Source organism: Hyla sarda, chromosome 1, assembly GCF_029499605.1.
Source record: "Hyla sarda isolate aHylSar1 chromosome 1, aHylSar1.hap1, whole genome shotgun sequence".
Taxonomy (NCBI): domain Eukaryota; kingdom Metazoa; phylum Chordata; class Amphibia; order Anura; family Hylidae; genus Hyla; species Hyla sarda.
The window spans coordinates 307,437,773-307,581,951 of NC_079189.1; the positions used below are offsets into that span (position 1 = coordinate 307,437,773).

The 144,179-nt window shown below is 42.5% G+C and overlaps 2 protein-coding genes across 6 annotated transcripts; one reads left to right on the forward strand and one right to left on the reverse strand.

The window, feature by feature from the left end:
- Positions 1-5,179: 5,179 nt before the first annotated feature.
- On the reverse strand, positions 5,180-106,336 carry GTPBP3 (GTP binding protein 3, mitochondrial). 4 transcript variants are annotated; one of them, XM_056518224.1, is made up of 10 exons: positions 106,205-106,336; positions 100,628-100,724; positions 91,270-91,505; positions 89,106-89,192; positions 84,323-84,525; positions 79,954-80,026; positions 71,661-71,804; positions 19,502-19,667; positions 9,661-9,951; positions 5,180-5,700 (listed from the first exon to the last, which is right to left on the reverse strand). In XM_056518224.1, the coding sequence occupies exons 2-10, from the start codon at positions 100,666-100,668 to the stop codon at positions 5,469-5,471; spliced, it is 1,473 nt and encodes a 490-aa protein (XP_056374199.1). In that variant the 5' UTR covers positions 100,669-100,724; positions 106,205-106,336; the 3' UTR covers positions 5,180-5,468. The 4 variants fall into 4 exon arrangements, with proteins under 4 accessions (XP_056374199.1, XP_056374198.1, XP_056374200.1 ...); XM_056518223.1 differs by having other exon boundaries at positions 106,056-106,290; XM_056518225.1 differs by lacking the exon at positions 106,205-106,336 and adding an exon at positions 105,992-106,011.
- On the forward strand, positions 106,315-113,971 carry LOC130271057 (protein Mis18-alpha-like). 2 transcript variants are annotated; one of them, XM_056518227.1, is made up of 3 exons: positions 106,315-106,494; positions 110,379-110,408; positions 113,124-113,971. In XM_056518227.1, exons 1-3 carry the CDS (start codon positions 106,315-106,317, stop codon positions 113,223-113,225), a joined length of 312 nt encoding a protein of 103 aa, XP_056374202.1. In that variant the 3' UTR covers positions 113,226-113,971. The 2 variants fall into 2 exon arrangements, with proteins under 2 accessions (XP_056374202.1, XP_056374201.1); XM_056518226.1 differs by having other exon boundaries at positions 106,355-106,494; positions 112,729-113,955.
- The last annotated feature ends 30,208 nt before the right edge of the window (positions 113,972-144,179 follow it).

A 144,179-nucleotide genomic window follows, 5' to 3' on the forward strand; every position in this document is an offset into this window, starting at 1 on the left:
GGAGACCAGCAGGCCTGATAGATGAGGAATATCAAAAGAGACCGGAGAGTCTGCAAGGAACGCAAAAAAAAAAGTTCCCACCGGGCTGCTGCCTCGGGAGCAAATAGAACTGTTGCCCACTCCGACCCCCGCAACGGAGGAGGGCGGGGCTAGAACTTCCAGCAGCGCGTGAGCCTGAGAGGAGGTGCTGTCGCACGTTGATCAGGAGAAGAAGGGTGGAGCTACCGCCCGCAATAGTCCCCAGGAAGAAAAGGAGAAGAGGCGCAGTCATGTGCCGCCAGGGCCCTGGATTCCCGCTGGCTGAGCTCCCAACGCCCTGCACACCCCCCAGTGGTAGTCGGCGGAAAGTAAGAGGTGAGCCGGAAAGAACTCCTGTGGAGGAAGCCGCTGCAAACTGCTCCACAGGACCTAGTAGGCATAAAACACACAGTCCCCCCAGGGGACCTGAGGGATCCCCACATGATCTTTCAATAAAGAACGGAGTCCCACTGAGAGAAAAAGGGGGGGGGGGAGGAGGAATATACCCACCTGCCTTCTTATACTCACCTAGAGATTTCTTCAGCCAGCTTTTAAGTCACCTGCAGTCACTTCATGCTGAGACAGAAATGACGAGCAGGGAAGATAGGGGGGACTCGGATCCTAGGTGCAACCCCAGGCGCTGGCCGTTGGCGGGAAGGGGTTAATGGTGCATGCTTTGTCTCGTGCCCCTTAGCTGCATATGGGGGAACAGGTAGCGCCATGCTCCTGAACCCCCACCTGAAAAAGAGAAAGGAAAAGTAAAGAACCTAACTAATCAGCCCTTACTAGAAAATAATAAAAAGACATCCACCCACCTGCAGTGAGAGACTTTTTTCCTATTGTCAGCACATATACCCATCAGTAAGGTGTCCCCGAATGAAGGGCGACCGAGAAATAATTGGAGTCACCAGTTTCCACAATTTTGAAAGGGTGCCAATAAAGGTGTCAAAACATCTCGGAGATGAGCAAGAGAAATGGGAGGAGCCAGAGCGAAATTTCAGCAAACGGTCTGAATACTGAATGTTTTTTTTTCTTTTTTATTAAATTTACAATAAATTCAGTTTTTACATTTTCATCATGGGTTATTATGTGCAGGTTGATAGGGATGGGGGGGGGGGGGCGGGGAACTACAAGGCAGCAACAGAAAAAAAAATGTGAAAGGGTGTGAAAACTCTCTGAATACATTGTAAGTGATAGAAAGTGTATGTCAGCCACCTAGCTTTCTTTCTGTATATGTATGATTTCTGAGCTGTTATTCTGGTTGATCCCCCTAACCCCCCCCCCTAGTTGTAACCCCTAGGATGGCCAGCTTTATTTTTTTTTCTATGCTGTCTGACCACATACAGTCATGGCTGTAAATGTGGGCACCCCTGAAATTTTTCTAGAAAACAAAGTATTTCTCACAGAAAAGGATTCCAGTAACTCATGTTTTGCTATACACATGTTTATTCCCTTTGTGTGTATTGGAACTAAACCAAAAAGGGAGGAAAAAAAAGCAAATTGGACATAATGTCCCAAACTCCAAAAATGGGCTGGACAAAATTATTGGCACCCTTTCAAACTTGTGGAAAAATAAGATTGTTTCAAGCATGTGATGCTCCTTTAAACTCACCTGGGGCAAGTAACAGGTGTGTGCAATATAGAAATCACACCAGAAAGCAGATAAAAAGGAGAGAAGTTCACTTAGTCTTGGCATTGCGTGTCCATGTGTGCCACACTAAGCATGGACAACAGAAAGAGAAGAGAACTGTATGAGGACTTGAGAACCCAAATTATGGAATATCAACAATCTCAAGGTTACAAGTCCATCTCCAAAGATCTAGATTTGCCTTTGTCCACAGTGCGCAACATTATCAAGAAGTTTGCAACCCAAGGCACTGTAGCTAATCTCCCTGGGCGTGGATGGAAGAGAAAAATTGATGAAAGGTGTCAACACAGGACAGTGGTGAATAAGCAGCCCCAAACAAGTTTCAAAAGATATTCAAGCTGGCCTGCAGGCTCAGGGAGCATCAGTGTCAGCGCGAACTGTCGACATTTAAATAAAATGAAACACTATGGCAAGTGACCCAGGAGGACCCCACTGCTGACACAGACCTAAAAAAGCAAGACTACATTTTGCCAAAATGAACTTGAGAAAGCCAAAAATCCTTCTGGGAAAACATCTTGTGGACAGATGAGACCAAGATAGAGCTTTTTGGTAAAGCTCATCACTCTACTGTTTACCAAAAACGTAATAAGGCCTACAAAGAAAAGAGCACAGTACCTACAGTGAAATATGGTGGAGGTTGTTTTGGGGTGGTCTTGCTTCCTCTGGCACTGGGTGCCTTGACTGTGTGCAAGGCATCATGAAATCTGAGGATTACCACCAGATTTTGGGTCGCACTGTACAGCCCAGTGTCAGAAAGCTGGGTTTGCGCCTGAGATTTTGGGTGTTCCAGCAGGACAATGACCCCAATTATACGTCAAAAAGCACCCAGAGATGGATGGCAACAAAGCACTGGAGAGTTCTGAAGTGGCCATCTATGGGTCCATATCTAAATCCCATTGAACACCTGTGGAGAGATCTTAAAATTGCTGTTGGGAAAAGGCGCCCTTCCAATAAGAGAGACCTGGAGCAGTTTGCTAAGGAAGAGTGGTCCAACATTCTGGCTGAGAGGTGTAAGAAACTTATTGATGGTTATAGGAAGTGACTGATTTCAGTAATTTTTTCAAAAGGTTATGCAACCAAATATTAAGTTAAAGGGTGCCAATAATTTTGTAGTTTGGTGTGACATTATGTCCAATTTGCTTTTTTTTTTCCTCCCTTTTTTGGTTTAGTTCCAATACACACAAAGGGAATAAACATGTGTATAACAAAACATGTGTTTCTTCAATCCTTTTCTGTGAGAAATACTTTCTTGAAAAATTTCAGTGGTGCCAACATTTATGACTGTATCCGAAGAATACTGTACATGTGAAAAATAATGGCTGAGCATTGTAGAATTAAATTAGCACTATGCAGTTGGTAAATTTTACTTGGAGTCAATCTGCAGAAGAATAAAATAAAAGCACATTTCTTTAACCAATTTCTTGTGTATTCCTTTATTAGAACACTAGCCATCTGCTCAATTTTAAATTGTTTCCCTTATTTCTGCTTTACTGTGAATATAATCATTAGTAGCAAATTTTACCGAAGGCGTGGTTCAGGGTTAAAAGGGTTTGAGGCAGGTGAGAATGGCTGCTTTTTTTGAGATGTAGCCCTTTGACCAATTTATACACTGCTCAAAAAAATAAAGGGAACATAAACACAATGTAACCCCAAGTCAATCACACTTCTGTGAAATCACACTGTCCACTCAGGAAGCAACACTGATTGACAATCAATTTTGCATGCAAATGGAACAGACAACATGTGGAAATTATAGGCAATTAGCAAGACCCCCCCCATCAATAAAAGGAGCGGTTCTGCAGGTGGTGACCACAGACCACTTTTCAGTTCTATGCTTCCTGGCTGATGTTTTGGTCACTTTTGAATGCTGGCGGTGCTTTCACTCTAGTGGTAGCATGAGACAGAGTCTACAACCCACACAAGTAACTCAGGTAGTGCAGCTCATCCAGGATGGCACATCAATGCAAGCTGTGGCAAGAAGGTTTGCTGTGTCTGCTAGTGTAGTGTCCAGAGCATGGAGGCGCTACCAGGATACATGGAGGAGGCCGTAGGAGGGCAGCAACCCGGCAGCAGGACCACTACATCTGCCTTTGTGCAAGGAGGAGCACTGCCAGAGCCCTGCAAAATTACCTTCAGCAGGCAACAAATGTGCAAGTGTCCACTCAAACAGTCAGAAACAGACTCCATGAAGGTGCTATGAGGGCCCGATATCCTCAAGTGGGGGTTGTGTTTACAGCCCAACACCGTGCAGGACATTTGGCATTTGCAAGAGAACATCAAGATTGGCAAATTCTCTTCTGGTGCCCTGTGCTCTTCACAGATGAAAGCAGGTTTACAGCAAGTACATGTGACAGACGTGACAGTCTGGAAACACCGTAGAGAACGTTCTGCTGCTTGCAACATCCTCCAGCATGACAGGTTTGGTGGTGGGTCAGTAATGGTGTGGGGTGGCATTTCTTTGAGGGGCCACACAGCCCTCCATGTGCTTGCCCGAGGTAGCCTGACTGCCATTAGGTACAGAGATTAGATCCTCAGACCCCTTTTGAGACCATATGCTGGTGCGGTTGGCCCTGGGTTCCTCCTAATAAAAGACAATGCTAGACCTCATGTGGCTGGAGTGTGTCAGCAGTTCCTGCAAGAGGAAGGTATTGATGCTATGGACTGGCCCGCCAGTTCCCCAGACCTCGGATTGAGCACATCTGGGACATCCTTGTCTCGCTCCATGCACCAACACCACGTTGCACCACATCAGGAGCATGCCCAGGCGTTGCAGGGAGGTCATATGGGCACGTGGAGGCCACACACACTACTGAGCCTCATTTTGACTTGTTTTTAAGGAAAACTGTCACATATTTTCTCCCGCACTAGCCACAGGTATTAATGGATAGTGCGGGAGACGCCGATTCCAACGAGCCCTGCCTTGCCCGGATCCACCCGGCCATACGCCTGAAATTTTACTTTTATTCTATGTGGAAAACTTGTTGTAACTGGCATGGGTGGGGCTTCTGCAGCTAACTGGCACTGATGTCAGCGCCGCTTATGAATATTCATCCCCCCTCCCTCCAGTTAGGAGCGGCGAAGAGAGGGAGAGCTGGAGGGAGGGGGGGATGAATATTCATAGGCGGCGCTGACGTCAGTGCCATGTAAAGACAAAAGTATTTCCTATGATTAGTTCATTCATTCAGATCTAGTATGTGTTATCTTAGTGTTCCTTTTATTTTTGGTGAGCAGAGTATAAGCAGTATTACCTTCTGTGTGATTGGATAAGCAGGCGCTTCCTATGTGTTCAGATGGAGGGAATTACCTGTAATCCTGAGCACTTTTTAGGGTATGTTCTCATGGGCAGGATCTACAGCAGTTTTCCACTGCAGGTTTTCCGAGGCGGCTTTTCTGCCACTGCTGAAACCTGCTGCGGAAAACTCACTGCAGATCTTACATGTGGGAACGTACCCTTTTTAAAACGAGTCACTGGATAACCCCTTGAAAAGTAACACAGGACACCATATAAGACGGATACCTTTATAAAGAAAGTAATATGAATATAAAATGTTCCACAGTTTTATGTTTATAACACATGAATACTGAACATAGAGTTCATTCTTATAGATTTATTTATGTTATTGTTGCAAATCTGTTTTGCTTTTAGCTACATTCCCCCTTACACATTTAGAGCATATCCAACAAAAAAATGAAAGTCAAAGACAAGACAACTGGTCTTAGGTTTATTCGTACTCATCGTTTTAGGAGTTAATATGCTGGGTGCCTAAAACAGCACAGTATTTTAAAAGAGTAAAATAGTCAGTCACTTTCCAATGCAGAAATCACTGAATATAATATCCAGAATCTCCTCAGCGCTCACTCTACCTGTAATAGCACCAAGTTGTCTGTGTGCAATACGCAGCTCTTCTGCTGAGAGAACCAAGTCCTGCTGTCTGTGCACACTGTAGCGCCCTAGGGCACCAAGGCATGCCATAAGATGATGTCTGTGGCGAGTCTGAGTAATGGTAGGCATTCCCTGAAGAGGATCACCACAACTAAAAAAGACAAAACATTTAATAGGTAACATTAAAAGCATTATCCCTAGGTTACTATTATCTTTAATCAGATGTTATGAGGTTATTTTTTTTTTTTTAAATGGCTGCAATTATTGGTTGATACCCAGTTTTCTAATACAGCTGAGAGATAAAGGGGGAGATTTATCAAGACCTGTGCAAAGCGATCTGATTGGTTGCTATGGGCAACTTTTCCTTTGCACAGATTTAGCTAAATCTCCCCAAAAGTGTATACACATACTGTGAAGTAAATTGCATGTGTCTCTATTAGGCTACTTTCACACTGCCGCTGTGACCAGACTATAACAGGTCCGTTAGGCTTTTTTTTTCCTGGCCTTTCACGAACGTTATCCGGACGGGTCACAACGGGCACCGCATGATAATAATAATGTGGTCCGTTGTTTTAGAGGAGTATAGCAGGAGAAAAATATGGTGCATGCACTAATTTTTCTCCCGCTATACTCCCGTCATTTTACAACAGCCGCTGGGTTACAACGGCAGTGTGAAAGTAGTCTTATCTTATACTGTTCTACACATGTGAGTGACTGAGAAGTATACTCTGGCATTATAGTCTTGAAGGCTTGAGATTAGCCATAGATTCCATCCAGATTAAACATGTTGTGATGAATTGATTTAATTTTTGCATTTTATAGTTTTTTTCCTCCTCTCCTAGGAGCCATAACTCTTATTCACAGACCAATATGAGGGCTTGTTTTTTGTGTGGCCAACTGTACTTTGTAATTACATCACTCATTTTACTATAAAATGTACAGAGAAACAAAAAATAATAATAATAATAATAATAATAATAATAATGTGTTGTGAGGAAACTTGTTATTTGTGTGGGGAAACTAAAAATAAGACACAATTCAGCAAATTTTGGAGGCTTTGGTTTTATGCTGTATAAGTTACCATAAAACTCATATTTTCTTTATTCTGTGGGTCAATACAATTAAAATGAAAACCCATGTTGACATGCTTTACTATTATTGTACAGCAAAAACAAAAACAAATGTTATCTGCAATCTACCTCTCTGGTCTGCCAGATTGCAGATCAGAGGAGGAGATTGCAGGAGCTGGTAGTAGAGCCATATTTATTTAATACGACCTTCAAAATCATTTTAGCAAACTGATTATAAATTGCTCAACTGCCACTAGTCCACATAAGGATTTCTGATAAAAGAACATTCCCAGATAGATAATCTTTGGTGTCATTGACCACATTTGAACAGTTCAAATAACTAACACCCATTATGCACTAAAAAAAATCTTTAACCAATTGTTCAACCATCTACTTCTACCTAATGTGTATGGCAGCCTGGAAGGAGTACTGCAGTGTTAGACACTTATCCCCTATCCGCAGGAGCTCCTGTACGGGGACCCGGCATTGCCATGGCTAATGTGCATTTCATTGATCTCAATATACTGCTCTATGGGAGAGGCGGGGATGCACAAACACTGCACTTCCACCTCTCCCATAGGGATACATGTGCGGCCAGAGGGCCACGGATGAGCTGGGGCCCCATACAGGAGATTGTGGGGGTCCCAAATTCCAGACCCCTCGCATTCAGACACTGCCCTCCATTAATTTCTATGAGAGCGTTGATGATTCCCGAGTGCTGCACTCGGGACTTTTTGGCACTCCCAGAGAAATGTATGGGGCGCGTGCCGCCCGCAGCTGAGCGCCGGATCCAATCCAATCTTGTGGATAGGGGGATCAGTTTATTTTTGCCAGAGTTTTCCGTTAAAGGCAGGGCTGTGGAGTCGGAGAGTCTGACGAAATTTTGGGTACCTGGAGTCGGCAAACAATGCACCGACTCCTACTAAATTTAGATTGGATTAAAGAAAAAAAAAAAGCAAGTTTAAATGTCCCAATTCACAAAAAGTTATAATTAATGGCTTCTCTACTTTAAGAATAAAGCATGCAGTGCCGCACGTAACCACAAAACGAACACGTTAAGTGACCGTGAAGAAGCATGCTTGTCATGCGCTTTACTATATGGCACACAACGCACAATTAGGAGCGGCAATACTTATACTTTCCATAGTGTAGTGTTCTGCTGTTACAGGGAACCCATGGGTAACCTAGCCTCTCACTGATAAGGGATTAAGGAAATATGTTTTTTGCAGGACTAGAGACACTTGTATAAGTGAACCATTGGAAAAACTGCTGCCATTCAGCAAAGGCTATAAAAACTTGTAAACTCGATTGCTAGCTTAAAGGGGTACTCCGCCCCTAGACATCTTATCCCCTATCCAAAGGATAGGGGATAAGATGTCAGATCGCCGGGGTCCCGCTGCTGGGGAGCCCCGGGATTGCCGCTGCGGCACCTCCCCATCATTACTGCACAGAGCTAGTTCGCTCTGTGCGCAACGACTGGCGATACAGGGGCCAGAGCATCGTTACGTCACGGCTCTGTCCCTCGTGATGTTACGGCCAGCCCCCTCAATAAAAGTCTATGGGAGGGGGCCTGGCAGTCGTCACGCCCCCTGCCATAGACTTGCATTAAGGGGGCGGGCCGTGATGTAATGAGGGGTGGAGCCATGATGTCACGCTGCTCCGTCCCCTGTATCGCCCGTCATTACGTACAGAGCGAACTCGGTCTGTGTAGTAATGAAAGCGTGGTGCCGCAGCGGCAATCCCGGGGGTCCCCAGCAGTGGGACCCCGGCGATCTGACATCTTATCCCCTATGCTTTGGATAGGGGATAAGATGTCTAGGGGCAGAGTACCCCTTTAAACTTTAAACATGACTATGGGATTCTACTAGGGAAATCATGTTTTATAATAAATGCCCCTTCCTGGATCCTCCCACTGCCCTGTGTTCAGCAGCAGATCAGCACACAAACTGTTCAATACAGTAGACTGTTGGCTTCACAGCCAGTAGTCCTGTGGTAATGACAGGTATGATGCTTTTCTTTCCTTCAAGGAATGTATAAAATACATTTGCATATTAATACAGAGGAGTCGGAAGTACAGAAAACTCCGGAGTCGGAACATTTATCTACCGACTGCACAGCCCTGGTTAAAGGGTACTACACTACTTTAAAACTTATCCCATGTCTGCAGGATGGGGATAAGCGTCTGATCCTGGGAGTCTGAACTCTAGGACCCTCTCCTCCGCAATATCCAGAATTGGTGCATGTATCTCTCTGTGCATGGAGCAGCATATTGGTGTGGGCTCCATGCATTCTTTATGGGAGTGATGGAGATACACAAGCACTGTACTCTGGTAACTTTAGCACTCCCACAGATCCCACGTTATAAAAGCACAGGGAAAGTTGGAGTCCTGTTCTGGAGATCACGGGTGTCCCAGAGGTTCCCTGCGGATAGGGGATAGGTTGTAAAGTAGAGGAGTACATTTTTAAAGGGGTACTCAGCCCCTAGACATCCTATACTTTATCCAAAGGATAGGGGATAAGATGTTGTGTGATTGCATGCATCAGGCCACCACGCCCCCTACCATAGACATGAATGGAGGGGGCATGGCGTGACGTTATGACCACTACCGCCCGAACCCAGAGTTCTAAACACAATATTCAGAACGGCAGGGTGCTGGCACGGATATCGCAGGGGGTCCCAGTGTTCGGACTCACGCAATCAGATATCTTATTCCCTATCATTTTGATAGGGCATAAGATGTCTAGGGGCGGAGTATCCCTTTAAATGGTAGGAAATGTTTAATGAACACTTGACAACTTAACTTTTTATTCACAAAACACACATCTACAATAACTATCTGCCTCTTCATGGTATAACAAGATTCATGTACTGATTGATTTATAACTTAGAATTGATCCATTTTATCGGCTGCTTTCTGCTTCCTTTTTGTATGACCATGGTCATTTTCTTGATTACTTTAAGACAATTGATCCATTTAATTGGTCTGTATTAAGGGTAAAATAATATGCACCACTGGCAAGTAGTTAAATCTACATCTCACATTGCTTCCAAGTGGTCTCTCAGGATTCCCAAGAACTTGCTGATTCCTTCTCCTGTGTGGCAAGACAGAAGACATACTGGCAGTAGTCCAGATTCCTGGCATAACTTCTCTAGGTAAACAATACTCTCTTGGCTCAGCAGGTCTACTTTGTTCAGTGCCAAAATAACATTCCTGGGTCCATCTCCTTGGAAGCTGGAGTAGATGTTTTGCAGTTGGGCAAGCAGTGTTTCCCGAGATAGTAAACCATTACAGACATCTATCACTGCTACAAGAATGTCTGCTTCTCTCACCCTACAAAACAAAACTAGGAATTAGATAATGAAATACACTGCTTAATATTACAAATTCTAGTCATGTATTTAGTTAGGAATATCTTTCTCCATAATAAAGTTGCTTGTTTGGAGAGCTTAGACCTAAACCTACTGAAATAGGGAGCACCACAAAAATGTTCAGTTTAAACTGGCCCTACAACTGTTCTTCATTTTATTTTACAACTAGCAAAGTACTGGCATTGTCTGGTTTTCCTACTGAAACCTTGTGGGAGAGGAAAAGCAACAATGACTCTTGTCTTTATATCCCAACCTCACACCTCATATCCTGTATGTTTTTTTGGCTGGCAATCTTCTAGAAGAGTAGGTCTTAAACACATTGAGAGGCATAAGGACTATGGGGGAAATTTTTCAATGTTGGTGTAGGTAGAAGTTTTTTTGTAGATCGCTTTGGTTGGTCTAAAATTGGTGCAACTGCACCAAATTTACCATACTTGTGCAAGGCACATGATAGAACTGTGTGGATATTTAGAACTTTGCACAACATTTATTTGTACACCTGAGCTGCAACTCACAGGAAGTGTGGGCACAGGGATTTTGTTCTATTGCTTTGAGGCCAGGATTCCATTGAGGGTTTTTGTCCACCAGCAAAAACGCCAGAAAAAAAAAAATGGTTACAGCTTTTTCCTGTGTTTTGTCAGTTTTTCTTGCAGTTTTGCTGGCATGTGGAAACAGTCATTTTTGTACCCTGTGGCAATTTTTTTTACTGCCTTTAGGGTACCACTCCATGGGATGCAGAGTGCCCAGGCCACAGAGTGTAAGGAGGTGAGGAGTGATGTATAGCATTGATATTTACAGGGTGCAGAGCATTACTACTTACCTCCGTATAGTATACAGGGGTGAATAGTGTACCCATGTATACTATACAGGAGCCCAGCAAGGAAAGAGTTAACCCACGCTGCTGCTGAGCAGTTCTGGGTTAAGTCTTTGTACGATATCCTGTATATACAGCTTTCTATAGATGACTTCTAGAGATGAGCGAACTTACAGTAAATTCGATTCGTCACGAACTTCTCGGCTCGGCAGTTGATGACTTATCCTGCATAAATGAGTTCAGCTTTCAGGTGCTCCGGTGGGCTGGAAAAGGTGGATACAGTCCTAGGAAAGATTCACCTAGGACTGTATCCACCTTTTCCAGCCCACAGGAGCACCTGAAAGCTGAACTAATTTATGCAGGATAAAGTCATCAACTGCCGAGCCGAGAAGTTTGTGACGAATCGAATTTACTGTAAGTTCGCTCATCTCTAATGACTTCATATAAAGGATACAGTAGGCAGATGTCAACAATTGCAGGCTCCCTGTTTAGGAACACCCCAGGGGAGAGCGCCAAAAATGTGCTAAATCTTCTTTTTCTTTGTTTTTTCTTCTCATTTTAGATAGGTGAATGCGGAGGACTACGTCAGATTTGCTGGATTCCGACAATGAACAGAGTTTTTTTTAATGTTAATAAAAGGGGTTAAGGAGGGCTGTGGGGGAGTTTTTTTAAATGAAAATTTTTACTCAATGTGTTTTTTTATAATTGAATTTTCAGGCTTAGTAGTGGAAGCCGTCTTGTAGACAGAATCCATTACTAAGATGGGGCTTAGCGTTAGCCCCAAAATCAGCTAATGCTAACCTCTAATTATTACCCCGGTACCCACCGCCACAGGGGTTCCGGGAAGAGCTGGTACCAACAGGCCTGGAGCGTCAAAAATGGCACTCCTGGGCCTAGGTGGTAAAAGGCTGGCGTTATTTAGGCTGGGGAGGGCATGTTCATAAACAGGGAGCCTCCAATTGTTGCTAAACTACAACTTTCATCATGGGGGCTGTAGATAAGCAACAGCTGGAGTCTCCATGTTTGGGAACACACTGCCAGAAAGGCTCTGTTCCCATTATGCAAAACGTATAATGAGAACAGAGTTAGAACTGGACTGTGAAGCTCAATCTGTCCCTCTGACCATGGACTAATATTCCCATCACGGGACACAGTCTGTCCCATGATGGAGTAGTTGTAGTACCACAGTGCTGAGGGATGGCACTTGAACATCCCCCGGCTGCAGGACTTTTAGGACTACTATTCCCATCATGGACAGACGTCCATGATGGGAATTATAGTCCGGGGGCTGAGGTGCAGATCGCAGCAGGTCATTCTCCAGAGACCTGCTGCGATCCGCATTTATTAACTGTAAAAGCCGGCAGCAAATGCGGCTAAACTGCGCTGGCCGCCGGCTCCTGTATACACCCCTCATAATTCATAATAGCTGCCATCGGGACACAGGAGCTCCAATTGGTGAATAGCTTTTCACCAATCAGAGCTCCCGGCGGCGGCGATTAGAAATTATGATAGATGTATACAGGATACAGGCAGTGCAGTGTAGCCGCATGTGCCACCGGCTTGTTAACTCTGGAGAATGACCTGCTGCAATCTGCACCTCAGCCCCTGGACTATAACTGCCACTATGAACTGAGTCTGTCCATGATGGGAGTAGTAGTCCTAAAAGTCCCACAGCCGGGGGATGTGCAAGTGCCAGCCCTCAGCGTTGCGGTACTACAACTACTCCCATCATGGGACAGACTCTGCCCATGATGGGAGTAGTATTCCAGGGGCTGAGGTGCAGATCGCACCGGGTCATTCACCAGAGACCCGCTGCGATCCATATTAAATTAACTGTAAAAGCTGGCGGAACATGCGGCTCCACTGCGCTGGCCGCCGGCACCTGTATACACAGTTCATAATTCATAATCCCCCGCCGCCGGGAGACAGGAGCTCTGATTGGTGAATAGCTTTTCACCAATCAGAGCTCCCATCTCCCGGGCGGGGATTATGACCCGGCGGGTAGCGCAGTGTAGTCGCATGTGCCATCGGCCTTTACAGTTAATAAATACAGATTGCAGCGGGTCTCTGGAGAATGACCCTGTGCGATCTGCACCTCAGCCCCTGGACTACAACTCCCATCATGGGCAGAGTCTGTCTATAAGAGTAGTAGTCCTAACTGTCCCAAAATTGTTAATATAATTCTCAGATGCTTTAGAACACTTTGGTACGTGTCCTCCGAGGTGGTGTATATTTGTGCAAGAAAAGTGCATTTGCAAATTTTTTTGCGTTTAAATAAAAAAACATGCAGTTAATAAATTTGATTCTATAGTAGAAAGTGTTCTATGGTAAACTTAACTGTGGACATGGCTATGAAGAATTTATCAGATTTTGCGTTAAAAAAAATAGACAAATAAAATCTCTATATACAATGATAAATTCCCCCCTATAACCTAAAATAACCTCACAAGGACTTTTAGTGGTATCCATGTTATTCATATTGTTACCTAATGTTTTTTTTTGAAGGGTTAGTAGAACATTGAAACAAGTAGTCTTCCCACACTTAAATTAATGCCAAGCCAGCAACATGTCTTCAATTTATGACTGCAAAATTAATGGTCTGAAATTACACAATACCACTTAGTACAAAGGATGCATCTGCGTCGCTCTATGCAGCATCATTGTATTTGCCAGGCACTTAGCAGGAACCTATTTCTGCAAAGTAAATTGCTTTTTGCCAAAAACAAAGGGTGAAGCAGAGTTTGCTACAAGTTGTTTGCTTTTTGTGACGTTCATCCTCTATTCTTATCTGGCTCTTTGTGGGTCTGTATTTTTGTTTATTCTGATTCTAACAAAGCATCCAGAAGCACTGTACCATATCACTTACAACATACCACATGAATAAGTAGCATTGGCTGATCAGCTAACATGTATGGTGGCCTCCCAACTCTACCGCTGACAGCAAATGTTCAGGAGAAAAAGGGTCAGGCATGCTGAGGTTTCTGGCAGTGGCTTTCTCCACTCTTCTCAGTAAAACAATAAGCACTAAGTTTGTGCATGTGTATGTAGAGATTGAAAAAATAGAGGTCGGACAAACAAGCATATCCAACACCTATTTGAGTTATATGGACAGTTAAATTGGTATTCCCAGCTCCATAAAAGGCTTTTGAAATGTAGGGCATGTAAATTAGGAATGAATGTGTGTGCAGTTCACAGCTAAATAACCAAGGTTAAGGGTATGTTCGCACTGCGGAACTCCGTGAGTGGCATTCCGCACAGAGACTGCGCTTCAAGAACTATTTATTTAAGAGCAAAAGCATATTATAAAAATTAAACCCGATCACAAGGCCCTTGTGAAAGGGATAAAAAATACAACACAAATGAATACAGTATGGCTCATGAATGACGCATATAATAACAGATACAATAGATATGTGTATTCCCACTATGATTTGGGCATACGGCTGCCAGATTTGGCGGCAAAATTTAAAAACCGGTCACTGTTGTATCCCCACAGGACCTGCACAGCATCTTGTTCATTTGAATGAGCCGAACGGAGTCAGATAGTGACTCGGGTCGGCTCATTTTTGAACCGTATAAGTTTATTGCTGGACTAAAAACTGGCAGACCATAGTTTTCAGTCCAGCGACAAAACAATATACCATCCAAAAATGAAATTGAGTTTTACAGCTGCTTTTATCGGCCTCCTGTTTACTGCTGTCTAGAAACAGTGATCCACTAGTAGAAACAGTGATCCACTAGTAGAAACAGTGATCCACTAGTAGAAACAGTGGATGGGCTGCTACCGATATCACACACTCTTTGCACAGACCAGGAAAGGGACATTATCTGCTGGGAACCTTATCTTCATGTAAACAATCACTCACACAGGCTCTTCTTTCTGTGTGAAAGATATACTATTGTCAGTGAGTCAGGGAAGAGAGAGGAGGTTCAGCTCTGCTATGAGCTGAAAAAGGCAGATAAGAACATTCCTTTGGGGCTCATTCACACGGGGAGATTTGCTAGCAAACAGCGTGTTTCCTGCAGCCAGTATGAATGGGGTCAACCGTCTACAGCAAATTTTCGGCAGAGGAAAATTTGCCGCAGACCCCACTGAAGTCAATGGGGTCTGCAGCATATTTTCTTCAGCCCTTAACCTGTTGGGGACGGAGGGCATATGGATACGCCCTCACGTCCCGGTACTTAAGGACGGAGGGCGTACCTGTGCTCCCTCCGCATTTCCGATCACTGCCGCTCGCCGGGCGGTGATCGGACCAGGATGACTGCTGAAATCATTCAGCAGGCATCCTGTACCAATGCCCAGTCCTGAGACCCCCCCCCCCCCCTATGTCGGTGAATTCACACCGGCGATTTGCAGCTATTCTGGGTCAGACGGGTCTACGGTGACCTGGAAAATAAGGGGGATCGGGATTGTCCAAGACACCCACGATCCCCCTGAAGGGATAGGAGTGAGGTGGCAGGGGTGCCACCCCTCCAATCCCTGCTATTGGTCGTCTAGAAGCGACAACCAATAGCAGATCGGGGGAGGGGGGATTAACTGTCGGTTTCCCCGTTCTGCCCACCCACAATAGGGCGGGCAGAACGGGGAAACCGAAAGGGGACAGGCGCCGAAGATCAACTTACCCATCGGCAGCAGCAGGGATCGGCGGCAAAAGAGGACGGCAATGCGGCTCCCTGGATCCTACGGAAGCCGGTGAGTTGCCTAGCAACATCTGGAGGGCTACAATTTGAGACCAGCATGCTCAGACAGCGGTTTACTGTGTAGGCATGCTGGGATTTGTAGTTTTGCAACATCTGGAGGGCCACAGTTTGGAGATCACTGTGCAGTGGTTTCTAAACCGTGGCCCTTAAGATCTTGCTAAACTACAACTCCCAGCATGCCGAAACAGCTGTCTCAGCATGCTGATAGTTGTAGTTGCGTACCTCCAGCTGTTGCATAACTACATCTCCCAGAATGCCCTTTGGCGATCAGTACATGCTGGGAGTTGTAGTTTTGCAACAGCTGAAGGCACACTGGTTAGAAAATACTGAGTTAGGTAACAGAACCTAACTGAAGGTTTTCCAACCAGTGTGCCTCCAGCTGTTACAAAACTACATGCTGGGAGTTGTAGTTTTGAAACAGCTGGAGGTTACCCCCCCATGTGAATGTACAGGGTACTGGTTTAGAGAGAGTTTCCTGCTTCAAGTTTGAGCTGCGGCAAATTTTCCACCGCAGTGCAAACTCCTAGCGGGAGACTCACCGTAAACCGCCGCCAGTGCGAACATACCCTAAAAACACTACACTACCACATAATAAAGAGTAAAACACTACATATAGACCCCCTTACACTGTCCCCCCCCCCCCCCAAATAAAAATGAAAACGTATTGTATGGCAGTGTTTCCAAAATGGTGCCTCCAGCTGTTGCAAAACAACAACTCCCAGCATTTCTGGACAGCCACTGACTGTCCGGGCATGCTGGGAGTTTAGCAACAGCTGGAGGCACCCTGTTAGGGGTACTCTACGCCAGTGATTTCCAATGTCCACCCCTATGCAATCCCTAATTTAGTCCTCAAATGCGCATGGAGCTCTCTCACTTCAGAGCCCTGTCGTATTTCAAGGAAACAGTTTAGGGCCACATATAGGGTATTTCTGTACTCGGGAGAAATTGCACTAAAAAATGTTTTTCTCCTTTTACCCTCTATTAAAAGGAAAAGATGGGCTCTACACCAGCCTGTTAGTGTAAGAAAATGTAAAAAAAATTTTTACATTAACATGCTGGTGTTGCCCCATACTTTTTATTTTCACAAGAGGAAAAAGGAAAAAAAAAGACCCCCAAAATTTGTAACGCAATTTCTCCTGAGTACGGAAATACCCCATATGTGGGCGTAAAATGCTCTGCAGGTGCACAACAAGGCTCAGAAGCGAGAGCGCACTATGTACATTTGAGGCCTAAATTGGTGATTTGCACAGGGGTGGTTGATTTTACAGCAGTCCTGACAAACGCAAAAAACAAATACCCACGTGACCCCATTTTGGAAACTACAAACCTCACGGAACGTAACAAAGGATATAGTGCGCCTTAACACCCCACAGGTGTTAGACAAATTTGCGTTAAAATTGGACGGGAAAATGAAGAAAAACATTTTTTTCACTAAAATTCTGGTGCTACCCTAAATTTCTCATTTTCACAAGGGAAAATAGAAGAAATGGGGTTACAAATTTTTATTCCTCCCCCCGAGTAAGAACATGTGGATGTAAAGTGCCTTGCGGGTGCACTACAATGCTCAGAAGAGAAGGAGCGGCATTGGGCTTTTGGAGAGAAAATTTGTCCGGAATTGAAGGCCATGTGTGTTTACAAAGCCCCCATAGTGCCAGATCAATGGACCCCTCCCCCACATGTGACCCCATTTTGGAAACTACACCCCTCACGGAATGTCATAAGGGGTGCAGTGAGCATTTACGCTGCACAGGTGTCTGACAGGTTTTTGGAACAGTGGTCCATGAAAATGCAAAATGTAATTTTTCATTTGCACAGCCCATGTTCCAAAGATCTGTCAAATGCCAGTGGGGTGTAAATGCTCACTGCACCCCTTATTAAATTCTGTGAGGTGTGTAGCTTCAAAAATGGAGTCACATCTGGGGGGTCCACTGTTCTGGCACCACAGGGGGGGGGGGGGGCTTTGTAAACGAACTTGGCCCCTGACTTCCATTCCAAACAAATTCCCTTTCCAAAAGCTCAATGGCGGTCACATGTGGGGTGGGGGGGGGGGGAATTCACTGTTCTGGCACCACAGGGGGCTGTGTAAACGCACATGGCCCCTGACTTCCATTCCAAATTCTGTCTCCAAAAGTCCAATGGCGGTCCTTCTCTTCTGAGCAATGTAGTGCGCCAGCAGAGCACTTGACGTCCACACATGGGGTATTTCCATACTCAGAAGAAATGGGGTTAAAAATTTTGGGGGGCATTTTCTCCTATTACCACTTGTAAAAATGTAAAATTTGGGGGGGAAATGCATTTTAGTGAAAAAATATGTTTTTTCTTCATTTACACATCCGACTTTAACAAAAAGTTAAAGTGTTAAGGCTCACTGTACCCCTTGTTACGTTCCTTGAGGGGTGTAGTTTCCAAAATAGTAGGCCTTGTGTTTTTTTTATGCTGTTCTGGCACCCTAGGGGCATCCTAAATGCGACATGCCCCCCAAAAAACATTTCAGCAAAATTTGCTTTCCAAAAGCCAAAATGTGACTCCTCTTCTGAGCATTGTAGTACGCCTGCAGAGAATTTTACGTCCTAACCTGGGGTATTTCCATACTCAGAAGAGATGGGGTTACAATTTTTGGGGGCTGTTTTCTCCCATTACCCTTTGTAAAAATTGTAAATTTGAGGGGGGGGGGGGGGAATGCACTTAAGTGAAAAAAATTCTCTCTTCATTTACACATCCGACTTTAAACGAAAAGAGTCGTCAAACACCTGTGGGGTGTTAAGGCTCACTGGACCCCTTGTTACGTGCCTTGACGGGTGTAGTTTCCAAAATAGTAGGCCATGTGTTTTTTTTTTTTTTTTGCTGTTTTGGCACCAGAGGGGCTTCCTAAATGTGACATGCCCCTCAAAAACCATTTCAGAAAACTCACTCTCCAAAATCCCATTGTTGCTCCTTCCCTTCTGAGCCCTCTACTGCGCTCGCCGAGCACTTGATATACACATGAGGTATTTCCTTACTTGAGAGAAATTGGGTTACATATTTTGGGGGGCTTTTTCACTTTGCTGTTATTCCTATGAAACACCTAAAGGGTTAAACGTTCTGAATGTCATTTTGAATACTTTGAGGGGTGCAGTTTTTATAGTGGGGTCATTTATGGGGTATTTCTAATATGAAGGACCTTCATATCCCCTTCAAATCTGAACTGGTCCCTGAAAAATTCTGATTTAGAAAATTGTGTGAAAAATGTGAAAATTATTGCTGAACATTGAAGCCCTCTGATGTCTTCCAAAAGTAAAAACATGTTAACTTTATGATGCAAACAAAAGTAGACATATTGTATATGTGAATCAATATATCATTTGGAATGTCTATTTTTCTTACAAGCAGAGAGCTTCAAAGTTAAAAAATGCTAAATTCTCAAATTTTTTCATAAAATTTTAGAATTTTTCACCAAGAAATTATGCAAGTATCGACAAAAATTTACCACTAACAAAGTAGAACATGTCACGAAAAAACAATCTCGGAATCAGAATGAAAAGTAAAAGCATCCCAGAGTTATTAATGCTTAAAGTGACAGTCGTCAGATGTGCAAAAAAAATGCTCCAGTCCTTAGGGTTATAATGGGCTCGGTCCCCAAGGGGTTAAAGTTCTGGCAGTGGCTTATCACCCTGAAAACAATAGGGCAGTAGAAATCCAACATGCCCTATCCTTCTCTTCCCCAAATTATCTGGCAGACAGATCATCAGAATCAGGAGGCCTCCATACACATTAGGCAGTTGACTGATCATGCTGGAAACAGACAGGTTTATCTGACTAATGTGTAGACAACTGACAAAAGTTTCAAAGTACACATTACATGGACTGCATGAGGCTGGATCTTTGTGGGAAAACAGGTAAAGCAATAATACAAATATTAAAAAAGGTAATTTTAAGGTAACTTTTTGTACAAGCTAGCAAGTTATATGAACCTATAAAATAATGAAGCATAAAAATGGATCTTAGATGAGCTAATCACCTTGCCTTGGCCCTTCTTACACCTTCCTTCTCTATAGGATCCTCAGAATCCCGCAGGCCTGCAGTGTCACTCAGGATAATTGGATACCCCCCAATGTTTAAGGTTGTTTCAACCACATCTCGAGTGGTGCCGGGGATGGAGGAAACTATGGCAGTTGGTTTCTGGCCTGAAATACAAATGTAAAAGTACACAAGTATACCAATTTTGAAGCTCAGCATCAGTGTGAAGGGTCAAGCAGAAAATATCAGCACTTAAATAACTTACCAGCACCTTTAATAACAGCAATTCAAGGTACTGCAGTGTTGCCTGTACATTACTATTAATAGTATGGTAATTAAAGTACGAGTGCCGGTAAACATTGAAGAGGCTGTGGCACTTACACAAGCTAGTTAGGTATGATAAGTACATAAAAATCTAAAGGATATTGGGAACAAGAGATGCTTTTTAGCAAAGGTGGCCATACACCTTAGGGTGTACCACAAATTTTTTTTTGCAATTGGGCTGCCGGATGAACCATCCACTGCCGTATCCACGCCACATCCCATTCATTTGAAAGCGCCTGATGGAGTCAGATAGTGACTCCGGTCGGCTTATTGAGCCATATCAGTTTTATTGAAGGACTAAGAACCATGGCAAACCAAAATGAGCCGACTGGAGTCATTATCTGACGCCATCCATCTCATTCAAATGATTGGGGTGCGGAACAGGTCTGGCAGGGATAGAGCAGCACCTTTTCTTAAATTCTCTCACTGGATCCGGCTGCCTTATAACCAAAACATGGTGTGAATGCACCCTTAGCCCCCACTTGACCAAATGCTTATTTGACTGTTCCCCACAACTGACACTTCCATGCACACTTAAGATGCCCATACATCTTATTTAAAGTTGACGGGGGAGATTTATCAAAAGCTGTGCAGAGGAAAGTTGCCGAGTTGTCCATAGCAATCAATCAGCTTGCTTCTTTCATTTTTCAGAGGCCTTTTCAAAAAATGAAAGAAGCAATCTGGTTGCTATGGGCACCTCAACTTTTCCTCTTGACAGGTTTTGATAAATCTCCTCCGATGTACGGTGGTCTTCAGACTCTTCACCGACAGGTGATGTTGGTACAGATAAGGGTGGGTTGGGCCTGTCGGATTGTTGGAGTTTGACCCCTTTTGTTCAGGGGGAGAAAAGTTAGAATTTAAGCTGTCTTGATGCATCTTAGCCACCCTCGTAGACAACACATGAATGCTCCTTTGTCCCGCACGTTCATGTGTACGGGCCTTTAGGAGAGAACAGTTATTGAAAATGTATGGCACCTTTTCTTTGGCTGTGATCTTAGGGGAATAGGTCGTCAAACATCTCTGTGGGCGGCTTATCTTCTTTTAAAATCCATATCATACCAAGTCTCACAAAACACCTCAGACCGATAACCGAATTTATTCAAACAAAATAAAATGTGTACAATGTAACCTTTGCTTCTATTAATAGATTTGTTGGTCTATGGAGTGTCTTCTAGCCAGTAATTAGAATATTGGATACATATATTTAGTACTGGGAAAATAAGCAAGCTGTCACTATATTTCTTTTCAATTACTCAAATAAGAAAAGTCAGGACACTTACAGTCAGGGGGAGAGTCTGGACACACACACATCTTAGATCGCTTAGTGTGGTCACCTGAGCTTAGCATGAGAGAAGTGCTAACTGCTATGATGGCTTCCATAAATGGCATACACATCTGTCTTTGTCTCTCTCTCTCTCCAGCCACTACCCCTCCATCATTCTTCTCCCTCTCCATAGACTTGTATTGGCAGCATGCAATCTAATTCCTCAGCGAGATGCTAATTTGCCTGATGAGATTGATTTTGAAGTGAACTAAGAGTGAATGGTCAGTGTGGGGGGAGAAGTGGCTTATACAAAAAAGGCATATATGGTAAAATATATAGTCACGTTTTCAATATTTGCTTAAACTATTAATTTTTTCCCCCTTTTTTAGTTTGCTTTATTGAAAATTCTAAATTAAATAAAACAAACAATTACATAGTGTTATTTCTTTTTTTTATATAAATTTATTTTTATTCATTTTAAACAACAAATACAACAAATTACTCATACATAATAATACACACAACATACAGTGGGGATCAAAAGTTTGGGCACCGCAGGTAAAAATTTGTATTAATGTGCCTAAAGAAGCCAATGAAAGATGGAAAAAAATCTCCAAAAAGGCATCAAATTATAGATTAGACATTCTTAGAATATGTCAACAAAAGTTAGATTTCCATCATTTACACTTTCAAAATTACAGAAAACAAAAAAATGGCATCTGCAAAAGTTTGGGCACCCTGCAGAATTTATAGCATGCACTGCCCCCTTTGCAAAGCTGAGACCTGCCAGTGTCATGGATTGTTCTTAATAATCATCTGGGAAGACCAGGTGATGTCAATCTCAAAGGTTTTAAATGCCCAAACTCATATGACCTTGCCCCAACAATCAGCACCATGGGTTCTTCTAAGCAGTTGTCTAGAAATCTGAAACTGAAAATAGTTGACGCTAACAAAGCTGGATAAGGCTATAAGAAGATAGCAAAATGTTTTCAGATGTCAATATCCGCTGTTCGGAATGTAATTAAGAAATGGCAGTCATCAGGAACAGTGGAAGTTAAAGCAAGATCTGGAAGACCAAGAAAAATATCAGACAGGACAGCTCAAAGGATTGTGAGAAAAACAAAATTCAAAACCCACGTTTGACTGCACAATCCCTCCAGAAAGATCTGGCAGACACCGGAGTTGTGGTACACTATTCAACTATAAAGAGATACTTGTACAAATATGGTCTTCATGGAAGAGTCATCAGAAGAAAAAAAACTTTTCTACGTCCTCACCACAAAAATCAGGGTTTGAACTTTGCAAATGAACATATAGATACATATGCATTTTGGAAACAAGTTCTGTGGACCGATGAGGTTATAATTGAACTTTTTGGCCAGAATGAGCAAAGGTACGTTTGGAGAAGAAGGGTAACAGAATTTAATGAAAAGAATCTCTCTCCAGCTGTTAAGCATGGGGGTGGATCAATCATGCTTTCAGCAAATTTTGGATGCCAACTTGATGCCATCTGTGAAAAAGCTGAAGTTAAAGAGAGGATGGCTTCTACAAATGGATAATGATCCTAAACACACCTCGAAATCCACAGGGGATTACATCAAAAGGCGTAAACTGAAGGTTTTGCCATGGCCTTCACAATCTCCTGACCTCAGCATAATTGAAAATCTATGGATAGACCTTAAAAGAGCAGTGCGTGACAGACAGCCCAGAAATCTCAAAGAACTGGAAGACTTTTGTAAAGGAAGAATGGGCAAAGATACCTCAAACAAGAATTGAAAGACTCTTGACTGGCTACAAAAAGTGTTTACAAGCTGTGATACTTGCCAAAGGGGGAAGTACAAGATATTAACTCTGCAGGGTGCCCAAACTTTAGCAGATGCCATTTTTTGTTTTCTGTTATTTTGAAAGTGTAAATGATGGAAATAAAATCTAACTTTTGTTGACACATTATAAAGAATGTCTAATCTGTAATTTGATGCCTTTTGGAGATTTTTACATCTTTCCTTGGCTTCTTTATGCACATTAATACAAATTTTTACCTGGGGTGCCAAAACTTTTGATCCCCACTGTATATTTTATAAGTATTTCTCTCCACTGCTCATCTGTAATTAAGCCAACATCAGCCTCCCATTTTTCTTTTAAATTTCAATTTACTTTGTTTTCTATTCATTAGACTAAGTTTCCACTTGTTTTTTTCTGGCAGTTTTTGGTAAACTGCCACTGCAGTTTTTGAGCCATAGTCAAAAGTGGATCCATAAGGGAGGAGAAGTGTAAGTCCTTCCTTTATATGTCCTATTCCTTTTGAATACACTTCTGGCTTTGGCTCAAAAACTGCAGTGACAGTTTTCCAAAAACTGCCAGAGTAAAAACCAAGTGGAAACTTATATAATACATTATTAGAAAGTATTAGGCTATTTTAGATATCGCACCTCTTAAATTCAGGGAGGTTAATATTAACTCAATTGGTTGAATTTTTTTTTTGCTAGGGCTATTCTTTTTGTCCTACTCTGTTTATTAACCACACTTTTTATCTGTAAATAGTGAAAGAAGCTATTTTCGGGTACATACTCTATTTGAAGCTGGAGGAATGTTTTAAGGATGTTATTGTGAAAGAGAGAGGATATTCGTGTTATACCTTTTCTAACCCAACTTTCTATTATTCTAATCTTACTAAACTCGGGATAGATCCGATTCGGCCATACTGGTGTATATATTTGTGTATCCATCCACTTCCAATAACTGCTTAACTTTTACCCAGATTTTTTGTACTGCTAAAAGCGTAGGCACTTAGCTCGAGTTCTCAGCTAACGTCCCTCCTTTAAGGGCTTCAATTACCGTAAGTTAAGCCGTCCAACCCTTTATTTGACAATCTTCGTTTCCCTATCATATATTGCCCAACTTCTCATATGTTGCATCTGGGAGGCAAGATAATATATCCATAGGTTTGGCATTGCTAAACCACCCTCTTTACCTCTCCATAGAGTCTCTAAATGTAATTCTAGGGGTATCAAATTTCCAAATAAAATCCCTAAAAATTCTATTTATTTTAATAAAATATCTTTCTGGTAAAAAAAAAACACGGCACATTAACATACAGTGGGGAAAAAAGTATTTAGTCAGCTACCATTTGTGCAAGTTCTCCCACTTATAAAGATGAGAGAGAGGGGCCTGTAATTTTCATCATAGGTATACCTCAACCAAGAAACATAATGAGAAAAAAAATCCATAAAATCCCAGTCTGATTTTTAAATAATTTATTTGCAAACTATGTAGGTGACCAAATACTTATTTTCCATCAAACAAGCAAGATTTCTGTCTCTCACAGACCTATAACTTCTTCTTACAGTACATTAATACAGAGTCTCATCTGTCCTCCACTCGTTACCTGTATTAATGTACCTGGATTGTTATCAGTATAAAAGGCACCTGTCTACAACCTCAAACAGTCACACTCCAAACTCCACTATGGCCAAGACCAAAGAGCTGTGGAAGGACACCAGAAACAAAATTGTAGACCTGCCCCAGGGTGGAAAGACTGAATCTGCAACAGGCAAGCAGCTTGGTGAGAAGAAATGAACTGTAGGAGCAATTATTAGAAAATGTAAGACATACAAGTCCACTGATAATCTCCTTCGATCTGGGGCTCCACCCAAGATCTCGCCCTGTGGTGTCAAAATGATCACAAGAATGGTGGGCAAAAATCCCAGAACCACACAGGGGGACCTAGTGAATGACCTGCAGAGAGCTGGGACCAAAGTAACAAAGGCTACCATCAGTAACACACTACGCCGCCAGGGATTCAAATCAAGCAGTGCGAGACGTGTCCCTCTGCTTAAGCCAGTACATGTCTGGCCCCGTCTTAAGTTTGCTAGGGAGCATTTGGATGATCCAAAAGAGTATTGGGAGAATGTCATATGGTCAGATAAAACCAAAGTAGAACTTTTTGGTAAAAACTCAACTTGTCGTATTTGGAGAAGAAAGAATGCTGAGTTGCATCCAAAGAACACCATACCTACTGTGAAGCATGGGGGTGGAAACATGCTTTGGGGCAGTTTTTCCGCTAAAGGAAAGAATGAAAGGGGCCATGTATCGTGAGTATTTTGAGTGAAAACCTCCTTCCACCCAGCAAGGGCACTGAAGATGAAATGTCTCTGGGTCTTTAACCCCTTAAGGACACATGACGTTCTCATACGTCTCCATTTCCGAGTCCTTAAGGACACATGACGTATGAGAACGTCATGTGTTTTACCGGCCCCCCGCAACCATCTGGAGCGGAGCCGGTCCCCGATGCCTGCTGAAATCGTTCAGCAGGCATCGGGGCATATCGCCCAGGGGGGTCATTATGACCCCCCATGTCGGCGATGGCCGCAGATCGCTGAACAATTCAGTCCAGCGATCTGCGGCGGATTCCGGGTCAATCGGGTCTCCAGTGACCCGGAATTATTGGCTGATCGGGGCCGTCAGAGACGGCCCCGAACAGCCAGAGCCAGCAGGGGTGAGGTGGCACTGGTGCCACCTCACGATCGCCCTGATTCGTCGGACGGATTACCGGCCGACCAATCAGGGCGCCTGCTGCGGGTGTCACTCCCGCAACCCGCTCCGCCCCTCTTCCGGAGGACGTGAGCGGGTGCGGGACGTGCACCCCGGGTGCTGGGGACCCCGATCCCCGGCGCCCCTGTTGGGATCGGGGCCCCAGGAGCAGCGGCGGCGGAGACGACGAGGGACTGACCTGTGCGGCTGGATCGTTGGAGGTGAGTGACAGCCTCCTGCTGTTGCTTAGCAACAGTTCCCAGCATGCAAAAAGGGCATGCTGGGAGCTGCAGTTATGCAACAGCAGGAGGCAGACCACCACAACTCCCAGCATGCCCTTATGGGCATGCTGGGACTTGTAGTTTTGCAACAGCTGGAGGCACATTCTTTCTATGGAAAAGTGTACCTTCAGCTGTTGTGTAACTACAACTCCCAGCTTGCACAATCAGCTAAAGTGCATGCTGGGAGTTGTAGTGGTGCATCTGGTGGTTGCATAACTACAACTCCCAGCATGCCCGTTGGCTGTCGGTGACTGCTGAGAGTTGTAGTTTTGCAACAGCTGAAGGCACACTGAGTTAAGTAGCAAACCAGTGTGTCTCCAGCTGTTGCATAACTACAATCCCCAGCATCCCCAGCCAAAGTAGTATGCCTCCAGCTGTTGCATAACTACAACACCCAGCATGCCCTTCCGCTGTCCGTACATGCTGGGGGTTGTAGCTTTTGCAACAGCTGAAGGCACACTGGTTGCAAAACACTGAGTTTGTTACCAAACTCGGTGTTTCACAACCAGTGTGCCTCCAGCTGTTGCAAAACTACAACTCCCAGCATGCACTGATAGACCGTACATGCTGGGAGTTGTAGTTTTGCAACAGCTGGATGTTCCCCCCCCCCCCAATGTGAACGTACAGGGTACACTCACATGGGCGGAGGATTACAGTAAGTATCCGGCTGCAAGTTTGAGCTGCGTCAAATTTTCTGCCGTAGCTCAAACTGCCAGCGAGAAACTACTGTGAACCCCCCGCCCGTGCGACTGTACCCTAAAAACACTACACTACACTAACACAAAATAAAAAGTAAAAAACACTACATATACATACCCCTATACAACCCCCCTACCCAATAAAAATGAAAAACGTCTGGTACGCCACTGTTTCCAAAACGGAGCCTCCAGCTGTTGCAAAACAACTACTCCCAGTATTGCCAGATAGCCGTTGACTGTCCAGGCATGCTGGGAGTTTTACAACAGCTGGAGGCACCCTGTTTGGGAATCACTGGCGTAGAATACCTCTATGTCCACCCCTATGCAAGTCCCTAATTTAGGCCTCAAATGCGCATGGCGCTCTCACTTTGGAGCCCTGTCGTATTTCAAGGCAACAGTTTAGGGCCACATATGGGGTATCGCCGTACTCGGGAGAAATTGGGCTTCAAATTTTGGGGGGTATTTTCTGCTATTACCCTTTTTAAAATTGTAAACATTTTGGGAAAACAAGCATTTTAGGTAAAAAAAAAAAAATTTTTTTTTTACATATGCAAAAGTCGTGAAACACCTGTAGGGCATTAAGGTTCACGTTACCCCTTGTTACGTTCCCCGAGGGGTCTAGTTTCCAAAATGGTATGCCATGTGTTTTTTTTTTTGCTGTTCTGGCACCATAGGGGCTTCCTAAATGCGGCATGCCCCCAGAGCAAAATTTGCTTTCAAAAAGCCAAATGTGACTCCTTCTCTTCTGAGACCTGTAGTGCACCAGCAGAGCACTTTTCACCCCCATGCGAGGTGTTTTCTGTATCGGGAGAAATTGGGCTTAAAATTTTGGGGGGTATTTTCTGCTATTACCCTTTTTAAAAATGTAAAATTTTTGGGAAACCAAGCATTTTAGGTAAAAAAAATATATATTTTTTTCACATATGCAAAAGTCGTGAATCACCTGTAGGGTATTAAGGTTCACTTTACCCCTTGTTACGTTCCCTGAGGGGTCTAGTTTCCAAAATGGTATGCCATGTGTTTTTTTTTGCTGTCCTGGCACCATAGGGGCTTCCTAAATGCGGCATGCCCCCCAAAAACCATTTGTCGCTCCTTCCCTTCTGAGCCCTCTACTGCGCCCGCCGAACAATTAACATAGACATATGAGGTATGTGCTTACTCAAGAGAAATTGGGTTTCAAATACAAGTAAAAATTTTCTCCTTTTTATCCCTTGCAAAAATTCAAAAATTGGGTCTACAAGAACATGCGAGGGTAAAAAAATGAAGATTTTGAATTTTCTCCTTCACTTTGCTACTATTCCTGTGAAACACCTAAAGGGTTAATACACTTACTGAATGTTTTTTTGAATACTTTAGGGGGTGTAGTTTTTATAATGGGGTCTTTTATGGGGTATTTCTAATATGAAGACCCTTCAAATCCACTTCAAAACTGAACTGGTCCCTGAAAAATAGTGAGTTTGAAAATTTTGTGAAAAATTTCAAAATTGCTGCTGAACTTTGAAGCCCTATGGTGTCTTCCAAAAGTAAAAACTCAAATTTTATGATGCAAACATAAAGTAGACATATTGTATATGTGAACCCAAAAAATATATATTTTGAATATCCATTTTCCTTACACGCAGAGAGCTTCAAAGTTAGAAAAATGCAAAATTTTCATTTTTTTCATCAAATTTTGGGATTTTTCACCAAGAAAGGATGCAAGTTACCATAAAATTTTACCACTAAGTTAAAGTAGAATATGTCACGAAAAAACTATCTCTGAATCAGAATGATAACTAAAAGCATTCCAGAGTTATTAATGTTTAAAGTGACAGTGGTCAGAATTGCAAAAAACGCTCCGGTCCTTAAGGTATAAAATGGCCTGGTCCTTAAGGGGTTAAGCATGACAATGATCCCAAACACACCGCCTGGGCAACAAAGGGGTGGCTTTGTAAGAAGAATTTCAAGGTCCTGGAGTGGCCTAGCCAGTCTCCAGATCTCAACCTTCTAGAAAACCTTTGGAGGGAGCTGAAAGTCCGTGTTGCCCAGCGACAGGCACAAAACATCACTGCTCTAGAGGAGATCTGCATGGAGGGAATGGCCAAAATACCAGCAACAGTGGGTGAAAACCTTGTGAAGACTTCCAGAAAACATTTGGCAACAAAGGGTATATAAAAGTATTGATATGAACTTTTGTTATTGACCGAATACATTTTTTTCCACCATAATTTGCAAATAAATTCTTTAACCTCTTGGGGACGAAGGGTGTACAGGTATGCCTTGCTCCCTGGTACTTAAGGGAATTTCGGTCCGACCGGACCGGGATGCCCTGGGAGGGGGTCCTGAGACCCCCCCCCCATGTCGGCAATCACCGCAAATCGCCAGTGAATTCACACCGGCGATTCCAGGTCATTCAGGTCTCCGGTGACCTGGAAATTAAGGGGGATCGGGGTTGTCCAAGACACCCACGATCCCCTTGAAGGGATAGGAGTGAGGTGGCAGAAGCTCCACCTCTCCTATCCCTGCTATTGGTCGATCAGAAGCGACCGACCAATAGCAGATCGGGGGCAGAGGGGTTAAAGTTCGGTTCCACCACTCTGCCCACCCACTGTAGTTCGGGCAGAGCGGGGAACCGACTGTGTTTGGCGCCAGAGGTCACTTGCCCTCGGCAGCGAATCTTGGCGGCGGCAATGATGTGAGGCAGGCTCCATGGATCCTACAGAAGACGGTAAGTAGTTGCCTAGCAACATCTGGAGGGTTACAGTTTTGTGACCACTATACAGTGGTCTCTAAACTATAGCCCTCCAGATGTCGCAAAGCTACAACTCCCATCATGCCCAAACAGCAAACAGCTGTCTCGGCATGCTGGGGGTTGTAGTTGCATACCTCCAGCTGTTGCATAACTACATCTCCCAGCATGCCCTTCGGCGATCAGTACATGCTGAGAGTTGTAGTTTTGCAACAGCTGGAGGCACACTGGTTGGAAAATACTGTTAGGTAACAGAACCTAACTGAAAGTTTTCCAACCAGTGTGCCTCCAGCTGTTGCAAAACTACAACTTCCAGCATGCACGGTCTGTCACTGCATGCTGAGAGTTGTAGTTTTGCAACAGCTATAGGTTTGCCCCCCACCCCATGTGAATGTACAGGGCACATTCACAGTGAGTTTCCTGCTTCAAGTTTGAGCTGCTGCAAAATTTCCAGTGCAAATGTACCCTAAAAACACTACACTACCACATAATAAAGGTTAAAACACTACATATACACCCCCTTACAGTGCCCCCCCCCCCCCCCCCAATAAAAATGAAAAACATATTGTACGGCAGTGTTTCCAAAACGGAGCCTCCAGCTGTTGCAAAACAACAACTCCCAGCATTTCCGGACAGCCACTGACTGTCCAGGCATGCTGGGAGTTTAGCAACAGCTGGAAGTCCCCTGTTTGAGAATCAATGGCATAGAATACCCCTATGCAATCCTTAATTTAGTCCTCAAATGCACATGGCACTCTCACTTTGGAGCCCTGTCGTATTTCAAGGCAACAGTTTAGGGCCACATATGGGGTATTTCCGTGCTCGGGATAAATTGCGTTCGAAATTTTGGTGTGCTTTTTCTCCTTTTACCCCTTATGAAAAAGAAAAGTTGGGGTCTACACCAGCCTATTAGTGTAAAAGGAAAAAAAAATTTACACTAACATGCTGGTGTTGCCTCATACTTTTAATTTTGTAACACAATTTCTCCTGAGTACTAAAATACCCATTATATGGGCGTAAAATGCTCTGCGGACACACAACAGGGCTAAGGAGTGAGAGCGCACTATGTACATATGAGGCCTAAATTGGCGATTTGCACAGGGATGGCTGATTTTACAGAGGTTCTGACAAACGCAAAAAAAAAATACCCACGTGGGACCCCATTTTGGAAACTACACCCCTCACGGAAAGTAACAAGGGGTATAGTGAGCCTTAACACCCCACAGGTGTTTGCTGCATTTTCGTTAAAGTTGGATGGGAAAATGAAAAAAAACGAATACAAAATTCACTAAAATGCTGGCGTTGCCCTAAATTTTTAATTTTCACAAGGGAAAATAGGAAAAAAGCCCCTCAAAATTTGTAATCCCATTTCTTTTGAGTAAGAACATACCCCATATGTGGATGTAAAGTGCTCTGCGGGCGAACTACAATGCTAAGAAGAAAAGGAGCGCCATTGGGCTTTTGGAGAGAAAATTTGTTCGGAATTGAAGGCCACGTGTGTTTACAAAACCCCTATAGTGGCAGAACAATGGACCTCCCCCTAAGGGGTGCAGTGAGCATTTACACCCCACTGGCGTTTGACAGATTTTTGGAACAGTGGTCCGTGAAAGTGAAAAATGTAATTTTTCATTTGCACAGCCCACTGTTCCAAAGATCTGTCAAACGCCAGTGGGGTGTAAATGCTCACTGCACCCCTTATTACCATATTTATCGGGGTATACAACGCACCCTCATATTACCAAGGATATTTGGGTAAAAAAAGTTTTTTTACCCAAATATCCTTGGTAAAATGAGGGTGTGTGTGTGCATGTGTATACCCTGATACACTGTTTCTGACCCCACAGAAGCCCCCAGGAAAGGCAGGGCCGTCGTTGCCCGCTTCTCTCCCCCTGCCTTTCCTGGGGTCCAGAGCCCTGCTGCCGCCGCTTCTCTCCCCCTGGTTATCGGCGCCGCTGCCCCATTGCCTCCCCCATCCCCGGTTTTATAATTACCTGTTGCTGGGGCCGGGTCTGCGCTGCTTCTGGCTCGGGTCCGCGCCGCTTCTGGCTCCGGTCCACGGTGCTTCTGGCTCCGGTGTGGCATCCATGCGTCATTGCTATGCGTTGCTACGCAATGATGAGTCACTCGTCATTGCGCCTCGCAGCGCATAGACGCCACACCGGAGCCAGAAGCACCGCGGACCGGAGCCAGAAGCACCGCGGACCCTACCCCGGCAATAGGTAATCATAAAACCAGGGATGGGGAGGCAATGGGGCAGCGGCGCCGATAGCCAGGGGAGAGAAGTGGCGGCAGCAGGGCTCTAGGGGGGGGGATGGGGGAGGTAATGGGGCAGCGGCGCCGGCAGTCTCTGGACCCCAGGATAGGTAGGGGCAGAGAAGCCGGCAGGTGTCTGGACCTGCAAAAGCCGCTGCAGTTCATTGATTTAAAGCACCCGCTTTAAATAATTGAACTGCAGCGGCTTAATCGGCGTATAACACGCAGATAGACTTTAGGCTAAAAATTTGATACGCCAATAAATATGGTAAATTCTGTGAGGGGTGTAGTTTCCAAAATTGGGTCACATGTGGAGGGGGGTCCACTGTTCTGGCACCACGGGGAGGCTTTATAAATGCACATGGCCCCCAAATTCCATTCCAAACAAATTCTCTCTCCAAAAGCTCAATGGCACTCCTCTTCTAAACATTGTAGTTCGCCAGCAGAGCACTTGGCGTCCACACATGGGGTATTTCCATACTCAGAAGAAATAGGGTTACAAATTTTGGTGGGCATTTTCTCCTATTACCCCTTGTAAAAAATTTTAATTTGGGGAAAACACAGCATTTTAGCGAAAAATTCTCTCTTCATTTACACATCTGACTTTAGCAAAAAGTCATCAAACACCTGTGGGGTGTTAAGGCTCACTGTACCCCTTGTTACGTTCCTTGAGGGGTGTAGTTTCCAAAATAGTAGGCCTTGTGTTTTTTGTTTTTTTTTTTGCTGTTCTGGCACCATAGGGGCTTCCTAAATGAGACATGCCCCCCAAAAACCATTTCAGCAAAATTTGCTTTCCAAAAGCCAAATGTGAGTCCTCCTCTTCTGAGCATTGTAGTTCGCCCACAGAGCATTTTACGTCCTAACATGGGGTATTTTCATACTCAGAAGAGATGCGGTTACAAATTTTGGTTGGAATTTTCGCCTATTACCCTTTGTAAAAATGGCAAATTTTGGGGGAAAAAAACACTTTAGTGAAAAAAAAATTTCTCTTCATTTACACATCAGACTTTATAAAAAAGTCGTCAAACACCTGTGGGGTGTTAAGGCTCATTGGACCCCTTGTTACATGCCTTGAGGGGTGTAGTTTCCAAAATAGTATGCCATGTGTTTCTTTTTTTTTTTTTTTTTTTTGCTGTTCTGGCACAATAGGGGCTTCCTAAATGTGACATGCTCCCCAAAAACCATTTCAGAAAAATTCACTCTCCAAAATCCCATTATCGTTCCTTCCCTTCCTTCCCTCCTTCCCAAACACTTGACACATGAGGTATTTAATTACTCGAGAGAAATTGGGTTACAAATTTTTTTTTTTTGGGGGGGGGGGGGGGGTTCTCCTTTTACCCCTTGTAAAAATTGAAAAACTGGGTCTACAAGAACATGCAAGTGTAAAAAATGAAGATTTTGAATTTTCTCCTTCAGTTTGCTACTATTCCTGTGAAACACCTAAAGGGTTAACACACTTACTGAATGTCATTTTGAATACTTTGAGGGGTGCAGTTTTTATAAGGGGGTCATTTGTGGGGTATTTCTAATATGAAGGCCCTTCAAATCCACTTCAAATCTGAACTGGTCCCTGAAAAATTTAGATTTTGAAAATTTTGTGAAAAATTGGAAAATTGCTGCTGAACTTTGAAGCCCTCTGATGTCTTCCAAGAGTAAAAACATGTCAACTTTATGATGCAAACATACAGTAGACATATTGTATATGTGAATCAATATATCATTTTTTTTGTATGTCTATTTTCCTTACAAGCAGAGAGCTTCAGTTAGAAAATGCTAAATTTTCTATTTTTTCATCAAATTTTGGAAGTTTTTACCAAGAAATGATACAAGCATCAATGAAAAAATTTAAACACTAACAAAGTAGAATATAAAAAAAACATATTGTAGGCTGCACCGTAAGCAGGTAATACTATAAACTACATGATGCGTTTGGCAATTGATAAAGCTTTTTATATTGTGTATCTGTCCAGTAGTACATGAATGAAATGTAGTTTGATTGGCCAAACGCATCATGTAGTTTATAGTATTACCTGCTTACGGTGCAGCCTACAATATGTGGGCTGTACAAGCAGGAAACTTAAGGTCAGAATCCAAGAACATCTCTACATACCTGACAGCAATAAGATCACAAACAGATCCATTTCAGGCTTTACGAAACACATCATTGAAAAACATGCAGGTACTATTCCCGAAATTACTGTGACTGGCTTAGAGAGGGTACGCCCACCATCACGAGGTGGTGACTGGAGTAGGGCCGTGTTCAGACGGGAGGCGTATTGGATTTTGGTTCTTGATACTCGCTTCCCGCATGGACTCAATTTTAGACACGACCCGAGTTACATCTATTAGAAGTTTCTATGTATATCTTATTTTCTTATGTACAATAACTCTCCAGTATATACCATCTGTTATGCATTGTCCATGTCTTATTTTACCTCTTGCCACTTGTTCACCTGACTTCAGAGGGTGACGTCACCGGATGTAATAGTATATAAGGTATATCTTTTGTCTGAAGCATTGACCATGATTAAGACTTGTTAAGTCGAAACGCGTTGGTGTGTTTCGTTTGTGCTTTTAGCCACTATCCTTTTTTTCTATGTTGGATTTTAATAGGATTCATTAAAGCTACGAACTTTTATCCAGTTTTGGGAGCCGGATTTTCCTTACTCTTGTTGCTTATCTGATGTACCTGGGAACACGGCCCTTGCTCATTCTGTGGCTTCCGCTGGAGGGTGTGCCGAGTTCACTGTGATCTGGGTCTGCATGCTGCTAATGGTGAGCTGAACCTTTACCTATATTTCTGGTTAAAGTGACAGTGGTCAGATGTGCACAAAAAGGCTCTGGTCCTTAAGGTGAAAATGGGCTTGGTCCTTAAGGGGTTAAAAATCAGACAACGTGTTGTTATGGATTTTTTTTCTCATTATGTCTCTCATAGTTGAGGTATACCTATGATGAAAATTACAGGCCTCTCACCTTTTTAAATGGAAGAACATGCACAATTGGTGGCTGACTAAATACTTTTTTTTGCCCCACTGTATACATTAATTGAGGCATTCGTATCATTTTACATAAATTCTTCCAACCAATAATATTGGCAATTAGCTCCAATCCTTTTTATTAGTTAAATTTAGACAAAAAATTATCTAGATTATATGTAGAGATGAGCGAACTTTTGAAAAATTTGATTCGGCTGATTCGCTGAATTTTCAGAAATTTTTTTTTTCAGGTCGAATTTAATCACGACAAATCTATATTAAAAACTGCTATTTCTAGCCTAGAGAGAGCATCAATAGGGGTGTAGAACCCCTTGCTTTATTTTAACATGCATATAAAGAGTGTGCTGGGGTAGTGAAATAATACTGTTATTCAGTATGACATGCAGATTACAGTCATCGCTATTAGAATCACTGCCAAAGAGCGGCACAATGACAGAGCCTGGAGGTAGCATCAGAATGAGGAGACCATACAGTGGCTGAATGACACAGCGTGGAGGTGTTGGCAGCATGAGGAGACCATATAGTGGCAGAATGGCAAGACCATAAAGTGGAAGAATGGCACAGCCTGGAGTTGGCTGGAGCATGATGAGACTATTGAAATTCAAGATTTTTAAATTTAAGATTTTAAAAGTGAGGATTTTGAAACTGAAATTTTAACTCCCAAGTTTTAGTGTCCCAGGCCCCGGCATGTGGGTACAAAGGACCAAATCGAACAATGGAGTCACATGGCAGCACAATGACAGAGCCTGGAGGTGGCTTCAGTATGAGGAGACCATATAGTGGCTGAATGACTGCCTGGAGTTTGTGGCAGCATGGGGAGACCATATAGTGTTTGAATGGCACAAACTGAAGTTGGCTGAAGCATGAGGATACCATAAAGTGGCTGAATGAGACAGCCTGGAGGTGGCATCAACAGTGCTGCAGCACACAGTCGCTGTGTACTCAACACAAAAATGCACTCTTTCACAGACTATTACAGGGGTGTCGAAATTTAAAAAAAAAAACTACTTGTCCACGGGACTAAAGCGGAACACAATCTACTTGTCCCTCAAGAAAATCCACTTGTCCCGGTAGATGAAATAATTTCAACCAAAATAGTACGATCCACCCCACTAGACCACCAGGGATGGATACAAGATTCCTTTAGACACTGCTGACAGCGGTGATCTAATGGTTTAATAGGCGATCAGAGTATGCCGGGATATTAGCGGCCGGAGAGCTGTAGCTCCTCTTACACCCGAGGGAAGCCCAGAAAAGTCTAGATGTAACTTTTTGATCACCTTATAAAAAATGTCTAATATGAAGTGACCAAAAATGAACAATTCTGGACTATTTTTTTTACATTTACACCATTCACCGTACGGTTTAATTAACATTATATTTTAATAGTATGGACATTTCCACATGCAGCGATACCACTTATGTTTATTTTTGTACATTATTTTTATTTAAAGAAAATTGGAAACTTTTATTAGGAAAGGGGCTTATTCACATATATTCGCACTTCTTAAAATAATTTTAATCACTATTTTTCAGTCTCAATAGGGACTTATGTGTTACTGGGGGGGGGGGTGGGGGGGGGGTTCTGCTTCTCCAGTTTATGTGCTACATTTTGTGTCAGAAAATGCTGGAAGTTGCATTTAGTTACAAGATAACTACAACACCCAGCATGCCCTGATGCAGCCTATGGTTGTGTGGGTGTTGCAGCATGTTGCACTGTATAGTAGTTCAGTTAAGGTTATTGTGTAACATGCTGGGAGTTGTAGTTTTGGTTCATGTCAGCTGCAGAGCCATAGGATGTGTCAAGAAATACTGGGAATTGCAGTTAGTAACTACAACACCCAGCATGCCCTGATGCAGCCTATGGCTCTGCAGCTGACCTGAACCAAAACTACAACTCCCAGCATGTTACACTTTATAGTTCTACAGTTTAGGTTATGGTGTAACATGCTGGGAGTTGTAGTTTTGGTTCGGGCGTGTTTGTGTGCATCCGTGGGGCTGTTGGTCGTCGGGTGAGTATGAAGGGGGAGGGGGATTCTGGGGGTGCAATTTAGTGCGGGTGCCACTAAAAATAAATAAAATTAGATAGCACAACTGCCCTAATGCCCGAGGTGACAGTCCGCTCCTATACATAACATTCATACATACACATATCATACATGCACCAGCCACTGCCCCCATATCATACATACACACACACACTCCCGCCTCTGCCCCCCCCCCCACATCATACATTACATACACATATACCATACATATACACCATACATACACCTGCCGCTGCCCACCCCACATCATACATCACATACACACATCACACTTAGACATCATACATTACATACACATCACACACAGACAGACATCATACACACATCACACATACACTCACACCATACATATGCACACATCATACATCACATACATACACACATCACACTTAGACATCATACACACATCACACATACACTCACACCATACATATACACCAGTGTTTCCCAACCAGGGTTCCTCCAGCTGTTGCAAAACTACAACTTCCAGCATGCCCAGGGCATGCTGGGAGTTGTAGTTTTGCAACAGCTGGACGCACCCTGGTTGGGAAACACTGATATACATCATACATATGCGCACACCATACATAAACCTGCCGCTGCCCCACCCCCCCATCATACATTACATATACACATCACACATACACTCACACCCTACATATACAACCACCCTTCCTGCCGCCGCCTGAATTCTCGGTCTCCTCACCTGAGCCGCCATGAGTGGACATCAGAGCTGTAGTCACCGCCGGTGTGAGGCGAGATTTCCGTGCCCCCTCCCTCCCCCCCTGCTCTGTGTTTTCCCCGTGCAAACAAGCAACCTCCCCGTGGTGGATTAGGTCCTGTGGAGACAGATCAGGGGGAGGGGGAGGGATAGAGCTGTGTGCGGGGGATGGAGCTCTGCACGGAGCTGTCTACATCCTTTCTCTCACCCTGCTGTGTCTTCTGAGCTGCGTCCTCCATCCTCCGGGAGGGGAGATAAGGGGGCTCTGCGGTCAGCTGGAGGAGGCCGCCGCCCCCTCCATACACTCTGAGCGCCGGTGTGAGGTGCAGACTTCCATCGGCTCCTGCGCCTCACAACGGCATTAAAGAAAAATAAGGGGAAGTCGGTCTGTCCCTGCTAGCCCGATACAGGGCTAAATCTATAAACAATTCACCTGCCCGGCGCCCAAAACTACTTGTCCAGGGCGTCGGGCGATAGGATTTCCACATCCCTGTATTAGGAATGGACTGCTGGGTATGTATTATACCGTCTACAGACTAGTATAACCAGCAGACCTTTTGTGTTGAAACAAACAGGGCACAAAAATGCGCTACAATACGCTTAAAAACATTTGAGTAAAACACCAGCCGGTAATTACTTTTGGCTGTCCTTTCACAGTATGTAGGCCCTTGACAGATTAATTGGTACACCACTTAGATGTAGGTATGTGGTATGCACTTATGAGGGCAGAAAAATGCGCTATAGTACGCAAAAAAAAAAAAAATGCTGCAGCTCACAGTCACTGGCCTTCATTTACTATTGCAAACCCGACATGTTTTGTCGGCTTGTACGCCAGATTCTGTCGCATTGCGCCAGAAATTCCGTCTGCGCCCGATTTTGTGCCAGAATTGAAAATATCTCGCCTTACTCTCCATTTTGCAAAGAAAACCCGAAAAAAAGGGAAGTGTCGGCAGGGGAAAGGGGCGTGGTCCCCGACATTTTCACAAACAAACAACATATTTACTAAGGTTTCCACATAAAATGTGGTGGATTTCACCACATATTTACTAAGGTTTCCACATAAAATGTGGTGGATTTCAGCTGAGAAAAACCAGACAGATCAGAACATGTGTAAAAAAAAAAAAAAGCAAAGTGTAGGGAAAACTTAGTAAATACTGTGGAAAATAAAATTGTAGGGAATTAAAACCCACAAAGAAACCTACACTCCACTCTTAGTAAATAAGGGCCACTGTGTACTAAACCCAAAATTGCAAAAAAGACTCTCCCTCAAATACTATTAGGAATGGACTGCTGGGTATGGATTATAACTTCTACAGACTAGTATAACCAGCAGACCAGCTGTTGTGGAACAAAGACACATATTTGCCCTAAAAATAATTTCTCCCTCCTCTGAAAATGTTTCTACAGCTGAGGCAACACACAGCCCTCTGCTCCTCTCTGTAATACAATGCTGTTCACAGTGACTGAGTGGTTAATCGCTGCAGTAAAAATGAATTTCTGTGCAAAAATGCTGTGCTCTGTGTCCAACACGAGGCTGAGGTAACTAAGAGGTGAAATGCTGCTGCAACAAGCTTTTCTGTGTAACACACAAACACAGCAATGTCCATCCTATCTCTCTGCAGTGTAATGAATGAAATGACGAGCCGGAAAATGGCTGCCAAATATATAGGGCTGTGACATCACAGGGGTGACTGGCTGCTGATAGGCTGCATCCTGCATGTGATTCAGGGTCATCCTGCCTACCTGCCTTCCGAGCGTTCCTTGCCCCATGTACTGACATGTGGATCCGCCATTTTAGATGCCCTGGAGCCTGGACCACAGTAAATGAGTTTAATGAAGCAACGATATTCGCAGAATCAAATTCTTCATGAAATTCGTAACGAATTCGTAACGAATTCGTGTTAGTCAGCGTCGATTTGCTCATCTCTAATTATATTTTACAAATTCATTTACATTGCAGGTAATCTGAACCCCCAGATATTTAACCCCTTAAGGACTCAGCCCATTTTGGCCTTCAGGACAATTTTATTTTTACGTTTTTTTTTTTTTTTTTCCCTCCTCGCCTTCAAAAAATCATAACTCTTCTATTTTCCTCCACAGACTAGTATGAGGGCTTGTTTTTTGTGCGACCAGTTGTCCGTTGTAATGCAGTCACTCACTTTACCATAAAATGTATGGCACAACCAAAAAAATACTATTTGTGTGGGGAAATTAAAAAGAAAACCGCAATTTAGCAAATTTTGGAAGGTTTCGCTTTCATGCAGTGGAAGGTTTTCGTTTTACGGTAAAAATTACATGTGTTCTTTGGGTAAATAAGATTAAAATGATACCCATGATAACATACTTTTCTATTACTGTTGCGCTTTAAAAAAAAAAAAATGTGCAAACTGTTTAACCAAATTAGTACGTTTAAAATCCCCCTATTTTGATGACCTATAACTTTTTCATTTTTCCGTATAAGAAGCGGTATGAGTGCTCATTTTTTGCGCTGTAATCTGTACTTTTTATTGTTCCATATTTGCTTATATAAAACTTTAAATACTTTAATAAATTTTTTTGGAATAAAATTTTATTAAAAAAAGCAGCTATTTTGGATTTTTTTTACGTTCACGCTGTTCACCGTACGGTATCATTAACATTTTATTTTAACAGTTGGGATATTTACGCCTGCGGCGATACCAAATATGTATATAAAAACTTTTACATTTTTTTTTACACTTTTTGGGGGTGAAATAGGGAAAATGGGACAATTTACGTTTTTATTGGGGGGAGGGGGGGTTTTCACTTTTTTTACTTTTCATTTTTTACTTTTATTTTTTACACTTTAATAGTCCCTATGCATAGGACACAGCACTGATCAGCATTATCGGTCATCTTCTGCTCTGGTCTCGATCGCAGACTAGAGCAGAAGACCACGGGAGACGGCCGGAGCAAGGTGAGGGGTCCTCTGGCCGCCATGCTGGATGATCGGATCGCCGCTGCAGCGCTGCGGGCGATCTGATCATCCATTCAAGGTACAGCGATGCTGCAGATGCCGTGATCTGTATTGATCACGACATCTGAGGGGTTAAGGGCGGATGTCCGCCATTACGGGCGGGTCCCTGGCTGCTATCAGCAGCCGGGACCTGCCGCGCATTATGCGAGCATCGCTCCCATGCTCGTGGTTATGCATAGGACGTAAATGTACGTCCTGGTTTGTTAAGTACCAGCTCGTTAAGGGGTTAAACAAGCTCATTATTTTTAGAGGGATATCCAGACTTTTTCTAAAGGGCCTGGACTAATCAACAGTAGGACCGCAGATTTCTCCCAGTTGATCTTTATGCCAGAGGCATTACCGAACATATTAATTAAGGCCATAGCGGCAGGCAAAAAATTATAATAATTAAAACAATAATAAGTCATCAGCGTATAGGACAACTGATTCCTGTATAGTACCATAACAAAAACCTTTGATCATGCAAGATTGCCTTAAGGCAATTGCAAAGGGCTCCACTGCCACCGCAAAAAAAAACAGTGGTGACAGGGGACAGCCTTGTCTAGTACGCCAGAATAGCCGGAAGGAATACGACATTTTTCATTTATTTTTAATCTCTCATTAGGAGCAACATATAATAGTTGGATCCATGATATGTCTACTGGGCCCATTCCATACCTCCGTAAAACTTCCCAAAGATAGACCCATTCTACACTAAAGCTTTGGCTGCATCCAAGAATGCAACTGCCACTGGTCGCTCCATTTTCTAGGCAACTTGAAGGTTTAAGAATAGCCTTCGGATATTTTTCAAAGCTTATCTATTCGGTATAAAACCTGTTTAATCTTCATGTACGAGGGTGGTGAGGACTCCCTCCAGACGGTTGGCATAACCTTTACTAGAATTTTTACATCAACAGTTCATAACGAGATTGGTCTGTATGATTCAGGTCATTCCAAATCTTTGTCTTCTTTAGGAGCCAGCATCACCACCGCATCCCTCATAGAACTAGGAAGAGTATTTTGTACTCAAGCCTCCTCTTTAACTTCCAACAGATAGGGTAGCAGAATTTCATCATACAATTTATATATTTCAGTCGGGAGCCCATCTTCTCCTGGGGATTTCTCATTAGACATTTGTTCTACTCTGCAAGAGTAATTGGCTTGGTCTACAGTCAGACTAGGCATATTTATACCCTCCAAGAACTCCTGTGTATAAGACCCCACCTGCTTATTCTGGGAGGAATAGAATTCCTCATAATACTTTCTCATAATGTTAATTATATCCTCAGGAGACAGAGACTTCCATCTATTCTTCGGAGAGTACCAATATGGTTCGGCCCCGTTGAGCCCTACAAATGACTGCCAATAGATTTGCTTAAACTATTGACTTATACAGTCAGTTGAAAGTAAGTTGCCTGGTTCACTTTATATTGATGGAAAAAATTCCAGCAGGGTTTTGCCCACAGGACCTGACAAATCCTAAACTATATATTACTAGCGGAGTACCCGGCGTTGCCTGGTTTTTCCTTCCTCATCCTGGTTGGGGAGGAAAATCAACAAAGGAGGAAGCTTTTGCCTTCAAATCCCGTCCTCATATATTGTTGTCATATCCAAACCCAATATCCCATCCTCATATCCCATCCTCCAATCTCAACCGCCTATCCCGTCCCCCTATCCCGACCTCCCATCCAGTCCTCATATCCCAACCTGTAATATGTATACAAGGTATTGAAATATCTCCAGATGGAACAGAAGTTATGTGAGAAAATACATTTCCCATTGATTTGCATGGGACTTTAAACAAAAACCCTGACCCTTACAAATGGGGGTAGTTAAGGGTTAAATTAACTATCCTATATTTTAAGTGGACATATAAGTAACATGTGACCAAGTATTATTGAAATATCTCCAGCCGTTTTGAAGTTATGCGGTAACATATATTTCCCATAGACTTGTAAAGGACTTTAAACATTATATATACTAGCTGAGTACCCGGCGTTGCCCGGTTTTTCCTTCCTAATCCTTTTTGGGGAGGAAAATAAACAAAGGAGGAAGCTTTTGACTTCATATGCAGTCCTCATATATTGTTGTCATATCCCCACCTCCTGCCCCCACGTCCTCCCATCCCGACTCGCAATATGTGTACCAGGTAATGAAATAGCTCCAGCCTAACGGAAATTATATGGGAACATACATTTCCCATTGATTTGCATGGGACTTTAAAAAAAAACAAAAAAAAAACCTGACCCTCACAAATGGGGGTAGTTAAGGGTTAAATGAACTATCCTATATTTTAAGTGGACATATAAGTAACATGTGACCAAGTATTATCGAAATATCTCCAGCCGTTTGGAAGTTATGCAGTAACATATTTCCCATAGACTTGCATGGGACTTTAAACATAAGCCCCGCCCCTGGCAAATGGGGGTGAGTAAGGGTTAAATTACCTATCCTATGTTTGTTGTTGACATATAAGTAACTTGTGCCAAGTTTCATGTTAATATCTTTAGCCGTTTGAAAGTTTTTGTGGAACATACATACATAAAACTTAAAAATAAGGTGCAGCTCACAACAGAAGGACCGAGGCAATTGAAGCTAAAGCCGGACCCCACCGGCAACAATAATGTAAATTAATGAAAACCTATAGCTTATGCCTCTAGGACCTCACCAATGGTGCATAATGGTGTGGACAAAGATAAATATAACAGCGTTTATTCAAAAATTGCTTTTAATTCAGATATAAAATGTAATATATATATATATTATATTATATTATATTATATTAATATATATATATATATATATATATATATATATATATATATATAAATATATATAAAATAGTAGCAAAATATCACATTATACTGGCATTTATACTGGGCCCTAGTGAGGTATCAAAGAATATGTGAATAAATTTAAATAAGTCCATGAATCTGCAGATAAAAAAATATAAAAATACCAATAAAAAAATAATTCCGTGAAAAATGTATGGATTTGTAACAAAATGATTGTAACATAAAGTCAATGAAAAAATTATTAAAAAGTTGATGAATGAATGATACAGAGTATCTCTCACCACTGCTTCTGGCTTGATCTGTTGTAGTAGATGGGTCGCAGCCTTATGATGCTCATGTGCCCCAATGGAGGGAAGGGGGGCACAGATAGGTAGATCTCCCTTAGCAGCCCCGTTGGCAGGGGGGCGCAGATAGATGTTGCGTATCGTGAGCTCCGATGGCAGGGGAGCAAGCGGCAGTTGTGGTCCCGAGCGCCACAACTGCCGCTTGCTCCCCTGCCATCGGAGCTCACGATACGCAACATCTATCTGCGCCCCCCTGCCAACGGGGCTGCTAAGGGAGATCTACCTATCTGTGCCCCCCTTCCATCCATTGGGGCACATGAGCATCATAAGGCTGCGACCCATCTACTACAACAGATCAAGCCAGAAGCAGTGGTGAGAGATACTCTGTATCATTAATTCATCAACTTTTTAATAATTTTTTCATTGACTTTATGTTACAAATCCATACATTTTTCACAGAATTATTTTTTGATTAGTATTTTTATTTTTATATTTTTTTATCTGCATGATTAATGGACTTTTTTAAATATTAAATTTATTCACATATTTTTTGATACCTCACTAGGGCCCAGTGAAATCTTCATTAGATAAATGCCAGTATAATGTGATATTTTGCTACTATTTTATTTATATATATATTACATTTTATATCTGAATTAAAAGCAATTTTTGAATAAACGCTGTTATATTTATCTTTGTCCACACCATTATGCACCATTGGTGAGGTCCTAGAGGCATAAGCTATAGGTTTTCATTAATATACATACATACATGTTGAGTTTTATATATATATATATATATATAGATTATGCATAATTAGATGGTTATTTCAGTCATGTTATAAAACAGTGTCATTTTGGGACTACAACCCCATTAGGTCAGCCCACACTAATTGTATCCAGCCAAACTATCCTTTATCTGCTGACTACCAGTTTCCAGATTCTACATCTATTTTGAAATAAAATATATAATTTTATAATATATATTATACACACACACACACACACACACACACACACACACACACACACACACAGCAACAGGAGAATGCAGCAGCACACTGCCAGCACAAGGATATAGTTGAAACATGAACATGCAGATAAAACATGGAGAGCTATACAGCTATGGTGTAATAGATGCAAATGTGAAACTATGAAATAGTGAGGCACTTAGCTCGCAGATTTGTCTCCGCCGGTGGTCAAACAGCTTGGACCGTCCCACCGCGATAAGGTGGCCTCATTGGTACGGACCCTACACTGTGAATATGCCTCTGTGTGAACAGTTCAGTAAGCATGGCAGGGTCTGGAACATCCAAGACACCTTATATACACACCTGATAGAGGTGGGTGGGGTGCAAGGCCAACATGGAGGTAGCCACTCCCCCGTATGTGCAATACAGACAAAGAATAAGTCAGCCAGCACTTTAGTTGATACCAAACTATTATATGGACCTGGCCTGCAGGTGCACGCTACTAGGCTAGATATACAGCAACAGAAGAATGCAGCAGCACACTGCCAGCACAAGGATATAGGTGAAACATGAATATGCAGTTAAAACACTAATTGTATCCAGCCAAACTATCCTTTATCTGCTGACTACCAGTTTCCAGATTCTACATCTATTTTGAAATAAAATATATAATATATTATATATCTATATATATTATATACACATACAAACCCCTGGGATTGTATACTAAATATTCCAGAATAAGATAATTTTCCAAAGCACTATAACAAAAGCACTGTTATATGGTACTGTCCACAGCAACAAAAACTAAATTTCTAGCAAAAAAAAGACAAATTTGAACTGAAATAATCTGCTACAATATCTTGCATTTAACACTAATATTTCCCATCACCTCTCTGACACTTGACTTTTTCACCTATAAAAAAATGAGGGGGGGGGGGGGTTGAACTTATTAATTATTCTCAATAGTTCTTAAAGGGTCACATCCTCAAATGCATAACACTTACTTACACAATGGGACACACATTAGGGGAAGGAAATAGAACCCAGACTGTAACTGACGCTATTTGTGACTGTTTAACCTTTCATAAGAAAACAGACTTGTCAAGACTGGATGTAGTTTATCTTGTAATTGTAAAAATCCCCTTAATACCAAAAGTAAATGGTCAAACAAGAAGGATTTAAAACACATAGCATGCATTGGTTTCCATGTACTACTAAAAGTAGCCAAACCTATATATTTGATACTAAACCCTTTAGCAAGGCTGGCTACAGTAACTCCTCATTCCCCAACCTCATATCAAATAGAGGTTCAGAATTTATTTAGTTGTTCTAGAAAGCCATACATCTTTATTAGTTTATAAGGGATTAACTATAAATCCACACTCTGTCCATTAACACTGTACAGTATGATAACATTTATATTCCATGGTTGCTGATTACGGGGTGAACTGTATATCATTAGTGCCTAAATGAAATCTGCCATCAGTTTACCTGCACTAACCTGTCGGTACAGTCAGGTAGTGCAGGTGACACTGACGACAACCATACTTACCTGGTCCTGTTCCGTGATGTGGTTCTCCCGCAATCTTCTGCCATATCTAACGTTCAAGGGCCAACTTGGAGCATGGGCAAAGCTTCGTGCGGGGGAACCAAAGCATGGAACGGGACCAGGTAAGAAGGTGGTCAATAGTGTCACCTACACTACCTGCCTGTACCAACTGGTTAGTGCAGGTGAAACGGATGAGATTTCCTTTAATAACTGTTACCATATTGCCTTATTTCCTGTGTTAGTTGATGACCTCAGGAACAAAATTCTTAAAGGTCATACTGCTGTAGATGGGGATAAGGTGTATCTATATAATCATGTGTGCCTGCAAACTGAGGCCTGAGTGGCTGTCAGACTTGTAAAACTGTGAGAAGAGTTCTTGGGGTACTCAGCCACCAACAAGCATATTAGTTTGATAAAATGAAGAGTGACCGAAGCTGAAGAGGTAGTGGAGCCCATGACACTGTCATGTGAAACTAAAAGGATTCCTGGTTCTGGAAGCCTACAGATGGATCACTCATAAGACAGCCAGCCTTAGACGATGCCAAGTCAGAGAGACTGCTGTACTGGTAGCCAGTGGCTGTATATTGGTTCCAGAGCATTGATATTGCTCTAAATAAGTTCAGCATAGTTAAATAGGACTAGTTCTACTGAACAAAGGAAAAAAGAGACTGCTGTATAGGATAAAGCAAGGGGAGTTACAATATATAATATATATATATATACATACACACACACATACCTAGGTGGCAGTAACAGGGGGATACTATAATGAAAACTAGTATTTAGTAACCCTCCTCCTGCAAGTTGGAAGTGTAGTGAGGACAAAGTAATCGGAGAGTGTGTTGCAGTAATTTTGTTCAAGCTTATCTGTGTGTGGTTTTAACAATTCAGCCTAAAGTGGTAATGTTTCAGAAGTGGTAGCCCTTACCAAAAAGGCTTTGATCTCAGACTGTACTGAACAAGTAATGGTCTGAAAATGCACTCTAGATAAATGCAAGTATTGGCATGCTTGTTCAGGAGAAAATTCCAGAGAAAGGCAATGGCCTAGCGGTTGTCAGGACCCTCTGAGTTACCAAGGAAAAATCATATCCCACTTATAAGTTGATGTGGAAGATAGCTATCTGAGATGCAACCTGATTTCCTTGTGGATTTGCAGCATGACCTGTAATCCTCCAGGTTTTTTTTATAATATAAAAGGCCTATCATCTACCATGTCAGACACTTCTTTTTGGTTGAACAGTGATTCAGTACTACAATTTCCCTAAACAGCTTACTCTCAGTTCTTTTACCTTGCCTACTCCCCTCCAACAGTATTCCTTCCAGGCCTTCAAACTGAGCTGCTGCAGAACACTGTTCTACAGAGTCAACTATATTATTACGTCTCTATCCTAGAATAAGACCAGTGATGTAAGTGCACAACATATATACTATACAGCACCAGAGTCAATCTCCAGCAATCAATTGCAAAGATGTGTTAAAGGGTTTGTCTGACCACTAACAATTGTGCCCTATTCACAGGATAGGGGGATAAAACTTTGATCAAACAGGGATAAAAACTGATAGGACCCCGACTGATCTTCAGAACAGTGCCCAGAGTCAGACTTTCACATACACAAACTGCAGCGCCTTTCATTGTTTATGGGAGCTGTCAGTGATAGCAAAGTGCTGTAACTCTGGCAGCTCATATAAACAATGAATGGATAGGAAAGAAGTGTTAATGGTCAGACACCTCCTTAACCCCTTAAGGACCACGGGTTTTTCCGTTTTTTGCACTTTCATTTTTTCCCTCCTCACCTTTTAAAAATCATAACCCTTTCAATTTTCCGCCTGAAAATCCATATGATGGCTTATTTTTTTGCGCCACCAATTCTACTTTGCAGTGACAGCAGTCATTTTACCAAAAAATCCACGGTAAAACGGAAATAAAATCATTGTGCGACAAAATTGAACAAAAAATGCCATTTTGTAACTTTTGGGGGGGCTTCCGTTTCTACGTAGTACATTTTTCGGTAAAAATGACACCTTCTCTTTATTCTCTAGGTCCATACAGTTAAAATGATACCCTACTTATATAGGTTTGATTTTGTCGTACTTCTGGAAAAAATCATAACTACATGCAGGAAAATGTATACATTTAAAATGGTCATCTTCTGACCCCTATAACTTTTATTTTTCTGCATCTGGGGCGGTATGAGGGCTCATTTTTTGCGACGTGATCTGAAGTTTTTATCGGTACCATTTTTGTATTGATCAGACTTTTTGATCGCTTTTTATTCACTTTTTCATGATCTAAAAAGTGACCAAAAATATGCTATTTTGGACTTTGGAATTTTTTTGCGCGTACGCCATTGACCGTGCGGTTTAATTAATTATATATTTTTATAGTTTGAACTATAACGCACACGGCGATACCACATGTTTTTTTTTATTATGTTTATATATTATTTATATGGAATTTGGGAAAAGGGGGGTGATTTCAAGTTTTAATAAGGAAGGGGTTAATGTGTGTTAAACTTTTTTTTAACCTTTTTTCTTTTACACTTTTAGTCCCCTTAAGGGACTTTTAGGAGGAAATCCTCTCTGATGACACCTGTCTCGGGAAACTCCCAGTTTAGAAGCAAATCCCCATAGCAAACCTCTTCTAAACTGGGCATTTCCAGAGACAGGTGTCAGAGAGGATTTAGAAAGAAGAGAACATCCTTAACTTCAGAAGCTCATAAGTACTGAAAGGATTAAGATTTTTTTAATAGAAGTAATTTACAAATCTGTTTAACTTTCTGGAGCCAGTTGATATATATATATATATATATATATATTTATAAAAGTTTTTTCCTGGAATACCCCTTTAACACCTGCCATATAAGCTTATATGACATGAAACTAAACAAAACAAAAAACCCTCTCTCTATAATACGAATAATAAACATAACTTTAATCTCTTTAAAAAGGGGTACTCCGGTGGAAATCTTATTAATAAATTTTTTTTAAATCAACTGGTGCCAGAAAGTTAAACAGATTTCTAAATTACTTCTATTAAAAAATGTTTTAATCCTTCCGGTACTTATTAGCTGATGAATACTACAGAGGAAATTATTTTCTTTTTGGAACACAGTGCTCTCTGCTGACATCACGACCATAGTGCTCTCTGCTGACATCGCTGTCAATTTTAGGAACTGTCCAGAGCAGCATATGTTTGCTATGGGGATTTTCTCCTACTCTTACAGTTCTTATAATGGACAGGGATGTCCGCAGAGAGCACTGTGGTCATGATGTCAGCAGAGAGCACTGTGGTCATGATGTCAGCAGAGAGCTCTGTGTTCCAAAAAGAAAAGAATTTCCTCTGTTGTATTCAGCAGCTAATAAGTACTGGAAGGATTAAGATTTTTTTTTAATAGAAGTAATTTACAAATCTGTTTAAACTTTCTGGCACCTGTTGACTTAAAAAGAAAAAGTTTTCCACCGGAGTACCCCTTTAAAGCATAGGCGGTAGTCTCACAAATAAAAATGATACAAGCCATCATCACTCTGCAGCCTATATGAGTGACTAGAGTACAAATCAAATGCAATCAGTGACCGAACAAACAATGACATCCAGTGACTCATAAGCGCCATATTCTCTGACTTGAATCATTTTTATTCCCTTCCGGCCTAGACCATCATGACCACTTTTCCCAGCACTAACTTAGTCTTTGGCTCCTCTTTTGCTGCATATTCTCTACACTGCCCCCTCCTATAATAGCTTCACACACGGTGCTCTCTGAATATCTGGAAGAAAAAAACAATTTGTGCCCTTTGAATAAAGGTCTGCCCCACATTGTGGATATAACTGTCGCCTGCAGCACAGAGAATTCATTGATTAGTGGCAAGACTAGCAAGACTCCCTTGCATTGGGTAGAGTCACTTATATCCTTACAGGGTGACTGCCATTAGAAAACAATTTTGACGTGTATGCAACATATCAAAAGGTTTTTTTTTCCTATAGATTTGATTGTAGCTGGATCTTAACAGATAAACTGAAGGAGGATTGTGTCAAAATTTGATTTGGTGAATGTAGCAACCAATTTGGCTGCAATCCCATCCATGTAATGGTCAAAGTTAGCAGTAAGCCCTGCTCCAGACAAGTGCACAGGATTAATTTTCTAGGCAAAAGGTATATCTACTTCTAGTCAGTACTCGATATATGGAAGTTTGTTCTCAATCTTCCAAAAACAAAAAAATAAACCACTTGACTTACCCCTTAAGGACCAGGGTTTTTTCTGTTTTTTTTTTTGCACTTTCGTTTTTTCTCCTTACTTTTAAAAAATCATAATTCTTTCAATTTTGCACCTCAAAATCCATATATGGCTATTTTGCGCCACCAATTCATCTTTGCAATGACATCAGTCAATTTACCCAAAAATCTATGGTGAAACGGGAAAAAAAAAATTGTGCAACAAAATTGAAGAAAAAAAACGGGGCTTTTCGGGGCTTCCGTTTCTACACAATACATTTTTCGGTAAAAATTACACCTTATTATTATTCTCTAAGTCCATGCGATTAAAATGATACCCTACTTATATAGGTTTGATTTTGTTGTACTTCAGGAAAAAATCACAACTACATGCAGGAAAATTTATACGTTTAAAATTGTCATCTTCTGACCCCTATAACTTTTTTATTTTTCCGTGTACAGAGCAGTATGAGGGCAAATTTTTTGCGCCATGATCTGAAGTTTTCAGCGGTACCATTTTTTTGTATTGATTGGACTTAGATTTTTTTTTGCATGTGGGCCATTGACCATGCTGTTTAACTATATATTTTTATAATTCGGACATTCCGCACGCAGCGATACCACATGTTTATTTACAAATGTATTTATTTATTTTTTTAATGGGAAAAGGGGGTGATTGAAACTATTATTAGGGAAGGGATTAAATGATCTTTATTAACTTATTCCCCACTTTTTTTATAATTTTTTTGCAGTGTTATAGCTCTTTTACATTGATCAATGGTTTCTCATAGGAATGCTCATGCCTGAATCTTAGGCAATGAGCAGTCATTTGGCGATTGGACACCAGGAGGCAGGTAAGGGGACCCACCTCATGTCCTACAGCTGTTTGGGATGCTGCGATTTCACTGCGGCGGTCCCGAACAGCCCCCTGAGCTAACCAGCAGCACTTTAGTTTAACTTTAAATGCGGCGATCAACTTTGAATGCCGCGTCTAAAGGGTTAATAGCGCGCGGCACCTCGATCAGTGCCGCGCGCTATTAGCCATGGGTCCCAGCCTCTAACAGTTGTTAGAGGCCGGGCCCGACCCGTCGTGGCCCCGCGTTATAGAACGGGAGCGGACTCAGGACGTACAGGTATGCCCTGCATCCTTAAGTGGTTAAGAGAAGCAACTTCTCCTTATTGCAGCATCTTCGTGTAGGTATACAGACAAAATGTGCACACAGTAACCATTTTAAGACCATTTTATGATGCTCAAATGTTTCCTAGGGCTTGAAAAAGGGTCTAAGCCATGTATCATAAATTGATTGAATGTATTTTGTCTTGTGTTCTAAGGTTAAAAAAGGTTTTGTTCGGAAGGGAACCCTGGCTTTGAAATGTGGCTTTACAGCATGTGTACACTTCTGAATAAATGTTTTCATAAGCAGCACTACCACCTAGTGGAAAAAAGTGTAATTACACATGACACTGGTGAATAAGCTGCAGGTTGTTCCCATCATCCTTGGAATCAATAAATAAAGAAATAAAAATGCCTTTTCTAGAGTATTGACCGTCTAATGTGGGCTGCTACATCTTGCATTTGGATTAATACTAACAATATGATCACTACGGTAATTATTATTACCAATGGCTATTATGCATCTGCATAGCACTAGTGTATTTATCTTGTATCTAAGTAGACAAAATATACATGGATTTTTAAAAACCACTTAAAAATTACAAAACTGATGGAGTGCACGCGCACAGTGTTATGCTACTGACTCAAGTGTGAAGTAATCAGTAAGAGCGCAATGGGATCTGTCACTGCGCCTGAATACTTTGACTGCTGGGATAATGCATGGGCTGCTCTACTCTAACAATATTCAGATCACTGAAGAGTGGTGCAGTTGCCCATGGCAACCAATCAGATGTCTCATTTTTCACAGGTCTCTTTAAAAATGAAAGTAGCAATATAATTGGTTACCATAGGCAACTGCACCACTCTTCCTCTACACTAGGGTGCCAGGGAGGTGATTTCTTTAGGCATTTAGCCCTGCTTCGGGCAAGCAGCACTAAATGTCGGAAGACTTCACACACGTCGGCACACGCTGCTACTGTACCTAATATCTGCCTGCTGCAGCCTATAACGAGCCTTCCCGGAGGGATGCGCACGATTGGCGATGCTAATGCATCCGCAGTGCAGGATGCCGGGACCTTCGTGGCGCCTGTGATGACGTGCCCCAACACGCGCATCCCCGCAAAGAAGGCTGCAGCAGGGAGATGCAAGTACTGTAGCTGTGAAACTTAACTTAAGGGAGGACCTGCTTATCACCAGGGGCTAACCTATCTTCTTAGGGGGCATAATTGTTTAAATAGGAGCCCTACCTGCCGGGGGTATTATCTATCTGGTGGCCTGTACACCTATTGTGAACCCCTACCTGATCATCAGGTAGGGCTCGCCAGTAGGTAGACAGGCCCCCAGATAGATATGATTCCCGCGAAGAAATAAAGACAAAAAAGACAACCGGGAGGCAGCGCCTCGTGTATTACCCTTGGCAGGTGAGGGAACCAAAAAGTATGCTGAATGTACACCCAGGACTTAAGTCAGAGTGGCCGCTCACCTTAAAGTAGAAGAATTGCGCATATCACCCCTTGATTGGGGTACCAGATAGAGTTGGATGAGCTGTCGAGCCTGATGGTCACAGGAGCATGTCAATGCCCTGTAGAAACTGGAATACTTGTGAGAAAAAAGACCAATGGATCCAGGCGCTGCTCTATCCAGGTATACACAGGATGCAGGTAAGTGTTCTTAATCAAGCAATTTTATTGAACACAAAACAATAAAAGGATCATGACGCGTTTCGGGGTAAATTCCCCTTCCTCAGAGGATCATCTGAGGAAGGGGAATTTACCCCGAAACGCGTCATGATCCTTTTATTGTTTTGTGTTCAATAAAATTGCTTGATTAAGAACACTTACCTGCATCCTGTGTATACCTTGATAGAACAGCGCCTGGATCCATTGGTCTTTTTTCTCACAAGTATTCCAGATATGATTCCCATCAGTGATGGGGATCATATCTATCTGGGGCATACCTACTTGGGAGCCCTAGCTGATGGGGGTCATATCTATGTGGGGCCTGTGTACCTACTGGAGAGCCCTACCTGATGGGGGTCATATCTATCTGGGGGAATTATATGTAAGGAGCGCATGATGGGGGCATTATATGTGAGGGGCACATGAGGGGTGTATGCAGCCCAGCCTCACCCAGCCTCTACCGCCAGTGGCCCCCAGATAATTTGAGTTTGAGACCCCTGCTCTACACAGTCTCTTATAATAGGGTTAGAAGCTTATGCAGCTACCTCTGTGGTAAGGGTTTATGCAGACTTTCAAAGCTGACGGGAATTAAATAATATGTATATGACCACTTAAGTATAAGGCTGGGTTCACACTGGGCGTTTTAATTTAATGCTGTAATGCTGGTGGTTGGCAGCCACCAGCGTGTAGCGCATCTTGCGGCTTACCTCACCTGAGCAGCACGCACAGATTATTGCTTGCTGCAGGCTCCAGACTTGTTCCTCTGCAATGTCTCCGGTGTCTGGAGCACCCAGAAGGTGATAACATGAGAGCTCTCTGTTTAAGGGTTTGTGGTCATCCTTTATTCCAGTCCCCCTCCAATCCTTGCCAGGTACCACATATAAGTACTGTATATATTGCACTGATCTGTGTATCACACAGTATATACTATATTGTTTTATCTCACTCTTTACATATATTGCACTGAAAAATGTCAGATTATTAAAACAGGACATATTCATATCACTTAAAAAAAAAAATTTGTGAAAAGAGTACGTATATGTATATACATTAGGCCGCCATCTATTGTGCCCATTCATATAAAGTGCATAGTGGGACAAAGAGCACTTGCAAATTCCATAATAGGGCTGAGCATATCACTATTCATATATAAGTATCAAAGAACTAAAAAAGCGCTGTGATGTTTTTATGTTACTGTTCACACAGGCATCTTTTGCAATGGTCTGCCACACCACCTACTTATCATAAGTGCCAGTAACCTTCTAGCTGTCACTTATTCTTTGGCCGTAGGTGAAAGGTCCTCTGTCTACTCAGTACCCCTGGTACTGGTTCTCTGTCTACTCCGGTCCAAATTGGCTTAAGGCTTGTACTGGCCAGGAGAGCGTCTTGTCGGGTGTGGAAAAAATACATGCACACAAGATACCCTCTAAGTACGCTCTGTTTTACTATTTACCAACGTGTGTGTGTGTGTGTGTGTGTGTGTGTGTGTGTGTATGTATGTATATATATATATATATATATACACACACACACACACACATATATATATATATATACACACACACACACACACACACATACACCATAGTTGCACAATAGTTACAAGTCAGCAGAGGACAATAACAGGATGTACGTGCACAATAGTTACGAATCAGCAGTTGAGCAAAGCAAGAAGTACGGTACGTGACTTAAGGGAGTGTAACTGATGCCTTGCGGTTACAAAAAGCAGAATTAAGATATATCACACAAGATTACAGATCTGTATTATTTTATCAAGACCCTTGTATCCTTCAGTAGGTAGGTATAGTATAATACAATCTCATGGTCCCATACATCCTATGCTGTGTTAGCATAATAGGGCTGCAACGATTATTCGCTAAAATTTATAAAATTCAATAACGGGATTCGTTGTCGACGAATCCAATTATCGACTAAATCGGCCCATTCGTTGGCACCGGCGGCCATAAGGCTGCTGCGGGCGGGGCGTTCAGACGCTAAACCGCATGGCTGCAGCTTCTGTTCATCAAGTCCCTGTCCCACCCTCCGCTGACCCACTGCTTACCAATCACACGTGCAGGGTTGGTTCTTCACTTTTAATCCCAACCGCTGGGGGCGCATGCGCGCGGCTCACGCGAGAGGACGGTGTTGATGTGAGCTCCGTGCTGACTGTGGCCTACTAGCCTTTCTAAGCGCCGGAAAACGGCTCCTCAGACCCGGAGAGCCCACTAAAGCCTTGGGGAATATGCCCCGGTCGCAGCAGAAGAAAAAGCATAATTTGACTCAGCGTTTATCGCAGTCTATCCCCGACTTGTTCCGGACCAGCTTGCGTTCTAAGATGGCGGCGTCCCGCTCGAGCTCGCCTGTGGAGCACTCAGAGGAGGAGACTCTGGACCCTGGGGACCTTACGCCTGCATCCATGTTTAAGAATATACAGCGCATGTTCCGCACCGAACTTACCAAGGCCGTGACTGATCTCTCCTCTCACCTGCAGGAATTGGGGAAGAGAGTTGCGGATACAGAGGCGCGAGTGGATGACTTGGCGGAGGCGGTGGAAGCCGACAAGAAGGAGCTGGAGGATCACTCATCGCAGCTTCAGGCCCTCGAGCTGAAACTCGAGGACTTGGAAAACAGGTCACGCCGCGCCAATCTGCGCATAAGAGGATTGCCGGAGGAGGTGACGGACCTGACTAAGACCATCACTTCTCTGTTCTTCGAGCTGGTCCCGCATCTGGAACCGGAGATGCTGCGGTTTGATAGGATCCACAGAGCGCTCTTACGCCCCAAAAATCCGGATCTTCCCCGAGACGTCATCTTGAAACTACATTACCCGGAGGTGAGAGATGAGATTTTACAGGCTGCCAGGAATGTTGCTGCCCTGCCGGGAGTTCCTGCTACGGTACATATCTATTCTGATTTGGCCCCCTCCACCTTAGCAAGACGTCGGGACTTTAGACCTATCACCCTGGCACTCCAGAAGGAGGGGATCCGTTATAGGTGGGGATTCCCCTTCTCGCTGTCTTTCCAGATAAAGGGGCACTCCCACACTGTCCGCACATACTCAGAGGCACAAGAGGTACTCACCCGGGCACGTATACCCCTGGTTGATCAACCCCCTCTCCCGCAGCGCCCGAGCAGGGCTTCCCGTGCTTGGACTCCGGTTGGCAAGGATGGCCGTGCATCTAAACAACAGAAAGGCACTCGGCCGCCTATATGACTTGAGTGACTAGATGGCCATCTGCATTCATGTTTGCTATCCTGGAAGGGTACCTCCTTGCTTGGGGACTGCATTTAATGTATATTTGTTAAGGACTGCCGTGAAGGGACACTGCCTCCTACATGCATAGGACTATGTTTCACTCGGGACAGTCTCAGATTTCGTTTTGGTCATGGCTAGGCCGCATGTCGGGCCAGTGTGCCTCATCCCTCCATAGGGGGTTTAGGAGCCTTGCTAGGCAGTCACTGGTGGCTGCCTGGTGGTCCTAGGATCTGGACTTCTGTTTGTTTTGTTTTATATTTCTAGATATGGTTGTCTGTTTTTTGTTTTTCTCATAGGTACGCACCTGCGGGACTTACCGGTCGTGGGGTGTAAGCGGGGTAATATACGGTCAGACTCTGTTTTAGATGTTGGTTACAATGATATACCATTGTTAAGTCTAACAAGCGTAACTATCTTTCGCCTTGTCCATGGCTAAGGTTGTATCTCATAATGTCCGGGGATTTAACTCTCCGCTTAAACGTAAGAAATCTTTTTTAGATTATGTTAAATTGCAACCTGACCTGATTTAAATACAGGAAACGCATTTCACTCAGTCGTCCAGTCCTTCATTTTTTCATAAGTCATACCGTAGATTCTACATCTCCTCGATCACATCTAGATGTAGGGGAGTCATGATTTTGATGCGTGACTCCTTTCCATTTATAGTCGATCAGGTACAGACGGATCTTGAGGGGAGATTTTTGCTGATACTGGGAACCTTGTATGACAAAAAATTATGCTTATTTAATGTGTATGCACCCACTGATGCCCCTATGCAATTTTTCTTGGATGCTTGTAGAATGCTTGAAAAGGTAGAATGCGACCAACTGGTATGGGCTGGTGATTTTAACATGATGGGAGGTATGACAGATCCAATGTGGCTCCTCTCCGCAGGCCGGCCAACCAGCAACGTTTATTACGCCAATCCTTTGTTAATCTTAGTCTAACTGATGCTTGGAGTGAATTTAATGGAACTTCTAGGTTGTTGTTGAATGTGATGCTACTGCCGAGCTTATTATTTGCTAAACATGTACCATCTGTCTGGTACCATCTGTCTGGTCTGATTGACTTTCTATCACCATTTCGCTGTCCATTCAGATGGAGTTTGAACGAAGCTTTACTCACCATGCCCCGAGTGAGAGATCAGCTAGAGTCTGACCTCAACCTTTACTTTAGCCAGAATTCTACCCCAGATGCACTACCAGCTTGGATATGGATGGCTCATAAGCCTTACATCCGAGGTCGTATTATTTCTATAGCTACTGGTCTTAAAAGGGATCGTACGCATCTGAGGGCAGCATTGGAGGCTAAACTAAATAGACTGACCTATGCTCATCAACAAGACCCCTCTCAGTCCTTATACACTTCACTAAAAGAGACCAGGACGAGGCTGGACGCACTAAAGTCAGTTTCTGTTGAGTAGGCAATTAGGTGGACTAAGGCCACTTACTACAAATACGCTAATAAGCCTGATCGCCTGTTAGCCATGATGTTGAAGAAAACTGCATCATTTAATCGAGTTCACTGCCTACAGTTGCGTCCTGGTCTCAAAACCTCTCATCCTGACAAGATCTACGCTGCATTTTATCAGTTCTACTCTAGTTTGTATGCTGCTCCCTCAAGCTCCTCTCTTGACTCTTCTTCCCTAACCTCTTTCCTATCTTCTGTAAACTTACCTTCTTTGACACCTGAAGCCAGAGAGACTCTAAATTCACCATTCACACTTGAAGAGGTGCAGGATGCCATAGCATGATTAAAATCAGGGAAGTCCCCAGGGCCGGACGGTCTTACCGCTGCATATTACTAGAAGTTTGTAGCAATCCTTGCCCCACACTTGCTAACCTTCTTTAATGCCCTGCGCTCCGAGACGTCCCTACCTCCCGAGTTCTTAGACGCTATGATTACAGTAATACCTAAACCCAACCGTGACCACCTTAATGTCTCCAATTATCGTCCAATATAGTTGTTGAATGTAGACTCACCTCTATACTGGTCCAGCGTCTTAATCCCCATTTGTCTGGCCTGGTTCACCAAGACCAGGTTGGATTTATACCGGGTCGCCAGGCCCCAGATAATATTAGGAAAGTTGTAGACCAAATTCAATGGGCAAGGGAGAACTCGACTCCTATGGCACTGTTAGCCCTTGACATAGAGAAGGCTTTCGACAGCGTGACATGGCCTTACTTGTTCGCCGTGCTGTTGAAATTCGGTTTCTCTGGCCCATTTATATTGATACTCAAATATCTTTATTCCCACCCGACAGCTTACCTGAAATTGCCCTCGACTGCACCTCAATCAATCACAGTTGGGAGAGGCACTCGGCAGGGTTGTCCCCTGTCGCCTGCTCTTTTTGCCTTAGCGATGGAACCTTTGGCGCAGGCGATCCGGGACAATCCTGATATTGGAGGGATGACGATTGGGTCCTCAGTGTATAAGTTGAATTTGTTTGCTGATGACCTGTTGTTGACATTGACGAATCCCTTAATATCTTTGCCTAATCTCTTCAAAGTCCTGGAAGGATTTGCCATTTCCTCTGGCCTTAACCCCTTAAGGACCGAGCCCTTTTTCACCTTAAGGACCGGAGCGTTTTTTGCAATTCTGACCACTGTCACTTTAAACATTAATAACTCTGGAATGCTTTTAGTTATCATTCTGATTCCGAGATTGTTTTTTCGTGACATATTCTACTTTAACTTAGTGGTAAAATTTTATGGTAACTTGCATCCTTTCTTGGTGAAAAATCCCAAAATTTGATGAAAAAAATGAAAATTTTGCATTTTTCTAACTTTGAAGCTCTCTGCTTGAAAGGAAAATGGATATTCAAAATTATTTTTTTTTTTGGTTCACATATACAATATGTCTACTTTATGTTTGCATCATAAAATTTATGAGTTTTTACTTTTGGAAGACATCAGAGGGCTTCAAAGTTCAGCAGCAATTTTGAAATTTTTCACAAAATTTTCAAACTCGCTATTTTTCATGGACCAGTTCAGGTTTGAAGTGGATTTGAAGGGTCTTCATATTAGAAATACCCCACAAATGACCCCATTATAAAAACTGCACCCCCGAAAGTATTCAAAATGACATTCAGTAAGTGTATTAACCCTTTAGGTGTTTCACAGGAATAGCAGCAAAGTGAAGGAGAAAATTCAAAATCTTCATTTTTTACACTCGCATGTTCTTGTAGACCCAATTTTTGAATTTTTGCAAGGGGTAAAAAGGAGAAAATTTTTACTTGTATTTGAAACCCAATTTCTCTCGAGTAAGCACATACCTCATATGTCTATGTTAATTGTTCGGCGGGCGCAGTAGAGGGCTCAGAAGGGAAGGAGCGACAAATGGTTTTTGGGGGGCATGTCACCTTTAGGAAGCCCCTATGGTGCCAGGACAGCAAAAAAACACACATGGCATACCATTTTGGAAACTAGACCCCTCAGGGAACGTAACAAGGGGTAAAGTGAACCTTAATACCCCACAGGTGTTTCACGACTTTTACATATGTAAAAAAAAATATTTTTTTTTTTACCTAAAATGCTTGATTTCCCAAAAATTTTACATTTTTAAAAAGTGTAATAGCAGAAAATACTAGGGGTGTGAATCGCCAAGAATTTGGCGATTCGATTCGAATCGCGATACCAGTGTGGCGATTCGATATATCCCGATATATCGCGATACCGTCTAGGTGACGATACATCGCGATATATCCCGATATATCGCCCACCTGGGAGCATTCATTGATCCCAATAGACGCCGCTGTCAGCTTTGACAGCGGCGATCTAGTACTCCGGTGCTCACTTTTCTCATGTTATCCCGTCCGGGCTGCAAAATAAAATAAAACGCACTTTATTTTACCTGCCAACAAGCCCGCGGAGCTCCGGTACAGGTGTTCGGTCCCCGGGCTGTATTCTTCTTACTTCCTGTTAGTCCGGCACGTCACATGGAGCTTCAGCCTATCACCAGCGGAGGCGGGACATCGCTGCGGCTGGTGATAGGCTGAAGCTCCATGTGACGTGCCGGACTAACAGGAAGTAAGAAGAATACAGCCCGGGGACCGAACACCTGTACCGGAGCTCCGGGGGCTCGTTGGCAGGTAAGATAAAGTGCGTTTTATTTTGCAGCCTGGATAGGATAAAATGAGAAAAGTGCGCACCGGATACTCCTTTAATAGCCAGCCGCGGCGATTGCCGCATGCTGGCTATTAGCGGCGGCCCCCGGCTACTGAAATCAGCCGGGGGTCGCATAGTACGGAGTGGGCACGAGTCGGAGCCCGCTCCATAGCCGTGTCAGATCCGGCCTGCCCGGCTCCACAAATGTGGAACTTTTATCTCCTGATTCCCAGGACAGGACATGCTGTTCCGGGCGTCCGCAGATAAAAATTCCACATCCCTAAAAGAATCGATTCAAAAATATTTTGAATCGATTCTGTATCGGCAAATGAAAAATCGCGATTATCGCGAGAATCGATTTTTTTCTTACATCCCTAGAAAATACCCCCCAAAATTTGAAGCCCAATTTCTCCCGATTCAGAAAACACCCCATATGGGGGTGAAAAGTGCTCTGCTGGCGCACTACAGGTCTCAGAAGAGAAGGAGTCATATTTGGCTTTTTGAAAGCAAATTTTGCTATGGGGGCATGCCGCATTTAGGAAGACCCTATGGTGCCAGGACAGCAAAAATACACACATGGCATACCATTTTGGAAACTAGACCCCTCGGGGAACGTAACAAGGGGTTAAGTGAACCTTTATACCCCACAGGTGTTTCATGACTTTTGTATATGTAAAAAATAAAAAAAAATTTACCTAAAATGCCTGTTTTCCCAAAAATTTTACATTTTTAAAAAGGGTAATAGCAGAAAATATCCGCCAAAATTTGAAGCCCAATTTCTCCCGAGTACGGCGATACCCCATATGTGTCCCTAAACTGTTGCCTTGAAATACGACAGGGCTCCAAAGTGAGAGCGCCATGCGCATTTGAGGCCTAAATTAGGGACTTGCATAGGGGTGGACATTGGGGTATTCTACGCCAGTGATTCCCAAACAGGGTGCCTCCAGCTGTTGTAAAACTCCCAGCATGCCTGGACAGTCAGTGGCTATCTGGCAATACTGGGAGTAGTTGTTTTGCAACAGCTGGAGGCTCCGTTCTGGAAACAGTGGCGTACCAGACGTTTTTCATTTTTATTGGGGAGGGGAGGGGGGCTGTGTAGGGGTATGTGTATATGTAGTGATTTTTACTTTTTATTTTATTTTGTGTTAGTGTAGTGTAGTGTTTTTAGGGTACAGTCGCACGGGCGGGGGTTCACAGTAGTTTCTCGCTGGCAGTTTGAGCAGCGGCAGAAAATTTGCTGCAGCTCAAACTTGCAGCCAGATACTTACTGTAATCCTCCGCCCATGTGAGTGTACCCTGTACATTCACATTGGGGGGGGGGGGGGGGGGGGGACATCCAGCTGTTGCAAAACTACAACTCCCAGCATGGACGGTCTATCAGTGCATGCTGGGAGTTGTAGTTTTGCAACAGCTGGAGACACACAGGTTGTGAAACACCGAGTTTGGTAACAAACTCAGTGTTTTGCAACCAGTGTGTCTTCAGCTGTTGCAAAAGCTACAACCCCCAGCATGTACGGACAGCGGAAGGGCATGCTGGGTCTTGTAGTTATGCAACAGCCGGAGGCATACTACATTGGCTGGGGATGCTGGGGATTGTAGTTATGCAACAGCTGGAGACACACTGGTTTACTACTTAATTCAGTGTGCCTTCAGCTGTTGCAAAACTACAACTCTCAGCAGTCACCGACAGCCAACGGGCATGCTGGGAGTTGTAGTTATGCAACCACCAGATGCACCACTACAACTCCCAGCATGCACTTGAGCTGTTTGTGCAAGCTGGGAGTTGTAGTTACACAACAGCTGAAGGTACACTTTTCCATAGAAAGAATGTGCCTCCAGCTGTTGCAAAACTACAAGTCCCAGCATGCCCATAAGGGCATGCTGGGAGTTGTGGTGGTCTGCCTCCTGCTGTTGCATAACTACAGCTCCCAGCATGCCCTTGTTGCATGCTGGGAGCTGTTGCTAAGCAACAGCAGGAGGCTGTCACTCACCTCCAACGATCCTCGCCGCATCAGGTCAGTCCCTCGTCGTCTCCGCCGCCGCCGCCGCCGCCGCTGCTCCTGGGGCCCCGATCCCAACAGGGACGCCGGGGATCGGGGTCCCCAGCACCGGGGGTCCTCTTCCCGCACCCGCTCACGTCCTCCGGAAGAGGGGCGGAGCGGGTTGCGGGAGTGACACCCGCAGCAGGCGCCCTGATTGGTCGGCCGGTAATCCGGCCGACGAATCAGGGCGATCGTGAGGTGGCACCAGTGCCACCTCACCCCTGCTGGCTATGGCTGTTCGGGGCCGTCTCTGACGGCCCCGATCAGCCAGTAATTCCGGGTCATCGGGTCACTGGAGACCCGATTGACCCGGAATCCGCCGCAGATCGCTGGACTGAATTGTCCAGCGATCTGCGGCAATCGCCGACATGGGGGGACATAATGACCCCCCTGGGCGATATGCCGGGATGCCTGCTGAACGATTTCAGCAGGCATCCGGCTCCGGCTCCCCTCCGGCTAGCGGTGGGGGCCGGAAATGCTCAGGGCGTATCCATACGCCCTCGGTCCTTAAGGACTTGGAAACGGGGGCGTATGGATACGCCCTATGTCCTTAAGGGGTTAAAGTGAATGTGACCAAGTCGGAAATTCTATACTGTGGTATTCCACCAGAGGTCCAACATTCGATTCATCAATCCTTTCACTTTACAGTGGCCACCTCGGGTCTTTTCTATTTGGGAGTGAAATTGTTCACATCTATACACACTCTCTATAAATTGAATTATATCCCGATTTATAAATTAATTAGATCCGATTTAGCAAGATGGAATTTTCCATATATCTCATGGATTGGTAGAATTAATGTAGTTAAAATGATGGCCCTGCCCAAATTATTATACTTGTTTCGCTCCCTGCCCATACCAGTGAATACAAAAGATTTAGATGCCATGCAGCGGGACATGTTTGATTACATCTGGAACAATAAGAGACATAGAATATCCCTGACGGTGATGCACTATAATAAAAAGAGGGGAGGCTTGTCAGTTCCCAATCTATTGAAATACTATTATGCGGCACGCATAGCTCAATTGACACAGGTGGCTGCGGGAAGAGGGGCTCCTAGGTGGACGAGGTTGGAGGATCGGCTTCTGACACCCTATTCTTATATGGCTTTGATGTGGACGACTGACCCTATAGGGACTAAGGTTCCGAGTTCTGCATTAGTTGCGCTGTACTCACTATCTCTCTGGCGTCGGGTTCGCTTTAAATTCTCTTTACAATCTCCTTCTTCCCCTCTGCTCCCTTTTCTCTCTAACCCTTCTTTCCTTCCTGGCCTACATCGCTCCTCTTTTCAATGGTGGATTGATAACAAACTAGTGAGATTGCATGACCTTCGTAATAGCCGTAGTTTACACACCATCCCCTCCCTTCAGTCCTCTAAAGGTTTACCTGATCGGGAGACGTTCAGGGCTCTTCAAATACTCTCATTTCTTCATACACTGACAGACAGGGTCCCTTATACCTGCCCCACCTTTCTAGAGGCATTCCTTCTATATAGACCTACAGCATCTGGACTCCTCTCATTACTATATGCTCACCTCATCAGCCCACCTCCTGAAGGGAAATTAAAATTTATGGAGGAGCGGGAGGGGGATCTGCATATAACTGACATCAAACCAATGGTCGGACTGTTGCACTACACTTAGTAAAGGCAGCTGGCAGGTTTCCATTGCAGAGACGGCTTTGAAGGTCCTACACCGTACTTACATGGTCCCCACGAGGCTCCACACTGTCTTTTCGGAGTGCTCACCACTGTGTTTTAGAAGCTGTAACCAGAGGGGTACAATGTTTCATGTGTGGTGGGGATGCCCCACGGTGGTGGGCCTCTGGACGAGAGTGTTGGATCTTATTGTATCTCTGATCCCGGGTACTGTGCCTCGAACTCCAGAGTTCTGTCTGTTGGGGCATAAGCCTTCTAGAATACAATTTCGTACTTTCCGCTTTACCCAATTTATCATGATGGCGACTAGGATTTATATAGCCTCCCAATGGACGCAATCTAGCCTGAATTTTGCTAGAGTGATTGATCGAATTAATGTGTTAATGCTTAATGAGAAATTGATGGCTATCAGGGAGGACGGGGTGGAGGCATTTGAATGGTTGTGGAAACCCTGGCTCGATTCTAACCACTGTCCAGTCCGTCATTGTCTCACCACTTACTGATCTGAGGGGGAGGAGTGGGAGGGCGTGGGGGGTGAGATGGCCTTATGCTATAGGAGTCTGGCCGTGTATATGTATGTTCATTTAAATATGCAGGAATGTTTTACTTGAGCTCTGCCTTATATTGCTCGCATATAGCAATTCAATGTTACCCTATGTCACTAGTATCTACCTTATGCTGTAGAAGTACCTATGGATTTATTATTGTTTCTCCCTTCCCTTTTTCCTTTTTTTTCTTTTTTCCTTTTTTGTTGTTTTTCTTTATTATTATTATTTTGAGTTAAGGCTGTTGTGGCCTCTGTTAATGGTTATGCTGAACTGATATGTTTGTACTTTGACTTCGTGCAACAATAAAGCTTCATGGTTTGATTATTAATCCCAACCGCTGAAGGCCCCCCTTTGATGTGCAGTCACAGGCCCGCCCACCGCTCACACTGCCAGCAGCACCCACCTCCCGGCCCAGGCTGAGTGCTCCAGCAGTGGCCACAGTGGCCCCCACCCATCTTACAGTGTAAGCAAATATTCCTCCCCCCCCCTCACAGTCCCACAGTGTAAGTGGTGTGCAAATATTCCCCACCCCCGAGCTACAGTCTTAACGGCGCGCACAATCCCCATCCAAACCCCTTCCCTGCACTGTTAGCAGCGCACAGTAAACAGTCCCGCTGCCCCCCCCCCTACAGTTCTGTCCCACTACTGTGTTTCCGCACGCAAGGCTTTGTCCAGGCACTCGGCAAGACAGCTCCCTGTAAGTGCTTCAGCGGCCCTGTATGTGAGGGGTTGGGGGGAGAGGAATTAATTGTGTAAATATGTATACACACCGGTGTATCTGCAGCGCATTACACTCTAGTGTGATCTACAGACACAAGGGTGCAATGCTCTGTATATACCCCCTATGAGTAAAGCAGTATATGCAGAGCATTGCACCCTTGTGTCTGTAGTACAGTGTGCAGTGCACACTGCTTTACCCATAGGGGTATAAGCAGAGCATTGCACCCTTGTGTCTATACTACAGACACAAAGGTGCAATGCTCTGCACATATTTCACAAAGGAATGTCCAGTGCCGAATGCAGTAAAACACAGGTACTTTATTGTAGGATCATCAGCTACAAACTAGCATCAGAACAGAAGCCGACACGTTTCGGACCTTTACAGGTCCTTAGTCATGGCATAACACAGAATAAAATCCAAACTTTAAAAATACTTTTTGAAAGCATCACGTGTATCATGACATCACACTCTACAGAGACATATGGAAATGGAATGATGAATCTATAAACAAATATAAATTGAAGCAGAATATTACAGTCATGTAACAACCTGTCACTTATATATAAAAGTTTGTCACAAAGGAGAGCATAGCGGCAAAAATGACAGTTTATGTAACAAGTCAATAAGTAAGTATTAAATCATGTCTCAAATTCATGCCATTCCGCTCTCTTGTGCTATTGCTATACCAATTACCAATAGCAACCGCAAATTTTCATCTTCTGAACATGTAGTCAATAAGTCTAGATTACCAGTTTTCATTACACGTTTCAGTAAACAGTTCTTTGCTCTTAAACACATATTGTTGAAAAACGTACCAATTTTGAAAAATGATACAGTCTTACACGAAATAGATAAGTCGCACATTAAAAAGTTGTCCCTAGACGAGGACTCTAAGGAGGTTCGAAATAACATCAGAGGGGGAGATTTGAAACGTAGATTATTCAATCGAGAATCTTACTGGATTTTCATGTTGAACACAAGAGAGCGGAATGGCATGAATTTGACACATGATTTAACACTTACTTATTGACTTGTTACATAAACTATCATTTTTGCCGCTATGCTCTCCTGTATGACAAGCTTTTTAATATACATTTGTTTCTACTGTCTTATATATATATTTTTCTATTGTCTTTTTATTAAGTGACAGGTTGTTACATGACTAATATTCTGCTTCAACTTATATGGGTTTATAGATTCATGATTCCATGTTTTCCATATGTCTCTGTAGAGTGTGATGTCATGATACACGTGATGCTTTCAAAAAGTATTTAAAGTTTGGATTTTATTCTTTTATGCCATGACTAAGGACCTGTAACTGTCCGAAACGCATCGGCTTCTGTCCTGATGCTAGTTTGTATCTGATGATCCCACAATAAAAGTACCTGTTTTTCTACCGCATTCGACGCTGGACATTCCTTTGTGAAACATGTTGATCCAGTCCGGGGACACTGCCGGCTAGTCCATGCGCTATTGCTGGGAACACGAGGAAGAGAGCTGGCCTCACACAGTGGTGCCTTAATGCTCTGCACATACCCCCATGGGTATAGCGGTGTGTATGTAGTACATATACACATGGGTGTGTGCAGAGCATTTGCACCCTAGTATTTGTAGTACTACAGTCTGTACTACAGACATGGGTTGGGTGCAATGTTCTGCCGTCTGCACATAGCCCCATGTGTATAGGAGTGTTATATAAAAAAAAAAAAAAAAAAAAAAAGAGTAAAGTTTAATAAAAATAAAAAAAACAGCTCCCCAATAAGAATTAGCTCCCCTTTTCCTATACAAAAAAAATGTAACACATTTTTTATTTTTTTACATATTTGATAATTTCTCTACAGCAATTGTAACTACATCAAAGAGCAGAATCACTGTAAAGAGTGCACACCACAAAATTATAGAATGCAAAGCAATGGCTTTGGGGTCCCGTCCCACGACATACTATTTTGGCTCGTCCGGTTTGTGGTCGCTATGCACTGGTGATATGAATTCATTTACCCTTTTTGCAGATTTGCCTACTTTCATATTATTATTTGGTGTTGTGTTTATATTGGTTGTAGGTTGCAGAGGTTCATTACCAGCACATCTATTTATGCATTATTGAGCACCACTAGGCAGTAGCCACATTATTAACCATCTGAGGGACGGGACTTAGGTGAGAAGGGGGTTCATGGCCCCTCTCCCATGTTGTAGAGGTATGCTCTGTTTTGAGCTTTTTAATTGATTTTAGCCCTCTTTGTCTTGTGTTTGTTTATTGTGTTACCAATAAAAAAATGTTTTGCTATACATTCTATAATTTTGTGGTGTGCACTCTTTACAGTGATTCTGCTCTTTGATTTAGTTACAGTTTTAACTTTACTGAGTAGTAGCACCCACGTTATTGCCTGGTGAGCCCCCCTTTATTGCATCTGTCTCTACAGCAATTGACATAAAATGTAAAAAAATAAAAATTAAAAAAATACTAGATTGTTGCTAGAAACTTTCAATATAGCCATTGTACATAATTTTTCAAGTAGAATCAGATGAACTTTTTTGGCATTTTGACATCTTTCCCAATTAATCGGTGAAATAATCAACAACTAATCGATTATTAAAATAATCATTAGCTTTAGCCCTGGTGAATTTTACAGCAATAAATGCGTTGAATCTGAATTGACCTCTACTGCGTGGGCAAAGATCTTTTAATGAACTGAGAAAAGACGTTGAAGCAAATTCGGGACATCAGGTTTTTCATTTTTTGTCCGTGCACTGATATATCCCATTAATGCACTGAACATGATCACCTATACCTAACCCCAATGGATTGAAGAATACTTAGTGTGCAGGACTTTGTACATAATATTATGCACACACAGCATAGGATGTATGGGACCAGGAGATTGTATTATATTATACCTACCTATGGCCAAAGAATAAGTGACAACTAGAAGGTTACTGGGGCGGCAGACCATTGCAAAAGATGCCTGTGTGAACAGTAACAAAAACATCACAGCGCTTTTTTAGTTCTTTGATACTTCTATATGAACAGTGATATGCTCAGCCCCATTATATAATTTTCAAGTGCTCTTTGTCCCACTATGTACTTTATAATAATGAGCACAAAAGATGGTGGAATAATGTATAAAGATATACGTCCTTTTTTCACTATACATTTTATGTGATGTGAGATTATTAAAACATGACTTTTATTCATATTTTTCAGTGTAATATTATATATTATATTATATTATATTATATTATATATATATATATATATGCATTCCTCCCTTCCTGTGGTGCCTGAGAAATAGTGTAGCTTGTCTACCAGTGAAGGATCTGCTGTTCTGATTTGCTGTGTTCCTGACCATTGCCCGTTTCCTGACTCTAGCCTAATCCATTAGTACATGCCAAATTCATTACACTTAGCTGTCCCTCATCTATTCAGCTCTGCTGTTCTTACAACACCAGCTCCGCTATAACACCAAGTCAGTTCTGCCTCTGATTTTGCTGCTGCGAATATGACATCTACTGACAGCAACCAATCAGGCCTCTGCAAAATTAAAGAAGCGATCTGATTGGTTGCTATGGCCAACTTTTCCTTTGCACAGGTTTTGATAAATCTCCACCCTGGTGTTTTCCTGCCTCTATGACCAGCTTCTGCACCCTGGGGCAGGATAAAGTGTGAATACCAGGGGAACACAGACTCCGCTCCCACATTTTGCCTGAAGCCAAAATCGGTAAGAGGCACAGTGGGTCCTCACCCATTGGGGCATTGCAAATGTACAAGAGTTACGTATACAAGGGTATAAAAGGGTAAAAATATTAGTTCAATAGATGCAAAGATGGATTCAGCTGTATGCATACAGCAGAATAGGTCTCCTATTGACATACATTATTTAAAAAACAACAAAAAATGCACTGCAACCAGCACCCTGTGCTCTACATCCTCCCCTTATTCATTAAAAACCTTGTGCAAGTTTACGTCCTTCATTAAAAACCCTGCATGAACTAAACCAGCCCGTGCAAGCCTGCGTCCTCAGGCTGTCACTAAAAACAGCACTCTGTGCAAGTCTATGTCCTCTCCCTGTGCAGCACAGCACCCAGTGCAAGTCTACGTCCTCCCCCTGTCCAGTCTTTGCAAACCTGCGTTCTCACAAAGCAGGCAGATGAGGGAGGCGGGTATGTTCTCTCCCCGCCTGCTCTGCCCTCCCCCCCCCAGCTCTAGCTTCAGAAAGCTGAGGGGAGGAGTGGACGCAGACTTGCACGGGACACAAGTCTGCACCTCACACTGGGATTCTTTTACTTTTGGTTTAGATGCCGCAATAAACTTTGATCGCGATGTCTAAAGGGTTAATGCCGGGCATCGGCTTGATCGGTGATGCCTTGTATTAATCCTGGGTCCTGATAGCAGTTTGGGACCCACTGGGTTTGAAGCGCGCTCAGCGTGTGAGCATGCTTCAAAGCCTGGGAACAGGAGGAGGGCATACAAGTACGCCCACCGTCGTTTAGTATCGGGACGCAAGGGTGTACCTGTACGCCCTTAGTCCCCAACAGGTTAAGACTAAAATACATTTATATTAACCTCTTAAGGACCAGGCCAATTTTATTTTTGAGTTTTCCTTTTTTCCTCCTTGCCTTCTAAAATCCATAACTCTTATATTTCCATCTACAGACCCATATAAGGGCTTGTTTTTTGCGTGACCAATTGTACTCTGTAACAAAACCTCTAATTTTACCATAAAATGTACGGCGAACCCAAAAAAAAAAAAAACTTTTTAGGGATGAAATTTAAATGAAAACCACAATTTTGCGCATTTTGGAGGGTTTTGTTTTCACACTATGCACTTTAGGGTAAAAATGACATGTGTTCTTTATTCTGTGGGTAAATACAATTAAAATGATACCCATGGCTAGATACTTCTATAATTTTGTACCGCTTCAAAAAAAATCTAAAACTTTTTGTACAAAATCAATAATCTAAAATCGCCCTATTTTGACCACCTATAACTTTTTCATTTTTTGTATATAGGGCGGTATGAGGGCTCATTTTTTGCGCCGTCATCTGTACTTTTTTTTAGATACCACATTTGCATATATAGAACTTTTAGATGATTTTTTATTAATTATTTTTTTAATAAAATGTGACAAAAAAAAGCAGCATTTTTGGACTTTTTAAATTGTTTACGCCATTCAACGTACGGGATAATTAAGATTATATTTTGATAGTAAGGACATTTACGCACGCGGCAATACCAAATATGTTTATTTAAAAAAATGTGGACGCTTTTTGGGGGGAAAAATTTGAAAAACTGACAATTTTCATTTTAATTGGGGGAGGGGATTTTTCACTTTTTTTTTACTTTTTATTTTTACATTTTTCAACTTTTATTTTACACTTTTTATGTCCCCATAGGGGACTATCTATAGCAATCCTTTGATTGCTAATACTGTTCAGTGCTATGTATAGGACACAGCACTGATCAGTATAATTGGTCATCTTCTGCTCTGGTCTGCTCGATCGCAGACCAGAGCAGAAGACCCCGGGAGACAGCCGGAGACAGGTGAGGGGACCTCCGGCCGCCATGCTGGATGATCGGATCGCCACGCGCGATCTGATCATCCATTCAAAGTACCGCAGATGCCATGATCTGTATTGATTAAGGCATCTGAGGGGTTAATGGAGGACATCCGTACGATCGCGGATGTGGGCCATTACGGGCGGGTCCCCGGCTGCTACTAGCAGCCAAAACCTGCCGTGTATGACGCGAGCAACGTTCCGATGCTCGCGGTCATACACAGGACGGAAATGTACGTCCTGGTGCAAGATGTCCCGCCAAACCAGGATGTACATTTACGTCCGTGGTCGTTAAGGGGTTAGATATAAGTGTGAACCCAGCCATATCTCCACTGCTCCCAGGATTTTCCTTGTTTCTATCTATGGAGGGGGTGTGTATAGGCTAACCATATTTTTCTTGAGTCTGTTGTAGGCCCCATATATAGGTATCCGCCCTCTTTGTGCCCCCACATCTTAGTATTCTGCAGGAACATGCTGATCTCAGCACTGCGACATGCTCCAGCCTTAACAGATTCAATGAAGCTAAAGTAGTAGCTAAAGCTAGTAAAGAGGGCAGGTTACGGTCACTAGCATGCAGGTTATAATCTAGTCACGTCCTTCTCATACACTGTTAATTATGTATGTAAAGACAAGAAAGAATCAGTCAAATGCAGCACCACATACAGTCTACAGTCCAGCCATACTGCTGATTCAGTGCTCCACTGCTTCACTGATCACAGTTAGTGATTTACCTTTGTTTTGGTACAGTCTAAGATTATCCTACTATCCCTTTTAGTTATTCTGTGATAAATACACAAGAATTAACATGACCGCCATTGTTTCCAAGTATGTATTTAAGAACAGCGTAGTACTTACTTATTACATTTAGTAGGCTGCTTTTTCCTGCATTAGTAGCTCCTGTGAGGACAACTTGTACCCCATCTCTCAGCCTCTCTCCTCGTCGGTTGTCCTTAAGATGTTCCTCCAGTTCTTTCTGAAGCTTATCAACCACTTCATCAACTGCCATTTTAATAAAAGAAGTAAAACCGTAAATATCTTGATAATATGAGTATTATTTGAAAATTATACAGGGATACTCTTCACAATCTGGTCACAAAAGTGTCTCAGTTAACACTAGAGTTTTACTGGTAATAACTGTGCCATCTTGCAAGAGCAGCATGCTATTGTGAATTAAATAGTTTTTTTTATTTTAACCCCTTAACCCCTTCATGACCCAGGGTTTTTCCGTTTTTGCACTCTCTTTCCTCCTTACCTTAAAAAAAAAAAAAAAACATAACTTTCAATTTTGCACCTAAAAATCCATAGGATGGCTTATTTTTTGCGCCACAAATTCTATTTTACCCAAAAATCTACAGAGAAACGGAAAAAAAAATTCATTGTGCGACGAAATTGAAGAAAAAACACCATTTTGTAACTTTTGGGGGCTTCCGTTTCTACACAGTACATTTTTCGGTAAAAATTACACTCTTTATTCTGTAGGTCCATACGGTTAAAATGATACCCTACTTATATAGGTTTGTTTTTATTGTACTTCTGGAAAAAAATCACAACTACATGCAGGAAAATGTATACGTTTAAAATTGTCATCTTCTGACCCCCCATAGCTTTTTTATTTTTCTGCGTATGGGGCGATATGAGGGCTAATTTTTAGCGTCGTGATCTGAAGTTTTTAGTGGTACCATTTTTGTAATGATCAGACTTTTTGATCACTTTTTATAAATTTTTTCATGATATAAAAAGTGACCAAAAATACGCTTTTTTGGACTTTTTTGAGCGTACGCCATTGACCGTACAGATTAATGAAATATTTTTATAATTCCGCACGCGATGATACCACATATGTTTATTTACACAGTTTTTTTTTTTTTTTAAATGGGAAAAGGGGGGTGATTCAAACTTTTATTAGGGAAGGACCTATAACACTGCACACACTAATCTTTTACATTGATCAATGGTTTCTCATAGGAAACCAGTGATCAATGATTCTGCCGCTTGACTGCTCATGCCTGGATCTCAGGCACTGAGCACTCATTCGGCGATCGGACAGCGAGGAGGCAGGTAGGGATCCTCCGGCTGTCATGTAAGCTGTTTGGGATGCCGCTATTTCGACACAGCAATCCCGAACAGCTCCCTGAGCTAACCGGCATTAGTTTACTTTCACTTTAGACACGGCATTCAACTTTGAACGCCGCGTATAAAGGGTTAATAGCGCGCGGCACCGCGATCACTGCCGCGCGCTATTAGTCACGGGTCCTGGCCGTTTCTAGGTGCCGGGCCCGACCCGCTATGATGCGGGGCCACGCCGTGGCCCCACGTTATAGAATGGGAGCCTACCCATGATGTACATTTATGTCATGGGTCGTGAAGGGGTTAAGGACCCAGACCATTTTCACCTTAAGGACCCAAGCATTTTTTTGCAAATCTGACCACTGTCACTAAGCATTAATAACTCTGGGATGCTTTTACTTTTCATTCTGATTCAGAGAGTTTTTTGTGACATATTCTACTTTATGCTAGTGGTATATATTTGTCGATATTTGCACCATTTCTTGGAGAAAATTTTGAATATTTAGCATTTATTTTAACTTTGAAACTCTCTGCTTATAAGGAAAATGGACATTCCAAATAAAATATATATTGATCACATATAAAATATGCCTACTTTATGTTTGCATCATAAAGTTGACGTTTTTACTTTAGGAAGACAGAGGGCTTCAAACTTCAGCAGCAATGTTCCAATTTTTCAGGGACCAGTTCAATTTTGAAGTGGATTTGAGGGGCCTTCATATTAGAAATACCCCACAAATGACCCCATTATAAAAACTACACCCCCCAAAGTATTCAAAATGACATTCAGTCAGTGTTTTAACCCTTTAGGTGTTTCACAGGAATAGCAGCTAAGTGAAGGAGAAAATTCAAAATCTTCATTTTTTACACTCACATGTTATTGTAGACTCAGTTTTTGAATTTTTACAAGGGGTAAAAGGAGAAAAAGCCCCCAAAATATGTAACCCAATTACTCTCGAGTAAGGAAATACCTCATACAAGGATGTAAAGTGCTCTGTGGGCGCACTAGAGGGCTCAGAAGGGACAATGGGATTTTGGAGAGTGAATTTTGCTGAAATGGTTTTTGTGGGGCACGTCGTATTTAGGAAGTCCCTATGGTGCCAGAACCGTGCAAAAAAAAATAAAAAATCCCCACATGGCATACTATTTTGGAAACTACACCCCTCAAGGCACTTAAAAAGGGTACAGTGAGCCTTAACACAGGTGTTTGACGACTTTCCGTTTAAGTCGGACGTGTAAATGAAAATGTGTTTTTTTTCACTAAAATGTAGTTTTCCCCACAAATTTACCATTTTTACAAGAGGTAATAAGAGACTATGCCCCCCAAAAGTTGTAATCCCATTTCTTCTGAGTATGGAAATACCCCATGTATGGATGTAAAGTGATCTGCTGGTGCACTAAAATGCTCAGAAGAGAAGGAGCGCTTTTGGAGAGAGAATTTGTTTGGAATGGAAGTCGCGGGCCATGTGAGTTTACAAAGCCCCCATAGTGCCAGAACAGTGGATGCCCCCACATGTGACCCCATTTTGGAAACTACACCCATCACGGAATGTAATAAGGTGTGCAGTGAGCATTTACACCCCTTGGCGTTTTACAGACTTTTGGAATAGTAGGCTGTGTAAACGATCTGTCAGACTCCTGTGGGGCATAAATGCTCACTGTACCCCTTATTACATTATGTGAGGTGTAGTTTCCAAAATGGGGTCACATGTGGGGGGGGGGGGGGGGGTTGTACACTGTTCTTGCACTATGGAGGCTTTGTAAATGCACATGGTCTTCAATTCCAGCCAAATTCTCTCTCCAAAAAGCCCAATGATGCTCATTCTCTTCTGAGCATTGCCCGCAGAGCACTTTTTCACATTTAACTTTAATAAATATTTGTCAGACACCTGTGGGGTGTTAAGCTCACTATACCCCTGGTTATGTACACATTTTTTTTTTCCCGTTTATGTCAGAACCGCTGTAATGATCAGCCACCCCTGTGCAAAATCACCTCAAATGTACATAGCGCTCTCACTCCTGAGCCTTGTTGTGTGCCCGAAGAGCATTTTACGTCCACATATGGGATATTTCCCTACTCAGAAGAAATTGTGTTACAAATTTTGGGGGTCTTTCTTTCCCTTTTACCTCTTGTGAAAATGAAGAGTATGGGGCAACACCAGCATGTTAGTGTAAAAAAATGTAATTGTTTACAACAACATGCTAGAGTAGACCCCAAATTTACCTTTTGATAAGGGGTAAAAGGAGAAAAAGCCCCCCAAAATGTGTAAGGCAATTTCTCCCGAGTACGGAAATACTCCATATGTTACTGTAGCCTTGAAATACGACAAGACTCCGAAGTGAGAGCGCGCCATGCGCATCTGAGGCCTGAATTAGGGATTTGCATAGGGACGGACCCAGATGCAAGAATTACACTTGCCTCAGATACCAAAATTACCCTACGGTAGGGTTTCCCCAAACAGGGTGCCTCCAGCTGTTGCAAAACTCCCAGGATGCTTGGACAGTCCATGGCTGAAAACCATGCTGTACCAGTAGTTTTTCAAATGTTTTTTTTTTGGGGGGGGGGGGGGGTGTCTGTGTATATGTAGTGTTTTACTTTTTAATTTGTTTAGGTGTAGTGCAGTGTTTTCATGGTACATTCACACAGGCGGGGGTTCACAGCGAGTTTCTCACGGGGAGTTTGAGATGTAGCAAATATTAAGCTGCAGCTCAAACTTGCAGAGAGGAACTTGCTGTAAATCCCCAGCTATGTAAATGTAACCTGTAGCTGTTGCAAAACTACAACTCCCAGAATGCCATTTGGCTGTCCGCACATGCTGGGGGTTGTAGTTATGCAACAGCTGAAGGCACACTGGTTGCGAAACTGTTTGTTACTTAACTCAGTGTTTCACAACCAGTGTGCCTCAAGCTGTTGCAAAACTAAAACTCCCAGCATGTACGGTCTGTCAGTGCATGCTGGGCGTTTTATATTGCAACAGCTGTAAGCGAAACACTGAGTTAGGTAACAAACAGTTTCGCAACCAGTGTGCCTTCAGCTGTTGCATAACTACAACTCTCAGCATTCACTTACAGCCGAAGGGCATGCCCAGCATGCCCTTTGGCTGTCAGTGCATGATGGGGGTTGTAGTTATGCAACAGCTGGAGGCACACTTTCATAGAAAAAAAGTGTGCCTCCAACTGTTGCATAACTACAACCCCCAGCATGCACAAACTACCAAAGAGCATGCTGGAAGTTGTAGTTGTGCCTTCTGCTGTTTCATTACAACAACTCTCAGCATGCCTTTTTGTGCATGCTGGGAGTTGTTGCTAGGCAACAGCAGGAGGCACAACCTTACCTCCTGCTGCTGCTCTGCTGGACTCCACTCCTGATGCATCGATCCTGGGGATCGGGGGCCCCAGGTCTAGGAGAGGACTCTCGCCACCCGCTCTTGCCCTCCGGAATAGGGGCGGAGCAGGTGCAGTTAGGTCGAGGAATCAGGACGATCGTGAGGTGGCCAGTGCCACCTCAATCCTGCTGCTAAAGGTTGATAGGTGCAGTCTCGGACAGCACTATCACCCTTTTTTTTCCCGGGTCACCTGGGCCCCAATTGACAAAGAATCCCCAACATGGGGGGGGGGGGGCCCCAGGGGTTTGCACGGGGGGGGCCTGCTGGACGATTTCTGCAGGCATCCCAGTCCGGTCCCCGGCGGGGACGCCTTGGGTCCTTAACCCCTTAAGGACTCAGGGTTTTTCCGTTTTTGCACTTTCGTTTTTTCCTCCTTACCTTTTAAAAATCATAACCCTTTAAATTTTCCACCTAAAAATCCATATTATGGCTTATTTTTTGCATCGCCAATTCTACTTTGCAGTGACATTAGTCATTTTACCCAAAAATGCACGGCCAAACGGAAAAAAAAATCATTGTGCGACAAAATCGAAAAAAAAACGCCATTTTGTAACTTTTGGGGGCTTCCGTTTCTATGCAGTGCATATTTCGGTAAAAATTACACCTTATCATTATTCTGTAGGTCCATACGGTTAAAATGATACCCTACTTATATAGGTTTGATTTTGTCGCACTTCTGGAAAAAATCATAACTACATGCAGGAAAATTTATACGTTTAAAAATGTCATCTTCTGACCCCTATAACTTTTTTATTTTTCCACGTACAGGGCGGTATGAGGACTCATTTTTTGCGCCGTGATCTGAAGTTTTTATTGGTATGATTTTTGTTTTGATCGGACTTTATGATCACTTTTTATTCATTTTTTAATGTTATGAAAAGTGACCAAAATACGCTTTTTTTGACTTTGGAATTTTTTTGCGCGTACGCCATTGACCGTACGGCTTAATTAATGATATATTTTTACAGTTCGGACATTTACGCACGTGGCGATACCACATATGTTTATTTATTTATTTTTTTACACTGTTTTATTTTTTTTTATGGGAAAAGGGGGGTGATTCAAACTTTTATTAGGGAAGGGGTTAAATTACCTTTATTAACACTTTTTTTTTACTTTTTTTTTGCAGTGTTATAGGTCCCATAGGGACCTATAACACTGCACACACTGATCGCTCATCCTGATCACAGGCGTGTATTAACACGCCTGTGATCAGCTTTATCGGCGCTTGACTGCTCCTGCCTGGATCTCAGGCACGGAGCAGTCATTCGTCGATCGGACACCGAGGAGGCAGGTAAGAGCCCTCCCGGTGTCCGATCAGCTGTTCGGGACGCCGCGATTTCACCGCGGCGGTCCCGAACAGCCCGACTGAGCAGCCGGGATACTTTCAGTTTCACTTTAGAAGCGGCGGTCAGCTTTGACTGCCGCTTCTAAAGGGTTAATACCGCACATCGCCGCGATCGGCGATGTGTGGTATTAGCCGCGGGTCCCGGCCGTTGATTAGCGCCGGGACCGACGCGATATGATGCGGGATCGCGGCGCGATCCCGCTTCATATCGCGGGAGCCGGCGCAGGACGTAAATATACGTCCTGCGTCGTTAAGGGGTTAAGGGGTTATGTCTATGGGAGGGGGCGTTGCGGCCGTTACGCCCCCTCCCATAGAAATGAATGGAGGGGGTGTGGCGTGACATCACTGAAGCCTGGCGGTTTCCGAAACTTCAGACGCAGCTACGTATAGAATGCGGGCTGCTGCAGGGAGATCCCAGGGGCAGGCCCCCCGCAATCAGACATCTTACCCCCTATCCTTTCGATAGGAGATAAAGGGGTATTCTGGGCAAAAACATCTTAAGGACGTGGCAATACCCATTATGTATAGGTTTGGGTGTTTTTTATTTTTATTGGAAAAGGGGCATTTTTGTTTCACTGTTTACAGGTTATACTATGCTGCAGGACATATGTACTGCAGCACAGTATAATAGTTAGTACGACACTGACTAAAAGCCTGTGCGATACAGCCAAGGGCTGAAAAACTGATACAGACTACAAGACTGATAACGGCATCTATGGGGTTAATGTTGCAGAGACCGGCATGATCCTCATCTTGGCAGCTGCAGAGGAGCCTCGGCTGTGATTGACAGCCGGGATCCGGCAGCGATCTCCAGCAGCGCTAACAAGCTAGCTACTTGGACGTATGCATATGTCCTAGGGTGGGGTTAATCTTTTTTTAAAACAAAAAAAATATCTTTTTCTAGTTAAATGTCAATTCAAGTGCCTTAATAGCCCGTTTCACAGTTTAACCTCAAAATGTGACATACATGTTGTGCCCTGGTTGCCTTCCAGGAGTATGAAGTGCATTCAAAAGCTGAGCGTGCTTCATACACACTGAGTTTCAGGTGCTATCAGCAGTCAGGACTGACCTGTAATGCTGGACATAGCACGATACCCCTTTAATGCCAAATTTCTCCTCTTAGGGTACGTTCACACGCGTGGATTTACAGCAGATTTTACGCTGCAGATGCGCTGGTGAAGGCTACGAGCAGGCACTTGTAAAGCCAGCATAGAGCGGTGAAGGCCCGCTCTATGCTGGCTTTACAAGTGCCTGCTCGTAGCGGCAATACGCCTCTACCAGCAGGCACACTGCGATGTGCGAGTCGCAGTATACTCTCACATCGCGGGAGCTCTCTGCCTAGCCAGCATACAGTGGCCCCCATCACCAGCGGATCCGCAGCTAAATATGCTGCAAAAATCCGCACGTCTGAAAGTACCCTAAGGGTGCATTCACACGGGCGTATTTGTCAGCGGATCTGTAGCTGCGGATCCGCTTAGAAAGGCCCCTAAAGTGCTGCCCTCTTTGTGGTTCAAACTTTTTTGCCGAGTGGCTTATTCACATTTATTAACATATATATCATATTGAATATGATCTATTACAAAGTCTGTTATATTGACTTGAACTATTGATTATGCTTATATTTTTTTTAAACAACAGTGACCATTTATATTTTGTAAATATGCCATCACTTTCTGATTGATAGAGGTAGGATCTAGGCATTTTTGTATTTTTTTGTTAATAGGTAGGACTCTTAAGAACACGCTGATACGAAATCTCTTTATAAATTTTTTCTTTTGGGGGGGGGGGGCTTAGTCACATTTCATTTAAAACTATATTTTTGAAATATTTTATTTTTATTTCCCAATAGGGGACTGTTTATAGCAATCTTTTGATGACTATACATAGGTATAGTACTGATCAGTATAAAAAATAAAAAAAAAGACAGCAGGAGGCAGGTGAGGAGACCAGCAGCGATTATGACTCTTCGGACCCCTGCAGTCATGCTGTGGGTGGACCATTAAGTCTTACTAAGCCCCCGTTATGCTTCCGATGCTGTAATCCGTATAGATCACAGCATCTGAAGGGTTAATGGTGGGCATCAGTGTGAACGTGCATAAAGCGATCGCAGCTCGTACAGTCACTTTATGTACAGGACTTAAATGTAAGAGGGCATCAGAACGTACATTTACGAGGGAGATTTTTTTAAAACCTGTGCAATATAAAAGTTGACCAGTTGCCATAGCAATAGTAATCTGATTTGCTGCTGTGGGCAACTGGTCAACCTTTGATCTGCACAGGTTTTGATAAATCTCCCAAAAAAATTTTTTCATATATCCATATACAGATTGTTATTAGAAACACTTACCCGCTAGAAGAACATCTTCCTCTACATTATCATCCTCACTAAAATCTATGAAGGCCTCAATGTGAGCAAGACCCTGGTAAGAATCAGAGCACACAAGACTCAGTTGAGTAAATAAAAAAGTCAACACAAAGAAGACATACAAACTGTTGTACAGTATCTAATGTTCCCAGAATGGCAGTGTTAAGACTTGTACTTAATTATTGTTGATAATCAATACGATGTGTGATGTCCCAGTATGGGATATGCTCCTACAGTCCTGTCTGAGTCCCTGTATGTCCTCAGGGCTCACCTGCAGTGTTTCCACATAATTTTTATAAGTTTTATACTAAGGGTAAAGGACCTTTGATATGGTCACATGTTCAAGTCATAAGTCTGTTACCCAGAGAGCACCAGGTGACACAGTTGGCCTATGGGCTCCTTGCTTAGCCCCCCTTTATAAGAGAGGGAGGTACTACAATCTCTCTCTTCCATCACACTTTGTGCTGAGGTCAAGTCCAGTCCAGACCTCTCAGGGCCAGTGTCCAGCACATCTGGAGGCCTCAAGCCTAAATTGCAGCCACAAGTCTAACTCAAGTCATCTTTGTCTTCTGTCACTATCTTCAGTCAAGTCAGTTAGTCAGCGTGGCTGTGCTAGAATCTGTCAAGTCACTGCAAGTCCCAGCAAGCTGCGATGTCCCTCGTGTTACCGGGAACCTTACTACCCTGTAAAGACTGTTATATCTGTTCAACTTCCGTAAAGCTACCGTTAACCTTAACCTGGCCTTGGACTATTATTTACCCCTGCCTAACCTAGGAGTAACGGGATTACCTTTGGGTGGTTACATAAGCAAACACCATCTGCCTCCTACACCTTACATCGCACCCCCGTGGCTCACCACAGATGCGAAAGCATCGGTATATGTATTTCACTGGTCAAATAAAATGGAGACTGAACAAGAAACCAAAGACACTTGTACATATGACAAACAAGACAAAAATAACTGACACTTCTACACTACTTCAGAACCTTTCAGACACAGAGCCAACCTGTGGCTACAGACATACACAACAGATAATACATAACAGGTAGAACTGGCAGTGGAATTAAATAGGGGAGACTTATCAAAACCTGTCCTGAGGAAAAGTTGCTGAGTTACCCATAGCAACCAATCAGATCGCTTCTTTAATTTTTCAGAGGCCTTTTCAAATATAAAAGAAGTGATCTGATTGGTTGCTATGGGCAATTTTTCCTCTGGACAGGTTTTTATAAAACTCCCCCAATATGCTCAACCTGTTAAGGACAAAGGGCGGACAGGTACGCCCTTGCATCCTGGTGGTACTTAACCCCTTGAGGACGGGGCTGTTTCTTTTTTGCACTTTTGTTTTTTTCTTTCTTACCTTCTAAAAATCATCACTCTAAATGTTCCACCTACAGACCCATGAGGGCTGTTTTTTGCGCCAATTTTACTTTGTAATAATGTCAATCATTTCACCACCAAATTTAAAGTGAAATCAGAAAAATATTGAGGCAAAAAAAAAAAGCCATCTTGTAAATTTTGGAGGCTTCCAACTCTAAGCAGTGCACTTTTCAGTAAAAATTATACCTTATATTCTGTAGTTTTATTGTAATTTATTTGGTCCATGCGATTAAAATGACACCCATCTTATATATTTTTGATTTTGTTTTATTTGTTTTAAAAAATGATGGCCGCCATTTATCATTGTAGTGTAAGTGAAGCATTTTTCTACATCTTTTTTTGTGAGCTGATAATATGTAGGAGCACCACATTTATTAAATGGTCACAGGGCATTTCATAAATTTTGTGCAGGTCACATTTTCTGAAATTTCTCTCTTCACATACACCAAAAAGCTAAGCTAAGTCTGGGCTGGTGTAGTTTTAGAGACTTTTCAGTGGCTTCAGTTTATAGGCCCACATTTATCATTGTCTTTAGACAGTTTTTTTTTTGTCTACAAAAGGCGCAAAAAAGCGCAAGCAGGGTTTATTTGCACTTTTTTGCGCCTTTTCGTTTACACATTTCAACTGATTTTGAGTTGTAATCCACAGATTTTTGACAATACACGATATGGAAGGGTTTTATGAACTGCGCCTTTTTGTGTGGCTGTATGAGGTGTCTTTTTGATCGCTTTTTATGCGCTTTTTTTCTTCGTGTACGCCATTGACCGTGCGGTTTAATTAACATATTTTTACAGTTCGGACATTTACACACGCGGCGATACCACATATGTTTTTTTTTGCTATAATGATTCAAACTTTTGTTAGGGAAGGGGCTAACTGACATTTATTAACTTATTTTTTACTATTTTAGTCCCCATAGGGGGACTACAACATGCAATCCTTGGATTGCATACACTGATCAATGCTATGCCATAGCATTGATCAATGTTCTGTGCTAGATTGCTTCATGCTGTTGAGGCTTTCTGGAGCATCAAGCCACAGATCTGTCGGTAAGGACCCTCCCGCCGTCCTCTCAGCTGATCAAAACATCACCATTTTACCGCAATGGTCCTGATCAGCTTCGCTGATTGGGGCATCTAATTTATTGCCGGGCATCACTGCGATCGGTGATTTCCAGCATTAGACATGGGTCCTGGTGGCAGATAGCCACCGGTATCGACCCGCGCTCACCTCCTGAGCGCACGTCATAGAAGGGGAGTGGGACGAGGGCGTACAGGTTAAGGACCAAGGGCGTATCTGTACGCACTCAATCCTTAAGCGGTTTTGAAGCGAGCGTAAGAGCTGCAGCTACTATCAGTAGCCTCACACTCACTGCTTATGCCGGCATTTAACCCTTTAGATGCAGTGATCGGCATCTAAAGTAAAAGTGAAAGATGGCAGCTCAGTGGCACTTATGAAAACCTTGCAAAGGAGGAGGGTATCCTACCTGTCTCCAGCCACCCGATCACCGATTAAATGATGTAGCCTGGCTTAGCCAGCCTATATCAGTGGATATAATCACTGCATATAAAAGTCCCCTATGGGGACTTAAATGTAAAAAAAAAAAAAAAAAAAAAAAAAAAAAAAAAAACACGTTTCTAAAATTATATAAAACCTTCTCTAATAAAAAAATCTAATCTCCCTTATTTTCCCATAAAAAAAATAAAAAAAAATAAAATAGAAAAAAAATATAACATGTTTGGTATTGCCTCATGCATAAATGTCCAAGCTATGAAAATATGTTTATATTTCTGCTCAGTAAACGGTGTAAACTTAATACCAAACCATACTGATTTTTAAAATCACATATCAAGACAGAATTTTATGCATACCAATTTTTTTTAAATAATTGAATATAGAAAAACTTTAGTACAATAATAGAAAAACAATATAAATTGGGTATCGTTTTAGTCGCATTAACGTACAGAATAACGATAATGTATCATTTTTACCATAAAGTGCACTGCGAAAAAACCAAATCCCCTAAAGTTTGCTAGATTGCAGTTTTCTTAAATTAAATTTCCGCCCAAATATCTTTTTAGTTGCGCCGTACATTTTATGGTAAAATGAAAGATGTCACTAAAAAGTACAATTGTTTGCGCAAAAAACAAGCCTGTCTGTCGGTGAAAAATTAAAAAAGACTTATGGATTTTAAAAGGAGGAGGAAAAAACAAAAATGCAAAAATGAAAATTGGTCCAGTCCTTAAGGTCAAAATGGGCTTCATACGTAAGGGGTTAAAGGGCATGTGCACATGGGCAAAAAAAAAAAAAAAAATTTCTATGCAGTTCACCATCTCCCATTGATATCAATAGAAGCAGGTATTTAAAAAAAATTTTTTTTTTTTTTAATTAAAAACGGCATGGTATTTGACACAGAAAAACCATTGCGGTTTCCATGTCAAAAACCATGCAATTCATGCACGTGTAAACATATCCTTAAATGTCAAAATAATGCAAGTTTGTTGAGCAAACACCAGGCTTGTGCAAAAATTTTGTGATACGTGCAGTGCTCGCCAAGTGGGCAGAGTGTGGTGTAAAGTGAGCATGGATTCACTTAAAGGGGGTGTGATAAAATGGACACACCAAATTTATTACAAATTTACTGCCAAACTTTATTTGTAAACCTCAGATCCCAATCACCTAGGGTAATAACACACAGCCCGTCTGCCAGCAAACTTTGATGGCTAACAGGTCTGCCAGCAAGGGTGTGCACATTTGGCTGCCGCATTACGGCCACATGCAGCTGATAGCCCATGTGTTTTCTCTGAACAAAATTTGGTATTGCAATAGTAACAACCTATGCACAATATTAACACTGCATGCGTTAGTCATGTACAGCATGGTTGACCTTGTTCAGATTCAAACCACTATATACATAGAATGTAACCCATGTAACTACATCAGAATGTTAGGAGGGGAAGAAGTTCTCTAACCCTGATTAGTTGCTGGCTCCACCTGTGGTATAGCTGTCCAAGCTCACCGGACATCTGACGCAAGGCCTGCCTTCTCTGGACCTCAGTTTCTGCGTGAATTAGATCTCCAAGACCCTCCACCTCAGTCAAATCAAGTTTTCCATTTTGAAAAGCTCTTTTGGTGAATTCACCTGGTTCTGCTGGACGGAGCATTTGCAGAGATCCTACAAGACAGTGTGAGATTTTGTCCATTTTAACATATATATTCCTCAATATTGAAATTGTAGCACCAACACAGACAAGTCGTAAGGTTATGCAAATTAAGGAAGTAGCAAGTGTCACTAAGATCTGCAAATTACTACATTTACAAGTACCTAACTCCAATTGGTGGCATGTGGGAGGGGCTTCAAATGGTATTAGTCTCAGAGATCACTTGTTACGAACTGAGGAGGTCAGAATCCTTGAACTCAGACACCTTGGTATATCACTCCAGAGGCAAACCTCTTCACAGACGGATTGCCAGATTAGTAGAATGGCAAACCATTATCGGCACTGTACTTGGTTGAAATTGGAGGTCACATACCAAGCATAGGGTGTTACACAGAGTCTATACAAACTATCAGAACATTGCACAACATTGGGCTAGGAGTCAGATTTCTAGCTACAGGTGTTTCTTTGGCTTTACACTACCACCATCAAAGGCCAATATGGTACAAGAACTTGTGAGCAATGCCATAAAGAGGACATCAAACCACTCCTACACCCTGTATTATAGCATGGAATGCCATAATATACAGTAGCCAGACCCCTCTAGTTTTCATCCCAGGTACACTAACAGCTCGCCATTGCTTTGATTTGGTTGTGAAACCTGTGGTACAATAATTTCTCCAAAGTGTCCCAACAGCCATTGTTTCTAACAACAAAGCCAGGCCACATGTTGCGGAGCTGCTGGCATCACACCTTGATGATCTGATCTGCGTCCCTTAGTCTATTCATAGTGGCAGAACATTCTTCAGAGAACAATTAATAACCTCATTTAAAGAATGCGGATGCATGCAAGTGGGGTTTTTCTGTGTGTGGCATTCAGTACTGAATAAAACGAGATGTTCTAAGCATTTTGCTTCTATTTGTTATCATTTGTATGTCATCAACATGTCTATCAATCCTGTGATTTCCATAGCTTTATGATTTTTCCTGCACGGTGTTGCAATTTCAATGTTAAAAAATGTATATGTATACAACATACAGATACATTTGATAATGGATGTATTTTCAGATATACTAGGGTAGATAACTAAAAGTGCCTGTGCCAAATATCTGGAGCAATTTAAACACAATAAATTAAAAAACGACTTACTTAATGTGCACCCCTTTTCTTGATTAGGGAGATAGGTTTATTTAAAGTGGGTATGGCTTTGGAGCAGGGGCATGGTTTAAATGTACTAGATTTTAGTGCACATTTTTGGTGTTAAACTCTGCCATTAATATATGGTACAAACAGACTAAGAGACTAAACAGTCTTAGGGTACGTTAACACAAGCGGATTTTCGCAGCGTACAGTAACCCCCCCGACATGCGATGGCCCCAACATATGATAAAATCGACATACGATGTCAAAATAGATATACGATGCTTTTATATGTCGGGGCCATCACATTAACTGCTATCCGACAGCGCAAAATGCTTAAGCTGCTGTCGGATAGCAGTTTAAGCATCCCGGGCAGGTTCGCTTACCTATTCCCGCTGCTCCGGGTCCATTTCGCGATCCTCCGGCGTCTTCTGCATCTTCTCTGGGGTCCGGGCCTCGCTTTCCGGCGTCGTTACTATGTCACTACGCACGCCGTGCCGGCGCAGCAGCGTAATAACGTCACCAGAAAGCGAGGCCAGGACCCTGCACAAGATGCGGAAGAAGCCGGAGGATCGCGAAGAAGACACCGGAGCAGCAGGACAGCATCGGGAGCTGTGAGGACCTGGTCCGGAGCGGCGGGGACAGGAGAGTACAGCTTCCTATACTACATTGCACGGATCCCTCAACATACGATGGATTCGACAAACGATGGGTCGTTTGGAACGAGTTACCATCGTATGTTGAGGGACCACTGTATTTCGTTGCGGATCCGCTGGTGAAGGCCCGCTCTATGCTGTCTTTACATGTTCCTGCTCATAGTGGCAATACTCGAACATCGCGGGAGCTCTCTGCCTAGCTCAGGGCAGCGAGAGTGGCCGCGATGTGAGAGTACGTCGCGCACATCACTGCAGTGTGTCTGCATGTGCCGCTACGAGCAGGCACATGTAAAGACAGCATAGAGCAGGCCTTCACCAGCCGATCTGCAGCTTAATATCCGCTGTAAATCCGCTCGTGTGAACGTACCCTAAAGATGCACCAGATTTTAAAACAGCCTGACCAAGTTGCAAATTAAGAGAGCCTAATAAAGAAAAACTTTCTACATAGCTGAACATGAATATTATATTACAGGAAAGACAGGACTTTGTGACTACAGAATGGAAAAGTGAAGATTCCAAACTTATGTTAGTTGGATCACATTACCCAAAAAAATTTTAACCTGCTGTACAGTGGACATTTTCCTTGATTTATCAATGTCTGTAAGAAGCAGCTTTTTATGCAGTTACTTTTGCGTTCTTTTTGACGGACGTGAGCATTATTTACAAAAAAGGGGCACGGACTTGATAAATATCACGTTTTTTTAATTTTTTTTTTTTTTTTTTTTTTTTATTACCTCAGAAAGCGCTTAGAGCCACCAAAAGCACAGACATTTTTCATAGAGCATTTTTTTTTTTTAACAGGACACCACAATCTAAAATACACAGCAATTTTTCCTTGTCAAAGAGTTAGATAATTCAGCCACACGTTGCCATTTATAGGACATAAAAAAAAATAAAAAAAAGGGTTTGGCTTTTTTACATGGAGAAATTTGAAATTACGGTAGACTCGATACAAACAGCTGCGGGCAGGTGGAGATATTAAAGCAAAACAGTTCTTTACCAAAAGTACTGATTCGTAGATTAGAAAGAAATGAGATTTTTTACATTTAATAGGGTAAAAAGATGGAACAATTTAATAAATGGATACACGCCATCTCTGCAAAAATTTTAAATGGTAAGTGGTGGGAAAATTAATAAATGGGAATATTTAATCCATTTTAATCCATACATGCTGCAGAGAAAACACATTTTAATAATATAAATAACTAAATAACATAAAAAAATTAAATAAAAAAAAAAGGACATAACCAAACATGACAGTGTTAGAGCACATAACTTTGTTATTAGAGCAGTATAACAAGGGACTAAACTTAACAAGGGTTCTGCCGATGTTTTCCAAAGGGTGCCTCTACCCTGGTCTATATTTGCGCATTTTTTGAATGACATGCTCCCATGCTCTAAAATTAAAAGGACGCATACAGTAAATATCGTCCACTGCATAAGACAAGATGGAATTCTGCTTCTCACAGCCATTTATGTGAAAATGGTATATAATCAATGGACACTTTTTTGTTTTGTGCAAAAAACGCTTTGCACAATAAATATGCGCCTTTTTACAGCAAAATAAAAAATGATGGGAACAGCTTGATAATTCTCCCCATAAGGGCACACAAATTTCACAATGTATAGTTAGGGTATGCCCACACTGAGGAAATTCAGCAGGGAACTTTTCTTCACTGAATTTCTTGGTGAATTTGGGCCATTCAAAATTATCTGGAATCAGCGCTAATGTCTAGGCCAATTTACCACAGACATAAGCGCGGTCCAATTCCAATGCGGACTTCGAATGGGAAATTCCTACAGGTGAACATGGCCTCACTTTGCTACTTGTTTAGACTAGCAAATAAAAACTGAGCATGAAATTGTTTCAGGATTCATAGATTTACATATTTAGGGATAGAGGTAGTTCAAGGTTGCCAACATTTTTACAAACGCTGCCCCACAATGAATTAATCAGTGGAATTTTGCTAACTATACATATCAAGCCTGTAGAGATGAATGGAGCAGCAACAGGCATGTGCGACAGCCTTTCCAGTGAAAAAGAAGACAAAGGAGACAGGTTCTTGTAATGTGTGGAGCACCCAGAGACCAGTCACCCATCACCTTTTCTGGGCATAGGCAGAGTGTAGTTGGTGGTAAAATTCTGTTAGGCTAGGTTCAGACTGCGAAATCTCCGGGCAGAAAATTTCCGCCCGGAGATTCCGAGTGCGGCCTGCGCTGACTGAATCAGTCGGCGCTAGGACCGCGCGGACACTGCAGTCTCCAATAGACTTCAATGTGTTCCACGCAGATTTCTGCCTAAAGAAAGAGCAACCCCTTTCTTCAGGCGGAAATTTCCAAGCGGATTTTCCATTCACAAATTCCGCTTCACAAATTCCGAAGTATGAATTTGTGAACAGAAACCCATTCAATACACTATACATTTTAGCAAACAGAATTTCCGCCTGCAATTTCAAAGAGGAATTGCAGGCGGAAATTCCGTAGTCTGAACCTAGCCTTAAGAGTAGTCAAACTGTGCTCACATGTTGCACCTTCTACATTGGGTTCATTTGACATATGGCCTATAAACTAGTAATCCCTCTGTCATCATATCTAAACATTCACTCAAATATATCCTGGTTAGCTTCATTAACTAATCCATAGAACAACAATCTATAGATGCAACTAAAAGGTATAATATATTTTAAGTAATATGACAGTACTAGCCAATAACAGTGCTAGACACCAGCAGGTAAGAGGATGGGCCGATACTTTGGTGTCTCTGTACGGCCAAGTTCTGATTAAAATCTGTGAGGCATACCTAAAGCCTGGAGGACACCGCGGACCACTGCAAGACCCCCATGCACATGGTATTCACAGCAGTCTTCTCCTGTGAAGCTATGAGGACCTGAAAGAAATCAGTCAGCTAGCCAGTCAGAATCTTTGCTTCTAATTCATCATGCATTCATTACCTAGACAAAATTTCAGAAGAATGTAAATACTTCATTGCTTGCATATGTAATTGTAAATGTCTAAAGACAACTTACCGTAGATTTAACATATCTTGGTAGATGCACATAGTGAGGGGAAAAAAAAATTTCAACATCCTTACCAAAAACGTCATACATTTGGAACTACAAATCATGTTTAAAGATATCATGGTTAGTTTCCCAAAAGCATGTGCATGAGGTCCAAAATAAGAAAAAAAGAGCTTTTGTTCCCGGTCTCCTAGTGTCCAGCTGAATAAAATCCAGCATCTTTGTAAGTCCTTGTACAATATGCTATGTAGTACCCGAAAGAAGTCTGAAGAGGTCATTGTTGCTCTCTGTATAGAAATACATTATGAAGGATTACTACTGGTAAGAGTAGGAGAGACAACCAAACTATGATCAAGTGGTATTCCCAATCCAGGCATTTAAGTGTGATCCATGCAAACCAATTGAATCTGGCTCTGAAGTCCCAGTGATGGAACCAGAACAAAAGCAGAAATGTATGGCATATGCTGTGTATGCCCCTACTTGTTTGTGATTTACCCTTTAACAACTGCCATATAGTGTCAGCCGTTTAGGGAACTTCTTCTGTTGCACTGCCTTTAATGGCAGCACTTCAGAAACCTGCTGAGCTCAATGACTAGGCTGTTAGCAACAGTCTTGGGCATCAGACTACTGATCGGACATCAATAAAAGTGTAACAGTGATGCTTCATCAATGGCCATCATGTAATGCTACATTTTCATTAACACGGTAGCCCAATGGATTTAAATTACTGCATACGGATTTAAAGGGGTTATCCACCATAAGGTTATTTTAGTATGTACCTGCCAGACAGTAATGGACATGCTTAGAAAGGATCTGCGCTTGTCTTGGGGCTAAATGACTATGTTGTGAGATTACCATAACTCTGAGGCTATCTTTTTGTGAACTGGGTATTTTCTGTTGGAGTTCGTTCTCTCAAACAACAAATCCCCAAGTTCCTTGTTTGTAAGTGTAAGGTCACCTTCCTCCCTTCCAAACATCATCCATCCCACCCATTGAAACACAACTGAGCTGCATTCCATTCAAAAGACCAATGTTTTCTAACCAGGGTGCCGCCAGCTGTTGCAAAAATACAATCAGTTGCAGAATGATCTCTCTCCCACCCAGCAGTCGCTCCACCCTTTGCACACCTGACTAGTGAGGTCATGTCTCGGCTGCACTTCAACCTGAGAAAAACTGAGTAAATTTGTATGCTGTTAAAAATAAAGATTTGGGCGAAAATCACAGAAAAATTGTGAGACCACCATCACACACAGGTACAGACATTATATTATGAACTACACTAACTATACAGCCCCTCTAGCATAATCAAATAAAAGAATAATCCTGGAATACCCATTTAAGTTCACAGCTGACTACTAGAGGTCCCAGTAGCAGGACAATTTTCTAGAGGAAACCTTACAAAAAAAAAAAAATAAATCAGAACAGTATATTTGATTTGTGGGGGCTGATACTCAACATCACAGCCAATCAGCTGTTCAGTCAATCCACAGCGCCTTGATGTACACAATGTAGGTCCACATGACGAAACAGACTCCGAACAAAATGTAGTGGTGACGCCAGGTTACTGCAGTGAATAGATGCTAAGCTGCAACAACCCAGTGCCACCACTTCAGAATGTACAAAGCAGAAGCGTCCAGCTTATGTACATTGCTTACATTTAGGCGCTTTGGCTCACCTGAACACGTGATCAGTGGGGGTGCCAAGTTTCTGCATCTGCCAATCAGAGATTAGCGGCCTATTATGAGGATAGGCTTTCAATTTGTAAAAATTAGAAAAACCCCTTTAAGAAATGTAAACATTAACAGACACATAAAACGTAATTATTTTTATTTATTTTTTATACAGGCTGCAAAGTATTTTTCTTTAGGCACTTATAAATACTGTATACATTGGACTGCAGAAAAAGTAAAGTTTGCCTAACAAATAATAAAAAAATCCACTGAATACCTGAAAACCATACCACCAGTCCTCTGTCCAACAGCTCCCCAGATTTCGGACACAAAATTGAAGCAAGTTTTACTTGCCGTGGAGGAGGCAATGTCTGCCACTTTGTTAGGAGGTGCAGAGTCTTCTGACTAGCAGGGCCACTTGTCCTGATAACTGCCACTCCACATTTCCCATGGCCAGATGAGAGGGCAAATATGGTATCTCTAACATGATGGCATATCCAATTCTTTACAGGACTACAAAGAAAAGTCAGTTATTGATTATAAATGTCACAAAAAAAGGGAGCCAATCAAGAGGAGGGCATAGGGAAAGATGATATATCTATCAAGAGGCAGAAAATGTATAATTCTGCATAAGCCACTGTGATAAATGTAGTGCATCTAATACCCAACCTAGTTTCCAGCAGTAATAAATCTGCCCCATTATCTCTTATCTTTTGTATCAGTCATGGCACTAGTCATGTTGTGTAATAAATTAATTATACTCTCACTTAAATAGGAGTAGTCTACTGCACAATATTCCCACTCCGTTGTGCCCGGGCTGGAAAAAAATATATAAAATAAAAAATAAATTTGAAAACTGCGTTCCCCCAGATCGCCGCTACAGCTGATTGGTCCTCCGGTTGGGTCTTCATCCTTTTTCCTGTGCACAGGCTGTCCCGTCTGGGTCTGTGATAGGATGAGCACCGTGTGACTATCCGTGCACAGGAAGAAGGATAAAAAGTGGACCGGAGGACCGATCAGCTGTAGCGATGCTCCAGGGGAACACAGGAAGGTGAGTGAAAGTGTTTTTTCAATTTTATTAAATTTTTTTCAGCCCGAGCACAACGGAGTGGGAATAGTCTGCACTAGAGTACTCCTTTAAAAGAAAACAATCTTAACTATTAGCATAATCCATGTATTAAAATTATGAAAAAATAATAAATGCAATTATAATCCAAATCTGACAGAAAGGAATTTTTACATTCTTGAAAAAATAAATAAAGACAGGAACAAAAAATAAAAAAAATTAAAAAAAACCATGAACTAGAGATTTTTATAGTAATAATATACAAGACTCCATTCAGCATGATTTATATTTAATGTCATATATTATATGACATATTTAATCTGTCACTAACCTGTCGGTACAGACTGGTAGCATAGGTGACACTGATGATAACCATACTTACATGGACCCGTTGTAAGCTTTGGTTCTCCTGCATCTTCCACCATATCTTCTATTCTGGGGCCAACTTGGAGCATGGGTGGGCAGCGCTTAGCAACGTTGCAGCTGCTTAGCAACGTCGCAGCTGCTGTTCTCAGCCGGGTCCCACTGCTAGCAAATAGCAGCAGTGACATCACTAAGCTTTGATATAGCAGTAGATTGCGTGAGAACCACAGCATGGAATGTGACCAGGTAAGTATGGTTGTCATCAGTGTCATCTGCACTACCTGTCTGTACCGAAAGGTTAGTGCACGTGACACTGATGACTGATTTCCTTTAAATTTAACTCTCCACTGACAAGTAGTACAAACACTCTTCTTATCACTTAAAGCTGAAAAACAGATAGTTAAAGGGGTATTCGAGGCCAAAACTTTTTTTTTATATATCAACTGGCTCCGGAAAGTTAAACAGATTTTTAAGTTACTTCTATTAAAAAATCTTAATCCTTCCAATAGTTATTAGCTTCTGAAGTTGAGTTGTTGTTTTCTGTCTAACTGCTTTCTGATGACTCATGTCCCAGGAGCTGTGCAGCTCCTATGGGGATATTTTCCCATCATGCACAGCTCCTGGAACGTAACATCATCATTGAGCAGTTAGACAGAAAATTTCAGAAGCTAATAACTATTGGAAGGATAAAGATTTTTTAATAGAAGTAATTTACAAATCTGTTTAACTTTCCGGAGCCAGTTGATATATATAAAAAAAGGTTTTGCCTGGAATACCCCTTTAAGGCTAGGATTCCACTTGTTTTTTTTCTGGCAGTTTTTGGAGAACTGCCACTGCAGTTTTTGAGCCAAAGCCAGAAGTGTATTCAAAAGGAATAGGACATATAAAGGAAGTACTTATACTTCTCCTCCCTTATGGATCCACTTCTGACTGTGGCTCAAAAACTGCAGTGGCTGTATTCCAAAAACTGCCAGAAAAACTGCCAGAAAAAAAACCAAGTGGAATCCTAACCTAAATGAGATATCTCATGTCCGAATACTTATCCCCTATCTGCACAGACTTTGTCTTAGTAATTTTTAAGCAATATATCAGTGTACAAATATTAAACCATTTATACACTTTGATACATTTCTTATGATAGAAAAATGTATCTAGCATGTAAACGTTCCCTTAAAGGGGTATTCCAGGCAAATCCTTATTTTTATATATATCTCAACTGGCTCCGGAAAGTTAAACAGATTTGTAAATTACTTCTATTAAAAAATCTTTATCCTTCCAATAGTTATTAGCTTCTGAAGTTTTCTGTATAACTGCTCAATGATGATGTCACGTCCCGGGAGCTGTGCATGATGGGAGAATATCCCCATAGGAACTGCACAGCTCCCAGGACGCGAGTCATCAGAGAGCAGTTAGACGGAAAACAACAACTCAACTTCAGAAGCTAATAACTATTAGAAGGATTAAGATTTTTTAATAGAAGTAATTTACAAATCTGTTTAACTTTCCGGAGCCAGTTGATATAAAAAAAAAGTTTTGGCCTGGAATACCCCTTTAACCACGCAGGACAAATATTTACCTCCTGCGCCGGCTCCCGCGATATGAAGCGGGATCGTGCCGCGATCCCGCATCATATCGCGTCGGTCCCGGCGCTCATCAACGGCCGGGACCCGTGGCTAATACCACACATCACCGATCGCGGCGATGTGCGGTATTAACCCTTTAGAAGCGGCGGTCAAAGCTGACCGCCGCTTCTAAAGTGACACGGCTGCATGGGGAAACGGAAAAAAAAATCATTGTGCGACAAAATCGGAAAAAAAAACGCCATTTTGTCACTTTTGGGGGCTTCCGTTTCTACGCAGTGCATATTTCGGTAAAAATTACACCTTATCTTTATTCTGTAGGTCCATACGGTTAAAATGATACCCTACTTATATAGGTTTGATTTTGTCGCACTTCTGGAAAAAATCATAACTACATGCAGGAAAATTTATACGTTTAAAAATGTCATCTTCTGACCCCTATAACTTTTTTATTTTTCCACGTACAGGGCGGTATGAGGACTCATTTTTTGCGCCGTGATCTGAAGTTTTTATCGGTATGATATTTGTTTTGATCGGACTTTTTGATCACTTTTTATTCATTTTTTAATGGTATAAAAAGTGACCAAAATACGCTTTTTTGGACTTCGGAATTTTTTTGTGCGTACGCCATTGACCGTGCGGTTTAATTAATGATATATTTTTATAGTTCGGACATTTACACACGCGGCGATACCACATATGTTTATTTATTTATTTTTTTTACACTTTTATTTTTTTTATGGGAAAAGGGGGGTGATTCAAACTTTTATTAGGGAAGGGGTTAAATGACCTTTATTAACACTTTTTTTTACATTTTTTTTTGCAGTGTTATAGGTCCCATAGGGACCTATAACACTGCACACACTGATCTTTTACACAGATCACAGGCGTGTATTAACACGCCTGTGATCAGCATTATCGGCGCTTGACTGCTCCTGCCTGGATCTCAGGCACGGAGCAGTCATTCGTCGATCGGACACCGAGGAGGCAGGTAAGGGCCCTCCCGGTGTCCGATCAGCTGTTCGGGATGCCACGATTTTACCGCGGCGGTCCCGAACAGCCCGACTGAGCAGCCGGGTCACTTTCACTTTAGAAGCGGCGGTCAGCTTTGACCGCCGCTTCTAAAGGGTTAATACCGCACATCGCCCGCTTCATATCCCGGGAGCTGGCGCAGGACGTATATATACGTTCTGTGTCATTAAGGGGTTAAATTCAATGGGGTCCATTTCTCAAGGTATTTAGAGCCTTAATACCACATGTGTGCCTAAGCACTTTTTTGGGTAAGCAGAAAGTTATGAAAGAGTTACCTAAGCAAATTTCAGTTTTCATTTTACAGTGGTCACAAATTTATGATGTGCGAAAGTCGCACTTAGGCAAAAAATAAATAAAAAAAACATCTGCAAAAAGGCAGGTTTTGTGGGATATCCCAAGCATACAGTATCTAGCACAGACGGAATGTGCTCCAAAAAAGCACAATTCGTAAATTGGCAATAGAGTTATAAGTGTCCACAGTTTATTCACATCTATGGGGAGTGAAGGGCTACTATAGCACAAATTGCCGAAAAAGTTACTGCAGGCCCTGAAATAAAAAGGTGTGAGATCACACAGTACAAATTAAGCTTGCAGCATAGTGGGCTGTATAGCTGCAGACCAGAAAATGGGCCCTTGCTGACCCCTGTCTATTGTTGAAAACACCAACAATGGACATGTAAGCATCACTTAGCGCTTTCTACAGCAAAACAAGCTGATCACTAGGGGAGCGGTATACCACGGTTTTAGGTCCGGTCAGAAAACTGGATACGGGGTAAAAATTAACCGACCGGAGTCATTATATAACTCCGGTCGGCTCATTCAAATTAATTAGATCGGGCCAGGTCTGGCTGGGATACGGGAGTGCCCGGTTTTCACTCCCCTCCCAGTCGGATCATCAAAACGTAGTGTGAACCCACCCTAAGGCTAAGTTTTTTTTTCTGCAGTTTTTGGAAAACTACCACTGCAGTTTTTGAGCCAAAGCCAGAAGTGTATTCAAAAGGAATAGGACATATAAAAAGGAAGGACTTATACTTCTCCTCCCTTAGGCCAAGTCTCCACTTGTTTTTTTGTGGCAAAACGCCAAGAAAAACGCCAATTCTGCCGCATGGCTTTTTTTAGCCAAAAAACACTGCGGCCAGATGTTAGCTGTAAATCAATGAGAAATCGCAAATTTCGAATTCCACTTGGCGTTTTTTTTTTATCCTTTTGGCATTTTTTCACTTTTTTTGCAGCTCCTTGGCGTTTTGAAAAAAACACTGTCGCTCAAACAGGCGTTTTTAGTCAAAATCGTGGTGTTTTGCTCCAATAGAAGTCTATGGGAGTGAGAAAACGCCAAGAAAAACGATATGTGGGGTTTAACTTTGGTGTTTTTGCAGGCGGTTTTTAATCTTTTTTGGACTTTAGCGATCCAAAAAGTCATGGAGATACCCGTTTTGAATAAAATTTCGTAGGGTACCATTAAAAAAAAAAACTAATAAAAAAAAAAAAAAAAGATACAGTAGTGAAGGAAAAAAAATTGTTTCTAACGGAAATGTATATTTTTCACTAGCTGAGTACCCGGCGTTGCCCGGTTTTTCCTTCCTAATCCTTTTTGGGGAGGAAAATAAACAAAGGAGGAAGCTTTTGACTTCATATGCAGTCCTCATATATTGTTGTCATATCCCCGACCTCCTAATATGTATACCAGGTAATGAAATAGCTCCAGCTGTACGGAAATTATATGGGAACATACATTTCCAATTGCTTTGCATGGGACGCTAAACTAAAACCACGACCCTCACAAATGGGGGTAGTTAAGGGTTAAATTAATTATCCTATATTTTAAGTGGACATATAAATAACATGTGACCAAGTATTATCGGAATATCTCCAGCCGTTTGGAAGTTATGCAGTAACATATTTCCCATTGACTTGCATGGGACTTTAAACATAAACCGCACCCCTGGCAAATGGGGGTGAGTAAGGGTTAAATTACCTATCCTATGTTTGTTGTTGACATATAAGTAACTTGTGTGCCAAGTTTCATGTTAATATCTTTAGCCATTTGAAAGTTTTTGTGGAACATACACACACGTAGATAGAGATTAGAGGGTAGAGGGTAGAGGGTAGAGATATATATATATATATATATATATATATATATATATATATATATATATATATATTATAAAAACATTTTATTACTTTTTAAACAGGGATCAATTTATGTGTGCGGGGAAATAAAAATGTAGCCGACAATTATAAAAATGTATTGTGTGTGTTTTTTTCACTTTTTTTCTTTATTTAAATTTTTTAGTTAGTACTACTACTCCCAGCATGGAACACACTTTTCCATGATGGGAGTAGTACTACCTGTACTAATAGACAGATCGCCCATTGTGATTCTCCTGCATAATACATAGATGCGGCCGGCCGCTCTTCTGTGGTCCCCTGCCCTGACATATATTTACACTTATTCATATTTCCCACAGAGCTGTGATTGGCCAGATGGTTCCAGCCAATCACAGCTCTCTGTGAGAAATAGGAATATGTGTGTATATATATTTATATGGCCGTGCAGGGGACCATAGAAGAGCGCCGGCCACATCCATACATTATACAGGAGGATCACAGCAGGTGTCAGGAGGAGTGACATCCGCTGTGATCTTTCCATATCTGCAGCTACTACTACTCCCAACATTGAAAACACACTGCCTCATGCTGGGAGCTGTAGTACCTGCATTAATGGACAGATCGCAGTGGGTGTCAGAAGTTAAACTCGCTGTGATCTGTCTATTAATGCAGGTACTACAGCTCCCAGAATGGAGCAGAGTGTGCTCCATGTTGGGAGTAGTAGTACTTGCAGATAAGAACAGATCACAGCGCGTATCACTACTGACATCTGCTGTGATCGTCCTGTCTATAGCAGAGATGGAGCGGCTGTATACATCACTCGCATCCCTGCTCTGCACTATACTCCGGCCGGCCACTCATTCATTCATTCATTTTTTCCTCAGATCTGTGATTGGCTGCAACCATCCGGCCAATCACAGCTCTGGGCGGAAAATATGAATGAGTGATATGAATTTCTATTGACATCACTGGCCAGAATATAGTGCGGAGAGGCGAGCGCTGTATAGACCCGCTCGCTTCTCTGCTATATTAGGGACGATCACATCGGGTGTCAGGACTGACACCCAGGGCGATATGTCTATAGTACGGGTACTACCACTCCCATCATGGAACTGTCTGTTCCATGCTCGGAGTAGTAGTACTACATAAAAAAATGTAAAAAATTGAGAGAAAAAAAAAAAAAAAGTGAAACACACACTTCATTAAAAAATAATAAAAATTGGGTTATAAAATATATACATTGCATTTATTTAAAAAAATTCCATCACTGCTGCATTTTTTTTTCTGGTACCCAACAAATTTTGGGTACCAAAAAAAATACCAAGGTGCAATTTCCACACAAATACATAATGACGTACATTGCACTGGCGGTTTTTCTGGCGGTTTTTAATCCCTAAAAACGCAGAACAAAAAAACCAAGTGGAGACTTAGCCTTATGGATTCACTTCTGACTTTGGCCCAAAAACTGCAGTGGCAATATTCCAAAAACTGCCAGAAAAAAACCAAGTGGAAACTTTGCCTAAGGCTAGATAACACATTACTTTTGGTGCTGTAAATTAAGGCAAAGCCCAAAGTATGAAGGACAGAATTAATTTTCTCCTCCCTTTTGTATCTACTCATGTGTTCGGTTTAAAAATTAACCACAAGAAAAACTGCATTAAAATTTGCATCTTTAAATCCAGCCTAATAAAGTTTTTTTAATCTGCCTGGTACCAAATGGGTTAATTCCCTTACATTTCCCTTTGGAGATTTAGCTCGAAATAGTTTAATCTACTGCTGGGGGAATTTACACATTCAAATGCTTATCTATGGCCTTAATGCCTTGAAAGATATTTCCTTAACCTTCTACTGAGGCATCTTCTTCATAATCGCAGCGCTTCATCCTAGCTCAGAACATTAAGGGTACGTTCACACATACAGGATCCGGAGCAGATTTCATGTGCAGGATTTGTAACTGCCGATTAGAAGCTGTGCTCAGACATTTAGGTTACATAGAGATCTGCAGCAGAAAATCCAGTGCATCAAATCTGCGTACGTGTGAATGTACCCTTAAGGGATTAGTACCAGAAACCTATATTTCCCTACCGGAGAACATCTGCAGTGACTCTTTAAAATACTCTGAATGAGAATTGGTGGACGGTTTGTACGCTATGAGCATAAACAATGCAAGTACAATACAGTAGGTACCTTTTAAATGTCACAAAGATTGATAAAAGTATATATTGTAATGTCTAACTGAAATAAAATACAGCCCTAAATTTATTATGTTTGGGCTTGTAAAACAAATTCTGTTTAACCAGAAAAGATTACTGCATGATCCCTAGGTTAAAGGGGTACTCCGGTGAAAACCTTTTTTCTTTTAAATCAACTGGCTCCGGAAAGTTAAACAGATTTGTAAATGACTTCTATTAAAAAATCTTAATCCTTCCTGTACTTATTAGCTGCTGAATACTACAGAGGAAATTCTTTTCTTTTTGGAATGCTCTCTGATAACGTCAGCAGAGAGCACTGTGCTTGTGATGTCATCATAATAATAATAATTATAAGTCTTTATTTATGTATTGTTTTTCTTAGTGGGATTTGAACCCAAGGCCCCAGCACTGCAAGGCAGCAGTGCCAACCACTGAGCCACCATGCTGCCCTTAGCATACATCTGCTATGCACGGTTGCTAAAATGGACAGAGATGTCAGCAGAGAGCACTGTGCTCGTGATGTCATCAGTGTTCCAAAAAGAAAGGAATTTCCTCTGTAGCATTCAGCAGCTAATAAGTACTGGAAGGATTAAGATTTTTTTTAATAGAAGTAATTTACAAATATGGGAAAATATATGTATATACCAGTCCTCAAGAACACTAGGGATGTGTAGAATAAAGAGGAAAGAAAATAGTGGATCTAATAAAGATTTATTAATATATGTATATAAGTAAGTAAATGCAAATAAATCACCAATCACTCTGCAGGGCCCTTGCAGGAATGAATTGGTAATAATCAATTAATATATAAATAAAAATGCAAATGAAAATGCAGATAAAAATGCAGATAAAAATAATATAGCAGAAATGCACCCATGTCCACTACGGTGGCTAACTACCGTAGTGGACATTGGTGCATTTCTGCTATATTATTTTTATCTGCATTTTTATTTATATATTAATTGATTATTACCAATTCATTCCTGCATGGGCCCTGCAGAGTGATTGGTGATTTATTTGCATTTACCGTATATACTCGAGTATAAGCCGAGTTTTTCAGCACGATTTTTGAAATCCTCTGTAGAAATACTGCAGCAGATTAAGTTGCTACCCATTGACTTCAATGGGCCGACAACAAATTAGCTGCAAACATTCTGCAGCAGATTACATACCTGTGAATGTTCCCTTAGAGTTAAAATGTTCAAAGTTACATAAAAGAATGAAAAACAGACACTTATTTGCTTTAACATTTCCCCTGATATAAAAAAATTATCTTACTAATATACTTACTATCCAGATAATGTATTCAAGCACCTTCTGAAGGACCACATGTCTAAGTAAGGTACTGCGTCCACTCCTCACTCCATTACTGATCTTTAAAATTCATCTGAAACAACCAAGAATTTTGTCAATGAGTATAAAACTACCAGCCCTGGAGACCTTCAGAATGAGAGCTATGTAGGTGTGAATGTACCCTACAGTAATGGAATTAAAGGCAGCCATTTTTCTTTCCCTTAAAGGGGTACTCCCATGGAAACTTATAAAAAAAAAAAAATCATCAACTGGTGCCAGAAAGTTAAACAGATTTGTAAATCACTTCTATTAAAAAATCTTAATCCTTCCAGTACTTTTTAGGGGCTGTATACTAAAGAGAAATCCAAAAAAGAAATGCATTTCCTCTAATGTCATGACCACAGTCCTCTCTGCTGACCTCTGCTGTCCATTTTAGGAACTTTCCAGAGCAGGAGAAAATCCCCATAGCTAGGGATGTACGGTATACCGGTTCATACCGAATACAGAACTTTTTGGGCTGCACGATATGAATTTTCCCCCATACCGCAATACTGGTTGGGCTCCTCCCCCTCGGGAATGTATTATCAGGCTCAGCCTAGCGCAGCGCTGTCCCCACATCGGGGAACTAGTCCTGTGTTACCTGGCAGCACTGTTCTGCCCCCCCCCCCCCCCCCCAATTAATTATCAGCCCAGCGGGGCACTACTCACAAATGTCAAGCACTGCCCTCCTCCTCTTTGTTGGGGGCTGCCGGGCGCTGGAACTCTAAACTGTACACCAGTGGTCTCCAACCTGCAGACCTCCAGATGTTGCAAAACTACAACTCCCATCATGGGAGTTGTAGTTTTGCAACAGCTGGAGGTCCGCAGGTTTGACACCACTGCTGTATGCTGTATACCTATGCCCAGGCTGCAAAAGATACAGAAAATAAACTTTTAACTCACCCACCTAGGCCGGACAGCAGTCAGCCTATCACCGGCCGGAGCGATGCCCCGCCCCGGCCAATGATAGGCTGAGCCCACTGTCATGCAAGAAGCCGGCTTCTTACATGACAGAATGATAGGCTGAGCCCACTGTCATGCAAGAAGCCGGCTTCTTACATGACAGTGGGCTCAGCCTATCACTGGCCAGGGCAGGGCATCGCTCCGGCCGGTGATAGGCTGACGGCTGTCCGGCGTTCCCGTCCCCAGCGTGCGGCCGAGGTGGGCGAGTTAAAAGATTATTTTCTGTATCTTTTGCAGCCCACGCATAGGGATACAGCGTACAACAGTGGTCTCAAACCTGCGGACCTCCAGCTGTTGCAAAACTACAACTCCCAGCATGCCCGGACAGCCAACGGCTGTCCGGGCTAGCTGGGAGCTGTAGTTTTGCAACAACTGGAGGTCCGCAGGTTGGAGACCACTGGCGTACAGTGAGTTCCATCGCCGGCGGCCCCCAACAAAGAGGAGGAGGGCAGTGCTTGACATATGTGAGTAGTACCCCGCTGGGCTGATCATTAATTGGGGGGAGCAGAACAGTGCTGGTGGGTCACATGATTTTGGGGGGGGGGGGGGGGGGAAGCTGAACACCGTGCGCGGGTCACATGATTGGGGTGGGAGGGTGGTGGACAAAAAAGCGAAGGCGGGTCACATGATTTGGGGGGGGATAACGGTATATACCGTGGAACCGCCGTAAGTAAAAAAAAAAAAATACTGTGATACACATATTTGGTCTTACCGCCCAGCCCTACCCATAGCAAACATATGCTGCTCTGGACAGTTCCTAAAATGGGCAGCAGATGTCAGCAGAGAGCACTGTGGTCATGACAAAGGAAATTAATTTCTTTTTTGGATTTCTCTTTAGTATACAGCCCCTAAAAAGTACTGGAAGGATTAAGATTTTTTAATAGAAGTGATTTACAAAATCTGTTTAACTTTCTGGTACCAGTTGATTAATAAAAAAATAAAAAAAAGTTTTCCACGAGAGTACCCATTTAGAAGAATTTCCGTTAAAGGGGTACTCCACCCCTAAACATCTTATTTCTGAACTAGAAGCTGCTGTTTATGAAACCACGCCCACTCCATTCATGTTTATGGAGACGGCGTGACGGCTAGTACCTAGCCATCACGACTCCTCCCACAGAGATGAATGGAGGGGGCGTGGCGGCTGTGGTCGCCTGTTATCCGGCAAAGAGCGGAGTTCACTCCGTGCATCGGATGACTGGAGTTTACAATGGGTTTTACTTGGCTGGGTGCACACAGGGTAAGATCCGCAACAGTACTTCTGACAAGGACTTAAATACTGGTGGAAGATTCAAAATGTTTTATCTTCTGCCAGAATCTGTCAGTAGCCAACAGTACTTTGAATGTCAGTGCCTATTTCCACAACAAATTCAATGGAAAATAAGTTCAGATTCAGCCGCATGTCTGCTCCCCTAACCATGGAGCAGAAAAGGCACAGAACGTAACAGGCAAATTGTCCTTACTGAATTCCATAGTTGGTGCATTTCCTTGGGCCTCATTCGAACAGTGACATTTCCGGGCAGGATCCTGACAGGAAAATTCTGCTTGGCAATTCAGATGCAGCAAAGTCCAGGGATGTGGAATTCCTATCGCCCAACGCCCGGGACAAGCAGTTCCGGACGCTGGGCCGTTGATTTCTTCAGGCATTTAGCCCTGCTTCGGGCAAGCAGCGTTAAATGCCGGAAGAATTCACACAGGTCCGCTCACACTGTTAGGCTGGGTTCACACTACGTTTTCTCCCATACGGGAGCGCATACGGCAGGGGGGAGCTAAAACCTCGCGCTCCCGTATGCGCTCCCGTATGTCATTCATTTCAATGAGCCGGCCGGAGTGAAACGTTCGGACCGGTCGGCTCATTTTTGCGCCGTATGCGCTTTTACGACCGGACCTAAAACTGTGGTCAACCACGGTTTTAGGTCCGGTTGTAAAAGCGCATACGGCGCAAAAATGAGCCGACCGGACCGAACGTTTCACTCCGGCCGGCTCATTGAAATGAATGACATACGGGAGCGCATACGAAGGCATACGGGAGCGCGAGGTTTTAGCTCCCCCCTGCCGTATGCGCTCCCGTATGGGAGAAAACGTAGTGTGAACCCAGCCTTACTGTACTTACATCTCCCTGCAGCAGTCTATAACAAGACTTCCTTGCGGGGATGCGCGCGATTGGTGACATCACATACGCAGCTCAGGACGTCGGGACGCTGACGTCCTGTGCAGCGCCTGTGATGACGTCACCTATCGCGTGCATCCCCGCAAGGAAGTCTTGTTATAGACTGCTGCAGGGAGATGTAAGTACAGTAACAGTGTGAGCGGACCTGTGTGAATTCTGAGTGAGATAAACTTGCCTAATATGAGGATCTGCCTGATCACCAGGGGCAAAACTACATTCTTAACGGTCCAGTAACAAAAGTGACCGCCGAGCCCCGGAGCACACATCGGGCCGGAGTACAGGTAGCAGGGGAGGTTTGGTAAATAATGTGGGAGAGGAGAGGGGGGTTGGGCTGAAATATAATGACACAAGGGGTAACAGAGGGGGGAATATAATGACACAGGGGGCATCAGAGGGGGGGGAATATAATGACACAGGGGGCAAATATAATGGAGCAGGGGGCCCTACTTGATCCCTACCTGATAAAAGGGACATACCTACCTGAAGGGGGACTACTGTAGTGCAAAATAACTTATGCCCATAAGTGATAGATCACGGGGGTCTGACCGCTGGGACAACCCCCCATCTCTTGTATGAGGCCCCAGCAGACGGCATGAAGGGAATGTTCCATCCCTGCATGACACGACTGCTGAAATGCCCCCTCCACGTATCTATGGGATACATGGGGGGGCTGTAGGCCGCTGCGTCATGCTAACAAGCCCCCATTCCTGCCGGGGCCCCTTACAAGAGATCGGGGGGAGGGCTTTCCCAGCGGTCAGGATATGTTATTTTGCATTGCAGTATTCCAATAATGGGGCGGACTTATCAGGGACTCTATCCACCTAATGGGGTGACATACTGGTCTGTCTATCAAGTTTTTATTAAGAAAATAACTTATTTACATACTATTTGGGTTACAATTATTTTGTACCAGGACAAGTGGATTGTTATGAGGGACAAGTAGATTCTGCTCCGTTTTAGTCCCTTGGACAAGTAGTTTTTAAAAAAAAATTCCACACCCCTGAAAGTCCCATCGTTTTCAATGGGATGTTGTGTCCCAAGCACACGGTAGAATTTCCTATTCCGGCTTTCACAGAAAGAATTCGCATCTGCAAGTCTTGCCGGCGTCCACTGTCCATTTGTCCAGAAATTTTTCAGGCTAACATATCCACATTTATTGCAAGATTGTAGCAGGTTTCCCACTGCGAGTTTAAATCAGTACAGAAATGAAATAATTGCTAGGAAAATCTACACGTGTAAATGTACGCTTAAAGGGGTACTCCACCCATAGACATTTTATCCCCTATCTAAAGGATAGGGGATAAGATGTCTGATCGCAGGGGTCCCACCACCTGTTTCTGCTTCAGAAGCGCTGGAGGGTTTGGGTCGGGACCACTGGCAGGAGGGTCACGCCCCATCCAATAGATTTGCAGTGAGGGGACGGGGCATGACGTCACACGGGGGCAGTCGTGACGTCACAGACTTCAGTTCCGGTGGTTGGGACCCAGACCCTTCAGTGCTTCCGGAGCAGAAACAGGTGGATGCCACATGCTTTATTGCGGGGGTCCCCAGCAGCGGGACCCCCATGATCAGACATCTTATCCCCTATCCTTTGGATAAGGGATAAGATGTCTAGGGGTGGAGTACACCTTTAAGGCAGTGTTTCCCAACCAGGGTGCCTCCAGATGTTGCAAAACTACAACTCCCAGCATGCCTGGACAGCCAAAGGCTGTCCAGGCATTCTGAGAGTTGTAGTTTGCAACACCTGGAGGCACCCTGGTTGGGAAACACTGCCCTAGAGTAAGCTAAACTATAGTACTGTATAGTATTGGTATGTTCACACATTCATCATTTTTCTGCATATTTTTTTTTTTTTTACTGCCCATTTATTTCAATGGCTAGCACAATCTGCAGCAACAAAAATACACATAAGAACAGGGAGCCTGTCACAGGGAAAATGCAGTCCTATCTGCAGGCAGGTTATAGAGCAGATGGATAGTTATAAAGGAAAAGTTCGGAGCCAAGTAGGTGCTCCTACCAGATTCTGTTTTAACCCTTATATGCCTGGTGTCTCCATCCAACTGTTGCAAAACTATAACTCCCAGAATGCCTTGTAGTTTTCCATCAGCTGTAAGCACCACACACACACATAACCTCCTGAGCCATCCCAATTTGGTATATAATATTAGGCATCTTCCCACAGAAGCGCACACCCAATAGTTCAGTACACAGCAGCCCATTTCCTCCTCCATTGGCCTGACACCACATGCACGGTACCTCTGAATGTCATATGGCTCCTACTAACCAAAGCCGCCAGCCAAGCGCTGATTCGTAAATCGACCAAAACCCGCCCCCTTCTCGACTTTCGCCGCTTCTTATTGGATAGCCAGCCTACAGACGCTCCTCCTCTCGAAATAACCAACCACCTAATAGTGTCTGTGGAGTAGATATTCATATACTTCCGGGTAGGCGGAGTCAGCAGTGGGCGGTTTGCGCGCGATATTTCACGTTGCTCCTGTGGTGAGTATAGTATAGGATGTTCGTGTTCTGTCCACCCGCCCTTGGCTCCCGTTCTTGTGACTGGTGTGGTAAATGTCAGTTTTCCACCGGCTGCTCCGTGGCTGTAGTAGAAAGCGCGGGAAAGTCTGTAAATCCTGTTGCGCTCGAGTTGTCCTGGAACTACAACTCCCAGCAGTCTGTGTGGAAATGTTTGGAAGTATGTGACGTCAGCTAGAGGGTAACAGGTTACCTGCACCAGAAACTCAAGGGAAGTATGTGAGAACACGAATGACTATGCACATAGGAGGGGAAGTATCAAACCCCCATACAGAGGGACGGTGGAGCAGTTGCCTATAGTAGCCACATCCCAACGGCCTCTTAAAAATAATTAGATCTAAAACAGTATTGGTTGCTATGGGCAACTAGAACAGTTTCCCATACTAACCAATACCATTCCAGCTTTTATTTTTCAGAGGGCTTAATAAAAATATTTTAATAGATCAGACATTTCCTCACTTGACCATACAAAGTATATGTTTTGTTTTTTGCAAAAAGAGGGAAGTTTTTATTTGGGGGGGGGGGGGGGGGGGCTTATTCACTTTTGTTTACCTTTTTAAAACTTTTACATTCCTGTTGGGCACTATTTATTGCAATCCTTAGATTGCAAATACAGATAATTGTTATCTGCGATCTACTTCTCTGGTCTGCTAAGTTTCAAGATTTTTATCTCCAGGCCTTTCCTTCTGTATATAGATGGGGTTCACAAAATGATGTTTTGTACAAAATGGCAGCATTAGGGGAGAGATGTATCAAAACCTGTCCAGAGGAAAAGTTGCCTATAGCAACCAATCAGCTTGCTGCTTTCGTTTTTAACAAGGCCTCTACAAAATGAAAGTGATTTGGTTGCTATGGGCAACATTTCCTCTGGACAGGTTTTCAGAAGTCTGCCCCTATATGTTGCAGATCCCTGCTCTATAGCAGGACAAGCACACAGTTAATTTGTGTATTAGGTTTTGTTTAGACAAGTTGAATGTCCACATAGAAAATTTCAGTGTGGACATTTTACAGACAGCGGAGCGCCGGCAGAACATGCCGCTGATAGGACCGCTCGGAGATGTGGCATCTTAGGGTGCGTTCACACGCTAGTAGCTAGCAGCGAAACATGCTGCGAGTTACGCTACCATTGATTTAAATGGGTCAGTGGACATTCCGCAAATCTGACACTATTGCGGACTGTCTGTGGACCCATTCAAATTAATGGTAGTGTAACTCGCAGCAGGTTTCCCGCAGCGTGAAACCCGCTGCTAGTAATAGCGTGTGAACGTACCCTTAGTCATTTCTATTCTTTCTGCGGACCCCAGAAACTCTGCCGTGAGCACAGTGCAGCAGAATCCCTTTGAAATGAATGGGGCTCTGCTGCAGTATGAATGTTCATGTGGAATTCCAGCATGTCCGGACATCTAAAGACTGTACAGTACTATAGTAGTACATGCACTTTGTGTTTCTGATGCAGCAAAGACAATGAAGTCTGTAACTAACCAGTAAATCTTTGTCTTTTTTAGAAATGCTCACATAAGTATAAACATGTTGCGGGGAGGGACATGCACAGGGGGTACAGCTAGATGGGGACAGCAGTCTTTCGCACTAGGATAGTGCTTCTTCTGACCTCAACCATGCTAGGATTCATTGGGAACTTATACTTCTATTGCATCCAATCACCAAACTTAAAGGTGCCACCATGTGACTAAAAACGTAGGAGGTATCATGCAAAAAGGATGTTATCCGTTTGGATCCGTTATTGTTCAGTTAATAAACAAACCAAAAAAAAATGTTGTTCTGAGCATGCTAAGAAGTAAAGACGGATGGAAACGGATGACATAAGGCTCATCTGTTTTCCATAGACTTCAATGTTAAATTTACTATATCTGTTTTTTCTTCCCTTTTTTTTGGTGGGAGAAAAAATACTGTCTCTTCTCCCGTAAAAAAAAATGAACTCAGACGGTTGCAAACGAATGTGAAAGCATTGTAAAATAAAAATCCAATTGACATCAATGGGATTATTTTACAACAGTTTGTAATCCGTTTACAGGCTGCAACAACCGAACCTAAATGGGGAGGAAAAAACTTGTTGGTAGTTGTAGGCTTGGTTGTTTTGCTTTGTGGTACAATTACCTTTTTTGCCATGATTTGGGAAAAATCAGAGCAAAAAAACTGAAAAAAAGGCAGTATGAATGCACGCTCAGTGCTTTATTTTTGACTATCCAGTGGACTAAATTTATTAAGGGAGTCTTTTTAACCCCTTAAGGATCTGGCGTTTTTCCGTTTTTGCTCTTTAGTTTTTTCCTCCTTACCTTTAAAAAATCATAACTCTTTAAATTTTGCACCAAAAAATCTGTATTATGGCTCATTTTTTGCGCCACCAATTCTACTTTGTAATGATATCAGTCATTTTACCCAAAAATCTACGGCAAAACGGGGAAAAAAAATCATTGTGCGACAAAATTGAAAAAATACAGCAGTTTTGTAACTTTTGGGGGCTTCCGTTTCTACGTACTACATTTTTCGGTAAAAATGACACCTTATCTTTATTCTGTAGATCCATACGATTAAAATGATACCCTACTTATATAGGTTTGACTTTGTCGTACTTCTGGAAAAAATCATAACTACATGCAGGAAAATGTATACGTTTAAAATTGTCATCTTCTGACCCCCTATAACTTTTTTTATTTTTCCGTGTTCAGGGCGCTATGAGGGTTAATTTTTTGCGCCGTGATCTGAAGTTTTTGTCGGTACCATTTTTGCATTGATCTGACTTTTTGATCACTTTTTATTCATCTTTTCATGCTATAAAAAATGACCAAAAATAAGCAATTTTACACTTTGGAATTTTTTTTGTGCGTACGCCATTGACAGTGTGGTTTAATTAGCTGTATATTTTAATTCGGACATTTCCACACGTGGCGATACCGCATGTTTTTTGTTTTTGTTTACACTGTATTTTTTTATTATTGGAAATGCCGGGTGATTCAAACTTTTATTAGGGGAAGGGATAATTCAAAGGGTTATGACACCGGGCCCGCCGTGATATGTTGTGGGGTCACCGTACTCATACGTCCTTGGTCCTTAAGGGGTTAAAAGACTCCATAATAATGCATAAACGTAAAAAAAAAAAAAAAAAATCATACTACTGCCTTTCCATAGAAAAGTGACTTCCTACAGCGAGTTTTAAGGTGATATTTAATTTGTGCAAAATTTATCAGTCTGTTTGCTATTATAAATTTGCTGCAAACACACACTGGTAAATCTCCCCCTGGAAGTTTGGAAAATCAGACTTGTGATCACATGACCAAATTATACCTTTTTGTAAATGTTTCAAATGGACCTACAGAATAAAGATAAGGTTTGATTTTTACCAAAAAGGCACTGCGTAGAATCAAAAGCCTCCAAAAGTTAGAAAATGGGATTTTTATTATTTAAAAAAAAAATAATTTCAGTTATGCCCCACAAATAAATAAATATATGTTTTTTTCTGGTTTTGCCGTAGATTTTGTGGTGAAATGATCAATGTCATTACAAAGTAAAATTGGGGGTGCAAAAAAAGCCATCATATGGATCTGTAGATGGAAAATTGAAAGTGTTATGATTTTAGAAGCTGAGGAAAAATGGCCCGGTCCTTAAGGGGTTAAAAACTGTGCAGAGAAAAAGTTGACTAGTTGCCCATAGCAACCAATCGGCTTCTTGCATTTTTCAAAGGCCTTTTAAAAAAATGAAAGATGTCTCATTGGTTGCTACTGGTCAATTCTTGCTGTGGACACGGAAATTCAGATGTGTGCAAAGCGCAGCAGAATCACGGTGAATCCAACGGGATTCTGCTCCAGCAGAATATCCGTGGAGAATTTCAATGCGGAATTCCGCACGGAAACTACGAGGGGGGAACATAGCCTACCAGTGTTGCAGGGGTCAAAGGGGTATTCCCTACTCCAAAAGGTCCTTGTTATACATGTTATACACTATTGCATATAGTTATAATTACATTTCTTGCATCTTTTCTAAGATATTTTTTTTTTTTTTCTTTTTTTTTCTCTCTCTCTGTTACAGACCACCTCTGTGCTTTACAAGCAGTGGATGGTAAGGCTGATTACATAATTCCCTCTGCTCAGTTGTTAAAGAGGTTCTCCGGTGCTTACACATCTTATCCCCTATCCAAAGGATAGGGGATAAGATGCCTGATCGCGGGAGTCCCGCCGCTGGGGACCCACGGGATCATGCACGCGGCACCCCGTTTGTAATCAGTCCCCGGAGCGTGTTCGCTCCGGGTCTGATTACGGGCGACTACAGGGCTGGCGGCATGTGACGTCACACTCCGCCCCTTAATGCAAGCCTACGGGAGGGGGCATGATAGCTATCACACCCCCTCCCGTAGGCTTGCATTGAGGGGCGGAGCGTGAATTCACAGTGGGGCGGAGGCGTGACATCACACGGTGCCGGCCCTGTAGTCGCCCGTAATCAGACCCGGAGCGAACACGCTTCGGGGACTGATTACAAACAGGGTGCCGTGTGCATGATCCCGGGCGTCCCCAGCTGCGGGACTCCCACGGTCAGGCATCTTATCCCCTATCCTTTGGATAGGGGGATAAGATGTGTAAGCACCGGGGTACCCCTTTAATAAAGGAAAGAAAATGTGTGACATGTCGTCCATAAAACATGTATTCTGAACATTTGAAAGTCCAGGACAGCCATAAATGCAGTCTCCCAGACAACAGTGCATTCTGAGTGAAATCTTCAGAAAGAATAGGCATGTCTATTGTTTTTATGGATGCTGCACCAGAAACATCTGCCACAGCGAAATGTCTGTGTGGAACATGGTAAATTAACGCACGCACATTCCCCCGCCTGAACATATGCTGTGTGTTTACATTACTAGTTACAGCTGTCTTAGCCCCTCAGTCAACGTGTGTGTGTGTGTGTATGTATGTATATGTATATATATACACACACACTGCTCAAAAAATAAAGGCAACACTTAAACAACACACTGTAACGCCAAGTCAATCACACGGTCCACTCAGGAAGCAACACTGACAATCAATTTCACATGCTGTTGTGCAAATGGAACAGACAACGGGTGGAAATTAAAGGCAATTAGCAAGACACCCCCCCAATAAAGGAGTGGTTCTGCATAGGGATCGACCGATTATCGGTTTGGCCGATAATCACGATTTTGGGCATTATCGGTATCGGCAATTACCTTGCCGATAATGCCCCGCACCGCCCCTCGACCGCCCCCCCCCCCCCCCCCCGACCCACCGCACCGCGGTGAAAGGGTGTATCAAGAAACTGTAGAAGTTACTTGATCAGGGTATCCTCAGGGATTGGCCACAGGTCCTTTTTTAAATGGTATGCAAAAGCAATTCCTCAGATGGCACTGTTATGGGATTATTTGTATTGTATTTATTTGTTGTATCGGTTAGGTAGTGGCCCAATAGTATGAGGTACACTCTGCCTATATTGTTACTTTGCAAATCTTTTTTTTTCTGCTTTTGAAGGAGTATGCCCATCTCAACTAATGTAGTTCAGCCTCCTTCTCCTGATATTTCTGGACCTTTCCTCCCCTTCTTGACAGCTCGTTGGCAAGGAGTAAGAGTGGTGGTCTTTAACCTAGACAACAAACTGTCAACAATGGGAGGAAAGGAGCAAGAATATCAACAGTAGAAGGCAGATTGGCTAAAATAATTGTATTTGCAGAAATATTTAGCATCACCTGCCATACAAGTTTAACTGCGTGAGCTGAGATGGGAATACCGCTTTAATTACTGTGCATTGCAGTGTCGTAAATCATTGAGGTGGCAGCACTGCTTCCCTATTGAAATAGGTTTAAAGGGGTACTCCACTGGAAAACATTATTATTCTTTTAAATCTACTGGTGCCAGTAAGCTAAACAGATCTGTAAATTACTTCTATTAAAAAAACCAAATCCTTCCAGTACTTATCAGCTGCTGTGTACTAGAGAGGAAGTTCTTTTCTTTTTGAATTTCCTTTCTGCCTGACCATAGTACTCTCTGCTGACACCTCTGTCCATGCCAGGAACGGTCCAGAGCCAGGAGCAAATCCCCATAAAAAAACCTATCCTGCTCTGGACAGTTCCTGACATGGACATAGGTGTCAGCAGAGAGCACTGTGGTCAGACAGAGAAAAGACATTCAAAAAGAAAAGAACTTCTTCTGTAGTATACAGCAGCTGATAAGTACTAGAAGGATTTTTTTTTGTAGAAGTAACTTACAAATCTGTTTAACTTTCTGGCATCAGTTGATTTAAAAGAAAATGTTTTCCAGTGGAGTACCCCTTTTAATGGTGGAGCGATTAAGAAAAATTTACATTTTTCTAACCATTATTTAAGTTTTATTTATTTTTTCCTCAATTTTTACTATTATTTTTTTTCTTTGCTTAGGAATGGCGGGTCCATCAAGATTGACGCTTGATATGTTTTCTGTTTTCATGTGCAAAGATTGTAAGACTATCTTGGCAGAAGGGCGCGATGCATGTGAATGTAATGATATGATGGATGTAATAGCATGCATATCGGCTACTAAAGAAGTAGAAGTGGAAGAAACAATGCGATATGATTTAAGTCCTGATCTGCAAGGCTGTGTATATAGTCACCTGAAATGCAAAGGTTGCGCAGCTAATGTTGGCATGATTCTGACTTGTGCAGTTTCAGAAGTCGCACACCTAAGAAGATTGTTTTGTTTCTTTAAAAATTCCATCCTGTGCTATTCCACGAAAACCAAACAATTGCTTGAAGGGAACCAGTTTGACTTTAATATTGTTCATTGTGTAATACAGGTTGAAGAACTGCAGGACGAGATTGTTGAAATAAGTACACGTGTACATAAGATGGCTGACTTAGTAAGGCACCACGTACCATCATCTCTTCCTGAAGACTGATAAAAGAAAAGTCTGAAAAGCATTTACGTAAATCTGGTGTTATGTCTAAAGAATTTTATTTTCTGCTATGTTTGCTTTTGTGTTGCTTTTGTATACATTCTCTTTATTAGCTAAATGGACTTCCTTAACCCCTTAAGGACCACGGGTTTTCGCATTTTTGCACTTAAAGCAGTAGTCCGAAGCTAACCTTTTATAGGGGAATTGTAGCATGAGGCAAAGTTATATAACATTCTAATGTACTCACGTTTTCCATATGGTCTTCTACCCGGTCTTCTCCTCGCTTTTCTCTCCGTCCGGAAGCCGGGTCTTCTGATGACACTCGACATGTATTTCTTCTTGATCCGCCACCATCTTCGCCCGGTGACTCATCACTCCCATGAGTCACTGAGGGCTGTGCCGGCCTCCCAGCCCGGAGTCGGCTACTCCCCCAAAGTTAATTTATTCTGCGCATGCGCAGTACTACGCAAATAGCGTAGGGCTAACGCTAGGCTCCTATCGCTGCCTACGTTAGCCCTACGCTATTTGCGTAGTGCTGCGCCACGCTAGTGCAGTGTTTCCCAACCAGGGTGCCTACGCTATTTGCGTAGTGCTGTGCTGCACCACGCTAGTGCAGTGTTTCCCAACCAGGGTGCCTACGCTATTTGCGTAGTGCTGTGCCGCGCTAGTGCAGTGTTTCCCAACCAGGGTGCCTACGCTATTTGCGTAGTGCTGTGCTCTGCCACACTAGCGCAGTGTTTCCCAACCAGGGTGCCTCCAGCTGTTGCGAAACTACAACTCCCTGCATGCCCGGACAGCCTTTGGCTGTCCGGGCATGCTGGGAGTTGTAGTTTTGCAACAGCTGGAGGCACCCTGGTTGGGAAACACTGGGCTAGTGGGCACATGGAAGGAGCTGTGGGCGTTACTTTATTATAATTTCCGGGGGAGAGGAGGGGGAAAGAACAGCAGCTAACAGGAAGCTGGCGCAGGGAGTCATGGGAAATGTAGTCTTTATGACATGGCGGCTTACTGCTACAGGTGGCAATTACAAGGGAATGGCTGGGCCAAATTTGACAAATGAGGTATCGTTGGAAAGGTCTTTGAAAGAGCTATCAGATGAGGTAAACTTTTTTTTTTTTTTAAGTACCAGCGCTCCGGAGTACTCCTTTAAGTTTTAAACTCCACCTTCTGTAACATTTTCAATTTTCCACCTACAGACCCATATGAGGGCTTGTTTTTCACCAGAAAATATACTGAAAAACCAGGAAAAAATTATTTGTGGGGCAATATTGAAAAAACCCTGCCATTTTTTGTAACTTTTGTGGGCTTCCGATTCTACGCAGTGCACTTTTCGGTAAAAATGACACCTTTCCTTTATTCTGTAGGTCCATAGGGTTAAAAGGATACCTAATTTATATGGGTTTTATTTTATTTTACTACTTAAAAAAAAAAAAAAAAAAATGCATGCACCAAAATAAGTATGTTTAAAATAGTCTTCTGACCCCCTATAACTTTTTTATTTTTCCGTATACGGGCTATATTAGGACTCATTCTTGCGCTGTTTTTATCGGTACTATTTTTGTTGAGACTTTGTATACCCTAAAAAAATGTATAGAATAAAGCTAGCAAAGTGACCACAAATACGCAATTTTGGACTTTGGAATTTTTTTTTTTTTAAGTGTACACCATTGACCGTGCATTTCAATTGTTATATTTTTATAGTTTGGACATTTACGCACATGGTGGTACCACATATGTTTGTTTTTATTATGTTTACATATTTTTTATATAGAATTTTGGAAAAGCGGAGTGATTTAAACTTTTAGTATGGAAGGGGTTAATTCACAAACTTTTTTTAACCCCAGTTTGTCTACATAGGGGACTATCATATGCAATCTTCTAATTGCATACACTGTTCAGTGCTATGCCATAGCATAGCATTGATCAGTGTTATCTGTGCTCGATGGTGAGCCAAGCTGGAGCATCACAGAGGATATCGGACGGCGAGGAGGTATGACTGAGTTCAGTCAGCAGGCATAGCTGCAAGAAGGAGCCAGGGACGACCCCCCCCCCCCCCCCTTTTGCTGTGATCGGAGCCCCTCAGGGAAGAAGACTCCTTAGAGCAGGGAGAGAATACCCCCTCAAGGGTCTGCCGCAGTTTTTTCAGCGTGACCCGGGCCCAAATAGGGGTTCAGGGCACTGTGATTTGCCCACATTTTTATTTAATTTTTTGGCCGCAGCGTTTTTAATTTTTTTCTCATATAACTGTTTGTGATTTATAATCCCACACAGTTATATATAAAGTAACACCAAGCACACACTACATAACTAATAAATGTTTCTTTGATCATGTAGTACAAAATAGTAACGTTTCCACCCCTACATGACGTAAGGGTCAAAATCTAGCTATTTTGTACTACATGAGGGAATAAATGTACATTATGGAAATTGTGCTAATGAAAAGAGGTATTTTTATTATAAGTATAGGTGATAAAGGTATAAAAATTTGATGTACATGGTCAGTAGAGATGAGCGAAGTTACAGTGATTTGATTCTTCACGAACTTCTCGGCACGGCAGTTGCTGACTTTACCCTGCATAAATTGGTTCAGCTTTCAGGTTCTCCGGTGGGCTGGAAAAGGTGGATACAGTCCTACAAAAAAAAAATATGCATAACAAGATATTCAGAAAGGCCTATTGTCTCTTAATATGCCGCCTACAGTTAGTTTCTTTTTCCCATTGCTTTTTACTTTCTGATGGACATTTTTCTGCATTTAACTCAGACGTCACAGTATGTGATGGATAAAAACTGCGACTTATCGAGCCCTGCTTGGCCTTAGCGCGCAGAGCCACACATGCAATCGCAGGGGAAAGATCCACTGTGGAGGTTTAATAAAAGTTTTTTTTTTAAAACACATTATCCACTTTACAGCAGACCCCCTTTTCCATAAAAAAAAAAAACATGTAAACAAAATAAATATTTATGTATTTGGTATTGGCACGTGCAAAAATTTTCCCAGCTATTAAAATATTACGTCCTATTTCCCTTTCGCCATGACAGCACCAACTGAGAGAGGGACTCCGCCCATAAGGACAGGAAACCTAGAGGATAAAACTCAGGCCCCTCTTCCCCAGCCTCAGTGGTTTCCTGTCCTTGAGAAGCCTAGTGGGGCAGGAGTTCCTGTCCCAGTTGGATGCTGAGGGAATAGATCTTCACCCTGTAGTCTGTTGGGTTCTATTCCCTAGCAGGCTTTCCTAGTCTGGGGAAGACCTCAATGCCTGCTCCTGTTACCTGGAGGGCTCTGCCTGGTCGCGCAGCGCGGTCTGGTAACTCCCCCTATTTGCAGTGTCCTGCAGGTTGCTAAGGCCGTTCCAGGAGGAGACTGGATGTGACGTGGTATGCCAGGAAATGGTACACCGAAAGTGACGTCGTGCACAGGCTGGGAGGCCTGGCGCGGCAGTGAGAAGCCCGGGAGTTATGTCTGGCGCAGTGTAGGGGACGTCAGGTGCGGAGGACAGTCTTAGTATTTAGGCAGCCCTCCACTAGCAGGAGTCAGCCAGCCTTTTCCCCAGTGTGCACAGCAAGAACAAAAAATATATATATATATATATATATATATATATATATATATAGCCCGCACCTAAACCCAATACACGGGTGCACGCTGCTGTGGCAAGTACAAAACATAAAAAAAGAAAATGGCAGCAGCACACTTGGTCAACAAAATGGAGCGCACTTTTTGATCAAAATTTGTCACCCCATCCACCACGCGGAGGTGGCCTCATATCGGATGGGACCCTAAAATTCACTCACCTCAGGCTGGGTGACATGCTGGATCCACTAACAACCTAAAACCACCTCCTGTGAAAAGGCTGGATGTGACGTGGGACGCCGGAAGTGAGGACGTGCACCAAATGTATTAAATGGTCACAGAGCATTCCATAAATAATGTGTAGGTCACATTATCTGAAATTTCTCTCTTCACGTACACGAAAAAGTTAAGCTAAGTCTGGGCTGGTGTAGTTTTAGAGAATTTTCAGTCTCTTTGCGCCTTTTTACAAAAAGGCGCAGTTCATAAAACCCTTTCATATCATGTGTATTGCCAAAATCAGTGGATTGCAATTCAAATCAGCAGAAATGTGTAAACCAAAGGTGCAAAAAAGGCACAGTCTTAAGACAATGTTAAATGTCGGCCAAGGAGTGTAGCTTCTTGTAAAGGAAAGATGTCTCCTAATTATGAGAAGTCTATCTGTCAAGCCTGTGTAGCTAACATAATGGCAGGTGAGAGATCCTCTTTTCTGACGTCCATGCAGGACATGATAAAAAAGATCAGTGAGGCTCTCAAAATTGCACAACCAGGTGCGGTCGCAGCCTCGGTATCTGTGCCTGTTTGTATGTTTGGTGATTCTGTTCAGTCTCAAGTGTTAAAGGGGTTTTCCAGGCAAAACCTTTTTTTTATATATCAACTGGCTCCGGAAAGTTAAACAGATTTGTAAATTACTTCTATTAAAAAAATCTTAATCCTTCCAATAGTTATTAGCGTCTGAAATTTTCTGTCTAACTGCTCGATGATGTCACGTCCCGGGAGAATATCCCCATAGGAACTGCACAGCTCCCGGGACGTGAGTCATCAGAGAGCAATTAGACAGAAAACAACAACTCAACTTCAGAACCTAATAACTATTGGAAGGATTAAGATTTTTTAATAGAAGTAATTTACAAATCTGTTTAACTTTCCGGAGCCAGTTGATATATAAAAAAAAGTTTTGGCCTGGAATACCCCTTTAAATGTAGGTTCTGAGGAAGAGAGTGCCATCGAACCTTCCTCTGAATCCGCAGGAAACTCCTCTTCTTCTGATGATGCCTCAGGAAAACCTTTTATTTTATCCGCTGAAGAGACTGACAATTTGATCAAACATGTCAAATTAGCCATGGATATTACTGGAGAAAAACTGCCTAAAACCATACAGGATATTAAGTTTGAGGGGCTTGAATGTAAGAAGCGAAGAATTTTCCCAGTACACAGAAGCATTCCTGCACTTATTAACAAAGAGTAGGAGAATCCGGATAGGAAAATGTTCCTTCCGAAAGCCCTAAAGAGAAAGTATCCGTTTGATAGTGGGGATAACTGGGGGGGGGGGGGGGTGAACTCCTAAAATTTATGCAGACATTGCGAAAGTGTCAAAGGATCTCGGTCCTCTTAAAGACTCGATGGACAAAAAAAATCTAAATTTTTTTTTTTTTTTTTTCAATCCTGGGAAAATTCTACAGCAGGGTTCAAGCCAAATGTCACTGCAACATATGTGTCCAGATCAATGCTTCTTTGGATAGATCAGTTAGCGGAAAATATTCAAAATAATGTACCTTATGACCAGCTTCTTGCTTCTATTCCTTTATATAGGAAGTCTGCGGCTTTCCTTGCAGATGCCTCCTCTGATGCCCTCAGGTTATCTGCAAGGTCAGCAGCTTTAGCCAATTCTGCCCGTAGGGCACTTAAAGGAGTAGTCCAGTAGTGAACAAGTGTTGAACAACTTATCCCCTATCCTAAGGATAGCTATCACGCCCCCTCCCGTAGGCTTGCATTGAGGGGCTGAGCATGACGTCACATGCCGCCCGCCCTGTGGACGACCATAATCAGACCCGGATCGAACACGCTCCGGGTCTGATTACAAACGGGGTGCCGCGTGCATGATCCCGGGGGTCCCCAGCTGCAGGACTCCCGCGATCAGGCATCTTATCCCCTATCCTTTGGATAGGGGATAAGATGTTTAAGCACCGGAGTACCCCTTTAAGCTAAAAAGTTGGTCTGGGGAAATAGGTTCAAAGAATAAGCTTTGTACAATACCCTGTGCAGGTAAATTTTTGTTCGGTTCTGTATTATCAGATATATTAGAGAAACGGGCGATAGAAAGAAAGCTTTCCCTTACTCCCAGACCTATAGGCCTAATAAGTCCTTCTGTCCCAATAAGAAGTCTATGGGTCAGGAACGAGATAAAGGGGAGTCCTCTAAGTTGCGCTTTCCCAAGAAAACAAAAGGCTACATGTTTAACCAGTCCCTAGGTAACCCAAAAAAACCTAACCCACAATTATGTTTTTGGTCGGGTAGGAGGCAGACTGTGGAACTTCTTTCCAGAATAGGAGAAAATATCAAACAGCAGCTGGGTCCTCAGTACCATCAAAGAGGGCCTGCGGTTGGAATTCTCCAGTCTGCCTCCTTCCCTCCTTGTAGTCACAAAAAATTAGGATCAAGGTCAATCCGCTTTAGAACAGGAAGTTTTTCTTTAATCCAAGAAGATTTGCTGGTTCCAGTCCCAAGGGAAGAAATGGGGCATGGGTTTTACTCCTCTCTTTTTCTAATAAAAAAAAAATAAATAAACTGTTCATACTGAAACCTCTAAACAAGTTCCTGATTCATCAAAAATTCGAAATGGAAACCATAAAATCTACTGTAAATCTGCTAACAAAATATTGCTTAATGGTCTCATTAGACCTAATAGATGCCTATTTACATGTCCCTATTCACCAGGATTACCAGAAGTACCTGAAAATAGCAGTACTAGTAAACTGCATCTCCAGTTCCGGGCCTTGCCCTTTGGTATCTTGGTCACCCCAAGGGTATTTACAAAGATCATCTCAGAGAAGGGGTAGGAACTTTTGTCCCCTATCTATATCATTTTCTCCTTATTGGTCGTTTAGTAGAAGAGGTGAATTCCTTCCTAAATCACACTTTACTAATTCTAAAAAAGTTAGGATGGATCATAAATTGGGGGATGTCCTCTGTAATTCCTGCAAGAGAGAAAGTTTTTCTAGGAATTAAACTAGACTCCAATCTTCAAAAATGTTTTCTTCCTCAAGAAAAGATCCAAAAATTAAAACTAACTAGAAAGGTGTTGAGATTGCGAACAGTACCAATAAGGAAGGCAATATCTTTACTGGGCCTTCAGACAGCCACCATCCTAACGGTCCCTTGGGCTCAATTCCATACAAGAAAGCTTTAGTGGGAAGTTCTGGCAGTGCCCGTTGTCCTCTTGACAAAGCTGCGTCTTGCAGCGAAACATGTCGAGGGGGGGCTGATAACTGATTTTAAATACAGTGCTGTATCCATTCGCATCGCATACTGCAGGTGCATGCAACATTTAAATAACTAGTTTCAGGTAGCCAGGTTGGCACCTTTTGTGTCTACTACATGGAGATATTGGCACTGGAATTATAATCTGTTTGTTCTAAGTGTGAAGTACAATTAATAAAGTACAAAGTTTTTATATATGGGAAATAGGTTTTATTTTATTTTTTGGATTGCTATGGTTATCTATAAGTAGTTGTGATTAAGCTCACCCACCATATATAGGTCTATTGGTTGTTTGAAATTCTGGCAGCCTGGCACAGGTCCACCTCAGATCTGGACAGTCCAGTAAATGTGTCAGGCGCCGCACTAACCTCTCTCCTCGATGGCTAGATACCACAAATCACTCAAAGGGTCTGGAGTGGAGGAAACAAGATCTAGTTCTAACCACAGACGCCACCCATTATGGCTGGGGAGCACATATTTTGGACACATATTTTCAAGGAAGATGGGGAAGAGAGGAGTCCTCCCTCTCTTCAAATTGCAAAGAGTTACTGGCCATTCAAAAAAGTCTGGATCAGACCAGACCTTGTCTATTCCCAAGACAACCCCTCAGCAGTTGCAGTGATAAATTGTCCGTGCACCACAAAAAGAAAATCTCATGTCTATTGCTACTCTTGTCTCACAGCTGTACACCTAAAGGGAAGTCTGAATGTAAGAGCTGATTTTCTCAGCCGTCACAGTCTACACCAGGGAGAATGGAGAATGAACCCATATATCTTCCAAAAGATTATACAGCTATGGGGAGCTCCACAGGTGGACTTATTTGCCACAAGACAAAACTGCCAAGTAAGAACTTTTTGCTCTCTAGATCCAACAGAGAGGCCTTGAGCGGTGGACGCCTTAGCTCACAGGTGAGACTGGAACATAGCCTATACATCCCCCCCCCCCCCCCCAATACAGCTTCTAGTGAGTGTGATAAGCAAGATCAAAGAGGAGAAGATATTTGTAATCCTAATAGCCCGGTTTTGGCTCTGAGGTCCATGTCACAGGCGGACCCATGGATGCTACCAGAAATAGACAACTTACTGTCTTGGGCCGATTGTCCATCCTCAAGTTAAAAAAAACGTAATTTGATTGCCTGGCCCTTTTAAAGGTTAATCTTAAGGAAAAAGGGTCTCTCGGAGGCAGTAATCTCTACTCTACAAGCTAGTAGGAAATCTGTAACATCTACTTTAGAATCTGGAGGGCTTATTTTAATTTTTTAAACAAGCCACTTGTAGATCTGTTTTCCCTAGACATGGCCAGTATCTTGAGTTTCTTAGAGGGGGGGTTGGATAAGGGTCTTAAATTGGCCACCCTTAAAGTCCAGGTCTCGGCTTTAGGAGAACTTTTTGATTAAAAAAATAGCATATCATCCCTGGGTCGTATCATCCCTGGGTCGTCAGGTTTTTTAGGGCAGTTAAAAAACTTACCATCTGGCATTTTCCTGGGCCACCTTCTTGGCATCTCTCCCTAGTGTTAAATGCCTTTATGTCCGATCCCTTTGAGCCCTTAGATACTGTACCTATCAAAAATATAGTGCTAAAATATATGTGGGGAACCTGCTACTACCTAATGTGGGGAGCCTGCTTCTACCTAATGTGGGGAACCTGCTTCTACCTAATGTGGGGAACCTGCTACTACCTAATTTGGGGAACTATACTGCACCTAATTTGGGGTACTATACTGTCAACCTAATGTGGGGGTACTATACTGCCAACCTTATGGGGGGGAACTATACTACACCTAATGTGGGGGAACTATACTGCATCTGATTAAGGGGGGCAGGGGACTGGTGAAGGGGTACATGGGACTGATTAAGGGGGCAAGGGACTGATTAAATATAAAAAATATATATTTGTCACAAAGATTTTTTTTTTCCTCTTTGTGTACGTTTATGGGGGGGGGGGGCGCCACAAGGCTAGCTCGCACAGGGCGCCTGAACACCTAAGGCCGGCCCTGTCTCTAGCCTATGTTGCTTCTGGAGTTCCCCTCCCTTAGGTCTTAGAGCTCATTCCACTAGATCGGTGGCCTCATCTTGGGCCGAGAGAAGAGGAGATTCCGTATACCAGATTTGCACAACGGCCACCTGGTCGTCTCCACTTACAATGGCCTCTCAGAGTGCTTGAAAAAGGTATGTTGAAATTATCGTATGTCGGGGCCATCGTACGTCAGGGGGTCACTGTATTGTGTTTCCCTGAGCCATGACAGCATCGGGGTACAGTGTGAGGCAGTATTTTATTCATAGGGTACAGTGTTTGGCAATATTATATTCAGGGACACAGTGTAAGGTAGTATTATATTTAAGAGACAGTATTCAGGGGGGCACAATGTGTGGCAGTATTACATTCATGGGGCACAATTTGTGGCAGTAATATATATTCAGGGGCACAGTGTGAGGGAGTATTATTTTGGTTGCACAATGTGTGGCAGTATTATATTTAATGGACAGCATATATGCAGCTCAAATGTCAGTCTATTCAGATTTGGAGTAAAGGGGTATTCCAGGAAAAAACTTTTTATATATATCAACTGGCTCCAGATAGTTAAACAGATTTGTAAATTACTTCTATTAAAAAATCTTAATCCTTTCAGTACTTATGAGCTTCTTAAGTTAAGGTTGTTCTTTTCTGTCTAAATCCTCTCTGATTACACCTGTCTCGGGAAACGCCCAGTTTAGAAGCAAACCTCTTCTAAACTGGGCGTTTCTCGAGACAGGTGTCATCAGAGATGATTTAGACAGAAAAGAACAACCTTAACTTCAGGAGCTCATAAGTACTGAAAGGATTAAGATTTTTAAATAGAAGTAATTTACAAATCTGTTTAACTTTCTGGAGCCAGTTGATATATATAAAAAGTTTTATCCTGGAATATCCCTTTAAGACCAAGATTGCGGCTCTATTAACAGTTGAGCTAGAGCATTTAGTAGCAAGTATATGAGATACGTCCTTGGCAGGGAAGGCGTTTTCTCTAAAAAGACATTTATTACCTATGTATGACTGACTGGGCCCCCACAATTATTAGACCTCTTGATACCTGACATTAGTTGAGGCTGTGCTCCGCTGCTGCATATAAAGTCTATAGTGCACAGCCACATTCCTGTGTTCTTACATCTCCATAAGCACAATGCTAAGTTTTTGTTGACAGGTTCTCTTTAATCACATACTGACCTGCTGTGACAGGATCATTAGTATTACAGCTTTGAAAGGTCAGAGAGATGACTGGCTGTGAGGCAACCTCATGTAACTAGATTCAATTACATTCAGTAGAATTTTAGCTTGTGTTTTGATATCTGAAATTGGACATCTCTTCAATATGACCACTCAGCTTTTCCAATTATGAGCACCCTGATCCTTTTAGCTTTTAACAGTAAGTTTAACAGGTGCACATAGCTACATATGTTTTGTTAAGTGAATCGGTGCTAATCAAGGGATTTAGCAAATGTAATATATAGACTGGTCCAACTTTACGTTAAAGGGGTAGTACGGTGAAAACATTATAAATTTTTTTTTTTTTCATATCAACTGGTGCCAGAAAGTTAAACAGATTTGTAAATTACTTCTATTAAACAATCTTAATCCTTCTAGTACTTATCAGCTGCTGTATACTGCAGAGGAAGGTGAGTTGTTCTTTTCTGTCTGACCACAGTGCTCTCTGCTGACACCTCTGTCCATGTCAGGAACTGTCGGGAGCTGGATAGGTTTGCTATGGGAATTTGCTCCTGCTCTGGGCAGTTCCTGACTCGGAGAGTGGTGTCCGCAGAGAGCACTGTGGTCAGACAGAAAAGAACAACTCAACTTCTTTTGAAGCATTGAGCAGAAGTGTTAAAATACTAAAAGGGTTAAGATTTTTTTTAATAGAAGTAATTTACAAATCTGTTTATCTGGAGCCAGTTGAAGTGAGAAAGTATATTTAGGTAAAGCTTGATCTGACTTGAACATAGTAAAATGATAGGTGCAAGGTTGTTACCAGCATTGTGCCAACCATCCCTTGAGACCATTAAAGAAAAACTGTCAACCTGTTCACCCATACTAAACCCAATACACTGAGTTGTAGTGCAGGGAAACAGTGATAAAAAGATGGTTCACTTATGTAAATCGATCCAGCGGATCCCAGTCGCTGTATTGCTACAGTGCCTCTGCCCCTCCTGTCTCCTGCCTTCTCTATATGCTGTGCTATGGCTGTCCCTGATAATAAAGGAAGTGTGTCATCAGTTTCACCTACACTAACCTTTCTGTGCAGACAGGTAGTACAGGTGACTCTGATGACCATACTTACCTGATTCTGTTCCGTGCTCCGGTTCTTCCGCTATCTTTCTCTGTATCTTCCGTTCCAGGGCCGACTTGGAGGTATGGCGGAACTTCCTGACGTCACCGCTGCCGACTCTGTTAGGTCCCGCTACTAGCAAACCATAGGGGAGACTATGCTCTAGGTCGGCCCTAGATCGGAAGATAGCAGCAGAACTGGAGCATGGAATGGGATGAGGTAAGTATTATTGTCATCAGTGTCACCTGCACTACCTGTCTGTATCGACAGGTTAGTGCAGGTGAAACTGATGACAGATTTCCTTTTAAAATGCAAATTTATTCACTCTCACATCCTAGTGATGTGAGAGCATACACGGGTGTGGTGCCTATGCTCTGCTACAATAGTAGAGCACAACCATGCCTGCAGGCTCTCATGTCACTAGGACATGAGACTGAAGACATTAGAATATTCATCATATGGGCAGGCATAATGCTGTGTATAGAGGAGGCAGGGGAGCTCGGCATGAGGCAGAACTTTTAATTCACTGAACTAAGTTCTGTAAGTGACCCCTCATTTTATTTCTGTTTACCTGCTCTGTAACCCAGTGTATTGCAGGCTGCAGATTTGGACTGTACAAGCAGATTGCTGTTATTACTGGTCAAAACTATTATATTATATTGTACTGAACAGTACATTGCAATCTAATAAATGCTGTTAACACCTTAAAGGGGTACTCTCTGCTGACATCACAAGCACAGTGCTCTCTGATGACATCTCTGTCCATTTTAGGAACTGTCCAGAGTAGGAGAAAATCTCCATAGCAAACATATGCTGCTCTGGACAGTTCCTAAAATGGACAGAGTTGTTAGCAGAGAGCACTGTGCTCATGATGTCAGCAGAGAGCTCTGTGTTCCAAAAATAAAATAATTAGCTCTGTAGTATTCATCAGCTAATAAGTACTGGAAGGATTAAGATTTTTTTTAATAGAAGTATTTTACAAATCTGTTGTTGATTTAAAAAAAAAAAAATATTCCACCGGAGTACCCCTTAACGTCGCAGGTCGTATATTTACGTCCTGCGCCGGCTCCCGCAATATGAAGCGGGGTCGCGCTGCGACCCCGCATCACATCGCGACGGTCCCGGTGCTCATCAACGGCCGGGACCCGCGGCTAATACCACACATCGCCAATCGCGACAATGTGCGGTATTAACCCTTTAGAAGCGGCGGTCAACGCTGACCGCCGCTTCTAAAGTGAAAGTGAAACTATCCCAGCTAGTCAGTCGGGCTGTTCGGGACCGCCGCGGTGAAATTGCGGCGTCCTGAACAGCTTACAGGACACCGGGAGGGCCCTTACCTGCCTCCTCGGTGTCCGATCGGCGAATGACTGCTCCGTGCCTGAGATCCAGGCAGGAGCAGTCAAGCGCCGATAACATTGAACACAGGTGTGTTAATGCACGCCTGTGATCTGTGTAAAAGATCAGTGTGTGCAGTGTTATAGGTCCCTATGGGGCCTATAACACTGCAAAAAAAAAAGTGTTAATAAAGGTCATTTAACCCCTTCCCTAATAAAAGTTTGAATCACCCCCCTTTTCCCCCCCAAAAAAGTGTAAATAAAAAAATAAAATAAAGATATGTGGTATCGCCACGTGCGTAAATGTCCGAACTATAAAAATATATCATTAATTAAACCGCACGGTCAATGGCGTGCGCGCCAAAAAATTCCAATGTCCAAAAAAGCGTTTTTTTGGTCACTTTTTATACCATTAAAAAATGAATAAAAAGTGATCAAAAAGTCCGATCAAAACAAAAATTATACCGATAAAAACTTCAGATCATGGTGCAAAAAATGAGTCCCCATTCCGCCCTGTACGTGGAAAAATAAAAAAGTTATAGGGGTCAGAAAATGACATTTTTAAATGTATAAATTTTCCTGCATGTAGTTATGATTTTTTCCGAAGTACGACAAAATCAAACCTATATAAGTAGGGGATCATTTTAACCGTATGGACCTACAGAATAATGATAAGGTGTAATTTTTACCAAAATATGCACTGTGTAAAAAACGGAAGCCCCAAAAAGTTACAAAATGGCGTTTTTTCTTCGATTTTGTCGCACAATGATTTCTTTTTTTTCTGTTTCGCCGTGAATTTTGGGGTAAAATGACTGTCACTGCAAAGTAGAATTGGTGATGCAAAAAATAAGCCATAATATGGATTTTTAGGTGGAAAATTTAAAGGGTTATGATTTTTAAAAGGTAAGGAGTCCTTAAGGGGTTAAAGAGAATTAAGTCATGTTTACTATTCGTATTAGAGAGAGTTTTTTTTTTTTTGTTTCATTTCATACAAGCTTATATGGCAAGAGTTAAGGGGGTGTCTGACCATTAACACTTCTTTCCTATCCATTCATTTAAGGACCAAAGCATACCTGTATGCCCTAGTCCCGCTGCCGTGCTAGAACACTGGGTCACGGGCTGACCCTGCGTCATAACCGGGTGGTCCCGGTGGCAATCAGCCGCCAGGATCCGTGGCTAATGCCTGACATCACTGATCTCTCTGATTCCTGACATTAACCCCTTAGACACAGTGATCAAAGTTGATTGCTGCATCTAAAACAAAAGTAAACCGTTCCTGGCAGCTCAGTCAGGCTGAGATCCAGGCTGGAGCAGCATAGCGCCTATAACACTGATCAATGCTATGGAGTGCATGCAATGAGAAGATTGCATGTAATAGTCCCCCTTGGGGACTAAAAAAAAAAATGGTGTACATCCCCGTATGCAGGAAAAATAAAAAAGTTATAGGGGTCAGATGATGACAATTTTAAACATACTAATTTTGGTGCATGTAGTTAAAATCTTTTAAATTAGTGAAACAAAATAAAACCTATATAAACTAGTGTATCTAGTAAACTAGTATCCTTGTGACTGTATGGACCTACAGAATAAAACCTACAGAATAAAGGTAAGTTGTAATTTTTACCGAAATGTGCAATGCGTAGAATCGGAAGCCCCAAAAAGTTACAAAATGGCGATTTTTTTTTTTTTTTTTTAGTTTGTTTCAATTATGCCCCACAAATAATTTTTTTCTGGTTTCACTGTAGATTTTGTGGTGAAATTTTTGATGTCATTACAAAGTAAAATTGGTGGCGCAAAAATTAAAAAGTTATGATTTTTAGAAGGCGAGGAGGAAAAAAAAACGAAAGTGCAAAAATGAAAAATGGCCATGTCCTTAATTAAGAGTTTAAAAGTCCCTTATGACGGGGATTCTTTTTTGCTCCCAAATTTGTAGTTTTTGTTAAAATGTTTAATTAAATGGGACTTTTTGATCACTTTTTGTTAGTCTTTTTTTTTTTATATGATGTGACCAAAAATCTGCAGTTTTGTTCTGATGGTTTTTATTTTTATTTTTGAATGCTTATGCCATTTGTCGTGTGGAATAAACATTGTTTTAACCACTATAGGACACATGACGTAAATGTACATCATGGTGCCCTGGTACTTAGCGTACCATGATGTACATTTATGTCATGAACATAAAGTGAGAGTAAGAGCTGCTTTAACTTCATACACTGCAGGTCCCAGCTGCTATCAACAGCCAGAACCTTACCACAAATGGGGGAAATCAGCAATCCTGCTGATATCTTCTGTTATACCTATAGATATCATGATCAATGCAGATCACTGCATCAATAGGAAAAATGTAGGTGCCGGCAGGTTGGCTCATTGGACCCCTGCAGTGCAATCATGGAGTGCACACCTTCCTCTGGCATGCAGGGTGGACAATCTACTTGTGCATGCTGAAGAGTCGGATTGTACAACAAGATTGCTGATAATTCTGATCAAAGCTATATTATTACATAGTACTGAACAGCACATTGCAATATGATTGCTATTAACCCCTTAAGGACACAGGGCGTATCCATACGCCCCCGTTTCCAAGTCCTTAAGGACACGGGGTATGGATACGCTCTGCGCATTCCCGGCCCCCGCCGCTAGCCGGAGGGGAGCCGGTGCCGGATGCCTGCTGAAATTGTTCAGCAGACATCCCGGCATATCGCCCAGGGGGGTCATGATGACCCCCCATGTCGGCGATTGCAGCGCATCGCTCGTCAATTCAGACGAGCGATGTGCTGTGATTCCGTTCCCCGGCGGGGATCGGAGCCGGATGTCTGCTGATTTCAATCAGCAGACATCCCGGCAGTGTGCCGGAGGACCTCCTATACCGGCGATCGCTGCAGGACGCCGGTAACTTACCTGCAGCGGTTCCGGGTCATCAGGGTCACCACCAATCACCATCCATACAGTACTGGGGGCTGGCATTGTGGCCACCCCCCTCAGTACAGTTGTGATTGGGTGGCCACACCAATCACAGTGTAATGGGAGTGGATGGTGGGGGCTAGGAGCATGTTGCTCCGTTCTGCCCGCAATTCCACAGGACGGAGCCCCGTGCTGCCCACCATCCCCTCATTTTTTTTCAGTGTACCTCAGTGGGTGTCTGTGGGTCCGTAGCACCTTTAGCTGCGTGACCCCGGCGTTTATTTTTGATGCAGATCTTTTTATTTTCCCTAAGCGTGTGCGCGGACCCTCTTAGTTATAAAAGAGCGGTCCGCCACTGTTTGTTAAAACCGACCCGCCGCTGAGAATAACATTAAACCATGTAGCTAAAAATTCACAATTTTATTAAATCCTCGTAAAAAACCCAATGACAATAGTATAAATAATTAGTATCAATACATAAGAAAGAAGAAGCTCTCCTATGATGAACAACCGTATATCCCAACGCGTTTCCCCGTGTATCTTGTGATATACAACGGTTCATCAGGGGATGACAACAACAGTATACAAATATATACCTAGTAAGCACCGAGATATGGAGGAACAATATATATAGATAGCGTGCAACACATGGACAAAGGCACAGCTTAATGTACAATAGATGAAAGGACAATTAGAACTATACATATATTATAATACATCAAAGCAAACATATATACAATACAAAGCACATGAATGCAGACAGGCGATAGCAAGGCTTATTTGTGGCTTCATTTAAATATCCTCCGACTGATGTAGCAACCTCTAGGTAGTTGGATAGCAGAAAACGAGGTCACTGATAAAGTGAGGACCCTAAGATAAGGGCTCCTCCACAGAAAAAGGAAAAATAAGCTTAATAAATGGCCCCCTGGAATAAAAACCTGAAAATAGTTGCTTCCTTACTACAGATAACTCCAGACCACATTTGTCCAATCACCAGGATCTTGTTTGACCCTCCAGATTATTAGATAAAGAGTTCAGATAATAATGCCACCTAGCTAAAAAAACAACCTCTATGATGTCCACATAACCACAGTATGGTCCAAAAGATGTCCAGCCATTATCCATGTGTAGTTACCCCATATCAGAATGCCATAGGCATGATACGTCCGTCTGCGGCTGGCGATCCACGACCCGCCACTGATCAGTCCCGTACTACTGATCAGCGTTTTTTTTTTGTGGTGCCAGCGCTTTTTTGCGTTTTCTAGCCTTTTTTTGCACCCATAGGCGGTCCGTGCCACCAGTAACAGGCGTGTACTGTGTGGACGGACCGTACCTGTGTGTGCAGCCTGTCCGACCGCTGTCAGTGATTTATCACTGATCAGCATTTTTTGGGTTCAGGTGGGTGCATTTTTTTGGGGGGTAAAGCGTTTTTTTTATTTTTCCTGTTTTTTTTGTGTGGGGGGCTGTGAACAAGCCACCAGCCACTGTTCTGGGCTGAGTGGCCGGACCCCCCACTGACTTCTGCGCCCCCTGCCGCCACAAGCGCTAATCAGTGCGCACACCACTGATTAGATAAACGCTTTTTTTTTTTTTTTGGCGCAGGGCTTTTTTGCGCTAGAAGTCCCCTTTTTTAAAAAAAAAAAGAAAAATAAAAAAGTTATAGGGGTCTGAAGATGACAATTTTAAACGTATTAATTTTCCTGCATGTAGTTATGATTTTTTCCAGAAGTCCGACAAATCAAACCTATATAAGTAGAGTATCATTTTAATCGTATGGACCTACAGAATAAAGATAAGGTGTCATTGTTACCGAAAAATTTACTACGTAGAAACAGAAGCCCCCAAAAGTTACAAAACTGCGTATTTTTTTTTTCAATTTTGTCGCACAATGATTTTTTTTTCCCGTTTCACCGTAGATTATTGGGCAAAATGACTGACGTCATTACAAAGTAGAATTGGTGGCGCAAAAAATAAGCCATCATATGGATTTTTAGGTGCAAAATTGAGAGTTATGATTTTTTAAAGGCAAGGAGCAAAAAACGAAAATGCAAAAACGGAAAAACCCCCGGTCCTTAAGGGGTTAAAGTGACAGTGGCCAGATGTTCAAAAAATGCTCCGGTCCTTAACCCCTTAAGGACACATGACGTACTGGAACGTCATGTGTCCACTCCCGATCTATAACGCGGGGCCACGGCGTGGCCCCGCGTCATAGCGGTTCGGGCCCGGCCTCTAACAACGGCCGGGACCCGTGGCTAATAGCGCGCGGCATTGATCGCTGTGCCGCGCGCTATTAACCCTTTAGACGCGGCGTTCAAAGTTGAACGCCGCGTCTAAAGTGAAACCGAAAGCATGCCGGCTAGCTCAGTGGGCTGTTCGGGATAGCCGCGGTGAAATCGCGGCATCCCGAACAGCTGACAGGACAGCGGGAGGGCCCCTACCTGCCTCCTCGCTGTCCGATCGCCGAATGACTGCTCAGTGCCTGAGATCCAGGCATGAGCAGTCATGCGGCAGAATCATCGATCACTGGTTTCTTATGAGAAACCAGTGATCAATGTAAAAGATCAGTGTGTGCAGTGTTATAGGTCCCTATGGGACCTATAACACTGCAAAAAAAAAGTGCAAAAAAAAAGTGAATAAACATCATTTAACCCCTTCCCTATTAAAAGTTTGAATCACCCCCCTTTTCCCATAAAAGAAAAAACACAGTGTAAATAAAAATAAACATAAATGGTATCGCCGCGTGCGGAAATGTCCGAATTATAAAAATATATCGTTAATTAAACCGCATGGTCAATGGCGTGCGCGCAAAAAAATTCCAAAGTCCAAAATAGTGCATTTTTGGTCACTTTTTATATCATGAAAAAATGAATAAAAAGCGATCAATAAGTCCTATCAATGCAAAAATGGTACCGTTAAAAACTTCAGATCACGGCGCAAAAAATGAGCCCTCATACCGCCCCATATGCAGAAAAATAAAAAAGTTATAGGGGTCAGAAGATGACAATTTTAAACGTATTAATTTTCCTGCATGTAGTTATGATTTTTTCCAGAAGTCCGACAAAATCAAACCTATATAAGTAGGGTATCATTTTAATCGTATGGACCTACAGAATAAAGATAAGGTGTCATTTTTACCGAAAAATGTACTGCGTAGAAACGGAAGCCCCCAAAAGTTACAAAACAGCGTTTTTTTTTCAATTTTCTCGCACAATGATTTTTTTTCCCGCTTCACCATAGATTTTTGGGCAAAATGACTGACGTCATTACAAAGTAGAATTGGTGGCGCAAAAAATAAGCCATCATATGGATTTTTAGGTGTAAATTTGAAAGAGTTATGATTTTTTAAAGGCAAGGAGCAAAAAACGAAAATGCAAAAACGGAAAAACCTCCGGTCCTTAAGGGGTTAAGGTGAAAAAGGGCTCAGTCCTTAAGGGGTTAATAGTCCCTATTTAAAATAAATATTTAAAAAAATTTCACTGTGCAGTGTCAAACATTATATTTCAATAATTCGGACATTTTCACACGCAACAAAAAATAAAAAATAAATAAAAAAATAGACTACAAATTTGGTATTGCCATGTGTGGAAATGTCTGAACTATTAAAATAGTCTTTGATACTGCACGGTGAATGGCCTAAATGTAAAAAAAAAAAGTATGAAACGTCAGAATTGCTCATTTTTGGTCACATCATATGTCAGAATTTTTTTTCAAAATGCCCCATCAAAACAAAAATGGTACTAATAAATACTACATATTACGGCACAAAGTGGACCCTCCTACAGCCCCATAGATAAAAAAAAAAGTTATAGGGAGGAGATTAGGACAATTTTAAGCAAAAAAAAAAGTATGATTTTTTTTTTTAAAGCAGTGCAATAATTAGAAAGTTATGTAAACATGAGTATAATTAAAATTGTATTACAATAAAGATTACATATCAGTTTTACCGTAAAGTGCACAGTGTAAAAATGAAGGAAAAAAGTTTGCTAAATTGCAGTTTTGTTTTTCTTGCGCTATCAGCAGGTCTGACTCGGGACCCGCACAGAGCATATTTAAAAATGGCTTATATGATGTGATCAATAGCAATCACGGCACTTAAGCCATTTTTACATTTCCAGCCATTAAAAAACAGCCAATTTTCAGCCTCTCTTACATAAAATGTCCTTAATGGTTCCAGGGCATGTGATAAATATGATGCTAGAACACAGTTTTTCTTTAATTACAATTCAGTGCACCACTTTGTACGGCTCTACCTCTGCAAATTTTATTTGCAACTTTTTAATGTCACAGATGATAAATTTATGACTGTGAAAAATTTAGAGCAAAAATATAGGGGGAATTTATCATTGTATGTAGATGATATTGTTGGTCTAAATTTTGGTCTACATTTGTTGCAGTGATTTTATTTTTTTTTGCAACTTTAAGGGTATGGCCTTTTGATCTACCTATTGATCTTAATTAGAGATGAGCGAATTTACAGTAAATTCGATTTGTCACGAACTTCTCGGCTTGGCAGTTGATGACTTATCCTGCATAAAGGAGTTCAGCTTTCAGGTGCTCCCGTGGGCTGGAAAAGGTGGATACAGTCCTAGGAGACTCTTTCCTAGGACTGTATTGACCTTTTCCAGCCCACCGGAGCATTTATTCAAGTCATCAACTGCCGAGCCGAGAAGTTCGTGACAATCGAATTTACTGTAAATTCGCTCATCTCTAATCTTAATGGGTTGGAAAATACACAGCAGCACATATGTAGCAAGATACGTTGCGTACCTGCTACGTTGGACTGTATCCTTGTAGAACTTTTCAAGTAGATGCTTTTCTCATGACTGTGTAGGTAGGTATGTCAAAATTAAGTTTTTTATTTTAAACATTTTATTGTTTTCAAATAAAAAGGAAACAGGTAACAATACATCACTTATAGTGGAAGAAAAGAAAATAAATAATTCCATATTCCAAATGTCCCGAATAGGAAAACAATATCAGCAAATCGAGTCCATATTAGAGTAATTTTGAGATCCAATAAGGAGCAGTCTATAGGAGGTCATAAGATGAATACAGAAGCTTCCATGCATTTGCCATGTATCCGTAGTTGTATACATAAGAAGGGTACATCAGAAACACAAAACTAAGGTCCGACTAAGGACCTGTAAACAGCACCATAACTTTGATTGTCATAACCCCAATTCTGTGTCTAGAACATACATTGAGACAGTTGCTAACGAAGTGCTCAGCAGACTCTCATACAAAGAAAGGAAGGGAAAAGAAAAGAAAAAGGTGGGAAAAGGAAAGGAGAGAGAATGTAAGATCTGCATATGGAGAGAGGGTGCGGTGCTAACAAATTAGTTCCTCGCACGTTCAGTTAATGGAGACATAGGCCCACATTTATCAATGTGTTTACACCGTTTTTTCCTTCTATATTTGGCGCTAATTTGGCGCAAAGTATGGTTTTTGCGTCTTTTTTTGCACCTTTTTGTTTAGAAGTTTCTGCTGATTTTGAGTTACAATCCACTGATTTGGGCAATACGCATGATATGGACGTGTTTTATCAATTGCGCCTTTTATAAAAAGGCGCATAAAAAGGCGCAAAGACCAGAAATACGGCAAAAATTTACACCAAGCTCAAGGTGGTGTAGGAAATCCTTCTACATGTCCACTGCGCTATCACAAAAACCAGTGTAAGAAAAAGGTGTAAGATAGAGGTTTGAGGGTATTACCGTGCTTGCGCCAAAATCATCAAGATGCGTGCGCCTTTTTAATAAAAAAGCGCAAGGACGGGAAATATATGGGGTTTAAAAAGACGCAACAAAAACACGGAGGTAGACAGCTAATGATAAATGTGGGCCATAGTGTGGACTATGGATCCAGAGATCCCATTGAGTAAGGAAACGTTGGTCACGTGAGTTTACCAATGCAAATATGTGTTCATAATCACAAGTGATGTTTACATAGGAGAGTACTTCTGACAGTGTCGGAGCGAATGGGGACTTCCACCGTCTAGTAATAAACAACTTTGTAGTCATAAGAAGATGTGCAGATGCCGTTCTCATATTTGGAGGGAGGAGGTCTAGATCCAACATTAAAAGCGCTGTTGATGGGCCTAGTTTATAGGACGTGCCTAGCAATCTTGAGATAGTCAGCTCAATGCCCCTCCACACAGATCGAATCACAGGACAATCTCATAACGTATGTAGGAGCGTTCCCCTATCACCACATCCCCTCCAGCACCATCAGAGCACGAAGGATCTATTTTATGTAACCTATATGGTGTATAGTACCATCTATGTATCGTCTTAGGGATAGCCTCTTGATGGTTAGCACATTTAAAAATATTATGTATATATATATATATATATATATATATATATATATATATATATATAGTTGAAAGGCCTTCTGCCATTGCTCTATGGTAATTTAAAGGTTGACATCCTTGTCCCATTTCTGCATGTAAGGAGCGGGGCGAATAAAAAGTTATTTTTGTGCAGAGGTCATGAATTTGATCATGTGTGACTTTTGGTGAAAAGTTAAAAAAAAAACATTTAGCAACGCCCTTAATTTGTCTCAACACTATGCCAGCCCTGATCTGGCTCACAGAACTGGCTGTGGACATCATTAGTAAAAAGTCACAGTTAGTTTTTGCACAACTTCAAAATGGACACTTTCTGCAAAACTGACTGGGAAATGCAGTGAATCATTATTGAAATTGCAATGGAAGATATTTACCATGTGTGCCTTTTTGAAAAAAGGTGCAAAAAAAGTGTGAAAGTGTTTAAAAAAACCCTGCTAATTTATACCACGTCTGGCTTGCCTAGAAAAGTTACATCCTACAGAAAGTTCTGTGGTGTTTCTTCATTTGCTCAAATTTATCAAAGTCTGTGCGCCTTTTTTGATAACTTTGGCGCAAGAAAGCCCAAAACACTGAAAAAAAAAAAAAAAGAATGGGCAGGAGGAATGACTGCACACAGCCACCCAATGATAAATCTCCCTCAGGCTAAGTTTCCACACAGTTTTTTATTTTTTTCTTATTTTTTGAGAACTGCCACTGCATTTTTTGAACCAAGGCCAGAAGTGCATCCAAAAAGAATGGAAAAGGAATGCAGAAGGAACGAAAAAAGCCTAGCCTCACTGTGTGTCCAGCTCAAACTCCTCTCTCCCTCAGCACCCCAGATGGTGCTGGGCAGGTACCCAAATGCAGGATCCAAAGAAAAGTATGGTCCAGTGCAGAAACGTATGAGCCTAATGCTTTATTGAAATAAAATTATCTTGTATTTAATGTATCCAGGTTATATTGGATGGTGATATTAGTTTTGTAAATTTGATTGTTTAGCATCAAGTATTTTAGTTTGACATGCTATATTAATGTCATTATACTGACATGCAACTTTAGGATGTATTTACAATTCTGTGGGAACTGTCAGAGACAAGACAGATAAGTGGAACTGGAAGAAATAAGGGCAAGCAAAATTCTCTCAGTACATCTTACAGGCAGAAGGTCAGGGCTGGGGGAGTTATTGCAGTATGGAGTCTAAGCTGCAGGTCACACCAGGCAGTAGAAAGAAGAACGGGGTCAAACCTAGCTGTGCCTTTACCAAAAAACAAACAAAACAGATAATTGTCTCAGCACAGTACAGCAACCTAAAGGACCTTATTGCTTAGGGCCAGAGCAGTGTGTGTGTGGGGGGGTGCTTAAAAACACCAGGGTGGCAGGTTATAGGACATGAATCCGAGCAATTTGGCGCTGCTAGCCCTCCAACAAGCAGGAAGCATGGGGCAGCATGGATGCCAGGCAGAGGAGCAGAAAGAGCAGCAGCAGGTGGAGCATGGATGCCAAGCAGACGAGGAAAAGCAGCATTGTCTGGAGCATAGACATCACCACACACCAAAGACAGGTAAGCACAGGGTTACATAAGGTATTGTTTCTCTGTGTTGAATTTGATTGTAACTACCCACTACAGGGTTAAATGCATAATGTTAGCTGATGAGTTGCTGACCAGAGACCCCATGCTGTATTTAGCGTGACTTGTGCAGACGTGAGCACTAAAATCCCTGTCTCATATAACAAGTGTGTTTTTTCCCCTCTCGAAGAGAGCTTACCAGCCAGACTATTGCTTTACTTTCAGTCCACCAAACATAAGATTTATCAGAGCATAGGGTTAGGGTTGTACAATAGGCTTCAATCTCAAGTTAATTTTAATGTAATTACTGATAGAAAAGCATATGTGTCTAGGGAAAAGAGAAGAATTTGGGAAGCAGCAGTTGTGGTAGGAATAATTATACATTCCCAAAAAATGTTTTTCTTTATTTTTAACGTTAATTAATGTGGAAGGAAAATAAAGAATTAATAATGTATGGTTTTTCAAAACTCTATAAATGCAAACTTTAAGTGGCAGATGCAGAATGAATACAGATATTTTCAAATATGGTTGCTAGTAACAAGTGTTATGATATTACAATACATTTAACATTTATTTTTTACAAAAATTATTTCTTTTTAGACAGTGTTTCCAGTGTGTTTGACATCAAGAACAGAGAACATTATTCTTTACATAACAAACACTGGAATCACAACAGAATCTTTTATAAAGTCATTATAGGTCAGTGTGGTTAGACGGGATTCAGTTGGATTTTTAAGTTTTGTTAAAGGGGTACTCGAGTAGAAAACAATTTTTTATTTTTATTTTTTCAAATTAACTGGTGTCAGAAAGTTAAACAGATTAAACAGTAAATGACTTCTATATAGAAAAAATCTTATATATAATCCTTCCAGTACTTATCAGCTGCTGGATTCTCCTGAGGAAGTTCTTTTCCTTTTTAATTTCCGTTGTCTGACCACAGTGCTCTCTGCTGACACCTCTGTCCATGTCAGGAACTGTCCAGAGCAGGAGAGGTTTGCTATGGGGATTTGCCCCTACCCTGGACAGTTCCTGATACAGACAGAGGTGTCAGCAGAGAGCACTGTGGTCAGACAGAAATGAACAACTCCACTTCCTCTGTAGTATACAGCAGTTTATAAATACTGGAAGGATTAAGATTTTTAATAGAAGTGATTTACAAATCTGTTTAACTTTCTGGCACCAGTTGATATGGATAATATTAGTTCCACCACAGTACCCCTTTAAATGCGTTATCCTGTGTAGAAGATCATTTTTATACACCCTAAACAACGCTGGGTTAACAGAAAGAGGTCCTCTGTTCGGGATATTTATCTTTTGACCAGATTAATGTGGTACTTCGACATCAGGTAAAAATATATAAAAATGCAGAAATATATAGCATTGCTTAGAGGGGAACCCCGCGATCTCTCCTGCAGCACCCCTTGTCATTTGCTCCATGGAACGAACTTTGCTCCGTGCCTGATGACGAGCAATACAGGGGGCCATGCTCCTTCGTGACGTCACAGCCCGACTCCTTAACCCCTTAAGGACACAGGGCGTATCCATACGCCCCCGTTTCCAAGTCCTTAAGGACACAGGGCGTATCCATACGCCCTGCGCATTTCCGGCCCCAACCACTAGCTGGAGGGGAGTCGGTGCCGGATGCCTGCTGAAATCGTTCAGCAGGCATCCCGGCATATCGCCCAGGGGGGTCATTATGTCCCCCCATGTCGACGATTGCCGCAGAACACTGGACAATTCAGTCCAGCGATCTGCGGCGGATATCGGGTCTCCGGTGACGGTGTCAGAGACGGCCCCGAACAGCCATAGCCAGCAGGGGTGACGTGGCACTGGTGCCACCTCACGATCGCCCTGATTCGTCGGCCGGTTTCCCGGCCGACCAATCAGGGCGCCTGCTGCGGGTGTCACTCCCGCAACCCGCTCCGCCCCTCTTCCGGAGGACGTGAGCGGGTGCGGGAAGAAGACCCCGGGAGCTGGGGACCTCGATCCACGGTGTCCCTGTTGGGATCGGGGCCCCAGGAGCGACGGCGGCGACGAGGGACTGACCTGCGCGGTGGCGTGGAGCAGCAGTTGGAGGTGAGTGACAGCCTCCTGCTGTTGCTTAGCAACAGCTCCCAGCATGCAAAAAGGGCATGCTGGGAGCTGTAGTTATGCAACAGCTGGAGGCACATTTTTTCTATGGAAAAGTGTACCTTCAGCTGTTGTATAACTACAACTCCCAGCTTGCACAATCAGCTAAAGTGCATGCTGGGAGTTGTAGTGGAGCATCTGCTGGTTGCATAACTACAACTCCCAGCATGCACGTTGGCTGTCGGTGACTGCTGAGAGTTGTAGTTTTGCAACAGCTGAAGGCACACTGGTTGTGAAACACTGAGTTAAGTAGCAAACCAGTGTGTCTCCAGCTGTTGCATAAATGCAATCCCCAGCCAAAGTAGTATGCCTCCAGCTGTTGCATAACTACAAGTCCCAGCATGCCCTTCCGCTGTCCGTACATGCTGGGGCTTGTAGCTTTTGCAACAGCTGAAGGCACACTGGTTGCAAAACACTGAGTTTGTTACCAAACTCTGTGTTTCACAACCAGTGTGCCTCCAGCTGTTGCAAAACTACAACTCCCAGCATGCACTGATAGACCGTACAGGCTGGGAGTTGTAGTTTTGCAACAGCTGGATGTCACCCCCCCCCCCCCCTCCCCAATGTGAACATACAGGGTGCACTCACCTGGGCGGAGGTTTACAGTAAGTATCCGGCAGCAAGTTTGAGCTGCGGCAAATTTTCTGCCGCAGCTCAATCTGCCAGCGAGAAACTACTGTGAACCCCGGCCCGTGCGACTGTACCCTAAAAACACTACACTAACACAAAATAAAATAAAAAGTAAAAAACACTACATATACACATACCCCTACACAGCCCCCCTCCCCAATAAAAATGAAAAACGTCTGGTACGCCACTGTTTCCAAAACGGAGCCTCCAGCTGTTGCAAAACAACAACACCCAGCATTGCTGGACAGCCACTGACTGTCCAGGCATGCTGGGAGTTTAGCAACAGCTGGAGGCCCCCTGTTTGGGAATCACTGGCGTAGAATACCCCTATGTCAACCCATATGCAAATCCCTAATTCAGGCCTCAAATGCGCATGGCGCTCTCACTTTGGAGCCCTGTCGTATTTCAAGGCAACAGTTTAGGGCCACATATGGGGTATCGCCGTACTCGGGAGAAATTGTGTTACAAATTTTGGGGGGTATTTTCTGCTATTACCCTTTTTAAAAATGTAAAATTTTTGGGAAACCAAGTATTTTAGGTAAAAAATGTTTCTTTTTTTTTTTTTTTTTTTTTTTAATATGCAAAAGTCGTGAATCACCTGTGGGGTATTAAGGTTCACTTTACCCCTTGTTACGTTCCCTGAGGGGTCTAGTTTCCAAAATGGTATGCCGTGGGGGGGGGGGGTTGCTGTTCTGGCACCATAGGGGCTTCCTAAATGCGGCATCCCCCCAGAGCAAAATTTGCTTTCAAAAAGCCAAATGTGACTCCTTCTCTTCTGAGACCTGTAGTGCGCCAGCAGAGCACTTTTCACCCCCATATGGGGTGTTTTCTGAATCGGGAGAAATTGGGCTTCACATTTTGGGGGGGTATTTTCTGCTATTACCCTTTTTTTAAATGTAACATTTTTGGGAAACCAAGCATTTTAGGTAAAACATTTTTTTACATATACAAAAGTCGTGAATCACCTGTGGGGTATTAAGGTTCACTTTACCCCTTGTTATGTTTCCCGAGGGGTCTAGTTTCCACAATGGTATGCCATGTGGGTTTTTTTTTTTGCTGTTCTGGCACCATAGGGGCTTCCTAAAGGTGACATGCCCCCCAAAAACCATTTGTCGCTCCTTCCCTTCTGAGCCCTCTACTGCGCCCGCCGAACAATTTACATAGACATATGAGGTATGTGCTTACTTAAGAGAAATTAGGTTTCAAATACAAGTAAAAATTTTCTCCTTTTTACCCCCTTGCAAAAATTCAAAAATTGGGTCTATGAAGATTTTGAATCTTCTCCTTCACTTTGCTGCTATTCCTGTGAAACACCTAAAGGGTTAATACACTTACTGAATGTCATTTTGAATACTTTGGGGGGTGCAGTATTTATAATGGGGTCTTTTATGGGGTATTTCTAATATGAAGACCCTTCAAATCCACTTCAAACCTGAACTGGTCCCTGAAAAATAGTTAAAAATTTTGTGAAAAATGTCAAAATTGCTGCTGAACTTCGAAGCCCTCTGGTGTCTTCCAAAAGTAAAAACTCATAAATTTTATGATGCAAACATAAAGTAGACATATTGTATATGTGAACCAAAATTTTTTTTATTTTGAATATCCATTTCCTTACAAGCAGAGAGCTTCAAAGTTAGAAAAATGCAAAATTTTCATTTTTTTTATCAAATTTGGGGATTTTTCACCAAGAAAGGATGCAAGTTACCACTAAATTTTACCACTATGTTAAAGTAGAATGTCACGAAAAAACAATCTCTAAATCAGAATAAGTAAATGCATTCCAGAGTTATTAATGTTTAAAGTGACAGTGGTCAGATGTTCAAAAAATGCTCTGGTCTTAAGGTGAAAAAGGGCTCAGTCCCTAAGGAGTTAAAGCAAGTCTATGGGAGGGGGCCAGAGTATCGGGATGTCATGGCCATGTCCCCTCGTGAGGTCACGGCTAGCCCCCTCAAAGCTACTCTATGGGAGGGGGCGCAAGGGCTCACTCCCATAGACTTGCTTTGAGAGGGCGGTCCGTGACATCACGATACTCCAGCCCCTGTATTGCCTATCATCAGGCACGGAGCAAAGTTTGCTCCATGCAGCAGATGATAGGGGGTGGTGCATGAGAGATCGTGGAGGTTTCCAGTGGTGGGACCCCACGATTAGACATCTTATCCCCCTATCCTTTGGATAGGGGATAAGATGTCCAGTGGCAGAGTACCCCTTTAACTGTCTGCCCTAGTTCTGAAACCATCAATAATATATTTGTTTTGTGGGTATGTAATCCTTTCCCCCACCATGTCCTTATTACTTTCTGGTTGAGTGGCTGCTTAGTGCTACAATTAAAGGGGTTAACCAGGAAAAAACTTTTTTATATATATCAACTGGCTCCAGAAAGTTAAACAGATTAGTAAATTACTTCTATTAAAAAAATCTTAATACTTATGAGCTTCTGTAGTTAAGGTTGTTCTTTTCTGTCTAAATCCTCTCTGATGACACGTGTCTCGGGAACTGCCCAGTTTAGAAGAGGTTTGCTATGGGAATTTGCTTCTAAACTGGGCGGTTCCAGTGTCATCAGAGATTACTTAGAAAAGAACAACCTTAACTTCAGAAGTTCATAAGTACTGAAAGGATTAAGATTTTTTAGGAGAAGTAATTTACAAATCTGTTTAACTTTCTGGAGCCAGTTGATATATGAAAAAATGTTTTTTTCCTGGATAACCCCTTTAACAGAATGCATTGCTTTTCTTCAGCTGTTCATCACAGCCTTCCCAACTTGCCTTTTCCCCTACGACAGCAAACCTGACAGTTCCCCACCCAGAGCTATTGCTGAACATTTCAGCAGATTGTTCTGCAGTTAATAAATCTGCAGCCCTTGCTGCATTCATACCCTGTCTTCTCCTCTTCCTGTGGTGGTGTACAACACAAAGCAGAATACTGTAAACAAACCTTATTCTTCCATAAATGTCCCAATAAAGATATAGGGGGACATTTATCATCGTTGCTTTGGTAAGCGAGTTCTGTAGGCATTTTTTTTCTTTAGTTTTGCTTATGTATGGCACATTTATCATACTATCACAGGAGGGTCGATAAATTTGGCTCACGTAAGCAAAAACCAATAAATCCCTTTTGAATACCATTTTTTTTTTTTTTTAGCACACATAAGCAAAAACCAATAAGTGACTTCAGAACACCAATTTGCAGCTTTGAAAAAAATGTGTGATTCATATATATGTGTTTATTAAATTTTTTTTAACCAATTTTTTTCCCCCTAAATGTACTAACTCCATTTTTTTTTTTTTACTTCTCATTTCAGATCTGTGTATCATGTGGATTACTTTAGATTTGGAGGACTATGGTGACCAGTGTTTTATTATTATTTTTTTTGTTTAATGTTTACTGGCTTAGTAGTGGAAGCAGTCTTATAGAGGGAGTCCGTTACTAAGCTGAGCTTAGTGTTAGCCACAAAAACAGCTAGCGCTAACCTCCAATTATTAACCTGGTACCCACTGCCACAGGGGTGCCGGGAAGAGCCGGTATCAATAGGCCCGGTGCATCAAAAATGGCGCTCCTAGGCCTAAGCTGTAACAGGCTGGTGTTATTTAGGCTGGGGAGGGCCAGTAACAATGGTCCTCACCCACCCTGGTAACGTCAGGCTGTTGCTGCTTGGTTGGTATTTGGCTGAGAATAAAAATTACAGTAAGGGCATGCTGGGAGTTGTAGTTGTACAGGGGACAAGCTTGTCCCCTGCCCCCACTGCACAACTACAACTCCCAGCATGTCCTTACTGTGAGGATTTTGGGTGTTGTATTCGTGCAAGCCAGGGAAGTGGGCGTTAATGCGCTCTGCTCCCTGGCCAGCGGTGATCAGAAAAGCACTGTTATTTCATATTGCCTGCCGGGTCCCATGTCACGGGAAATTTGAAATGACAGTAAACTTTGCGTCGCCATAGCAAAGGGAGCCCGGGCTGACATAACATTGCAGCCACCTGGGTCTCTTGCAGCTGGGCCAGGAGATGTGCAGGAGCCATCCCTTCCATCCCTCAGCGTGTACCACAGAAGAGTGATGTCAGCCCGGGCTCCTTTTAACATATAACGGAGTTGCTGAGTTTTAGTCCCTACTGCAAGATCAAATTTCCCACCAGGTCCCGTGATTGGCTGCTCAGCCCTGGCCAATCACGGGACCCAGCAGGAAATATGAAATTACATTAGGGACTCAAAACTCCACGGCGCTGAGGTATGTTAAAGCAGCCTGGACTGGCATCACTCTGCAGCTGCCCGTGCTCCATCTGATTGTCCGGTTACCCTTACTTAATGACGGGGACACTGATTTACATCCTCCCCTTGTCTCCTACCCGCCTGCTACACTATGCTCACTGTAAGGGCAAGCTGGGAGGTATAGTCTTGCAACAGGTAGTAGACAGATAGTAGACATGATCAGGTAGTCAGAAAAGCAGAAACATAAGCAAGGTTCAAGCTGGTTTAGATTCCTGGAGCTTTGATCTGTGACAGTTGCAGTGGATAAATCAGGGTGCACTGGAAAGTGAAAAGTGAAAAAATGTCTACGTGAGCAACATGAGCGGTGGGATGCAAGCGTGAAAATTCTTCAGTAAATTCCGCAGAAATTAAAAAAAGCCCATTCACTTCAATACAATTCCTGCAGTGGAAGTTCAACAGCAAAAATCCTGCTGCCTGAATGGGACATTGGAATTCCATTGAAGTGTATTTGCTGTAAGTTA

Bases quoted from the DNA above. Each gene is read 5' to 3' on its own strand.
- LOC130271057 (XM_056518226.1), top strand. From the start codon at position 106,371: ATGTCAGTTTTCCACCGGCTGCTCCGTGGCTGTAGTAGAAAGCGCGGG. The intron at 106,495-110,378 runs GTATGTGACGTC...TCTCTGTTACAG, and splicing joins CTGTGTGGAAATGTTTGGAA to ACCACCTCTGTGCTTTACAA. The intron at 110,409-112,728 runs GTAAGGCTGATT...TTCTTTGCTTAG, and splicing joins TGCTTTACAAGCAGTGGATG to GAATGGCGGGTCCATCAAGA.
- GTPBP3 (XM_056518224.1), bottom strand. From the start codon at position 100,668: ATGTGGTCCTTCAGAAGGTGCTTGAATACATTATCTGGATA. The intron at 91,506-100,627 runs GTAAGTATATTA...TTTTCTTTGTAG, and splicing joins TTGAATACATTATCTGGATA to TCCTGTAAAGAATTGGATAT. The intron at 19,668-71,660 runs GTAAGTACTACG...TTTGTATTTCAG, and splicing joins CAGCCTACTAAATGTAATAA to GCCAGAAACCAACTGCCATA.